Genomic DNA, 144,179 nt, shown 5'->3' on the forward strand with positions numbered 1-144,179 from the left:
CTGGATTAAGGATATAGAATTATGTATATAGAATTGTATATTTTTTTCCCTTTTTATTGGTTGAACTAGACGGACTTTTCATGTCTTTTTTCAGCCAGACTACTAACTATGTAACTACTGTATGTAATTACATAAGGCTAAAAAGCAGGAAGCAGAGCCTGCATAAGTAATGCCCAATTATGTACATATATAATTACAAATTATACAGATACAAAGTTTTTAAACACAAATACACATTAATAAGAATATTTAAATCAAGCTTCTCTCTGATCTTTTACATATTTCGTTTAAAAAATGCTAAATCTACAAATTCCCTTTAATTCCAAAAACTGCTCTTGGTTAGCCTCATGCTATGATCTCTGTAATCTTCTGAAGACTGAATCCAAAGAATCCCTCAGTGTGCAGTTATTTTCTGATGCATTCATCGGTTTCAAACTTTTAGGGCCACTTTGAATCTAATTGGTGATGGTAGAAACTTTTAATAGTGACCTTCCTTTGTATTATCTATATGGAAGAAACAACAAAGGGCCTGCAGTGTGAGTTTTAGAAATGACTCTGCATCAAAAAACTGGAGGAAAAAGGGTTTCTCAGATCACCAGGCTACCAACAAAATGGGCTGATGAGGGTGAAGGCAACACCACAATATCTGGGTAAGGTAGTGATGCTGGAGGTAGATTGTGCTTTGACTAGAGTGTAGTTTTGCTTTATAATGGTAAGAAATGTTCATAATACATACTTACATTCCTACAACTAAGAACTGATTAAAGGGTAACTGAGCTATACTGGGTAATAAATCTGAACTCCAGGAAGCTATGAAAGCACACAATTTAGTGCAGGTATATATTTTCTAAAAATTATTTAAGTTACTTTTTAATGCAATTTAATTATATTGGTGGTAAAGGCAGAAGCTTTTTTTTATATTAATGCAGTCTCTGCATTAACGTAAAAACTGTCTGTGTTCAGCTCCACCCCATCCCCCCTAGATACTTATCTGAGTCCGATCTTGATCCAGCCCTGTGACAAAGATCAGCAGCTTTCCCTTCTTTCTTTTTTATCATCATTGGATATGGGGCAACAGCAGGAGCCATTGGATCCTGCTGTTGTCAATCAAATCCTTTGAAAAGGGAGCAGGGGGCAGGGCCAAGCCATGCTGTGTGTGTCAATAGATACACAGAACCTAGCTCAGGAGGGAACCCACACGAGTGCCCCCATAGCAAATGGCTTGCTATGGGTGCACTTGGAAGAGGAGAGGAACGAGGAGCGCAAGTGAGGGCCCCTAGAAGAGACCCCTCAGGATCCCCTCCCCCCCCCTGATATTCATCTAAAATCATTCTCAATGCATCGCTGTATAAGAGAGCAGCAGCTCCCTCCTCTCTCTCCCTCCTCACAGTGCAGATTGATAGCAGTGGTAGCTATTGGCTCCCGCTGCTGTCAATGAAACACTATGATGAGGGAGCAGGGAATGGGGCAAAGCCCCAGTGTCTGTGGAGAAAGGAAGAGGGTCTTGGGAGCAAGTTTGCTATGGGTGCGCTTGGAAGAGGAGAGGAACGAGGAGCGCAAGTGAGGGCCCCTAGAAGAGACCCCTCAGGATCCCCTCCCCCCCCCCCCCTGATATTCAGTGCAGATTGATAGCAGTGGTAGCTATTGGCTCCCGCTGCTGTCAATGAAACACTATGATGAGGGAGCAGGGAATGGGGCAAAGCCCCAGTGTCTGTGGACAAAGGCAGTGGGGCTTGGGAGCAAGCTTGCATGAGTACTCCCCTTGCTAGGGGGGGTACTTGAAAGGGGGAGGAGCCAGAAGTGCAGCCAGGGGACCCCAGAAGACAAGGATCAAGGTTGCTCTGTGAAAAACTATTGCACAGAGCAGCTAATTATACCATGTTTGTTATTTAACAAAAAACATAAAGATTTAATATCACTTTTAAGTAAATGAAGTACCCAAATGTGTCTTATATTTGCATATAGTCCCTTTTATAGTACACCTGGGAGAAGAGTCACTCTAAAATGAAGACACAAGGACATCCTCACAGGAGGAAAAAAAGCAATCTGCTGCTGCTCCCTTGCTATCCAATCACAAGCCAGATGCAGGGAAAGGACCTATCTAAACTACTTAAAGTGTTACTAAACCCATGACCCTGCTTTCACTATATCTGGTCTCCCACAATACACAGAACATGCAAATGCAATTATTTTAGTAAATTGCTGCTAAATACTATTTCTCGTCAGAAGTATATAGCAGTCTTGTGACTTTTATCAGTTTTGAGCTTAGCACTTGTTAAAGCTTGTAGGAGGAGTTTTCATTCTGCTCTGACTGTCCTATGAGACTGAAAAACCCCTGATCCTCTGTCTGGACAGTGAGCTAGGCCCTGTAATGGTCACATGGACCCTCCAAAAGAAGAAAAACTCTCTAGCAATATACACTAAACTAAGCATGTGCAGAGTGACTCCTAGAGCTCCGTACTATCAATAGATGAAGTGGGGACAGCAGAAGAAGGGAATGATAAAATTGCCTTTTTGCACAATGCAGAGGATTAACCCCCTGGGTTCAAAAGTGAGTATAACAAGCAAGCTCTACTGCATATATAGACTGATTTTACTGTTGTGTGTTTAGTAACACTTTAAGTGGTTGAGAAATGCAAGGTCACTGGCCTGGCTGTGTTGTCTGGACAGGATCTGTAAATTATATTAATATGACTACAAGAACTACAAATCCTCTGACACTTGAAACACAAGTTCAGATTTATATGGTCTTCCTTGTACCTAAACATTCAGAAGCAAGTACATGATTAAACTTTAGAAAGCACACATGTGTACACACTTGACTTGACTTGTGCTGTTACCTTACTGACACTTATAATCATGGTGAAAGATTGGGAGCCAAACACATCAACTGCAACTGGTTATTACTGTCATCCGGCAGTGATCATCTAAAAAAGCAATGCTGTCTCTATAGTGGTTTGCAATTAAAACCTATTTCTTCTCCTCTCTGCCCCCTGTATTAAAGAACAGAGGAAGATTCCTACATTGTGCTGACAGCACACAAAAAGCACAAAATACCTTAGTCATTAAGCAGTTAATGAGGAAAGAAATGAAAACTACATCTCCAGCATTTCAGGAGTGTAACACTTTTATACAAGCTCATTTTGTTTAAATACAACATAAATTGTCTTTAATACATTACACCGATGCTAATCGTGTGCTTGTTAGGCACTGATGTATTTGAAATCATTTTTAATATTTCTTCCTGTCAAATTTTATAAGCCATTAATGCCAGTTTCTGAATACAATAAAATACAAGTGTTTATCGAGCAATGTGTATTTTAGTATCATGTTTCTTTTATTAAGTTCACTATTCACATATATTTTGTACTCCTCATGATGTTGTTCATCTTCTTGCATTAATATGAACCGCACATAATATGATAAAAATCTGCATACTAATATGTAGAGAATGAGGAAGCCGTGTTAAAACAGCAGTCTTCACAGCTCTTGATTTGATTATATTTGATTAGTTTAGATGATTTAGCTGACCTTTGTTAGGGAGAAAATAAATCACAGTTTTATAAGTAACAACTGTTAATATATTTGGTAATGCAGCAAGGCTGTTGAGGGGTTGATATTATGCATATCTACCATTTATATCTATAATATAAAGAGGTTCATAGAACAGCCCATCAGTCTTGGACTTTAGGCTTGATTCACCCTGTTATGATGTGGGCGTTAGTGCCTTGCAATGCCATCTATTCTGAATGGCAACGAAATGCACTTATTTTGCATCAAATCACAATGCATAAAGAATGTTGTGTATAGGGGAGCACTGGAAATAAATCCGAAGCAGCTAGCTAAAGGTAAAGGTAACACATCCTTCTAAAATATGGTATAAAGTGCAGCGCTAAGTGAATAAATTAAATAAATAATTAAATAAATATTGTGAAACAGTCAAGTGTAGCACTGATATAGGATACAGCGCTAAATAAATAATTGATAAATATGGAACAGTCAAGTGCAACATAAAAGTGAAACTAAATAAAGTCCATATATATATATATATATATATATATATATATATATAATGGATAATGTCCCTGGGACTAAAAGGCACGGCAATCACGATGAAGGATAAAACTGTGAAATGATCCAGTGAAGAAATCCACCACCTCTGTCTGATGTAAACACACCAGAAAACTACTGGTAAACAGCATGTATGCACATCACTTCAGGACATAGGAAACAGCCAGAAGCCTCTGTATGGAATGCTCCGCCATAGGCAAACTGCAGGTGGACCCTCTCCTAGGAAGAACAGCTCACCACAGGAGCCCAGAAATGGTATATAGTGCAGTACTTTATTGTAAGAATCAGTAAGACAATCTGTGTGGGATATAAAATAAATGCAGTAAAATGGAGTACCAAGATGGCTGCCACTCCGACCTTCGGCAGTGGCGTCACCAAGTACGGCTTCACCCAAGCCGCACTTGACTGTTCCATATCTATCAATTATTTATTTAACGCTGTATCGTTTATCAGCGCTACACTTGACTGTTTCACAGTATTTATTTAATTATTTATTTAATTTATTTACTTAGCGCTGCACTTTGTCGTGTGCTCAGTTGTCAGAAATAATGCACCTCTTTTGGGGTACTTTACATAGCCCATTCAAAAAAATAGACTGCTTTAACACACTGCACATTACCATATGACACACTGGCGTTGATTTACTAGCTGGAAAGCTGGAGAGCGCAAAATCTGGTGCAGCTGTGCATGGTAGCAAATCAGCTTCTAACTTCAGCTTGTTCAGTTAAGCTTTGACAAAAAAAAAAACCTAGGAGATGATTGGTTTCTATACAGAGCTGCACCAGATTTTGCGCTCTCCAGTTTTAGTGAATCAAGCCCATAATGTATTAACTCACTTTAGTGCATACGCCCTAAACACGCTGCAAAACTGGAAATAGGCCCTAAGAGTTAATTTACATTTGTGGTTGAAGGGGTAGTAAAAACACATGGATAAGCTGCGTTTTTTTCTTTCAGCTAAACGGTTTTATTTAAAGAGGAAGTTCTGCTTGTTTGTATCCCCCCTCCCCCCTTTAAGAATTGGCACTTTTTTTGGGTGGTGGAGTGGGTATCTTGTTTTGACGGGTATCCGTTCGCACTTTCGGTCGGATAGCGATCTGAACATGAGTTCACCCCCCTCCTTCCCCGCGGCCTTCTGGGACACATCACAGGTCCCAGAAGGCTACGGGTCCATTCACGAAGCGCAGTGCGGATAGCAAATGCGTAGTGGGCCACGAGGCTTCACTGCCAGTTTCCCTTAGTTAAGATGCTGGTGCCTGGACCCAAAGCCAGTTGAAGAATCGGCTCTTGTGAGGGCAGTACTGAAACCCTGGACAGGGTATTAAAAGTCAGCAGCTACAATATTTTATTTTTTGGAGGGGAGGCTGAAAAACAGCTTTAATACAAAATAATATACAAACAAAGGCAGCAACCAATTTTAGACAAGTCAAAAAGAGTAGATACAGTTATTACCCCTCAAACATTTGCTCCTCATTAAGCTGCAAAAGCAATGACTGGGGGCAGAGGCGGACTGACGACTCATGGGGCCCCCTGGGCAATAGGGGATCATGGGGCCCCTGTGTCCTTGCCAACACTCAAAAAAGCCTATTAAAAAGGTACCAGGGGCATTTCATGGGGCCCCCTACTGACCCCGGGCCCTCGGGCAGTGCCAAAGTGCTAGAATGGTCAGTCCGTCCCTGACTGGGGGTGAACAAATGCCATGGTTGCAACACTTTGCTTCACAGCTATGGCAAGAAAGTGGCCCATTCAAGTAAATGAGGTCTGAACCGCATGAAATGCATGAATGTGATGCTGACTTTTAGAGGTTAAAACAGGCATTGAGGAGATGATGAAATGGCAAACACAAATACTCCTGCACTTAGGAATGGACTCCAAAAGGATAGGACCACATCGAGAATTTCTAGGAATATGCACACCATGCTGCCCTCAAATGACCGGGGAAGTCCAAATATACTGAGTAGAGAAAAACAAAAAGAGGGCACACCGGCCTAGTGCATTACCTTAAAAAATGTATTTATTAAATTATAAAAGCAGGTATCGTACTCACAAAATGACAATACAGTCAAAGGTACAATGTATAGGAACAGCTCGGTCCGATCCGCACTAAGTGTGCGTCCATGATGGGAACTCTGGACCTCAAACAGGCTGCTGCGTTTCAAAGGACTTTCCTCTTCCTCACAGTCAGAGGTGACATAACACCACCTCACAGACTGCAAACACACTCAGAAAAGTGATCCACTGCATGTCACTCTTCAGAGGGGGAATGCTATTGTAAACTAGCCCTTCCAGGTACACACATCAATGTAATCACAAAAAAAAATCACCACCGCCTTCCCCAATTCAAAAATTGTATCAGAAACGTGAAACACAAATGTGATGATATTGCATATGTTTACAAGTAAAATTCCAAAAATGTTATCATCTCTTCATACAGCTTCAACGTGTAACCCTTGTGAACACACCATTCATCACCACGTATGCACAACTTACCAGATTTTGGAGGCCTTTTTGTTATTGAGGGTCAACCATACTCATGTAAAACTGTCTTAAGTATCCAGATCGCCATGATCATCTGAATCCAATCTTCAGAAACCAGAGGGATCAATACAGAAGAGTTGGTAAAGTAAGTACCAAGACAAAAGCAAAGTTAATAGTGTGATACCCTTTGACATACATTTAAAAAATGCTTTAAAATACACTTAAACATTCAGAGTGCTATATGACACTATAGAGATCACTTTGATAACCACATAAGTACATAGGTCATGTTTCCCTTACTACTCACTGTACGCTCTCATATGTGTAGTACCATCGGTAGACACCTAGCTGATTCCACAACATATGCACCATGCAGGAACTAGCCTGAATTGATAAATCCCATTGGCCACTTCATATGCTTTTCATCACTAGACTTCGTCAGGAGCACCTTACAGATACAAGCCTACAGGAGTGATGTCACAGCTCCAGCATCATTTGATAATGTAGTTACTAAAGGTATCTCTCACCCTTAGTGAATTTGTCCTCACTGGATATTTTTAAGTGAGTGTAAAGAAAACAATCATTCCTTCAAGCCAGGGTCTTTAGATACAAGCTACAGATACAATCTTTGAATTTATAATAGAACAGTAGGGATTTATGGGAACTGTTCCCTTACTTTTAAGTTCAATTACCATTCCCATGTAAAGGGATGGGGTCAATTTGCAAGTCAGCAGCTGATAGCCCTCTGCCCTTTTCTAATGGGAAAGTTTTGCTGTAAAGCAGTCACATCTGATATTACTTATAAATAACAAGTAATTTACTGTCCACTTTCTAATTCTTCAAAGAGTTCTCTAGAAAGACACACACTTGCCAGTAAAGCAGTCAATGAAACCATTTTAACTCATCAAACTACATACTGTATTCATAGAATGAAATGTCAATATTATTGACTACTGTGACTTACAGTGAATAACACATAATGTAAAACAGCAGACTCCTCTAATCATGTATTGCAGTGGGGTTTCTTCTGTGTATACATTTGAGTCATCAAAGTCAAATGAATCATACATAAAAAAGACAAAAATTGTAATGTGACTGTGTAGTTATGTAATGTACTTCATTTTTAGAAACTATAAAACATAAAATAACAGTGACTACAAAAATGTAGATATTGTAAAAGATGCAGTAGTAATATTGAATAATACCCCCCCCCCCTACCCAATCTTCCTACCCACCAAAAAATATATTTTTTAGGATTATATTTTTAAGGAAAAGATAGTCAGTAACCTCCCTGAAAAATAAGTAGTATGAAGAATATAAGGTTTTAATAGGTTTGGATGGCAAGGGTTAAATATTTGCTAAAAACTGTGAGTTATCTGTGAATTTTAGAGATTCTGGTATACTGTTGATATGGATGAGGTAGTAGAGCTTTGTGGAAGTACTGTGAAAATGTCCACGGCTAGTTAAGTAACTGAAGCAGTATAATAAATACATATTAGGGTTGATTCACTAAAATTGGAGAGTGCAAAATCTGGCTGAGCTGTGCATGGTAGCCAATCAGCTTCTAACTTCAGCTTGTTCAATTAAAGTCTTACTAAACCCAGGACCCTGCATTCAATATATCTGGTCTACCACAGTACACAGAACATGGAAGTACAATTATTTTAGTAAATATAAATCGCTAATTACCTTTTCTCATCAGCAATTAGAGCAGTCTTTTGACTTCTGTCAGTGTTCAGCAGAGCACTGGTTAAAGCTTGGAGGAGGAGTTTTATTTCTGCTAGAGGATGCAAAACCCCTGACCTCTGTCTGGACAGTGATGATTGGTACCTGTGCTGATCACATGCACTCTCTTAACAAAAAAAATTCCTCTCTAGCAATACACACTAAACTGAGCATGTGCATAAAAGCTACGAGTTCAGTCTGTCTTATCAGCGTGGACATTTTAACAAGACTAGGGGCAGAGGAGTCAGGTGCAAACAGCCTTTTTACACAATGCAAAGGATTAACCCCTTAGGTTCCACAGTGAGTATAACAAGCATGCTTTACTGCATATACACACTGATTTTACTGTTGTGGGTTTAGTAATGCTTTAAGCTTTGACAAAAAAAAACCTGGAAGCTGACTGGTTTCTATGCAGAGCCGCACCAGACTTTCCTCTTTCCAGTTTTAGTAAATCAGCCCCATAATTTGCATGTCTATGCACTGCCAGTAGAGCCTGTTCACGTAACAAAGTAAATATTCACTTTGAAAATGCATGCCAGTAAATAAGTGGAGGGTTTTTTTAATTTGAATCACCCAACCACGTGTCTGGGAAATTTAAAAAAAAGGATTTTTGCTAGCACATAGTTGGTTATTCAATGTATAAACACATATTCACGTATTCACTTTAAGAGCGCAACCTCAGCTCCTTTATTAAATTACCCTGATGTCTCATCCTTTAATAGAGAAGAAAGGAGCAAGAGAAAACATGCTATGCTAAATGTGTTTCTGTAAACTAGTTATTAGCTTTAAAAACTTGACATGGTGCCAGATGGCTCAGTATAAAGAAAATTAAACTTCTGTTGATGGCTGTTAAATTTATAACAAATCTTATCAGTCACAATGATCTTTTTTATTTGAGTAACGTTATTTCTCAAGAACGTGTTTCTAAAATAAAGGTATGTGCACTATTTGTCAGTTCATTAGCCTATGCTGGCAATTCAAAGGTTGAGCTAAAATGTAAGAAAGGCCACTGGAAAGCAAATTGTGATTCCAATAACATTTTAGCAGATTCCATACTGTTTATAAGAGTTATCATTTAAAACAGTGAACCTGACTTTGCAACGTTGAACTGTATCAGCACTTACTGTAGTACTTCTTTGTTTTCTGACTTGCTCCTTATAGCAAGTGACCTACAACCTAGTGTATCAGTTACTGAATCTCACTGGTTTTCAGTCTGCATTGACCTCAAGTCAGTACCTTTATTATTGCTTTCTATGTGTTATGAACGTTCTTACTTACTATTAAATGGTGTGTGTGTGCGTGCGTGCGTGCGTGCGTGCGTGCGTGCGTGCGTGCGTGTGTGTGTGTGTGTGTTGCCCTGAACACGTGGAAACATCAGAATGTTGAAATTTATTTGGAAAGATCAAGCAGGTCATTTTTCTGTTTCTAGTCTCACTAGGCAAAAACATACTTAATACAATAATTTGAATTTCTTAACATATCAACCCTATATACAAATACTAATAAAATAAAATCTGCAGAGAAAAAATCCCAAAGCCCCAGATAATTATCCAAATTCTGAATTTCTAGGAATGATTGTGGGCAGGGACCTCTGACCTTTTCTACCACAATGAAGATGAGAGAGGGGGTACAGGCCACTCGTCCAATCATATGCTTACTGCTCAATGTCCTGCACTTGCCACTCTACCAAATTTCAGTTGACTGACAGTAACAGAATGAGAGAAAGGGTGCATGATTATTTCCTTCCCTGAAGAGGCAACTTAATACCTTAACCTCCCTAGCGGTCTGATTATGTCAGTATTTCTGTGCTCAAAGCGGTACATTTTTTTGCATGGAAATATGTAATTTTTTTATTGTAGGCCTGTAATTTTTAGGATTAACTCACTGAAATCTGTCTGAACAAGAGTCTAGTAAACATCCCGGGTATGATAAAATTTGAAACACGAAATCATAAATTATAATTTAATAAATAATCATAAAAAATAATATTATAATAACAATACATTTAATTCAATAATATAATCAAACCAAAAACACTGAAATTTGAAATAGAGCGCCAAGTTCGCACATCACTGAGCTTAGTCGCAAAATCGTTTTCAGTGTCTGATGACAAATTTCCCCACAAATCATCACTCAACTCTGCAAGTCATTCTGATTTACTATCGCTGTTCTCTAGCTGGTCTAAAACCGCTTTTGACCTAAAGGGACGCTTTTTGGATGCCATGGACATTTCTCAGTTTCAAGGCAGAAAGAACAGTAAGAATGTAAGCAGGGCACAGGACAAAGCACTAGGGGCACAATGTATGTGAAATGGTTTGATACAGAAATGTTTCACTATGTGATTTTAGTGTATTGAGTGAATGTCACTTTTTGACATTTTAAAATTTCCCGCCAGTTCCGTCCCCGTACGTCCCGACATCGCAGGGAACAGAACCCGGAAGACAGATGCCGGCATCGGCCAGAGGAGATGGCCAGGAATGCTGCACGGGGGACATCGTGGGAGCGAAGGACAAGGTAAGTGAAGAAGAGATTTCTCAGTTTCCAGGCAGAAAGAAGAGTAAAAATGCAGGCAGGGTGCCAGATAAAGCACTAGGGACAAAATGTATGTGAAATGCTTTGATACAGGAATGTTATACTATGTGCTTTTAGTGTATTTCGTGAATGTCACTTGTAAAATTTTCAAATTTCCGGCCAGTCCCATCCCCCGTAAAACCGGACGTCGCTGGGAACAGAACCCAGAAGACAGATGCCGGCATCGGCTGGAGGTCATTGCAGGGCACACTGCAGGAGGGATATCACGGGAGCACAGGACAAGGTAAGTGAAGAAGGGATCCCGGAGCAACACTGCAGGGTATTCCCGAGTGTAGCTCAGGGTTACCGCTTGTGGTGCTGAAACTTTACCCCGAGCTACACTCGGAAATACTTCCAGGGAGGTTAATATTTGGTGTACCTCAGAGTACTTGTTGGAGTACAGTGTTTATGTATTTTGTGCAACAACCACATCAGTATTCAGTGGAGATATATTTTTCAACCAGTAGATGACAGTGTTTTAAGTTTGTAGCTGCATGTATGATATATACTCCATGTCTTTTCTCTAATTAAAGTTTCCTGTTTTCTTGTTGCAGTGCAGCAGAAAAACACATGTGGACTGTGCACTGTCTGTTCTGTAGGGCTATATACAGAATTTCTAACATGTTACAGGTCCAGATACCCAGTTATAGCCAGCTACAACAAATAAGTGCAAGATAGAGCAAGAAAATATAAGAAATTGCCAGTAACACAGCTTTCATTTGCAAATCTGAAAACCCAGAACTACCAGTCTTGAAAATTCAAGATGAAAATGCTGCTAATAAGAGAAAGTATGTGGAAATGTATAAATGAAGTCAGGCCAGAATACCTTTTACAAGAGTGAATAAAGAAAGATCAGAATGCTCAGAGCACAATCTACCTTAGTATAGAAGATGATCAAATCATATATATGTAAATGTGAAAATGCTAAAGAAATGTGAGAGGGATTACAAAAGGTGCATGAAAGAGCAATATGTTTGTAGCTGTATCTATGATATATACTCTATGTCTGTTCTCTAAATTAAAGTGGTTGTAAACACAAATATAAAAAAATTTACTTTTTGCTATAAATTAATATATTTTAATGTAAACATACTTACAGCTGTGAGTGTACCTCAGAAAATGACTCCCTTAGCTTGTCGCATCCCTGCAAAAACTGCTGGTCTGTGGGCGTGGCTTAGGACCAGAGAATAGTAGACGGAGATGTGATGTCACACAATACCTCAGTTATACACAACCACCAGCCTTGGCTCAAGAACGTGCACAGCTATCTGACATCTCTATGCTTGTGAACATGTCTCCTGAGTGCATTAAGGGGAATACACAGGTGCCAGTGACTATGTCAACTCTGCTTACAGCACAGGATCTGTGCTAATCATGAGAAAGCTGGTAGGAAGGGGTTAATGTTTAAAATCCTAGGAATCCTGCAGCCTAAAGTGGCAATGTGGACCAAGAAACATTCTCATGTAAAACTTTGTTAACAGCAATTCACAAGCTAGGTGCTGTGAATAGAGCAGGTGTTAGGGATCCAGGTATGACCAAAAATGTGTGGACTGACACAGGGAACAGCAGGCTTCAGAAATGAAATAATAATAGAATTTATTAAGAGCCGCAACAAAATAAACAAACGCAGTGCAAACAAAACCAAACCTTAAACTAATATAAATAAGAACAAGTGTCGTCATGGCTTGAGAGGTGGAGTGGACAGGCAGGCCGGGTCAGGAACAATCGGGCAGACAAGGTACAACAGGAGCAGGCAGGAGAATGGTCAGGAATAGCCGGGGTTGGTGCATGCGGAGTTCGATCAGTGTCAGGGTCAAGCAGAGAAACCAGGCAGGCAGGCAGACGACAGGTACAGGGGCTCATGGGAAACAAACACCAAGGCACTGATTGCAGGCCTGGTCCTGCTTAAATAGACCTCCTGCAATCAGCCTCAGGTGATGGCTTGATTGCAGGAGTGAGACCCTGGCTGCTAAAATCACCCTCTGGTAGGAGCTGGTACTGCAGCCCACAGAGCAAGTGAGCCACAGCATCACCAGTGGTGAGTCCATTCCTGACAGCAGGACAATAATCAGTTGTCAGCAGACTAACCTAGATAACTACAACATTACTGAAGTGATGCCGATCTTTGTCATAAATCACTGCAGCTCGAGTTCTCGATCTTGTGAAGGCAGACCAACCAAGAGGGTAAATTAATTTTTTACCCCAAAAACTTGGTTATTCTACTATTGTTACAAGTGTTTAATCATGATTACTATTGCTATAACTGCTATTTCACCTAGGGATCTAGAATAAAATTGTATAGCTAGTCGTCCAATACAAATGCATGTATACTCTTTCTGTGTGAATTGAAATCTAAGTTCACCTTTAACTAAAAAATAATAAGATCACATATTTTTTTTTTACACAGGAGCTGACACCAATGGTAAGCAGAATGTGGGTGCAATGTCAGGCTCCAGCACACTCTCCCTCCAGCTTTCTGCCCATAACTCCGTACGGACTGTCTGTTTGAAAGCCAGAGGGAGCGTAAATGGACTACAAGAGCTACGAGCACGCTGATCAATGCACTTTTAGTCCATTGAGAACCACAAGCTGTCTGCCTTAGTGAATATGGGACTTGTAGTTCATTTATTCAGAGATTCCTGTGAATCATTACAGCCGCACCAATTTCAGTGGCTGCAGGTGAGAGGATCCCCTGCCCGCTGTCACGGGGGGGGGGGGTTCTGAATATGTTACTCCCTAAATACAGGTGTAACATGCAACATGTTCAAAAGGTGGGCTTACCCTTTAATCATCCTTCATTAATTAGATATAGATATGGTTGTGTGAATGCAGAAAAGTGAGTGTTCTTAAGGTATTATTTTATCCTTCGATCAAATGTTCTGAGGGTATTGTTTTGGGCTATTTTTTCTTCTGGTCAAATGTTTCAAGGCTATTGTCTTAGGCTATTTTTTCTTTAGGTCAAATGTTCTTCTCTCCTTTCCACAACCTCTAAACGCCTTTTTTACTTACCTAAAGCCATGATGTTGCAACCACAGGTCCCATTTCCCTTGTGGGGTCCTTTTGAATGTCCACATCACTGCCTGCATGACATGGACGCTTTCAATTGGCTGTCCAGCAGCAGTATCTGAGTGGTTATGGCTCTTGCAGCTGTAGGTCCTGGTTTTTAAATCCCACATTGACACTGTCTGAATGGAGTTTTTATATATTTCATGTGTGTTTCTTGTCACAATACTAAAATGCTAGTATGTTGGCTGATGGCTGAACAAATTGCCCTAAGAGGTTGTGTGTGACAGAGACATGCAATATCAGAGATATGAATTATCAATTTTCAGGTACTCTCTGAAATATGTCTGCCCTATAGAAAAGGAAACATATTTATAGCTAGCATGAATTATCCTACACTGTTCTGGCCTTTCAAAAGTTTAATAAACAGAATGTAATATGGATGTAAGGATGAGTAATAAAACAGTCAAGTTCAGTGGCAATAACTTCCAGAAGTTGGCAAAGCAAATCAATGCAAGTGATCCTATCACAAAATCTCATTGACAGTAAAAGAGCTTTGTAGCACTCAAGGCCAAAATTAAGTATAAAGTATCTATCCCCATACCCTAAGGGCAATGCCAAAAGAAGAACACAAAAAAACACCCTTTGCTGTCCTCTCCTTTTGGTGTGCCAGGCAGTCTCTCTCTGACCAAAGCTCCTCTAACCTTATCAAGGGGAACCCCACTTCACCACTCCACCTCTAAGGAGGAGCAACCCTGAAAAGGGGACCTTGAACCTATCTACATAGTTCTTTAAGGTTTTATAGATTCATAGGTCCTACAGGAATTAGGATACTGAAGCATACAACACAAAGCATTGCATTCATAACACAGCTATATTCTCAACTATAGGGTTCCAGTGGGGGTGGGTTTGAGTTGAAAAGTAATGATCAGATGAGTTTGAGCAGAGGCGTGAGCAGTTTATTTTTGTCTTGATGGCTGTAATACTGTACAGAGAAGCATAGCCAAATTAGGATTTTTTTAAATAATACCCTTGAGTTTGAATTTAATTTGGATTAAAACCCACAAAATTGGATTAATACCCAGCAGCACCCTGACAAGCTATCATGCAATAGTGTTAGCAAGATTATTATTTTTATTATTATTATACAGTATTTATAAAGTGCCAATAGTTCGCTCCGCGCTGTACATTACAGAGGGGGACAGAACATGTGACAGAACAATACCAATACAATGCAAAACATGAGGGGATTGAGGGCCCTGCTCTTTCAAGCTTACAATCTAGGAGATGATAGTTTATCAAATTATTTTATAATTCCTGAAATTTGGAAAGGAGCTAACTGCTACTCTACAAGCCATAAAATGCTTAAAGTGTAGGCCAAGGCATAATTAAAAAAAAAAGCAGTACATCTTTGCAATACATATACATTACTAGTGTTTTATCCCTTTAAAGATCCTGCAAGTACAGAAAAAAATGTGTTGAACTGCCAAAAATACACTCAGCTCTTAAGCCATTTTGTGGGCTGACAACACACATCACTTTGTGGACTGAGTGGTGTCAGGCCTTCCCAGTTTTATTTTGCTAAATTATTCAACCATTCCCCTTTTAGGTCTCTACAGCAATTATTCTGTAGTCCCAGATAAAACTAGGAGGCACTTTTGGTACATCAAAGAAAGTTTGCAGAGGACACAAGAAACCTCTAACTTCTAACACAATCAATGGGCTTTTTGCACTTTTCAGATTTGTGACGGGCACGGCATCAGACCCCAGTCCTTCTCACCAACTTGTGACCGAAGGACTATCCAATCTAAAACCGCGCTGCCACTTGCTTAACAATGCCACTCTCAGCTGCACCCTGCACAAAGATTTTCCAGCTCACTGGACCCCCCAATCTAGGTGCCAACAGCCTGAGAGTGATTGCTACTGGGTCAGGTTAATTATGCAATTAACCATTCACACTGCCACCACCACCTTTTTTACAGAGAAGGAGGAAACTCACAAATCTTAGCAGTAACACTATGATGTTTGAATAAGCATCTGTATACACACTGTCACCGCAGACAGATGTATCCAGAGGTTTTAAAACACACAGTAGCACTCTTCAGAGACAGGGATTCTTAGTTTGCATTAAAGAGCTTTAGAAACAATTCAACACTTTTCAGAAAATAGGATTTATTACTAAAAAGGTCAAAATGGTGCAATAAAAATATTTACAGAAAAGATGTAACCTATATATATATATATATATATATATATATATATATATAAATAGAGAGAGAGCAATAGCACAACAGAGAGATAAAGAAAGAAGTTTAAGAAGGTAGAATACTTGCAGAAATCCTGGTTTAAGCAGCATTCAAGTGTCCGAACAAAAGGGTGCCTTTTCTCCCAAAGTTGGTTCCTGATGTTAAAAGGGAGAATCTCTTCATCTCTCTCCAGGCATGACAGCCTGTTTTCTAGGAACCCAGCAGGGTGTCTCCTCAAAGTAGAGAACTAATCGCCTCATTTGGGGAGGGGTGTTTAGGCTAGGACCCTGGCTATGACCAAATCCCTCACCCGTTTATACCATGGTCAATAACCTTCCATAGGTGCATGCAGCAGCCTAGCCACTGGAAGGTTAATATGCAGAATGATATTCTGAACGTCCAGACATCAAATATGACATATCTGGCTGTGACGGTTAAAGAGATATCGCTTTCTACTCTCTGGTAGACGTTATCTAGGGGTATAAGGTATCAGGTGACTCGCATTAAACTGACCTATCTAACTGACCTATCTGAATATATGCTTTGATTTATTGTACCTTGTTCCTGCCGGGATTTATGAAATTGTATGAAAAAGTGCTTTCAAGTGGGATGCATGTTTTACTGCCACTCGGGAATGCTTCACTGACTGGTTTATAGTTTTACGACCCGGCCAAGGCAAGAGTCTGTCAGACATCATGGAACCAGCTAATTGGGTTTATAACCATGATGCGCATCCAGCTGTGCCCTGTGCACTCCTGAACACAGCACACACACAGACCACATTCATTCAAAGAAAGGGAGGGGGAGAGAATGATTTGGAGTGAGAATGACATTTGCAGAGTATGATCCAAATTATGGTTGTCATTGTCCATATCTGTGCGCACAATTATCACAAGATTGAACAAATTTCTTACAATAGTTTAATAAACAGACCAAAAGGGAGAACATAGGGATAGTTTGTCATTTTAAACACATAGTAAATTAAAGCACCAGCCTTAAAATCAGTATTTTAAGTACCATATTTCAATTAGGAAGCTTTAACTGTAACACTGCAACTGCATTAATTAAATACATAACAGATATCTGTACCTTGGTGTCACTTGCAAACTAGTCTAATTAATATTTTTTTGTACTGTATGTACTATGACTTTAAGTTGTGTGATGCTTAAATACACCTTAATCGCTAACAATTAAAATTTCTCAGCCTTCAAATCCACTCCAATCCCATTTGTAATCTCAGCTGTTACTTTCATGCATTCAATAAATAGTATGGGGACCAAGGTCATATTATATTGCAACTACATTAAAAAGAAGCAATGCCAGGGGGCCTGGTGCTGGCGGCAAGTGAATAACATGGCTCTCGGATTTAAGAGTTGTACACAGAACTTTAAATTGGACAAGGTCTCTGTGTATCAGGGGAGAGAAATCTGGCCGGATTCAAGAAGAAAAGCTCATAATTTAAATGTAAGTGGACAAAGAGAGGGACATTTTGCTTAGGGCAAAGGGTGAGAGTCATGCTAATTGTCAATCAACATTCATATTTCCCTGGTAATGAGATTGTAGCACACCAGGATTCTGTCCAGAAAGTACTATTGTTGCTTAAGTAATGGGCTAGTTAAAAATAATTCCATCCTTTGAACTTTAATAGGCTGGAAAAAAAACAGATTTACATCTGGATGTCTGGACCCAACCGATATTGCTGAAGCTTCGTGTGATAAATAATTTTAAATTGCTTGTTGCCAGATAGGAGCATTAGAAGCTGAATTCATAGGGATTTTTACATTGAGTGATTGTCAAAAAGGCAGAAAAAAATAAAATCTTCAGCTTTCAATTTCTATGATAAACCCAGAGATATATTTGAGTGAAATTTGCTGTACAAAGAAAAAGCCATTTCCTCTTTTCCTCTGATAGATCAGTCTGAACTGAAAGGTTTTGTAGAGAAAATGTATTTGATTTGCAGAAAATGTTTTTGCTTGGTCAAATGGACAGCCTGACGTTCCCAACATACGTAGGTATCTAGTGTGATCTTCTCATGGCGGCACAAGGGTTTAAGTGTTTTATAAACTGTTTCACACTTTGACGCAGTGTTTTATATACAGAAGAGCAACAAATTCATTTCTGGTGATAAATTCTATTCAGCAGCTGCACACAGCCATCCTACACAACAGAAGGTATTGGCACCATGCTGGCTGCACATTCACACAGGAGATGGCAGCAGTCAGTAAATAACAAAAACTTACAGCAAACATCTACCAGGCAGCTTACACAATAATATAAGGGTTGCCACCAATTTAGACATTAAAGGAAAAGTATTGTAGACTTTCAGCAAGAACATTTTTGGAGTTATTATTGCAGTATTTACCTTCAGTTAACCTATGCACAGGTTCGCTTTCATTTAGCCCTCTACATCAAATGCACTTATCTTCCTTTTCTCATTGACTTCAGCCACCAGGAGCAAAATAAAAACCCATGTAAGCAATGAGTCATTAGCTTATTTGTAGCTGTAGCTTATCTAGGCCTATGGACTCCATACCTGTAACTATTTGGCATAGTCTTTAGATCCCAGGACTGAATGGAATGACTGGGACATAAACAAAAAATTATCATATACTGGGTAGGAAGTTGGAATTCAAAGTTGGCTCTCAAATTCACCTCTATAGAAGCTGTAGTCAAAGCTGCAAACTGCAACACAAGTGTCCAGTTCAAAATGAAATGAAGCAGATAGTCAGGCAGTGAGGAGCTGTATCTGAGGCCTGTGTGAGAGCATACTAGATAAAAGGTGGGTGAGTAAAACCATATATGATTTTTAATACAAAAGCAAACTTGTATTTTATAGTCATTTGTTGTGACTTTCCAGTTTTTAAATGTTTGCTCTTCTTTATTTTTTATTTTCTAGTATGTAGCACCCTCTTAGTTAGGTTGCTAAGTATTAGGAAAATGTTGTTTTTGGGATGGGTGGTAGTCAACCCAGTTTAATTTGTGTAGGTAGGCATTTGGTTTCTCCCTAACCTCAGTCAGCTTGTGCTCTCTCACTGTTACCAATAGGGGTTGCTACTCCACTGGCCATAGTAGAAAGGTTCCTGTTTGACTGAGTTATGAATATTCATTGTTCTTTTGATCATCCTAGTAGGAGGTACAAGCCACTGGGGTGTGATGGGGAAGAGTAAAAATATTTGAGAAAAACCATGTGCTATCTCACTTTCCTCAGGCTGAGAGGTTGCTGATGGACTGCTGTGCTGCAAGGCCCAAGAGACTCATTGAGGCCTAGAATATCTTTTGGAACAAAATTCTACACATCTAGCCTAGGAAATTCACCAGCTGGGAAAGCTGTCATCTTTGAAGGCTGTGCTGCTGGATCAATTGCCGTTCACAAGGGTTCTGGCTATGGCAGAGCATAGGGGCCCTACCTGCAACTACAGAAACACCTCTGAAACTTCACCTTTAAGGATCCAGTCTACTACTACTTCATTAGAAGGCATCTGGAAGCTTTGTCTGGGCAGCTATCCCTTGGCCTCGCAAGTAAAAGACTATTTTTCTAATCCATGTGATGTTTGGTGCCGTAAGGAAATAAGAGCCGTTGTTTTATGGGCCTTTCCCTTCCAGTCACATGGTCAAGGAGTGCAATTTTCAGGACAGTAAAGTTAGTATCCTCTTCTTCAAGACCTCTACTTATCAAAGTATCCCATGACCTATACCCCTCTTCTGTTACAAGTTTATTCAGCAATAAAACTGGAAAAGAATATTCCCAGACCAGGGGCGGACTGACCATTTGGAAACTCGGGCACTGCCTGAGGGCCCGGGGTCAGTAGGGGGCCCCATGAGATGCCCCTGGTACCTTTTTTGAGTTTGTGCAAGGACACAGGGGCCCCATAATCCCCTATTGCTTGGGGGGCCCCATGAGTTGTCTGTCCGTCCCTGCCCCAGACTATTTGTTGAATCAGAAGAGTGATCCTTGTGCTCTGTGTGTACTGGTAGCCTCTGCACCTGTGAAAGGAAACCTAAGTCATCATTGTCATCTGTTCAGTGACCATGCCTGTGAACTATAACAACCAGAGGCCTTTTCGGGGGGTCCTGCTACATATACATAGAGAATGACAGATTAAATGAGACCTTGCTGTAAAATGGAAGGTTTGCCTATTAGAGCATGGCCCCTTCCAATGTAGAAATCACTATATATTAGAAGGACAAAATTGTACCTAGGAGGAAAAAAGTTAAAATACATATAATTGCCACATCTTTGTCTTATCCCTGCATTGCTCAATTACAGGTGATGTCACAATCCTTCCAGTGAGATCCTGATAATAATGAGGATCCCAAATCTCTGAACTGTGTTGAAGTGTCTTCTCACAAGATATAGGGTAATCATTTCAACAGAATCTCTTCAGAAGGATGTTGATATCACATCCTGCAATGTGAAAGACAGGGTAGAGGAAGTATTTATTCTTACTTTTTTCCTTAGAGGTACAATTTGACCCTGCTAATATATAGCAATTTCTACAGGCGAAGAAGGTTCTGATGTAATAAGTGGACCTTTTACTGCAAGGTCCATTTTAAGCTATAGGCGAACACTGTGCTTGTCTCATTCACCAATGCATAAAGCAACCCTTCCCATTTCCCTATATCTTCTAAACTGCTACCCAATAACACAGACTAAAGTAGAAAGGTGTTAGGTGCACTGGAGAGCAGAAGATTCAACCCGTAGTCTAAAGCTGGTCATACACAGTTTGGCAGGCTGAATGAAAAATATCGAACAGATTTCTGCCCAGCTCCTTTGATTCTTCAATTTTTTTAACAACAAAAGATATGATCTTCTACTCTAGTATGCTTTATTTTTAAGATCTAAATAGAGTTGGTGACGTGCAGTGGTATGGAAAACAGATTAAAATTCTTTGGTAATGTTAAAAAATGCAACCAATTCCCCATGCTATATCTAAAGCTATATTCGCTTTTGGTTCTAACTCCAGAGGATTTTACACTGCCCTACTTTGAGAAATGGGAAGCTGATATGGGGAGGACTTTTACAGAGTCACAAACAACTACTATGGTTTGATTTGCCTTGAAATCGTCACTTTGCACAATGATTCATAATAATTTCAACATTTTGACGCATTGGCATAGAACCTGATAAGTTTTACATAAGTTCTTTTCAGCCACTTAAGATAGATGCTGGCACTGCCAGGAGGACTGGGAAATGCTCCTACATGTCTTTTGCTCTTGCTCTAAGCTCAATCACTACTGGAAGGAGGTCCGCTAGATTGATCAGAAAATTCACAGATTACCCTGTTCCAGATGATCCGGCATTTTTTCTTCTTCATATCACCAGCATACCACCCAAACGCTACAAAAGGTCAATCTTGCACCAGTTTCTGAACCCTGGCAAATCTTGTATCTCCCTAAGGTGGAGAGATCCATAACCTCCATCCATTAGGTTATGGCTCCACAAGTTTGGGAAGATGAATTTAATGGAAGATCTTGTACTGATAAGCCAACATAAACATGAGGTGTATACCAAAACATGGACTTTTTGGAACATGTTTGCATACTTTGATGAGGGAAGATTTCTTTTCAAAGTGAGCCTCACTGGCTGTTAAATCCATCGTTCCATCCAACCACCCCTCCCTCACTCCCCACTTCTATTCCACCCCCTCTTTTCCCCTCCTCTCTGCCTTTTTCCTCCCCCCTTCTCCTCTTTTTTTCCCTCTCTTCCCTTCTTTTCTCATTTTCCTTCTTCTTTCTCTTTCTGGTTTAGTCTATAACAGTTAAAAATAGTACAGCAATGCACTTCACTGTCCACAATCAGCATGAGGCTCTCAACTTGGTTTTGCTTCCATGAGTCCTTAGGGGATACTTGATGTTTCCAAGGATTCTATTTTGGACACCTGTGGTAGGATTCACCTACCATGGTGATTTACTACACTCCATTGTACTTTGATATATTTTATCTGCTTTACTGCAATTGTTTACATTGTTGGATCCTGCTGTTTTATAAATAAACATTTTGAAAATAAATGCTACCAAAAAATAAACCTTTAAGTGGCCTAATGTTCACTTTAAAATTTAAAAGAAGAGCCCTGTTCAAATTGATAACTAAAATATTGGGTAAAAATAATGGCTCACTGAAATTATTAAATATAGCAATGTTAAAACAGACCTGTACTGAAAAAATACTGAAGCTGCTATTGCTGTAATTTTCTTCTGAATATGCTAGTTGTCTGGATGTCATGTTGATCCAGTGGCTGCAGGACCTTATATGTAAGTGACCTGGAATAAAGTTGGTAGATGAGGAGCTTTAACATATGTTTAACTTTCTTTATCACCATCTTTGTTCCAGATCAATAATTTAAACTATGGAAGTCAGCCAATTTGTATTTTTAAAAGGAAAAAGCAATGTTGCTCTATATAGTTCTCCAGGTGGAGCCTACGTTCTGACATCACGCTGCCGCTTCCTGTTTTCAGGATGGCGGCCATACCAGTGAGTTTGGCCGAGTACCTTTGTGTTCAGTGGTGAAGAGTGAAAATTGCTAGTGATTGCCATAGTGATCTTGGAGTTTATTTATATCACATGGTGTCACTGCTGCATTTACCTGCAGCTAATTGCCTGGTGAGTTTAAATTGGTAGAGGAGTAGTGGCACCAACGGTTTTATCTGCACATGGTACAGTCACTTTATCAAGGTGGAAGACACCAAAGAATTGTTATGGCAAACATTACGGACTGGAATTTTGATTGTTTCATTGGTTTATGTTTTTTTGTGCCCAGAGATGAGTTAAAATCACTGTTTAAGTAATTTTATTTAATTAAAATCATTTAATTGTATATGACTGTTTGAATGAGGCTCTGCACCATACATAAGCATTTGATGCGAGACAAGTAGCTGAAAATTATAGCATAGAGTCATTCACATTCACAAGACAGAAATGTCATGGTTATAAAATATTCATCCCTGAATAAATTCTAAGGCTTCATTCATACAGCCAAATCAACCAGGAGCCAGATGTGGGTGGCCTAAATGTTTAAAAGTTGGGGAAATAACCTGGATGGTCAAGTGTGCAATCAATGTGTAAATTGAATGAGAAATCCCTTTAGTAGGCCTGATTTAGTTTCATGTCAGGTACTTCAATGTATATTATTTTAAGCTAGTTGTCTGATGTCCAGTCTAGTTAGAGTTTAGCTGGAGAAGATATGCTGCAAGTAGGGACATCGACAGGTGTAATCTGCCACTCTTCCTGATTCTTACTTTTACTCATAATATGGAATAATATCTTGCCTGTTTGAAAATCAGACTTTTAGTTGGGTAGACCCATTTGTATGGTATTTTGTGGTTCTAATTAGAGATGAGCGAATCGAAGTATCCGAAGTGGAATTCGAGTCGAATATCGGAAAAATTTCGATTCGTGCCGAATCCGAAAAACAGCCTAATTCGGACGCGCGAATCGAAATTTTTCAGAAAATGGCGGCTGACATGTGCGGCGACGGAGCGGGGATGTCGGGGAAGGCGCGCAGACAAGGCGCGCTGCCCCATAATGCATTCCTCAACGACATGTGATCGCATCAGCCAATCAGCAGCCAGCCAGCCAGCACTGTGTAATGGTCGAGGTATATATAGCGGCCATTTTGGAAATCTTCATTTGCCTGCAGTCATTGAACAGAGGCAGACCGCTCTGTACTAGGGACAGGGACAGAGTTAGGGCCACAGAAACGAGAATTGGGGACAGAGAGAAGTTACTTAGGGACAGAGAACCATTACTCAGGGACACAGACTTGTTAATGAGGGCCACAGAATCGTTATTTAGGGACAAAGAAACGCTAGTTAGGGCCACAGAATTCATACTCAGGGACAGACAGAATTGTTACTCAGTGCCAGAGAATTGTTACTTAGGGCCACAGAAACGTTATTAGGGCCACAGAATTTTTACTCAGGGACAGACAGAATTGTTACTGAGTGCCAGAGAATTGTTACTCAGGGACAGACAGAATTGTTACTGAGTGCCAGAGAATTCTTACTCAGGGCCACAGAATTCATTCTCAGGGACAGACAGAATTGTTACTCAGGGACAGACAGAATTGTTACTGAGTGCCAGAGAATTGTTACTCAGGGACAGACAGAATTGTTACTGAGTGCCAGAGAATTGTTACTCAGGGACAGACAGAATTGTTACTGAGTGCCAGAGAATTGTTACTCAGGGACAGACAGAATTGTTACTGAGTGCCAGAGAATTGTTACTCAGGGACAGACAGAATTGTTACTGAGTGCCAGAGAATTGTTACTCAGGGACAGACAGAATTGTTACTGAGTGCCAGAGAATTGTTACTCGCACAGACACAAAATTGTTACTTGCACAGACACAGAATTGTTACTCGCACAGACACAGAATTGTTACTCAGGGCCACAGAATTCATACTCAGGGACAGACAGAATTGTTACTGAGTGCCAGAGAATTGTTACTCAGGGACAGACAGAATTGTTACTGAGTGCCAGAGAATTCTTACTCAGGGACAGACAGAATTGTTACTGAGTGCCAGAGAATTGTTACTCTCACAGACACAAAATTGTTACTTGCACAGACACAGAATTGTTACTCGCACAGAGACAGAATTGTTACTCAGGGCCACAGAATTCATACTCAGGGACAGACAGAATTGTTACTGAGTGCCAGAGAATTGTTACTCAGGGACAGACAGAATTGTTACTGAGTGCCAGAGAATTGTTACTCTCACAGACACAAAATTGTTACTTGCACAGACACAGAATTGTTACTTGCACAGACACACAATTGTTACTCAGGGCCACAGAATTCATACTCAGGGACAGACAGAATTGTTACTGAGTGCCAGAGAATTCTTACTCAGGGCCACAGAATTCATACTCAGGGACAGACAGAATTGTTACTCAGGGACAGACAGAATTGTTACTGAGTGCCAGAGAATTGTTACTCAGGGACAGACAGAATTGTTACTGAGTGCCAGAGAATTCTTACTCAGGGACAGACAGAATTGTTACTGAGTGCCAGAGAATTGTTACTCTCACAGACACAAAATTGTTACTTGCACAGACACAGAATTGTTACTCGCACAGAGACAGAATTGTTACTCAGGGCCACAGAATTCATACTCAGGGACAGACAGAATTGTTACTGAGTGCCAGAGAATTGTTACTCAGGGACAGACAGAATTGTTACTGAGTGCCAGAGAATTGTTACTCTCACAGACACAAAATTGTTACTTGCACAGACACAGAATTGTTACTTGCACAGACACACAATTGTTACTCAGGGCCACAGAATTCATACTCAGGGACAGACAGAATTGTTACTGAGTGCCAGAGAATTCTTACTCAGGGCCACAGAATTCATACTCAGGGACAGACAGAATTGTTACTCAGGGACAGACAGAATTGTTACTGAGTGCCAGAGAATTGTTACTCAGGGACAGACAGAATTGTTACTGAGTGCCAGAGAATTGTTACTCAGGGACAGACAGAATTGTTACTGAGTGCCAGAGAATTGTTACTCTCACAGACACAAAATTGTTACTTGCACAGACACAGAATTGTTACTCGCACAGAGACAGAATTGTTACTCAGGGCCACAGAATTCATACTCAGGGACAGACAGAATTGTTACTGAGTGCCAGAGAATTGTTACTCAGGGACAGACAGAATTGTTACTGAGTGCCAGAGAATTGTTACTCTCACAGACACAAAATTGTTACTTGCACAGACACAGAATTGTTACTTGCACAGACACACAATTGTTACTCAGGGCCACAGAATTCATACTCAGGGACAGACAGAATTGTTACTGAGTGCCAGAGAATTCTTACTCAGGGCCACAGAATTCATACTCAGGGACAGACAGAATTGTTACTCAGGGACAGACAGAATTGTTACTGAGTGCCAGAGAATTGTTACTCAGGGACAGACAGAATTGTTACTGAGTGCCAGAGAATTCTTACTCAGGGACAGACAGAATTGTTACTGAGTGCCAGAGAATTGTTACTCTCACAGACACAAAATTGTTACTTGCACAGACACAGAATTGTTACTCGCACAGAGACAGAATTGTTACTCAGGGCCACAGAATTCATACTCAGGGACAGACAGAATTGTTACTGAGTGCCAGAGAATTGTTACTCAGGGACAGACAGAATTGTTACTGAGTGCCAGAGAATTGTTACTCTCACAGACACAAAATTGTTACTTGCACAGACACAGAATTGTTACTTGCACAGACACACAATTGTTACTCAGGGCCACAGAATTCATACTCAGGGACAGACAGAATTGTTACTGAGTGCCAGAGAATTCTTACTCAGGGACAGACAGAATTGTTACTGAGTGCCAGAGAATTGTTACTCTCACAGACACAAAATTGTTACTTGCACAGACACAGAATTGTTACTCGCACAGAGACAGAATTGTTACTCAGGGCCACAGAATTCATACTCAGGGACAGACAGAATTGTTACTGAGTGCCAGAGAATTGTTACTCGCACAGACACAAAATTGTTACTTGCACAGACACAGAATTGTTACTCGCGCAGACACAGAATTGTTACTCAGGGCCACAGAATTCATACTCAGGGACAGACAGAATTGTTACTGAGTGCCAGAGAATTGTTACTCAGGGACAGACAGAATTGTTACTGAGTGCCAGAGAATTGTTACTCAGGGACAGACAGAATTGTTACTGAGTGCCAGAGAATTGTTACTCAGGGACAGACAGAATTGTTACTGAGTGCCAGAGAATTGTTACTCAGGGACAGACAGAATTGTTACTGAGTGCCAGAGAATTGTTACTCAGGGACAGACAGAATTGTTACTGAGTGCCAGAGAATTGTTACTCAGGGACAGACAGAATTGTTACTGAGTGCCAGAGAATTGTTACTCGCACAGACACAAAATTGTTACTTGCACAGACACAGAATTGTTACTCGCACAGACACAGAATTGTTACTCGCACAGACACAGAATTGTTACTCAGGGCCACAGAATTCATACTCAGGGACAGACAGAATTGTTACTGCGTGCCAGAGAATTGTTACTCAGGGACACCTAATCGTTGAATTAAATAGTATGTCAGACAACATGCAGAGGAGTGGCAGAGGAGGCAATGTTTTAGGAGCGAGCAGACGTGGCAGCAGAGGAAGGGGTCGAGGCAGCAGTATTCGCAGCCAGAGGCCAGTGCTCCCGGTGTCATCCAGCGGTCGTGTCTCCACCGACAACCCTGCCGTCATTGATTGGTTGGCTCGGTCGTCTTCCTCTTCCCAGGTCACCTCTGACACCTACAGCCAACGGTCGGTGGGTACGTCAGACACAACCGTTAGTTGGCATGGCCCGGGACCAAGCCCACTGAAATCACGTGTCCTCTACCTGCCCCTGTCCTTTGCTGTTCCCTCACCAAGCGAAGTATCGCATGCTGTGGGCTCAGCCCCACTGTACAGTGAGGAAGAGCTAACAGAGGGCGGTCAGGAACGGGGGGAGACATCGGCCTTTTCAGCAGCCAAGCGAACAAGTACTGGCGAGGAGAGTGGCTCGGTAGCCGGTCTAGAGACAGGTCTGTCTCCTGACCCAGACGCAGCCGAGGGGGCTAGTAGTGAGGCGGAGACCCTACTTGATGATGAGGAGGTTGATCGCACTTGGCAGCCTCGTCGTCATCAGGCAATTTCTTCCGCATCATCAGGAGAAGAGGGTGGCAGCTTGGCAGCGAGCAAAACAGTCGGTGGGTTGCCCAGGAGACAGCAGCAGGGTCGCATCAGTGTCAGTGGAGCCAAACGTCCACGGAGTAGAGCACCAGCTCCACTGCAGCCTACCACCACGGCCAGTAGTGGTGCCGGTGCGCACGGAGGAAGTAGCAGTCAGCCAGTGAAGAGTAGCGGGGGCAAAGTTTCCTACTCGGTGGTGTGGCAATTTTTCCTCAAGCCGCCCGAGGAAGTAAACGTAGCCGTATGTCGACTATGTGGCCAGAAATGCAAGCGTGGCCAGGGGGCCCATGTTGGGACTACAGCGTTGCGTCAGCATATGCAGCGTCACCATTCGGTGGCCTGGGAAAACCGTGATAAACATACGGCGGTTCTGCCTGCCCCAGCCCCCGCTCCATCACCCGCTCCGTTACTTGCTCCGTCACCCGACGTCGTCAATCGCCCTCTATCAGCCAGTCAAGGCTCCAACACCTCTGCTGAGGGGAGTTGTCGCTCATTGGCATCTTCCGCTCGTTCAGATGCTCCTTCTCCTGCTACTCCTCTTCTCGGATTCCGTCAACAGTCTTTCTTGGAATCCGTATCCAAGAGACAACAGTTTGCGAGCACGCACCCGACGGTGCAAAAGCTGAACGTCCTCCTGTCCAAGTTGCTGGTGCTGCAGTCCCTCCCTTTCCAACTGGTGGACTCAGCACCTTTCCGAGAAATGATGGCTTGTGCCGCGCCGCGGTGGAGAGTGCCAAGCCGTCATTTCTTTGCCCAAAAGGCAGTGCCAGCCCTGCATTCACATGTAGAAGAGATGGTGGGCCAGTCTTTGAGCATGTCGGTCTCTGCCAAAGTGCACGGCAGCGCCGACGTGTGGAGCTGTAACTACGGTCAGGGACAGTACATGTCATTTACGGCCCACTGGGTGAACGTGGTGCCGGCACAGCCGCACCAGCAACTTGGACAGGTCACGACGCTTTTGCCTCCACGTTTGCACGTCCTTGGTCCAGCAAGCATGTCCGCCTCTACCACCTCTTTTTCCGCCGTGTCCTCAGCCGCCACCCCCGTGCCAAGTCCCATTACCCGACCGGCATATCACATGTGCAGGGCGCAACGGTGTCACGCTGTGCTGCACCTGGTATGCCTTGGCGAACGTAGTCACACAGGGGAGGAACTGCTGAGTGTAATGAACAGAGAAATCGACAGATGGCTGTCTCCGCGCAAACTAAAAATCGGAACCATGTTGACTGACAACGGAAAGAACATGGTGTCTGCTCTGCGTCAAGGAAGGTTGTGCCATGCGCCATGCATGGCTCACGTGTTCAATCTGGTTGTCAAGCGGTTCCTAAAATCCACCATCCCACTGCAAGACATCCTTAAAATGTCACGTAAACTGTGCATGCATTTCAGCCATTCCTACACCGCAAAGAACACCCTCATTGAGCTGCAGCGGCAGAACGGAATTCCACAGCATCGCCTGATCTGCGACGTTGCAACAAGGTGGAATTCAACCCTACACATGTTAGACCGCCTTTACGAGCAGCGAAAGGCCATCACCGATTTCCTGATGTTACAAGCGGATAAAGGTACTCCCCTGTGTAACTTAGATGTCAGCCATTGGCAGCTCATGCGTGACACCTGCCGCTTGCTCAGGCCCTTTGAGGAGGCCACGCTATTCGTGAGTCGGCAGGACTATGGGATGAACGACGTCATTCCTCTGTTGCACGTCCTGGAACAAATGCTGTTAACAATGGCTGGTCAGGGTGCGGTAGACGTGGCGCACAGATCTCAACGCCACATGACCCCTGTGGGGGCAGGACAGGAAGAAGAGGAGGAGGTAGAGGAGGACATTTGTGCTCAGGAATTATTGAGTGAAATGGGTGGTTTTTCCACTCAGCGGACAGGAGTGGAGGAGCAGGAGCATCTGGTAGAGGAGGAGGAGGAGGAGACAGAGGACCCAGACGCACCGTGGCAGTATGCTGTGGAGATGGAGGCAGGGAGTCCCTCGCATTCCTTGGCACAAATGGCCCATAGCATGCTCGGTTGCTTGCGTAGCGACAGCCGAATAATAACCATCAGACAGAGGGATGACTTTTGGCTGTCCACCTTGTTGGACCCTCGCTACCGGTCCAAAATGGTGGCCTTTTTCACACCTGCTGAGAGGGAGGCCAAAATTACGTACTATAAAAACCACCTATGTAGTCAGTTGGTCTCTGCCTTTGTGCGCCATCGTCCATCCTCAGACACTGTGGGCCCTGTGCGCTCGCGTTCCGCTGGCATGGCAGCAGGGGAGGGGTGGGGTGGTAGGAGCAGTGGCAGCTCCACCAGCAGCGGCTGCCTCAGTCTGCAGTCGATGATGAGTAGCTTTCTTCACCAGCGCAGTGAGGAAACTACTAACCAGCCGCAGCAGCAGCAGCAGCATCAGGTGGACCTGGAGCAGGAGCTCAAACAACAGGCTTGGGCCTACTTGGACAGCACCCTGCCAACCGAGGTAGACAATCCCCTTGACTACTGGGCAACGAAACTTGACCTTTGGCCCCAACTAGCTGAATTTGCCCTTGAAAGGCTGTCATGCCCGGCCAGTAGCGTGGCATCGGAGCGCGTGTTTAGTGCGGCAGGAGGTATTGTAACTCCGCGGAGGACACGACTGTCCACCCAAAGTGTGGAGAGACTCACGTTTGTGAAAATGAATCAGGCGTGGATTAGTCTGGATTTCAAACCACCAGTTCCTGACACAACTGACTAAATCCGCCATGAATCATGCCTCAAACATGTGCCACTTTCAGGTCTCCTCACACTGCTGGTGTGTTGAATTTTTTGACATAGGGTGCTGGCAGATTACGGGCCTCCTATAGCTGCTGCCAGGCCCCTAATCTGCCATAGGCCCCTATATACCACCTCCTCCTGCTGCTGCCAGGTCCAGAGTCTCTCATGGGTCCCTGTACGGCCTCCCATTGCTGCTGTCTCCATCGCCACACTCTGCTGCCATGTGCCACTTTCAGGTCTCTTCACACTGCTGGTGTGTTAAATTTTTTGACATAGGGTGCAGGCAGATTACGGGCCTCACATAGCTGCTGCCAGGCCCCTAATCTGCCATGGGCCCCTATATACCGCCTCCTCATGCTGCTGCCAAGTCCAGAGTCTGTCATGGTCCCTGTACGGCCTCCCATTGCTGCTGTCTCCATCGCCACACTCTGCTGCCATGTGCCACTTTCAGGTCTCTTCACACTGCTGGTGTGTTAAATTTTTTGACATAGGGTGCAGGCAGATTACGGGCCTCACATAGCTGCTGCCAGGCCCCTAATCTGCCATGGGCCCCTATATACCGCCTCCTCATGCTGCTGCCAAGTCCAGAGTCTCTCATGGTCCCTGTACGGCCTCCCATTGCTGCTGTCTCCATCGCCACACTCTGCTGCCATGTGCCACTTTCAGGTCTCTTCACACTGCTGGTGTGTTAAATTTTTTGACATAGGGTGCAGGCAGATTACGGGCCTCACATAGCTGCTGCCAGGCCCCTAATCTGCCATGGGCCCCTATATACCGCCTCCTCATGCTGCTGCCAAGTCCAGAGTCTGTCATGGTCCCTGTACGGCCTCCCATTGCTGCTGTCTCCATCGCCACACTCTGCTGCCATGTGCCACTTTCAGGTCTCTTCACACTGCTGGTGTGTTTAATTTTTTGACATAGGGTGCAGGCAGATTACGGGCCTCACATAGCTGCTGCCAGGCCCCTAATCTGCCATGGGCCCCTATATACCGCCTCCTCATGCTGCTGCCAAGTCCAGAGTCTGTCATGGTCCCTGTACGGCCTCCCATTGCTGCTTTCTCCATCGCCACACTCTGCCATGTGCCACTTTCAGGTCTCCTCACACACTGCTGGTGTGTTGAATTTTTTGACATAGGGTGCTGGCAGATTACGGGCCTCACATAGCTGCTGCCAGGCCCCTAATCTGCCATGGGCCCCTATATACCGCCTCCTCATGCTGCTGCCAAGTCCAGAGTCTGTCATGGTCCCTGTACGGCCTCCCATTGCTGCTGTCTCCATCGCCACACTCTGCTGCCATGTGCCACTTTCAGGTCTCTTCACACTGCTGGTGTGTTAAATTTTTTGACATAGGGTGCAGGCAGATTACGGGCCTCACATAGCTGCTGCCAGGCCCCTAATCTGCCATGGGCCCCTATATACCGCCTCCTCATGCTGCTGCCAAGTCCAGAGTCTCTCATGGTCCCTGTACGGCCTCCCATTGCTGCTGTCTCCATCGCCACACTCTGCTGCCATGTGCCACTTTCAGGTCTCTTCACACTGCTGGTGTGTTTAATTTTTTGACATAGGGTGCAGGCAGATTACGGGCCTCACATAGCTGCTGCCAGGCCCCTAATCTGCCATGGGCCCCTATATACCGCCTCCTCATGCTGCTGCCAAGTCTAGAGTCTCTCATGGGTCCCTGTACGGCCTCCCATTGCTGCTGTCTCCATCGCCACACTCTGCTGCCATGTGCCACTTTCAGGTCTCTTCACACTGCTGGTGTGTTTAATTTTTTGACATAGGGTGCAGGCAGATTACGGGCCTCACATAGCTGCTGCCAGGCCCCTAATCTGCCATGGGCCCCTATATACCGCCTCCTCATGCTGCTGCCAAGTCCAGAGTCTGTCATGGTCCCTGTACGGCCTCCCATTGCTGCTGTCTCCATCGCCACACTCTGCTGCCATGTGCCACTTTCAGGTCTCTTCACACTGCTGGTGTGTTAAATTTTTTGACATAGGGTGCAGGCAGATTACGGGCCTCACATAGCTGCTGCCAGGCCCCTAATCTGCCATGGGCCCCTATATACCGCCTCCTCATGCTGCTGCCAAGTCCAGAGTCTGTCATGGTCCCTGTACGGCCTCCCATTGCTGCTTTCTCCATCGCCACACTCTGCTGCCATGTGCCACTTTCAGGTCTCTTCACACTGCTGGTGTGTTTAATTTTTTGACATAGGGTGCAGGCAGATTACGGGCCTCACATAGCTGCTGCCAGGCCCCTAATCTGCCATGGGCCCCTATATACCGCCTCCTCATGCTGCTGCCAAGTCCAGAGTCTGTCATGGTCCCTGTACGGCCTCCCATTGCTGCTTTCTCCATCGCCACACTCTGCCATGTGCCACTTTCAGGTCTCCTCACACACTGCTGGTGTGTTGAATTTTTTGACATAGGGTGCTGGCAGATTACGGGCCTCACATAGCTGCTGCCAGGCCCCTAATCTGCCATGGGCCCCTATATACCGCCTCCTCATGCTGCTGCCAAGTCCAGAGTCTGTCATGGTCCCTGTACGGCCTCCCATTGCTGCTGTCTCCATCGCCACACTCTGCTGCCATGTGCCACTTTCAGGTCTCTTCACACTGCTGGTGTGTTAAATTTTTTGACATAGGGTGCAGGCAGATTACGGGCCTCACATAGCTGCTGCCAGGCCCCTAATCTGCCATGGGCCCCTATATACCGCCTCCTCATGCTGCTGCCAAGTCCAGAGTCTCTCATGGTCCCTGTACGGCCTCCCATTGCTGCTGTCTCCATCGCCACACTCTGCTGCCATGTGCCACTTTCAGGTCTCTTCACACTGCTGGTGTGTTTAATTTTTTGACATAGGGTGCAGGCAGATTACGGGCCTCACATAGCTGCTGCCAGGCCCCTAATCTGCCATGGGCCCCTATATACCGCCTCCTCATGCTGCTGCCAAGTCTAGAGTCTCTCATGGGTCCCTGTACGGCCTCCCATTGCTGCTGTCTCCATCGCCACACTCTGCTGCCATGTGCCACTTTCAGGTCTCTTCACACTGCTGGTGTGTTTAATTTTTTGACATAGGGTGCAGGCAGATTACGGGCCTCACATAGCTGCTGCCAGGCCCCTAATCTGCCATGGGCCCCTATATACCGCCTCCTCATGCTGCTGCCAAGTCCAGAGTCTGTCATGGTCCCTGTACGGCCTCCCATTGCTGCTGTCTCCATCGCCACACTCTGCTGCCATGTGCCACTTTCAGGTCTCTTCACACTGCTGGTGTGTTAAATTTTTTGACATAGGGTGCAGGCAGATTACGGGCCTCACATAGCTGCTGCCAGGCCCCTAATCTGCCATGGGCCCCTATATACCGCCTCCTCATGCTGCTGCCAAGTCCAGAGTCTGTCATGGTCCCTGTACGGCCTCCCATTGCTGCTGTCTCCATCGCCACACTCTGCTGCCATGTGCCACTTTCAGGTCTCTTCACACTGCTGGTGTGTTTAATTTTTTGACATAGGGTGCAGGCAGATTACGGGCCTCACATAGCTGCTGCCAGGCCCCTAATCTGCCATGGGCCCCTATATACCGCCTCCTCATGCTGCTGCCAAGTCTAGAGTCTCTCATGGGTCCCTGTACGGCCTCCCATTGCTGCTGTCTCCATCGCCACACTCTGCTGCCATGTGCCACTTTCAGGTCTCTTCACACTGCTGGTGTGTTTAATTTTTTGACATAGGGTGCAGGCAGATTACGGGCCTCACATAGCTGCTGCCAGGCCCCTAATCTGCCATGGGCCCCTATATACCGCCTCCTCATGCTGCTGCCAAGTCTAGAGTCTCTCATGGGTCCCTGTACGGCCTCCCATTGCTGCTGTCTCCATCGCCACACTCTGCTGCCATGTGCCACTTTCAGGTCTCTTCACACTGCTGGTGTGTTAAATTTTTTGACATAGGGTGCAGGCAGATTACGGGCCTCACATAGCTGCTGCCAGGCCCCTAATCTGCCATGGGCCCCTATATACCGCCTCCTCATGCTGCTGCCAAGTCTAGAGTCTCTCATGGGTCCCTGTACGGCCTCCCATTGCTGCTGTCTCCATCGCCACACTCTGCTGCCATGTGCCACTTTCAGGTCTCTTCACACTGCTGGTGTGTTTAATTTTTTGACATAGGGTGCAGGCAGATTACGGGCCTCACATAGCTGCTGCCAGGCCCCTAATCTGCCATGGGCCCCTATATACCGCCTCCTCATGCTGCTGCCAGGTCCAGAGTCTCTCATGGGTCCCTGTACGGCCTCCCATTGCTGCTTTCTCCATCGCCACACTCTGCCATGTGCCACTTTCAGGTCTCCTCACACACTGCTGGTGTGTTGAATTTTTTGACATAGGGTGCTGGCAGATTACGGGCCTCACATAGCTGCTGCCAGGCCCCTAATCTGCCATGGGCCCCTATATACCGCCTCCTCATGCTGCTGCCAAGTCTAGAGTCTCTCATGGGTCCCTGTACGGCCTCCCATTGCTGCTGTCTCCATCGCCACACTCTGCTGCCATGTGCCACTTTCAGGTCTCTTCACACTGCTGGTGTGTTTAATTTTTTGACATAGGGTGCAGGCAGATTACGGGCCTCACATAGCTGCTGCCAGGCCCCTAATCTGCCATGGGCCCCTATATACCGCCTCCTCATGCTGCTGCCAAGTCCAGAGTCTGTCATGGTCCCTGTACGGCCTCCCATTGCTGCTGTCTCCATCGCCACACTCTGCTGCCATGTGCCACTTTCAGGTCTCTTCACACTGCTGGTGTGTTAAATTTTTTGACATAGGGTGCAGGCAGATTACGGGCCTCACATAGCTGCTGCCAGGCCCCTAATCTGCCATGGGCCCCTATATACCGCCTCCTCATGCTGCTGCCAAGTCCAGAGTCTGTCATGGTCCCTGTACGGCCTCCCATTGCTGCTGTCTCCATCGCCACACTCTGCTGCCATGTGCCACTTTCAGGTCTCTTCACACTGCTGGTGTGTTTAATTTTTTGACATAGGGTGCAGGCAGATTACGGGCCTCACATAGCTGCTGCCAGGCCCCTAATCTGCCATGGGCCCCTATATACCGCCTCCTCATGCTGCTGCCAAGTCTAGAGTCTCTCATGGGTCCCTGTACGGCCTCCCATTGCTGCTGTCTCCATCGCCACACTCTGCTGCCATGTGCCACTTTCAGGTCTCTTCACACTGCTGGTGTGTTTAATTTTTTGACATAGGGTGCAGGCAGATTACGGGCCTCACATAGCTGCTGCCAGGCCCCTAATCTGCCATGGGCCCCTATATACCGCCTCCTCATGCTGCTGCCAAGTCTAGAGTCTCTCATGGGTCCCTGTACGGCCTCCCATTGCTGCTGTCTCCATCGCCACACTCTGCTGCCATGTGCCACTTTCAGGTCTCTTCACACTGCTGGTGTGTTAAATTTTTTGACATAGGGTGCAGGCAGATTACGGGCCTCACATAGCTGCTGCCAGGCCCCTAATCTGCCATGGGCCCCTATATACCGCCTCCTCATGCTGCTGCCAAGTCTAGAGTCTCTCATGGGTCCCTGTACGGCCTCCCATTGCTGCTGTCTCCATCGCCACACTCTGCTGCCATGTGCCACTTTCAGGTCTCTTCACACTGCTGGTGTGTTTAATTTTTTGACATAGGGTGCAGGCAGATTACGGGCCTCACATAGCTGCTGCCAGGCCCCTAATCTGCCATGGGCCCCTATATACCGCCTCCTCATGCTGCTGCCAAGTCCAGAGTCTGTCATGGTCCCTGTACGGCCTCCCATTGCTGCTGTCTCCATCGCCACACTCTGCTGCCATGTGCCACTTTCAGGTCTCTTCACACTGCTGGTGTGTTAAATTTTTTGACATAGGGTGCAGGCAGATTACGGGCCTCACATAGCTGCTGCCAGGCCCCTAATCTGCCATGGGCCCCTATATACCGCCTCCTCATGCTGCTGCCAAGTCCAGAGTCTGTCATGGTCCCTGTACGGCCTCCCATTGCTGCTGTCTCCATCGCCACACTCTGCCATGTGCCACTTTCAGGTCTCCTCACACTGCTGGTGTGTTGAATTTTTTGACATAGGGTGCTGGCAGATTACGGGCCTCCTATAGCTGCTGCCAGGCCCCTAATCTGCCATGGGCCCCTATATACCGCCTCCTCATGCTGCTGCCAAGTTCAGAGTCTGTCATGGGTCCCTGTACGGCCTCCCATTGCTGCTGTCTCCATCGCCACACTCTGCCATGTGCCACTTTCAGGTCTCCTCACACTGCTGGTGTGTTGAATTTTTTGACATAGGGTGCTGGCAGATTACGGGCCTCCTATAGCTGCTGCCAGGCCCCTAATCTGCCATAAGCCCCTATATACCGCCTCCTCATGCTGCTGCCAAGTCCAGAGTCTGTCATGGGTCCCTGTACGGCCTCCCATTGCTGCTGTCTCCATCGCCACACTCTGCCATGTGCCACTTTCAGGTCTCCTCACACACTGCTGGTGTGTTGAATTTTTTGACATAGGGTGCTGGCAGATTACGGGCCTCCTATAGCTGCTGCCAGGCCCCTAATCTGCCGTAGGCCCCTATATACCGCCTCCTCATGCTGCTGCCAGGTCCAGAGTCTCTCATGGGTCCCTGTACGGCCTCCCATTGCTGCTGTCTCCATCGCCACACTCTGCCATGTGCCACTTTCAGGTCTCCTCACACTGCTGGTGTGTTCCATTTTTTGTCATAGGGTGCTGGCAGATTATGGGCCTCCCATAACTGCTGCCAGGCCCCTAATCTGCCATGGGCCCCTATACCGACTCCTCATGCTGTGACGTTGCAACAAGGTGGAATTCAACCCTACATATGTTAGACCGCCTTTACGAACAGCAAAAGGCCATCACAGATTTCCTGATGTTAAAAGCAGATAAAGGTACTCCCTGTGTAACTTAGATGTCAGCCATTGGCAGCTCATGCGTGACACCTGCGCTTGCTCAGGCCCTTTGAGGAGGCCACGCTATTCGTGAGTCGGCAGGACTATGGGATGAACGACGTCATTCCTCTGTTGCACGTCCTGGAACAAATGCTGTTAACAATGGCTGGTCAGGGTGCGGTAGACGTGGCGCACAGATCTCAACGCCACATGGCCCCTGTGGGGGCAGGACTGGAAGAAGAGGAGGAGGTAGAGGAGGACATTGGTGCTCAGGAATTATTGAGTGAAATGGGTGGTTTTTCCACTCAGCGGACAGGAGTGGAGGAGCAGGAGCATCTGGTAGAGGAGGAGGAAGAGGAGACAGAGGACCTAGACGCACCGTGGCAGTATGCTGTGGAGATGGAGGCAGGGAGTCCCTCGCATTCCTTGGCACAAATGGCCCATAGCATGCTCGGTTGCTTGCGTAGCGACAGCCGAATAATAACCATCAGACAGAGGGATGACTTTTGGCTGTCCACCTTGTTGGACCCTCGCTACCGTTCAAAAATGGTGGCCTTTTTCACACCTGCTGAGAGGGAGGCCAAAATAACGTACTATAAAAAACACCTATGTAGTCAGCTGGTCTCTGCCTGTCTGCGCCAACGTCCATCCTCAGACACTGTGGGCCCTGTGCGCTCGTGTTCCGCTGCCATGGCAGCAGGGGAGGGGTGGGGTGGTAGGAGCAGTGGCAGCTCCACCAGCAGCGGCTGCCTCAGTCTGCAGTCGATGATGAGTAGCTTTCTTCACCAGCGCAGTGAGGAAACTACTAACCAGCCGCAGCAGCAGCAGCAGCATCAGGTGGACCTGGAGCAGGACCTCAAACAACAGGCTTAGGCCTACTTGGACAGCACCCTGCCAACCGAGGTAGACAATCCCCTTGACTACTGGGCAACGAAACTTGACCTTTGGCCCCAACTAGCTGAATTTGCCCTTGAAAGGCTGTCATGCCCGGCCAGTAGCGTGGCATCGGAGCGCGTGTTTAGTGCGGCAGGAGGTATTGCAACTCCGCGGAGGACACGACTGTCCACCCAAAGTGTGGAGAGACTCACGTTTGTGAAAATGAATCAGGCGTGGATTAGTCTGGATTTCAAACCACCAGTTCCTGACACAACTGACTAAATCCGCCATGAATCATGCCCCAAACATGTGCCACTTTCAGGTCTCCTCACACTGCTGGTGTGTTCCATTTTTTGTCATAGGGTGCTGGCAGATTACGGGCCTCCCATAGCTGCTGCCAGGCCCCTAATCTGCCATGGGCCCCTATACCGCCTCCTCATGCTGCTGCCAAGTCCAGAGTCTCTCATGGGTCCCTGTACGGCCTCCCATTGCTGCTGCCTCCATCGCCACACTCTGCCATGTGCCACTTTCAGGTCTCCTCACACTGCTGGTGTGTTCCATTTTTTGTCATAGGGTGCTGGCAGATTACGGGCCTCCCATAGCTGCTGCCAGGCCCCTAATCTGCCATGGGCCCCTATACCGCCTCCTCATGCTGCTGCCAGGTCCAGAGTCTCTCATGGGTCCCTGTACGGCCTCCCATTGCTGCTGTCTCCATCGCCACACTCTGCCATGTGCCACTTTCAGGTCTCCTCACACTGCTGGTGGGTTCCATTTTTTGTCATAGGGTGCTGGCAGATTACGGGCCTCCCATAGCTGCTGCCAGGCCCGTAATCTGCCATGGGCCCCCGTACCGACTCCTCATGCTGCTGCCAGGCCCGTAATCTGTCATGGGCCACTGTTGTCGCTTGTTGGCATATTCCGCTCGTTCAGATGCTCCTTCTCCTGCTACTCCTCTTCACGGATTCCGTCAGCAGTCTTTCTTGGAATCCGTTTCCAAGAGACAACAGTTTGCGAGCACGCACCCGACGGTGCAGAAGCTGAACGTCCTCCTGTCCAAGTTGCTGCTGCCAGGCTCGTAATCTGTCATGCGCCCCTGTACCGCCTCCTCATGCTGCTGCCAGGTCCAGAGTGTGTCATGGGCCCCCGTACCGACTCCTCATGCTGCTGCCAGGCCCGTAATCTGTCATGGGCCCCTGTACCGCCTCCCCATGCTGCTGCCAGGTCCAGAGTGTGTCATGGGTCCCTGTACGGCCTCCCATTGCTGCTGCCAGGCCCGTAATCTGCCATGGGCCCCTGTACCGACTCCTCATGCTGCTGCCAGGCCCGTAATCTGTCATGGGCCCCTGTACCGCCTCCTCATGCTGCTGCCAGGTCCAGAGTGTGTCATGGGTCCCTGTACGGCCTCCCATTGCTGCTGTCTCTATCGCCACACTCTGCCATGTGCCACTTTCAGGTCTCCTCACACTGCTGGTGGTTTCCATTTTTGTCATAGGGTGCTGTATGGCCTCCCATTGCTGCTGCCTCCACCGCCACACTGTGGCTCCACACTCTGGTTTTGGCCCCGTGACTGCCCAAATGAGTGAAGTGTGCGGTGATTCTAAGATCGACGGCACTCATCTGCATGTCATACTGACTGACAGTATTATTTCTCTTCCCCAGCAGACTCCAAGGGCATTTAAATTAAAGGTACAGTGTTCTGCACTAATATTAAGTCTCTCTGAAGCCTAGAAACACCCTTTTTTAAGTTAAATTCACAGCGAATTTATTCGACTCGAATCGAATATTGTCCACGAATTCGCCGAATCAGTCGAATCGAATTTTTCATTTCTTCGCTCATCTCTAGTTCTAATGTTCTTTAGCGATCATTGTGAGTTTTCATCTACTTTGGATCATGGCCTGAGATAAATCAGCATACAAAGCAATTCCTGCATATTAAGGAGAAAGAGGGGAATTCCTCCTGGCATCCACCATAGTTTTCTTTTTTATACGAAAGAAGTGAATCCTTGCAATTGCATCCCTAAATGCATATTCAGATAGAATGGACAGTTTCAGTATTCAGTGTGCTCTATCAATGATCAGTTTGTAGTCTATGGTACTAGGCACTAGCTCCACTGCAAGATTTTGCAGGAAGTCATGGAGATGGGATTGTGGGACAACTTCAGATATCCACCTAAGCTTCATGTTGTTTTTCTCCTAGAACCATCCTCCATATCAGCAAGTTTCATTTTGACTCACTGTAGTTTTGTGTCATGGTCATTTCTGGAGTGGATAAGATTATTATAGGCTGATGAAAACTCTCCCAATTTTTGCATATGAATAACAATATTTGCTAAATATTTGCTAGCATGGCAGTTATTAGAGATGAGCGAATTATTCAAAAATTCGATTCGGCTGATTCGCCGAATTTGCGGAAGAAATTCGATTCGATGCGAATTTATTCGCTGCGAATTTAACTTATTAAAAGGGTTTCTAGGCTTCAGAGAGCCTTTATATTAGTGCAGAACACTGTACCTTTAATTTAAATGCCCTTGGAGTCTGCTGGGGAAGAGAACTAATACTGTCAGTCAGTATGACATGCAGATGAGTGCCGTCGATCTTAGAATCACCGCACACTTCACTCATTTGGGCAGTCACGGGGCACGACGAAGAAGAAGAAGAAGAAGAATAAAAAGAAGAAGAAGAATGAAAAGAAGAATGAAAAGAAGAAGAAGAAGAATGAAAAGAAGAAGAAGAAGAATGAAAAGAAGAATGAGAAGAAGAATGAAAAGAAGAATGAAAAGAAGAATGAAAAGAAGAAGAATGAAAAGAAGAAGAAGAAGAATGAAAAGAAGAATGAAAAGAAGAAGAAGAAGAATGAAAAGAAGAAGAAGAAGAATGAAAAGAAGAATGAGAAGAAGAATGAAAAGAAGAATGAGAAGAATGAAAAGAAGAAGAATGAAAAGAAGAAGAAGAAGAATGAAAAGAAGAATGAAAAGAAGAAGAAGAAGAATGAAAAGAAGAAGAAGAAGAATGAAAAGAAGAATGAAAAGAAGAAGAAGAAGAATGAAAAGAAGAAGAAGAAGAATGAAAAGAAGAATGAGAAGAAGAATGAAAAGAAGAATGAGAAGAATGAAAAGAAGAATGAAAAGAAGAAGAAGAAGCATGAAAAGAAGAAGAAGAAGAATGAAAAGTAGAATGAAAAGAAGAAGAAGAAGAATGAAAAGAAGAAGAATGAAAAGAAGAATGAAAAGAAGAAGAAGAATGAAAAGAAGAATAAGAAGAAGAATGAAAATAAGAATGAAAAGAAGAATGAGAAGAATGAAAAGAAGAATGAAAAGAAGAAGAAGAAGAATGAAAAGAAGAAGAAGAAGAATGAAAAGAAGAATGAAAAGAAGAAGAAGAAGAATGAAAAGAAGAAGAGTGAAAAGAAGAATGAAAAGAAGAAGAAGAATGAAAAGAAGAAGAAGAAGAATGAAAAGAAGAAGAAGAAGAAGAATGAAAAGAAGAAGAAGAATGAAAAGAAGAAGAATTCCAGTACAGCAAAAAGTGTATCTGCAGAGAGCTCCGCTATTTCTGACAGTTCTCTGACAGTTCCTTCACATTTACAGCGGTTGAAACATTGTATCTATTTGTTTCCGAATAAAAACATCTGTATCCTAAATGGAAACAAATAGATACAATGTTTCAACCGCTGTAAATGTGAAGGAGCTGTCAGAGAACTGTCAGAAATAGCGGAGCTCTCTGCAGGGACACTTTTTGCCGGCTGTAGAAGGGATGAAAATCGGCTGATCGGGAAAAATTCGATTCGTGCATCCGAAGTTTGCTAATATTCGGATTCGGTGCGAATCAAATTTTTCCTAATATTCAAAACGAATTCCACTTCGCCAAGTTCGATTCGCTCATCTCTAGCAGTCATATCATGGTCTAATGAGCTCCTTGGATATAATAGCATGTCTTTCACATCTGACACTGATATAGGTTTCTATGTGAAGATGTGAAGAGTTAGTCATCTGAGAAGGATAGCTGGCTGAGTTATGCCAGAGTGATATCTGTTGTTGGGTTATTAGTGTCTCTACCTCCCCTGCTGTGTTTAATTTTTGTGGGGCTGTGAGTGCTGGGGGTGTCAGAGAGAGAGGACTCACTTTGGCACTCCTGTGCTGCAGTGATGAGTACTGTGCACAGTACTGATGGGGCAGGAGAATGCTCCCTGTGCAGTGTGGAGCACATAGTGATGGTGTCACCATGCTGCTAATCTCTGCTTGCAGATGGAGGAAAGAAGTCTGTTAGCTTCTGAAGGGGGAGAGCACATCTTTCATCACTTTGGCATGTCTCCTGAGGATACTAGCAGTCAGTGTAGGGGGGAGCATAATATGGTAGGGAAAAAGTGGAGCTTTGATGTTATGCGGCCATCATAGGTGCCAACCGAATAGGCCCCACCCAGGTATTTTAACTCACTAAGGAGACCCATAAATAGAATCTAATTTAGTTTCATTAGCTTGAGACATAATGGGATGATTTCCTGGCTTTTTGTAGGGAAAAGGGCAATTGTCTACTATGCTTTAATTCTCTGCATAAGTAAGAAATAGACTGATGGTGAGGCTAGGAGTGGCAAAAATGGGCTATGCTAACAAGTCAGAAACAAAAGGAAGGATACAGTGGGACATACCAAAACACAGTACAGCATACACTATATCACCAAAAGTATTGGGACACCCCTCCAAATAATTGGATTCAGGTGTTCCAATCACCTCCATGGCCACAGATGTATAAAATCAAGCACCTAGGCATGCAGACTGCTTCTACAAACATTTGTGAAAGAATGGGTCACTCTCAGGAGCTCAGTGAGTTCAAGCAAGGTACAGTGATAGGATGCCACCTGTGCAATAAGTCCATCCATGAAATGTCCTTGCTACTAAATATCCCACGGTCAAAGCAAGTGCACAACACACAAAACAAGGTCCATAAAAACATTGATGAGCAAGTTTGGGGTGGAGGAACTTGACCTGCACTGAGTCCTGAACTCAACCCGATAGAACACCTTTGGGATGAATTAAAGCGGAGACTGTGAGCCAGGCCTTCTCATCCGACATCAGTGCCTGACAATACAAATGCGCTTCTTGGAGAATGGTTAAACATTCCCATAGACATACTCTTAAACCTTGTGGACAACCTTCCCAGAAGAGTTGAAGCTGTTATAGCTGCAAAGGGTGGGCCAGCTCAATATTGAACCCTATGGACTATGACTAAGATGCCATTAAAGTTCATCTGCTTGTGGCAGCACACCAAAAGAACTAAATGCATTAAAATGAATGCATGTATATAAATACCATTTTACTCATGTGTCCCTTGTGCTGGTAGCTGCTGGTAGCAGTCTGCTTGTGGCAGCATACCAAAAGAACTAAATAAAAGTAGCACATATTGTATCATGTCAGCTATGCTGTATTATAATGCATAGCTATTAAACTAAGATATACTGAGGAAGAGTGATCATAAACAAAAGCTAAGATTTACATCTCTCTATATGCATGGATTGGGAATACCTGACTAAAATAAGTGAAAATAACACCATTTTTTATTTATACCATTTTAGTAATGATACTCCTAATTTAAATTTGCAAATTAAGGTTTCAAAAGAATAGCCTATTTGCTCAAACGTTCGGGTTTTCATTTTTGCCCTAGCTGTACTGAACCAGTCTTCTATCTACTCTTGGTGGTCTCTTTTTGTTTAAGTGCCAAAGGAATATTGCTTTGGAAAGCTAACTGTGATTAGTTAACAAAGAATAGGGATAAGAATACATAAAAGTCAATAATCAGGTCAAGCAAGAACGTAATCCCCATCATCCCTGTACAGGTAGCATAGAATGAGAAAATTATGTAGCACAGGGTGTACATGGCAACTGTCTGAAAAGGATTATAGCAAACTCAGATTATGGTAGATTAAGGGGACTTTCTAATTTATAAATTGTGTTTGTTTCATGGCATTAGTATCCCACTGGATAGTCCCACTTGTTCCCGGAATAAATTATAAGGGAACTATACAGTATATAGTGCTATTGGGAAAGAAAGAAAGAAAGAAAGAAAGAAAGAAAGAAAGAAAACAAATTGAAATGTCTATAAATAATGTACACACTTCAAACACTTATGTTGAGACTTTTTGTACCAAATACTTATATACAGTATACAATAGTAAATCATATTTCATGTGGAAAAAATAACATGTGTCTCTTAAAATACCAGACACTAGCTGTCTGTACTAAACTCTCAGCACAAGTATCACTCATAATTCTCATTGTGCCTCTAGCTACCATTTTTCAATTACAAGATAATTTGTGTCTCATAACTTAAAAATTGTTGAAGTGACCTTTGAATGATATTTTTCTATCATCTAGGTCCGGGGGAAAAAAAGACAAAAAAAAAAAAATGCATCGGCATTACTGATAAATTATAACAATTTTCCTACCTATTATGTTATAAATTTTTTATGCTGCATAATTAATCACAAACTGCTGGCTGCTGAAACTGTATTTTTGTTTTTACTGCGATTATCTGAAATACATGAGAGGAATTTTCAAATAATAAAAGTAACATTTGTTTGCAGGTACCAATAGGTTTAATCATCTGCTAATTCTCACTATATCTTGGAAACTCCAGTTGCAAGATTTTTCTCTATTAGTGCATGCTACTGTCCTTAAGACCATACAATCATAATAAAGGCTTTGACCACGGCATTTAAGTGAACCTGGGAATTCTGGTGTAGAACTGTTGATACTGTTGCCCCTATGAGATATAAGAAGCCATAATCTGACTCAACTCACCACCAACCCAGGAAAACTGAAATTTTGCTTTTTTTAGAGAAACTGAGTTAAAATTAATGCATGTATATAAATACCATTTTATTCATGTGTCCCTTGTGCTGATAGCTGCTCTCTTCACGTAAATCTTCAGTACTCCGCCCCCCCTGCTTACCTAGGCAGGCAGGGGTTATTACGAGCCACTGGACTTGTCATAGGTACTCTTCAACAGTGCCAACAATGCCCGCCCTTTCCCCCCCCTCTTAGTTTATAATAGCTGCACCATAGCCTTCCTCAATGTAAAGTGCTCCATGAATGGGGGAGGTAGATCTTTCATGCATTTGCTCATCCTTCACTTATAGAGCACGTTTGATTGTTGGAGACTATAGTATAGCTTCTATGAATGGAGGAGGGTGGCAGAAAGGGCAGGCATAGTCAACACCAGGGGCGGACTGACCATTTGGAAACTCGGGCGCTGCCCGAGAGCCCAGGGACAGTAGGGGGCCCCATGAGATGCCCCTGGTACCTTTCATAGGCTTTTTTGGGTGTGGCTTGAGTGTGGATGAGGACACAGGGGCCCCATGATCCCCTATTGCCCGGGGGCCCCATGAGTTGTCAGTCCACCCCTGGTCAGCACTCTTGCCAAAATCCTATGACAGGTTTGGCAGCTCATATTAACCCCCACATTGGTAATATTGCAGTGCTGTTGGGGTTAATACTAGCCACTATGGGGGGGGGGGGGGGCAGAGGATAGAAGATTTCAACCATGAGAGCATCCACCAGCAAAAGGAAAAACTGCTGATTAAAAAATGAAATTATATAATTTCTGCTTAAAAAAGAAAATGAATGTGTTTTAAAAACAGCTGATACATATATCTGAATTTGTATTTTTTAACCAATTCTTTTTTCCCTCATACTATCAGTCAATAGAATGACCATATTTTCAGGAGTATCAATAGGCCGTAACCAAATTTGATGACTCACATGATTTTCTGAGTAAGATTTGGATAGATAATAAATATGTATACTATGTCAATTGATATATGTATTTCATTGACTATTTTATATTGTAGATTGGTCACCAACCTTATCTCCTGATAAAGTTGAGCCATCCAACAAAACACATAAAGTTATTGCTCAATTACATATTTACTCCTTTCATCTAAATACATATACTTACAAGAATAGTGTAAGACAATACATACCTGTAAAATATTATTTGGATTACAACATGGCGTTAAATGAGCTATGAGCAGGAAGGTGTACCCAGAGTTTTCTGCTTAGCGATGAATATATTTTTATGCAATTTATGAAAAAATATTTTATTTTATGGAAAACATTTTTGGTGCCTTAAAAACTACTACTGGGAATTGGAAACATTTACAGGAGGACAGAGTGATGACCTCATCAGGGTGTTGCTTCTCCTTTAATGCTCAGGGCATTCTAGAGAACAAAAGTGGAAAAAAGTGATGCAATTGGCTTGGCTGTGGTGCTTGGATCACAAAACTGCCCTAAGGGCTCGTTCACACTTGAATTTATTTCTAACTCTTGCCAAATGCCCCTATAGCGTTTGACAGGCGTTAGAAAGGCGTTTGGGAAGCGTTTTTAACGCTCCTCAAACGCTCCCCCAAATGCTCCTCAAACGCCCCATGCGCGGTTTTGAGGCGGTTGATAGGCGTTTGCCAAGCGTTAAAACCGCACCACAAATGCCTATAATGAAGTTAAATGCCTCGCAACTGTACTACAAACGCCTGCCAAGTGTTTGCGGAGCGGCACCATAGACTTCAATGGGAGGCTTCAACTCCTCCTGACTCGACATGAGGCATCAGTTTTGCCGCGACGCTAATGCTTCAGTGTGAACAGCACTGTGTGCTGCCATGTGCAGAATTTTTATAGGCATTTGAGAAGCGTTAAAAACGCTTTCCAAACACCTGTCTGATGCCTGCTGACAAAGCTAGTGTGAACTGAGCTTAACACTATTACAAAGTTATTAGCAGGTAAAACTGTTCTTATGTTTGGTGTTCTGCGTAAATGTATGTTTGGAGTTTGGCCTTTATGATTTTTTTAAACAGTTGTGAAGAGTTATTCTATAGCCATGTAGCCTGTCTTCTGGGGTGAAGCAGATATTGCCATTCAACAGGATGAAGGCTGAATTGTTCAATTTCATCAAATCTTTCATTTTTTGATAGATCTCTCAGAGATAAGTTATATAACTAAATGAGAGAAAAAAATGTTATATACAGGTGAAACTCGAAAAATTTGAATATCGTGCAAAAGTTCATTTATTTCAGTAGTGCAACTTAAAAGGTGAAACTAATATATGAGATAGACTCATTACATGCAAAGCAAGATAGTTCAAGCCGTGATTTGTCATAATTGTGATGATAATGGCTTACAGCTCATGAAAGCCCCAAATCCACAATCTCAGAAAATTGTGAAAAGGTGCAATATTATAGACACAAGGGGGTTTACTTACTAAAGCTGGAGAGTGCAAAATCAGACTCACTTCTGCATAGAAACCAATCAGCTTCCAGGTTTCATTGCCAAAGCTTCATTGAACAAGCTGAGGTTAGAAGCTGATTGGTTTCTATGCAGAAGGGAGTCTGATTTTGGACTCTCCAGCTTTAGTAAATAAACCCCAAGGTGTCCCACTCTAATCAGCTAATTAAGCCATAACACCTGCAAAGGGTTCCTGAGCCTTTAAATGGTCTCTCAGTCTGGTTCAGTAGGAATCACAATCATGGGAAAGACTGCTGACCTGACAGTTGTGCAGAAAACCATCATTGACACCCTCAATGATGGTGGAGGGAAAGCCTCAAAAGTTAATTGCAAAAGAAGTTGGATGTTCCCAAAGTGCTGTATCAAAGCACATTAATAGAAAGTTATGTGGAAGGGAAAAGTGTGGAAGAAAAAGGTGCACAAGCAGCAGGAATGACCGCAGCCTGGAGAGGATTGTCAGGAAAAGGCCATTCAAAAGTGTTGGGGACTTTCACAAGGAGTGGACTGAGGCTGGAGTCAGTGCATCAAGAGCCACCACACACAGACGGATCCTGGACATGGGCTTCAAATGTCGTATTCCTCTTGTCAAGCCGCTCCTGAACAACAAACAACGTCAGAAGTGTCTTACCTGGGCTAAAGAAAAACAGACCTGGTCTGTTGCTCAGTGGTCCAAAGTCCTCTTTTCTGATGAGAGCAACTTTTGCATCTCATTTAGTAACCAAGGACCCAGAGTAAGGAGGAAGAATGGAGAGGCACACACTGCAAGATGCTTGAAGTCCAGTGTGAAGTTTCCACAGCCTGTGTTGATTTTGGGAGCCATGTCATCTGCTGGTGTTGGTCCACTGTGCTTCATTAAGTCCAGGGTCAATGCAGCCGTCCACCAGGAGATTTTGGAGCACTTCATGCTTCCTTCCACAGACAAGCTTTATGGGGATGCTGACTTTATTTTCCAGCAGGACTTGGCCCTGCCCACACTGCCAAAAGCACCAAAACCTGGTTCAATGACGTGGGATTACTGTGCTTGATTGGCCAGCAAACTCACCTGACCTGAACCCCATAGAGAATCTATGGGGCATTGCCAAGATAAAGATGAGAGACATGAGACCGAACAATACAGAAGAGCTGAAGACCGCTATTGAAGCATCCTGGTCTTCCATAACACCTCAGCAGTGCCACAGGCTGATAGCTTCCATGCCATGCTGCACTGAGGCAGTAATTGCTGCAAAAGGGGCCCAAACCAAGTACTGAGTACATATGCATGCTTATACTTTTCAGAGGTCCGATACTGTTCGATGTACAATCCTTGTTTTATTGATTGTATGTAATATTCTAATTTTCTGAGATTGTGGATTTGGGGTTTTCATGAGCTGTAAGCCATAATCATCACAATTATGACAAATCACAGCTTGAACTATCTTGCTTTGCATGTAATGAGTCTATCTCATATACTGTATTAGTTTCACCTTTTAAGTTGCATTACTGAAATAAATGAACTTTTGCACGATATTATAATTTTTCGAGTTTCATCTGTATGGCAATTTACTAGTCCTGAGATGTGCACTTTTTTCATTTTTAAGGCTATGAACATTTTTAGCAGGTACAGAAAATACTTGTTCATCTTGCCAGAAATTGAGTTCTTTCTAGTCACTTCCTGTGAGATAAACTGATAGCAAAAACAATGCTATTTTTCTTCTGTAAACTACTAATTCCTTCACCCCCTATGTAATAAAGAATGAGAGATGTGTTAAACAATGTCCTTCCATTAATACAATCATGGCTCCGACCATAGATATACTGGGTGAATGTTGTCACCCTAGAACAGGAAGTTTTTTGTGAAATCATGGTCCTACCTCTCCATTGCATTCACTCAGAGAAAGCTCATTGAAAAAAATAAAAGGCATCTTTATGAATTGTGGTGGTACTGAGTGAGCAACCTCCTGTGGTCAGTGTGCAGTGGGACAGCTACTTGCATGGAACCTAAGCAGGGCCTACAACAGGGATCTTCAAACTTTTCAAAGGGCCAGTTTATTGTCATTCACACTTTAGGAGAGCCAGGTTGTGGCCAGCGGGGGTAGAAAATTTCCCGGGCCCAGCATCAGTGAAAATGAACATGGCCTCAGGGTTGGTGGTGAGTAGGAGGAAGAATAGTACCCCATCATTGGTGTCAGTGGGAGGAATAGAACCCAATCATTGCTATCAATGGAAGCAATAGTCCCACATTGTTGATGTCAGTGGGAGGAATAGTGCCTGTTATCATTGGGAAAAATAGTGCCCCAATGGCAGGATAAAGGCTTGCAAAGGGCTGAAGTTTGAAGACCCCTGGCCTAGAAGATCAGAGCTATGACTGTGTAGCCCTAATGACTACAGTGATTTCCAACTTCCCCAGCAGTCCATACTTACATTTTGCCAAGCTGAGCCAAAGTGAGTATTTAATACCAGTAATTCCTGAAGTACAGATTTAAGGGGAAAACAAGTTTTCAAAAACAAGTTACTTACATACAAAATCTTTGACTTCCATCTAAAGTATACATCTGCATTAAAAGGAAAATTGACACTGTACACCCTCCCCACTATGGTCCCCTCTGTACTTATCACCACGGGTGATGAGCTGTCAGTGCCTACGCAGTTAGTGTAGCAGTCTGGAGATTTGAAATCCCTGCTCTTTTCCCTCTGCTTTCTGCAGGCCTGCTGGGACAGATCACAGAAATTCTGACTGGCCAGGGCATCGTTCTGATCCATTACAGAAGCTGTAGAAAGAGGAGGGAGAAATGGGGGGGGGGGGGAATTCAAATCCCTAGATCACTACACTGGCAGTACAGGCACTGACAGCTCATAGTCTACAGAGGTAAATACAGCTGGGGACAGGGGTGGGAGGGTATACATTGTTAGTTCACCTTTTAAATTGCTTTAAAATGACTTATTCACACCTTACAAATTGGCTCATTCATACTTTTTATGAGATAAAAAAAATGTCAGTTCCACTGGCAGAATAAAATGTTCATATAGAGCATTTTTGTACACAAGTTTAGGTGACTGTAGGAGCTTTTAGGAGAGTTTATGAGCATTCAGTGTTTTTGTTTTCTGCCAGAAAACTACTTTCAAAAACACAAAACAGAAGGGGTTTTTTTTGCCTATAAATGCTGAGCTTAAAATATATCTCTAAATGCTAATGTGCATGGACATGTAGGATAAAATTGAACTGCTTCTACAGGCAAAACACAAAACTCCTGTAGAAGCAGCATTTTTTAAGCCAGTCTTCATAGGCCCTTACAGAACAGATTAACCAGCCAGGTTACAGTAAAGTGAGCCAAACGAAAGTCTTTCACAATATAACAGTGAATTAGAAAATTCACATAGTATTACTCCATATTTAGGAGCAAGCCTCTATATTTAGGAGTGTACCTTGGATGCGCTCCCTGATCTATTCTAAGATAACAAATGAATTCATAATAGCAAAATCCTATAGGAAAACACAACTTTGGTAGATGGATGCCAGCACATGGAGATGCACAAGCTCTGAAAAAAGAGGTCCTGAGAATTTTTTGACCTCAATCCATACACAAATTCTACTTCATTGAGTGCAATCAAAAGACGTTACTCTGGTACTCCTCAACTCCCACCACTTACACATCGTCAGGGTGGTGGAGACTCTGGTAAATCTGAGCCAGAAAGTGGCACTCGTGTGGTTTTCACAATAGAAGAAATTGAAACTGGAGAATATGAAGACCCCGTGACAAACTGCTTAAGGAAGGATTTCTCTTGTGTCTTATATACTACTGAGTGGAGGTGGCGTAGAATAGAGAAGTTTTCAATTCCTCTGTGATCCCTGGATGAGCTATCTACTCATAAGGATCTGATACAGAGGAGATTAACTACCTGCCGACCGCAGATAGCCGAATGACGGCTGCACTGCGGCCGGCCAGTTCTGAGTGGACGTCATATGACGTCCTCCCAGAACGCGCTCTCCTGCGCGCCCCAGGGGGCGCGCACCCGGCGATCTCCGTGATCGCTGTGTCCTACGGACACAGCTGATCACGTGATGTGGTAAAAGGCCAATCACAGCGGCCTTTTACCACATGATCAGCGGTGTCCAATGACACGCTGATCACAGGGAAATGCAAGTTCCGGTTCTCGGCTGCACTTTCCTCACGCTGTCAGATCGTGAGGAAAGTACTGCCGAGAACCGGCAGTTGTCACAGCGGGGATCGGGACCGATCATCAGGGCACTGATGATCAGTGCCCTGATGATCGGTGCCCAGCAGTGACACCCGCAAGTTCCGCCCAGCAGTGCGCCCACTAGCTCCGCCCACCCGTGCCCAGCAGTGCACCCAGCAGTGCCCCCACCTGTGCCCAGCAGTGCACCCACCTGTGCCACTCTGCAGTGCCACCTACCTGTGCCCAGAAGTGCCACCTACATGTGCCCAGCAGTGCCACCCACCTGTGCCCACCCACCTGTGCCCACCAGTGCCACCCACCTGTGCCCACCAGTGCCACCCACCTGTGCCCACCCACCAGTGCTGCCCACTAGTGCCACCCACCAGTGCAGCCCAGCAGTGCTGCCAGTCAGTGCCACCAGTCAGTGCCCAGGGGTTGTGCCAGTCAGTGCCCAGCAGTGATGCCAGTCAGTGCCGTCTATCAGTACCCATAATCAGTGTCACCTATCAGTGCCGCCTATCAGTGCTGCATATCAGTGCCGCCTATCCGTGACCCCTAATTAGTGCTGTCTATCAGTGCCGCCTATCCGTGCCACCTCATTAGTACTGCCTATCAGTGCCCTTTAGTGCTGCCTATCAGTGCCCATCAGTGCTGCCTCATCAACGCACATCAGTGAAGGAGAAAAAATACCTGTTTGAAAAATTTTATAAAAGAAACAAATAAACTTTTTTTTTTTTTCAAATTTTTTGCACTTTTTTTATTTATAGCGCAAAAAGTAAAGCGCCCAGTGGCGATTAAATACCACCAAAAGAAAGCTCTATTTGTGAGAAAAAAATGATCAAAATTTCATATGGGTACAATGTTGCATGACCGCGCAATTGTCAATCAAAGTGCGGCAGCGCTGAAAGCTGAAAATTGGCCTGGTAAGGAAGGGGGTATAAGTGCCTGGTAGGCAAGTGGTTAATAGCCTTTTGGCCCTGTGCGGGTCAGTGTGGGGAGGTGAGCAGGCACTGCTGCCATTTGAGGATTTGTGCACTAGAAGTGAAGATCACTTTTTCCACAAAGTTTCACTTGCATGGACTTTATTTAATTTTGATTATTCACAGATGATGATCGTATATTTGTGTGTTTCACAGTTATATAATAATTTGACAAACAATTTTCTTATATTCACTTGGTATTATTGTAATTATCATTTCACGGTTTATCCAATTCGCACTGATGTATATATGTATATGAGCTCTTTCTCACAGAGCACTAATTGTTAGGTATAATAGGCACTTTAGTATTTATTTATTGATAATTATTTTACAGCGCTTCACTAAATTGTTAACACAATTTTGGTAGTGGTGCTGATGATGATTGTTATAAGTGTTTATGTACAAATATTTTTGATATTTAGAAAGCAAAGTCATTTTTCAAAGTTAATCAGTTGACATATACAGGTATATGGCAATATGCAAATAGCAGTGTGAATCTGCATGGAGTTTGTTTGACTCTGTTTTAACAGTTTTCTTCCTGTATTTACTAAGTTTTCCTTCCATGATACAAATACATACTTCTAGGTAAATTAACTTTCAGCCAAATTAGCCCTCCTATGTGTACATGGGGCTATGTTAGTAAAAATAGATTGTAAGCATTTTTGGGGCAGGATGATCTTCTCTGAAAAGTGACCTAAAACATTTCTTTGTGTAACTGAATAAAATTGTTATTTCATTGTGTTTTCCAGTCCTGCTTTAATTATCATGAAAGATGAAAATATAAATTATATTTTTAATGGGGAACTCAAATGGGGACGTTTATCAAGCAAATTGGCAACAGACTCCAATCAGTCTGCTTCTCTTTTAACAATGTCTGTGTAACGGTTTTGCTATGTGTTTGCTATACAGGCACCTGTAATCTTTGGCAGCCAACTATGCCAAATTTGCAAAGGTCTGCCATAGATTTATTACTGAAGATGAGACAAATGTTCTCACCAAACAGGCACACAATTAAGAAGTGGTCAGGGTCAGGTTTTATTCTGTTGCAGTGCTAAGCTGCAGCAGCTGAGGAAGGAATGTATGACCCAAGCTGTAACTTTGTAGTAAATCTGTTGTACAATCTGTTTCACTGATCCTGTTTAGCATTGCCTTGCTATGTGATAGAACTGATGTCAGAGTATTAAAAAATGTTCATTCCCTTTATTAGATATATTATACCATATGACCGCAAGCAAAATGAGCATTCTTGAAAACTTGCAAGAAAAAAAGAGTCAATCTCAGAGCTGTTTATTCTTCATGAATACAGCTCACAGCTACTAAATATAGAGATATACTTGCCAAAAGTATTGGGACACCCCTCCAAATCATTGAATACAGGTGTTCCAATCAGCTCCATGGCCACATGTGTAAAAAATCAAGCACCTAGGTATGTAGACTGCTTCTAAAATATTTTTGAAAGAATGGGTCGCTCTCAGGAGCTCAGGGAATTCCAGCGTGGTACTGTGATAGGTTTCCACCTGTGCAATCAGTCCATCCATGAAATTTACTTGCTACTAAATATTCTATGATCAACTGTTAGTGGTATTATAACAGTGTGCATAAGTCACCAACTGTCTGCAGTCAATAGCTAAAGATCTCCAAACTTCGTGTGGCTTCCGATCAGCACAACAGTGCATAGAGAGCTTCATCGAATGGGTTTCCATGGCTGAGCAGCATCATCCAAGCCTTACATCACCATTTTCAATGCAAAGCATTGGATGCAGTGGTGTAAAGCACACCACCACTAGACACTAGATCAGTGGAGACGTGTTCTCTGGAGTGACGAATCACGCTTCTCTGTCTAGAAATCCGATGGACTTATCTAGGTTTGGCGGTTGCCAGGAGAACATTAGTTACCTGACTGCATTCTGCCAAGTGTAAAGTTTGGTGGAGGAGGATTATGGTGTGGGTTTGTTTTTCAGGGGTTAGGCTTGGCCTCTTAGTTCCAGTGAAGGAAACTCTTAAGGTGTCAGCATACCAAGACATTTTGGACAATTTCATTCTCCCAACTTTGTGTGAACAGTCTGGAGATGGCCCCTTCCTGTTCCAACATGACTGCATCGGTGCACAAAGCAAGGTCCATAAAGACATGGATGAGTGAGTTTGGGGTGGAGGAAATTGATTGGCTTGCACAGTCATGACCTCAACCCGACAGAATACCTTTCGGATGATTTAGAGCAGAGACTGCGAGCTAGACCTTCTCGACCGACATCAGTGCCTGACCTCATAAATGCGCTTCCAGAAGAATGGTCAAACATTCCCATAGACATATTCATTAACTTTATGGACAGCCTTCCCAGAAGAGCTGAAGCTTTTATAGCTGCACAGGGTGGGTCAACTCAATATTGAACCCTATGGACTAAGACGGATGCCATTAACGTTCATGTGTGTATAAAGGCAGGCATCCCAATACTTTTGGCAATATAATGTATAACCCCTCTTGTCATATACCAAATGAACTGTACCCTCAATTTCCAACTAAGTTTACTAACTATTGATCCCCAAAATATTGCAATAAGCTAAAAAAATATTATTGACTACTATTTTCCACAATTATGGAATCAGTAAGTGTACCCTTCTGCCTCTCATCTGGTTTCTAATTTAAGAGAGAAAACAGAGACAGGAGACATCCCAACTACAGTCTAGGGTTCCCAGGGGTGGACTGACCATTCCGGCACTCGGGCACTGCCCGAGGGCCTGGGGTCAGTAGGGGACCCCATGAGATGCCCTTGGTACCTTTCATAGGCTTTTTTGGGTGTGGTAGGAGTGTGGGTGAGGACACAGGGGCCCCATGATCCCCTATTGCCCGGGGGCCCCATGAGTTGCCAGTCTGCCCCTGAGGGCCCCTTTCACACAAGCGTTCCGATTGGGTCCACCTGTCTATCGGATCCTCCTTTCTCCTCCATGGAGCAGAGGGTATAAATGGCAGGAAAAAAATGCAAATTTTGAGTGTTTTTGTACTAGCATTTAAGAGCATTTAGCAACATTTAGGAGCATTTAGTATTTTTTTCTGCCAGAAAAACGCTCTCAAAAATGCAAAACAGTAGGGATATTTTCTGCTTCAGCTTAAAAAATGCCTCTAGACTACCTAATGTGCATGGACACATAGGATACCATTAGTTGCTTCTATGGGCAAAACGTTAAAATCCTCTAGGAGCAGCATTTTTTAAGGTGGTATTAGGGGCGGACTGACAACTCATGGGGCCTCCGGGCAATAGGGGATCATGGGGCCCCTGTGTCCTTGCCCAAACTCAAAAAAGCCTATGAAAAAGGTACCAGGGGCATCTCATGGGGCCCCCTTCCGGCCCCAGGGTCCTCGGGCAGTGCCCGAGTTTCCAAATGGTCAGTCCACCCCTGTGCAGTATTTGCATGCAGGTGTAATGATAAGCATACAGTACATGAAGGTAAACTTTTAAAGTAAAGATTTTATAGCATATAAATACAAGTCTGGAAGCACACATACTGCTTCAATAATACCAGTAATGATACATACAATATATTACATTGTTTTTGTTTTGATCCAAGCTTTCTTGTTCTGCACATGCTGCAGCATTTTAATGTGTTTATTATAGCAAGTCTGCACACATAATCATGGGCAAGCTGTATTATCAAACAGTGGAAACAGAAGCATTATTATCGGAATCTTTCCTTTCAGACACACAGCACCTTGGTTTTTATTTTATTGGGTACAATTTCATACTTGGTCTGTCCCAATTGTCCCAGTATGGTCATTGAATAATCAAGAGACAAGATATTGAAAATAAATCATTATGTAGTGTTAGCGGGAACAAAGATAAAACACATACAGTACAGAGAACAAAGAAAATGAAGGCAATAAGAAAAGCAGGTTGAAAATAAGTAGTAGTGGGTGGCAAAATTGAATGTATGACAATCAGATGAGATGCAGAAAATATATGGGGTGTTTAATGCTATTTGCTGGAAGTTGACGTCAGTAGCTCATTTGTTATTGCCTTTGGGGGCTCTTACCTCTGTGTCATGCAAAATGAGTTGGCAATGTAATGTGTATTAGAGCAATATCTGCACTCGGGAAATAAAAACACATTTGTATTCATGCACAAAAATGTTTAAATAACCAGACAAATATTAACAGAGTATTGTCGATGAAATATCTACAACAGATGATAATCACCCACAACAGACAGTAGTGAAGACACATGGGATTTGTGTGATTTTAACTATTTTTTCAAAGCTTAGAGCTGTTTCCCGTCTTCTTTCCAAGTCAGTCCTAAAAAAGCATCTCCATATCTCTAAGGGAAAAAAACACTTATTATACTCATATCTTGCACCCAATAGAACCAACAAACATGTGCAAGCATAATAATGGAGCTCCTACTAAGACCCCCTACCCTCTAGTAGGAGCTCCATTATTAAGCCTGCACATCTTTGGTTGTTCTGTTGGGTGCAAGGGGTGGGTATGATAAGTTGTTTGTTGTGTGTGGGTGTTTTCCTTGCTGTACCATATGTAAGATGGACATTTACAAATATGTGTTTTATTCAGTCCAATTTATATTATTTTTTTGTAGATGGATAGATTTGGCTATTCACCTACACCTACATATGAAAACTCCCTTTATAGTCCCGATGAAGTGGCAACTCCATGAAACACATAGACTGATGTATTTTGTATATTGAGCTGTCTATGATTGCATAGTTCAGGGCTTGAAAAAGCCGCTCGCCCGCTCGCCAAATGTGAGGAGAAATTCCTCTGTGGCGAGCGGCAGGTAGCGAGCACAGATGAAGCATGGAGCGACTGGACCTGCGCTCCAAGCCTCATTGTGAAGCCGAGTTCCGGTTTACAACTGCCTGTTTCCGGCTTCTGCGGCACCGCCGCTGAGGGGACAGGTGCAGGTGAGGTCCGCTCTCCTCCGCTGAGAGGAAACATCCTCTTCACCGCCGCAGGGGACTCGGAGGGACTAGGAGTAAGTACTGTATACAACATTTCATATCACTATAATGGAGTACAGGGGAGCTTGGATATACATTACTCAGTAATGTATATCCCAGCTCCCCTGTACTCCATTATAGTGATATGACATGTATACAGTAATGTATATCCCAGCTCCCTTGTACTCCATTATAGTGATGACATGTATACAGTAATGATTACTGTATAGTTTTATATTTTGGACTCTTTATTCTAGAGAAAAATGTAATTTCATAAACTTTAAGGGGGCGTGGTTGGGGGTGGGCTGGGGGCGGACCTGGGAAAGGTTGGGTGGGGCAACTGGTGGAGAGTAAGTTTTGTGATCGGCTAGTAGGTCTGGACTCGAAATTTTAACCCCTGGCATAGTGGATTACTTCATGTGATCTTTTGTTGTATTGGGGTAATCGATAAATGATTTTACATTTTTGTATGGAATAAAATTATATTTTTTATTATATACGTTTATTATTTGGTGTGCGATCATATAACACTAGTAGGGCATGTTTAAAGTCCTATATGTAAGGTGGATGTTATCTTGTGTAGAATTGTACTGGGATGATGTGCTATGTTTTCTTGTACATTATTAATATAGACACCCTCATCTCTTTCAATTTGAACTAAAGCCAGTGTAACCCTCTATCTTATGCATCACTCTGAAGCACAAGTATGTGATCCTCACACACCTGTCTAATCATCGGTCAAACATCCACAGTTGCAAAAAACAGACTTAAAAGCATAAAGGTGGCCATAGATGGATTAACATTTGTCAGGTTCAGCAGGAACCAGACACATTTCGACCCATGTGTGGCTACTGTTGTTCAACAAAAGTCGATCTATCAGTTGACTTCTGCTATGGCTAGCTTCAGGCAGTCTTTATTGCAGTTGAGCTCACTTGGCTGGAGCCCTGCCTCTGTATCTGTATACTCTCAGGTCCACAGCCATCTCTAGGAAACTCTTCTGTGCACTTAAAATAGAAAGAACAGCGATCACATAAGGGAGTTTACATAGAATGTTACTGAAATAACAGAATCATGAATAAAGCATACCTGTAAGACAATAGGGAAATAGACTGGTATTGATATACTAAAAGCAAATAGGCTATTCACTTTGCAAGGGAATTTTCTTGGTTAGAAAATATTTGCAAAGTGAATGTTCACCACATTTATTAAGCTAAGGAAAAATTCCCTTGCAAAATGAACAGCCTATTTGCATTTAGTAAAACAATCTCACTGCCACTTTATGTATACTGTCAAGTCAGCAGCCCACCTACAATTACAGTGCACCCCCATATGCAATTTACAGAATGTATACAGTGGCAGAGGATAGAAATCAAAATAGAACATTTTATTAATGAATAATAATAACAGTATACAGTATGGTAATCAAGTCATAGATTGCAGTGTTTGTGCTCATACAGTGCAGACTTGTTTCAGCTACAGCAGTTATTTTAGAGTCTTCATGCACTGCTCAGGTTGTCTTCACTATCCAGTTCACTCATACGCAATTTAGGCTCTGAAAACTAACATACAGTCTCTATAATGCATGTTTTAAAACCTATTATTACAAAGGAACCCTTTTAAAACAAAAAAATGAAGTATGTATAGGGAGGATCTTGTCATTAGTGATGAGGCTAAAATATCTGGGTTCAGTTTGTGGCATTTTCAGCTAATATTACTAAAACTGAGGTGCCAAATTCAAACCCTATTGAAGTCAACAGGAACCAAATGTTAAAAAGCCATTTTCTAGGCTAATAGGCAAGGGATTGTCAAACAAAGGGCATGGGGAGGCTTGGCAATGCCACAAGGGACAGACCACACCCTTATCTGAGTATGCAGCCAGAAAGGATAGAAACGGGGAAGATGAGCATACACCTCCCACCATACCAATCCACATGCCCTCGGCATACGGGGGGGTACCTTGTTGAACCATGTTGATGAGGACAAGGGCCTCTTCTTCAATGGTTGTGAGGGTCTGTAAGTAGGGGGTTAATTGGAATTTAGAAGCCCCTTTACTACGCTGTAATAAGGGTGCCCTCAGATACCATCCCACATGTGAATAAGTAACCCCCTGGTCATTCTAGTAACCCCTGCTATTTCCCATAAAAAATGGTAAGTGTAAATAAAGACGACATTTTTTGAATGTCCCACAATGTACATTCATTATCACTCACATTTTCCAGTGATGTAGATCCATGTCAATTGCTATGCTTGATGCCTAGCCATGTAAGTCAGGCACGCAGGCAGGTAACATCACTGGTTATTAAGGACTGCCTGAACCTGCTATCCTAAACAACCAATGACAGCAGAAAGTAGTTATACTGCTAATATACAAGACGTTCATCTCCCGCTGAATGGGTAAATGTTCGGGCATTTGGATCAAAACCATAAGCTCATCCCTACTTGTCATAAAATCCTACCTTTGACAAACTCCTTTGTGCACTAAGGGAAACTAAACCAAATTCAGAGCACAAAAGAGGAAGGTTGCTAAAGTAGATCATTATCTGCAGTCTTAAAAAATATTCCCCTTTTTGAGTATTTTAGGTAATTTTAACAAAAAGGTTAGTTTGATGTTTGTTTATATAATTTATTACCATTTTAAATATATCAACCTCATACCCCTCTTCCTGACCAGGCCATTTTTACTATTCAGCACTGCACTATTTCAACTGGTAATTGAGTGGCCATGCAATGCTGTACATAAATGAAATGTATGCCCTTCTTTTTCACAGAAATAGAGCTTTCTTTTGGTGGTATTTGACAAAAAGAAGATCGACCATTTAAAAAAAAAATATATATATATATATATATATATATATATATATATTCTACTCTCGGTTATAAAAATATCCAATAAATATCTTTGGTAAAAAAAATTTCCAATGTGTGTATATTAATTGGTTTTTGTGAAAGTTATAGAGTCTACAAACTATAGTATATATACTGGAATTTACGCAGCTTTTACTTTCTGACTGCCTATCACATTTCTTGAGGTGCTAAAATGCCCGGGCAGTACAAAACCCCCCCAAAAGACCCCTTTTTGGAAAGTAGACAGCCCAAGAAATTTGCTGAAAGTCATGTTGAGTCCATGGAAGATTTAATTTTTTTTCAAAGTTTTGGAAAATTACACTTTTTTTGTTTTGTTTTTTTTACATAAAGTTGTCACTTAAATGATATATTGCTCACTAATGCCATGGCTATATGTGTAATAACACCCCAAAACACATTCTGCACATGTGAGAGACTTTTTGGCAGCCTAGCCACATACAGGCCCTCAAAATCCAATGACCACCTCCAGGCTTTCAGTGGGCATATTTCCTCATATTACATCCTCACTACCTATCACAGTTTCAGAGGCCCTAAAAATTCCAGGATAGTATAAACACCCCCCCCCCCCAAATTATCCCTTTTTGGAAAGTAGACACCGCAAGGAATGTGATAAGAGGCATGGTGAGTATTTTCCATATATCATTTTTGTCACAGGGTTTTGAAAAAGAAAAGAAAAAATACATTTTTGTTTTCTTCATTTTCCAAAAACATGTGGCAACAAATGAGATGTGCAAAACACTCACCATGCCCTTTAGCAAATACCTTGGAGTGTCTACTTTCCAAAAATGGATCATTTGGGGGGTGCCTCTACTATCATGGCATTTCAGGGCCAACATTAGAAGGTTATGCCACACATCACCTACTCTTCTAACCACTGGAAGATCAAGCCTTTTCTTACACTTTGTGTTTACATGCAAAACCATTTCCCTTGCTAGAAAATTACTTTGAATCCCAAACATGATATATTTTTAAAGCAATGGCCCTGGAGAATAAAATGGTGTGTGTTGCAATTTTATATGTCACACAGTATTTTACGCAAATTTGTTTTTAAAAATACACTTTTTTGAATGCACAAAAACACAATATATTGCCCAATTGTTTGATAAAATATAAATGATGATGTTACGCTGAGTAAATAGTTACCAAACATGACATGTTTTAAAATTGCCTGTGACCATGCAATGGCGACAAACTATGTATATTTTTAATATCGATAGGTGATGCTTTAAAAGCCTTTCAGATCACCACTTTATATTTACACAGAAAGTCTAGTGTTAGGACTACTTCCCTCAATCTGATGTTTGCAGTGATGCCTCACATGAATAGTGAAATCTCTGTTTACATACTGACACGGGACTAACGCTTGCGTTCACCTTTGCACACAAGCACGAGTGGGGTGATTTTTTTTTTTTTTATCACTTTTTTTGTTATCACAGAGAATGATCATATCTCCTGTGATAGCAATAGTCAGTGACAGATACTCTTTTCTGAAAAATCTGGGGTCTATTAGATGCAAATTGTCTGAGTTTGAGTGGGCGGTGATGTATTGTTGTGCGTATAAATTGCTTTGGCCCACAATCAATTGACACAAATCTTCCATGAAAAACAGCAGAGGGGCTAAACGCTAGTAATGAACTTGATCAGCTGCCTAAAGCGTGAGTGCCATAGTGTGCGGGCAATCTAACGCTAGCTGACCCTGGCTGCAATGGGAGCTTACAGACCTTGACGTTATCTGATGTTGCTAGTGGCAGTAATACAGAGATCAGTGAAAAATTCTATATACTGACACTGTACTAATGGTGCTGGCTGGGTGATAGGGTGATCAAAGGGTTAATAAGGGCAGACAAAGGGCTAAATGTGCTAATCGAATGTGCGTGTGTAAAATGTAGTGCTTTTACTCACATTGTGGTGTTTTCTCTTCTCTCCCTGGACGGACAGCGGGGGGCACAGGCTCATTCACACCCCAAAATAGAAAGTGACTTAAGGTTACATCGCTTCGCCCAGAGTCATTGCTCACCCGCACAAAGCGGGTAGGTCATCAGCAAGTAGAAAAAGAAAGACCTTAAATTATTATTTTTTTAAATTCTCAATACAGTATTTTATATTTAATTTTTTTTTGATTATTTTTTTAAATACTTTCATCAGATTAGAACAGTTACCAAAGTAGCTTTGTACTACTCTGAGAAGGGGGACGGGTGATCAGAGATTTTTTTTTTTTTAGCACGTTGCTTTGCAGGAGTAATAAATATTATTGCTCCTGCAATGCAAAGCTTGCTTTGAACTATCATTAATGAGTTAAGTTCATGACAGTTTAAAATTGGCTAGAGCTGATCACATGGTACATGGTTCTGTGATTGGTTTCATGTACAGTATGAGAGCTGTGGGCCAATCACAGCTCACCGGGAAGAGAAGCAGAGCTGTTATGAATTAGATCGATTCACAACAGCTTTGCTAACATTGTGATCATGTGATCGCATAGTGCTCACATGATCACCTGGTCCCGTTCACCGGGATCTTCATTCGCAGGTGAGGAGCGCTGCTAACCAATGCCGAGTGACGTACACATACGCCGCTTTGCCTGTAGCTGCCACCCATCCGCAGTACATTACGGGCGGGCAGAAAGTGGTTAAATGGAGTGGTAACACTGAAGTGGAGTAGTAACACTGACGTGGAGTAGTAACACTGAAAGCAAGTACTATTTCTTGGTACAGTCCTAATGCTTTCCTACCAACTTATCTTTAAAATCATTGCAGTAAAGACATAATTGGTGAATATTCCACTATGGAACTGTACTGTGTTACATTAGTTTACATTTAATCTGACTTTTCTTGCATAATCCCTTGTAAACACTTTCAACTGTAGGGATGAGCTGATGGTATGGTCTGAACCTTAGGCTGTTCAGGCATTCGGACAAGCCAAAAATCATATATAGAAGCAGTATTTCTACCATTTGTATATATGACAGTTGCCTGTTGTCACTGGTTCCTAAGAAATCAACAGGTGATTACATTCATCGCATCCCTAGAAACCATTGATGTCATTGGTCATGGCCATATTTGGTCAATAATTTCACCACCATCCCACTCGTTCCCCCTACAGTATATAGCTGATGACAGTTAGGGGAGCTGTCATTCAGCTATGAGTACCATAAGGATTGTTACTAATAAAGGGGGCTTCCAGATTCTAATAAACCTCCCCACCCACAGACCTGTACAACCACTGCCAATGGGGATAAGATGCTTTGCCAGGGGGGTCATGTGGCCTGGTATTGTTGGGGGGGGGGGGTGCACGCTACTCTTCCTCCCTCTTATCTGGCCAGCCAGGCTGCATGCTCAGATTTAAGGGTCTGGTATGGATTTTTATAGACCTCACGCAACTTTGTTTTCATGGAGTTCCCTGTCTCATGTGGTTTTTCTTGGAAACCTTCTGCATTTTCTTTTTGTGTGTGTGAGGTACCTCCTTAAAATCCATGCCAGACTCCAAGGGTCTGGTGTGTATTTTTTCAATTCTGCCGTAGGATGTGCTACACCAAAGTGACATTTACAGAGAACAAAAATGATACAATGTAAATTGCCAACAAATAACATCCATTGCCAAAGCAGACCTTTGCAGGGGTCTGTGTGCTGTTTTTTCCTTTTTTTTATTTATTTATTTATTTTTGTTGTTTAACCACTTGCCTACTGGGCACTTATACCCCCTTTCTGCCCACGCCAATTTTCAGCTTTCAGTGCTGTCACATTTTCAATGACAATTGCGTGGTCATGCAACATTCTACCCATATGAAATTTTTAGAATTTATTTTCACACAAATAGAGCTTTCTTTTGGTGGTATTTACTTACCACTGTGTGTTTTATTTTTTGCGCTATAAACAAAAGATTAGCAAAACATTTGAAAAAAAAAAAGTTTTTCTTTGTTTTTATTAGAAAATTTTGCAAACAGGTAATTTTTCTCCATCACTAATGTGTGTTGATGAGGTTGCACTGATAGGCAGCACTGATGGGCACTGATAGGCAGCACTGATGGGCACTGATGAGGTGGCACAGATAGGCAGCACTGATGAGGTGGCACAGATAGGCAGCACTGATGAGCACTGATAGGAGGCACTGATAGGCAGCATTGATAGGTGGCACTGATGATGCTGCACTAATAGGCGACATTGATGGGCAGCACTGATGATGCTGCACTGATGGGTGGCACTGCTGAGCACTGATGAGTGGCACTGCTGGGCAGCACTGATAGGCAGCACTGATGGGAACAGGTGGATTGCACTTTAGTGCACAGGTGGGTGGCATTGATGGACACAGGTGGGTGACACTGCAGGGCACAAGTTGGTGGCACTGATGGGTACAGGTGGGTGGCACTGCAGGGCACAGGTGGGTGGCACTGCTGGGCACAGGTGGGTGGCACTGCAGGGCACAGGTGGGTGGCACTGATCATCAGAGCACTGATGATCAGTGCCCTGATGATCAGTGCCAATCCCTTTGCTGACAATTGCCGGTTCTCGGCAGTACTTTCCTCATGCTGTGACAGGTTGAAGAAAGTGTAGCAGATAACCAGCAACTGTATTTACCCGTTGATCTGACCACGTGGTAAAAGGCCGCTGTGATTGGTCGTTTACTGTATCACGTGATCAGCTGTGTCTGTAAGACACAGTGATTACCGGCGGCGCCGCGTGCGCGCCACTGGCGGCACGCAGGGGCGTGTTCTGGAATGACATCCATTTACGTCATCCCAGGATTACACAACTGTAGCTGTCCTTCGACTATAGCGCAGTTGGGAACCGGTTAAGAAGCTGTCAATGTTATTTGCCAGCACTTTTTTCCTTTGTAAAGGAAATTTGGAGCATTTTCTATACTTCACAGAGATGTTCCCCTTCACAGACAGGTTTAGGGCACTCCCCAGGCATGTTATTTAATCAAGTTGGCATTTTCACATTTCACTGTAAGCATTTAAAAAATCACTGCTCTTGGCTGAATAGAATTTTTAAAACTTTTTTGCAATTGTACATGCTCCTCTGGGCAGTGCCTACCCCCATGCTATTTTTACACCCCTTGCGTATTAGCCTAGAAATTTGGCATTTTTAATTTTACATACTGGGCCCCCATTTAATTTAATAGGGTTCATTCAAACTTCTTTGAATTTTGCTGAACCTTAAAACCCAGGGCAGTTCGTCTCATCCCGATTCACAAGCTGAAACAGCAGCCTCTTTATTGCCAACATCCGCTACCGCCATATTAGCATTTTTGGTTAGCCTGTGGTGACAAGTATACATAACAGATCACTCTGGCTTGATGTTTTGTAGATTCAGATTCCGCATAACAGAATGACAAGTGTTCTTTTAATTTTCATACTTATCTTTAACCTTGCGCTATCAAGATCTTCACTCTGTGGCCTGCTGGGTGCTTAACAGCCTCTATCAGAAAGCTTTAGAAATAAATGAAATCCATCTACTATATCAGTTTTGAGGATGAGCTTTACATTGAGGTGATTAGAGTATGAAGCATGGATGCATGGGTACCTGTCTGAAGTTTTCAGCTGTAAACATTTAACACCAAGAAGGAGGAAAGGTTCAAGATAAGCAGAGAAGGGTTGTAGGTAGGAATGACAATTAAAAGTGACCTGACCAGACAACATGCAGGCAAGTGTGTCCTCTAGTTGCATGGGTGAGATTTCTGCACTTTGGGTCTTGGGTCTGCACATCTGTTGCTGCCATTATGAGGGGTTCCCATGCTCCCTGCTATTTTTTATGCTATAGAGAAATTAGCAGGAGATGCTGAGATGTGCAAAATTGGGCAGGGACCAGGCACCAAGGCAGTACAGCTTATATCTGCTGAATCAGCAAAAAAAAACTAAAGGAAATCTAATTGTTTTTTCCTCTCCAGGGAGCTCTGGGGCAAATGCTCCCACTCCAAAAAAACTTCCAGATTGTTACCTGAGTGTTAAAACTGTTTATTTCATGTAAACATTTGACTAGCTGTACATTTATCCTCGATAATCAAACCACACATTTATCATGTACCTCAAGCTACCACCTACTATCACCTTAATTAAACCAACCTTGCTGCTCTTTTCCATCTGACAGTATTAGCTGCATTCCAAGGACCATCAAGGAAGTGACAAAGCATTGATTTATTTGGCACCTATTTTGATTATTTCTGGCAAGGTTTGACTCATATGACATTCATGTATGTGCTATGTTCAACTAAAATGTTATTCCCTTCACGTTCATTTGCCCCATTCCCTCTAATTCAAATTACCTTTCATGATTTATGCATGCTGTTATTGGGTTACTTTAAATGAAGTGTCTCTTCTCATCAATAGAAGGGCATGCCAAATTAGATATGTACAGTAAATGTGACTGTATGTCCTCCAGGCCAGCCAATATTACTATCTACAGTTGTATCAATACATGTACACTTGAAACATAAAAGTGATTCTGGAGCCTTTATGAAGCAGCATTTATGAAGCACTGCTAAAGGTTTTCAGCAAGTAAAGTGCTCATTTTCTTACAACAATATACTCATGGTGTATTTAACCAATTTTCCTCCAGAAGGTTTTACAACCTTCATGACCAGGCCATTTTTTTTGCTGTTGAGTAGCACTGTGCTACTTTAACTGGCAATTATGCGGTCATGTAATACTGTACCCAAATGAATTTTTATCATTTTTTCACACAAGTAGAGATTTATTTTGGTGGTATTTGATCACTACTGTTGTTTATTTCTTGCTATATAAACAAAAAAGACCTAAAAATTTTGAAAAAAATATTCTACTTTCTGTTATAAAACATATCCTAAAAAATTTAATGTTTTCATAAATTTAAGCCAAAATGTATTATGCTACATACCTTTGGTAAAAAAACAAATCCCAATAATTGTATATTAACCTCTTTCCTACAGGGCACTTATACCCCCTTCCTGCCGAGACCAATTTTCAGCTTTCAGCACTGTCGCACTTTGAATGACAATTGCGTGGTGATGCAACACTGTACCCATATGAAATTTTTATCATTTTCTTCACACAAATAGAGCTTTCTTTTGGTGGTATTTAATTGATGAAGGGCATTTTATTTTTTGCGCTATAAACAAAAAAAGAGTAACCAATAAAAAAAAAAATGTTTCTCTTTGTTTCTATTATAAAATTTTGCAAACAGGTAATTTTTCTCCTTCACTAATTTGCGTTGATGAGGTTGCACTGATAGGCAGCACTGATGGACACTGATAGGCAGCACTGATGGGCACTGATAGGCAGCACTGATGGGCACTGATAGGCGGCACTGATGAGGTGGCACTGATGCTGCTGCACTGACTGGCGGAACTGCTTGGCACTGACTGGCGGCACTGCTGGGCACTGATGGGTGGCATTGCTGGGCACAGGTGGGTGGCACTGCTGGGCACAGGTGGGCGGCACTGGTGGGTGGCACTGCTGGGCACTGATCATCAGTGCTCTAATGATCGGTGCTGATCCATCCTCTGACAATTGCCAGTTATCGGTAGTACTTTCCTCATGCTATGACAATGTGAGGAAAGTGCAGCCGATAACCGGCAACTGCATTTAACGGTGATCTGCTGTGTCATTGGACACAGCTGATTACGTGGTAAAAGGCTGCTGTGATTGGCCTTTTACCACATCACGTGATCAGCTGTGTCCATAGGACACAGCGATTATGGAGATCACCGGGTGCGCGCCCCCAGGGGCGTGCAGGAGGGCACTTTCTGGGAGGACGTCATATGACTCCCACCCAGAACTGGACAATTGCGCTGTAGCCGTCATTCGGCTATAGCACAGTTGGCAAGTGTTTAATTGATTTGTGTGAAATTTATAGTGACTACAAACTATGGTACAGTATACAGTATATATTTGAAAATAGATAAATCCTGATGTGCTGACAGCCTATTTAATTTCTTTAGGCCCTGAAAATGCCAAGACAGTACATATACCCCCCAAATGACCCTTTTTGGAAAGTAGACAGTCTGAAGTATTTAGTAAGTGGCATGTAATTTTTTATCACAATTTTTGGAAAATTTAAATAAAATGTGTTTCTTTTTTACAATTGCTTTACATACTGTCACCAGTCCAGTACAGAGTCATCATATGACTGGTGTGGTGGAGATCAGAGATACTGCCTGGTGACAGTATGTTAAAAAAACCCCAAAAAAACAATTTTATTGTTTTTTTGTTTATGCTTTCACCATAGTGACACTGCACTACTCTGGGGGATGATCACTGTCTTGAATAGGTTACAGCTTTGATTACTATTGTGTGCTGTGACTGGCCCACAGCTATAACAAGGTACAGTGTTCTGTGATTGGCCCAGGTACCATGTGATAGCTGTGGGCCAATCACAGCTGTTATGAATGAAATTTGGTGACATTGTGATTTTTTTTCACTGCCATTTGGCGTTTTAGAGTGAGATTTACCCTCACTTCCTATCCTGCTGACAATATTTTGCCAAACAAGAAGTGAGAGGAACTCTCCAACAGCAACACAGACAGAAATACAAATGCTTTTTTAACCACTTGCTCTCCTGAGGATTTACCTCCCTTCCTGACCAGGCCATTTTTTGTGTTATGGAGCTGTGCTACTTTAACTGACAATTGCGCGGCCATGCAATGCTGCACCCAAATGCAATTTATGTCCCTTTTTTTCAACAAATTGAGCTTTCTTTCAGTGGTATTTAATCGCATGTGCGGTTTTTTATTTTTTTTGCGCTATAAAAAAAAAAGACCGACAGTTTGAGAAAAAAACTATATTTTTGACTTTTTGCTATTAAACATGTCCAGTAAAAAAATTTTAAAAATTAAATTTCGTCATAAATTTAGAACACAATATATTCGGTTACATGTCTTTTCTAAACAAAATCCCAATACGTGTAAATTAATTGGTTTACATGAAAGCTACAGCATTTACAAATGGCGGTATATATACTGGGATTTTTTTTTTTACTAGTAATGCCGGAGATCAGCGACTTATAGCAGGGCTGCGGGACTGCGGCAGGCATTCTAACACTGGGGGGAACTGACTTGGTGTCACTGACATCCCCCGTGAAATCAATACAGTGATCAGTGATAGAAAAAAGTTCTGACACTGTACTAATGGCACTGGGCAGGAAGCGGTTAACATGAGGGCCGATCAAAGGGTTAACTGTGTGCTGGGTGTGTTTTAGTATGGGGCGGTTTCAGTGTGCTTCACTGTAAGCACACTGCTTTGGATGGCTGTGCTGCGCACAGTCATCCAAGACAGTGTGCCCGAGCTGACAGGGAGGAGAACTGTTAGTAAACAAAACACTTCTCCTCCCCATCGGAGATCCTCGGTAATCACCGGCCAGGACCTGGTGATTGATAGCCGCGCCTGTGAATGGCGGTGCGGGTAGGATGCGCACGCCTTGCACGTGCCCCCTACCCAGAAATGCAAGATCATGTATATATATGTGATTTTGCGCACCTGTGCCACCCTGTAGCAGTATTTCTGCTATAGGGTGGTCGGGAAGCGGTTAAATAATGCTCATTAGAGTAGAGACCGCCTGACAGGTTTTGTTTTTTAATGCAGGCCATAATGTGGTATTTTCCTGAAATACTTCAGTCAGGAAAAGGCCACATGATGGCTACTAGATGGAGCTGACAATAATAGGAAATAACCCTTTGGACACAGTATATTGATTATTTGTGATAGCTGTGCAAATGCTGTGACATTCATGCAGCATTTCTTTTTGTAAATAGACCCCTTTATTTTAGTCAAATGCTGAACTGTACTTAAAATAAAAGCAATATACTTTTATTGTTCTTTATTTAAATTGTGTTTTTATTAGGGTAGTTTACCTTACTTCACTTATATGTTTTGTGCATTGATATTTTGTACTTTTGCTTTACATTTTTTTATTTTCTTGTTTTTTTTTACAGATTTCTGACTTGCTGCAGCTTCTAATGTACAGCGTGAAAAGTTCACAGTGTGCAGGGAAAACAGAATAAGCATTATCAGTACAGAAGAGTGTGACCTACGCAGTGCCCAATCCATGTCCTCACCAATTCATGACAAAAGACCAGCCAATTTCACACTGTGATGTCACTTGCATAACAGTGCTACTCTCAGCTGCATCCTTCACAGAGATTTTCCAATTTACAGGACCACAATCTGTGTGTCAGCAGCCTGAGAGGGATTGTCACTGGGTTAAGTTAATTAAGCAATTAGCTATTTAAGCTACCACCACCCCCTTGTTACTGAGTGGGGGGACTCATAATCTTAGCAATAACAAATATGATTTTAGATTAAACATCTGTAACACACGCAGTCATCACAGTCAGCTATTGTCAGAGGATTATTATATACAGTAGCACTCTTCAAGAGACAGGGATTCTTTAGTTTGCATTAAAAGCCTTAGGGACACTTTTCAAAATAGGGTTTAATGATGAAAAGGTCAAAATGGCGCAAATAAAATATTTACAGACAAAAAGAGGTTTTAATGAAATAAAGAAACCATAAAGCAACAGAGAATTAGGAAGGAGTTGAAAATGGAGAATACTTGCAAAGTCCTTGGCTTTAGCAGAGTTCAGTCAATAAGCAAGGTGTTATCTGCTTTCATAACTTGACAGATGTTCCTTCGTTGATGGTAAAATGAGTGCTATCAGAGGGTCCTGACATTTCCCTTTTATGTCGTATCAAAGGGGTGTTGCCATAGACCACCATTTGACCAATTACCTGGTTTAAGGGGTGGTGGGGGGTCATCACGTTTTATGACTGTATCAGGCCCTCCCTTGCACGCAGTTTTACACTAATATTAATATCTTCCACTATGTACAGATTGCATTCTGGAAACTGATAGATTATTGTTCAGTATTATACTGTATTTCTTGTCCAGGGAGAGCAAACACAGAGTATTTCGAATGGGTCTGACACCCAAGAGGGAGGAGACTGCTTTCTCCCCTTTTTATGTGCTAATGTAGTCATGTATGACCTTGAATTTCTCGGTATGATATTCCCCATTCAAATATATACTTAATATTAATGTGTCTTATTCCTGTTGGATTTTATGAATTGAATGTGGATTTTGTTAAGTGGTGGATTGGGCAGAGGTCGCCCGTGCCTGGATGCTTTCTGGGTAGATGTTTTATGACAGGCTATGCATTCCTAGAGCTTAAATTCCCCTGCACATCATGTGTGACAGGAAAGACAGATTTTGTCATCGTTTTACGAAAGGTCAGAGGGAAGTTTTAATCTGTAGAGTGTTCTATAGTCCATAGAAACAGGCATCCTGCCATTCCTTTGACAAGGCCTGTGTGCTGATCAGTGGATAACAAGGTCTGGTATCAGTTAACAGTTTGTGTATTGTATAAACTGAAGAAGCCTTCTAAAGACATGATGACATAGGAGACTTGTGACATAAAAGCATGGCTGCTATACATGCCACCATTCATGTACCCAGTACGCACAACCATTACAGAGAAGAGTTTGTACAACTGTGTAAGGTCCCTTTCACATGGAGTTAAATCCGATTTGCTCAGCAGGGGATCTGTCTGCTGATCATCTGCTGAGCAGAGCAGAGCAGGTGAATGACAGGTCCAGGTCCACTCTGTTTATGCAAAGTGGACAAGGGCCAAGGCCGTTCTGCTGTATGGGCACTTGGGTGTGTATAGAGAGTGTACTGTTTTCATCAAATGGGATAATTCCTAGACTTTAGGCATTATGAGAAGGAAGCAAAGCCTGCAAATGTAACAAGCAACTCTTACTGTATAAATGTATATGTATTTTTTATATATACAGTATCACACTTAAAGTGTTACTAAACCCACAACAGTATAATCAGTCTGTATATGCAGTAAAACATGCTTGTTATACTCACTGTGCAGCCTAATGGGTTAATCCTCTGCATTGTGCATGAAGGCCGTTTGATCCTTTCTTCTCTGCCCCTCCTCTTGTTCAAATGTCCACGCTGATAAGACTGAACCCGTAGCCCTTCTGCACATGTTCAGTTTAGTATGTATTTCTAGAGAGGTTTATTTTTTCTCTTGGGAGAGTGCATGTGATTAGCACAGGACCAATCAGCACTGTCCAGACAGAGGTCAGGGGTTTTGCATCCTGCTAGAGCAGAAAGAGAACTCCTCCTACAAGCTTTTACCAGTGCTCAGCTGAAGTCACACGACTGCTCTAACTGTTGATGAGAAAAGGTATTTAGTAGTTTATATTTATTAAAATAATTGCAATTCCATGTTCTGTGTTCATGTACTGTGGGAGACCTGATATAGTGAATGCAGGGTCCTGGGTTTAGTAACACTTTAACATGGTTGTAAACCCTAACATATACCCAGTGAAGTGACTGGCCTCAGATGGTACAGAGATTAAACAAATCCTCTTATATAAGTTGTACTTGTTTATCTATTGCCATCTTTCCCCTACATCCATTCAAAGTGCATAATTTATACAGGACCTCTTACCTCTGAAAAGCAGTGTGTGGGGAGCTGCAGTTACACACTGTATAAAAGCTCCAAGATCTGAAAGAATGGAATGGACACACTCCCTTCACACAGCACACAAGAACAGAGCTGAGACTGTCAATCTGTTGGAGATCCTCTTCCTGTCACCACTTTTCTCTTGGTGTCAGGATAATTCTTCAGAAGTGACTCATCCTTATAGCAGAGGAATGAGTCAGCAGACAGAAGTTATACTTAGTACTCTGAATTGAGACAACTACACACTATAGAGGGATATGCTCTGTTCACATTTCATGTCTGAGGTTTACAACCACGTTCACTCATTTATATGTATGCTTAATTTAAAAAAAAAAACATTGAATAGAATATAAACCCTCCACCATTCTAGGCATACATGTAATGGCACTGTTGTTTTTCCACTAAAAGGCAATGTAGCCCCTGTAATTAAACCACATTCAAAGCTCCAATACATGTTTCACATTATCTACCCTTCTTTGCTAGGACAGCTCTGTCAATGACAGCTGTATTCACAGCGATAAGGCTAGAAGGCAATAACAGTGGCTATCAGCAGTTGATCACTGCCAGTGGACAATGGTCAACTGACAAATCAGTTAACTCTCTACTATGAAAAGGATTTTGTGCAAAGAAAAGTAGAATGCTGTATTGTGCCAATGTATGTCATAGTGTTAAAAAGTTAGTTAGAAATAAATTCCAATAAAATTTATGTTACCTTTAAACAAGCTTTATGTACGGTAGTGCTATTAACAGTGAGTAGACAGAAAGTAATTTTTCTGTTTATTTTGAAGTTAATGATAAGCGGTATTGCAGGCCCTAACCTATGAACATGGGTCACTGAGGATAGTAAGGTGCTAGACTGGGAAGGCATATGTTTGAAAAAGCTAATCCATGTCAGTCTTAAACAACTTTACCTAAAAAAATTATATTGGACTTCAACACTCCCTGTTAGCAACCTATAATGTTGTCCTTACATTTTTACTTTGCAAGCTTGTTGGCTCAAGATATGTAAATCTAGTCCCACTAAGCACTAACCCAAAGGATAACCCTAGCAGCAACCGTAATCCTAGCACTAACCCTGTTTGTTTAAAATGAAGCCAAAGTCAGAACTGTTGTGGCTTTTTTAACCACTTGCCCTCCAGATGATTTACCCCCCTTCCTGACCAGGCCATGTTCTGCGTTATGGTGCTGCATTACTTTAACTGACAATTGCGCGGTCATACAACGCTGCACCCAGCTGAAATTTGCATACTTTTTTCCCATGAATTGAGCTTTCTTTCAGTGATTGCCTGTGCATTTTTATTTTTTTGCACTATAAAAAAAAAGACAGCCAATTTTGAGAAAAAACAATATTTTTGACTTTTTGCTATTAAACATGTCCAGTAAAAAATGTCATCATAAATTTAGGCCAAAATGTATTGTGCTACATGTCTTTGCTAAAAAAAATTCCAATACGTGTAAATTAATTGGTTTACGTGAAAGCTATAGCGTTTACAAATGATGCTATATATACTGGGATTTTTTTTGTATTATTATTATTATTTTTACTAGTAATGGCGGCGATCAGCGACTTATAACGGGACTACGGGACTGTGGTGGACATTCTGACACTGGGGGGAACTGACTTGGTGTCACTGACATCCCCAGTGAAATCAATACAGTGATCAGTGCTAAGAAAGCACTGGCACTGTACTAATAGCACTGGGCAGGAAGGGGTTAACATGAGGGTTGATCAAAGGGTTAACTGTGAGCTGGGTGTGTTTTACTATGGGGCGGTGCCTGTGTGCTTCACTGTAAGCACACTGCTTTGGATGGCTGTGCTGTGCACAGCCATCCAAAGCAGTGTGCCCGAGCTGACAGGAAGGATAACTGTTAGTAAACAAAACAGTTCTCCTCCCCATCGGAGATCCTTGATAATTACTAGGCTCTGGCGAGTAATCACCACCCAGAACCCAGTGGTTGACAGCCGAATGGTGGCATCACACATGCCCCCTACCCGGAAATGCAAAATCACGTATATATACGTAATTGGCACACCTGTTCCGCCCTGTAGCAGTACTTCTGCTATAGGGCAATCAGGAATAAAGCCCATTGGTTAATAAAGCCCATCAGTCACTTTGTTTATCAAGGAATCCACATCACACAGCAATGGAGTCTCACATGGTTTGTTTATCATTTATTGCTTTTTTTGCTCTGCTAACTTCAACAGGGAATTTTTTTACTAATTTTGCTTAGAAGTGCCACATGGCATAATTAAAGGCTAATTTCAATGACATGTTATCTAAATTAAATTTTATTTCCCTATGAAATCATACTTGGCAACATTGTCCATTAAGCCCATCTTACCACTTGTAAAAGCTTGTTAAATGATTTTTCCTTGGAAATAATTAATATAATTTCAGCCAACATTTTCATTTTTATCTCTTGTTGATGGTTACTTATACACCTAGAATGTTGCAATGTTGGTGTTCTTTGAACGTTCCCAAAATTTACTTTGTATGGCTAGCTTAAGTTACCACTAACAAATGGTGTATTATAAAAAAAAACAAAAACACAGCTTTATTATCTTAAATTTGTAAACTACTAATCATACCGGGGCCTACATGGTGAAAACAGCAAAAGGTTTTGCAGCAGCAACTAATAATACCTTTGTCTTCTGCTGTTCTCCATGATGAATCAATACACTTTGTCAGTGTTGTGATTTTCTTGGAGGCCATCCCAATGAAACAACACAAAGCATCTCGTTACTTTACTCTGTCAGATCAATTTATAACATGCTGACCAGGAATCCCAAGACAAAGCTCCAACAACAAATATTGGGATTAAGTGTCAACATCTGTAAAAAAAAGCAGCCTTTGGGGCCTCATAGTATCCAATCTTATCATTTGTTTGAAATGTCATGTAAATCTTCAAAATAACTCCACAGTGGATATTAGAAAGCTACGGTTATTTTCTCTTTCTATTTTGTTGTTCTTATGCATAGGTATGTATGCTAAAAGTAAATAATGCTTTTTCATGCTGAAATAGAGACGGTAACAAAATTGCATATGATTTGAATCCCCTCTAGGCTGGGAAAGATGATTTGACTAACTCAGCATAGGGCATATGCTCGAACTCTGTAATGTAAAAATTTCAAATAACAGCCTGATGAAGTGTTATCAAAGATCACATCATATTAATGCAAGTAAAAAGGATACTTGCAAGGGACAGCTGAGATCAGCTTACACAGCATTAAAGATGGAAAATATATATTACACAAGAGGCTTAGTTTTCAATGCTTCCTTGAGAAAGTTATCCCATAGAGGTAATGCCTGAAGCAAGATTGGGCTGGTATGACAGGTTATATTGTATGCACAGGTGTTAGCATCTTAGATTAATTAGAATAAAAAAATTAAACAACTAATGCATTATTCAATTACAGTTACAGAAATACACTATGCATTCAATCAGATAGGCTATGTACTAACAATCTCATTTTCATAATCTTACCTCCACTTTCTTGTTATAGCTGTTGTACTTGGAATATAATATGACTGTGCAGTCCACTAGGAACCAAAGCTAGACCCAGTTCACTCTATAGTCAATACTCAGTAACAGAATTGGTCTGACACGACCCCTCCCTTTCTCTGCTATCTGAGCACATTTGTGCTTCAGGGTGTGACTGTCAAGCAGGCCATAGATGAATCCATTTTTTTCATTCAACCAGTAAGGGGAATGATAAAAAGTGACCCAATCCTCCCACTGTGTCATTATGTTCAGACAGTGGGAGGCTTACCCGCTGTCAGAATACACTAATCAGCACTGCAGTAAGAGAGCAAAGTATTTTAAGGCATTGCAAAGCAAAATCAGCCACGAAGTATAACATACAAAGGTAAAGAACTACAGAGGATAATAGATTTTGAGACATCAGTTGGGCTATAAATGTATTAAACCTATTACATATTATGATATACCAACTGCAGAGAAAGTGACAATTATGCAGGCTAAACAAGTATTTTTTCTATAATTTCCTTTGCATATACACTATATACTGTATATATACAGTATATATATATATATATATATATATATATATATATATATGTGCGTCTATGTGAATATATACAGGTGAAACTCAAAAAATTTGAATATGGTGCAAAAGTTCATTTATTTCAGTAATGCAACTTAAAAAGGTGAAACTAATATATGAGATAGACTCATTACATGCAAAGCAAGATAGTTCAAGCCGTGATTTGTCATAATTGTGATGATTATGGCTTACAGCTCATGAAAACCCCAAATCCACAATCTCAGAAAATTAGAATATTGTGAAAAGGTGCAATATTCTAGGCTCAAAGTGTCCCACTCTAATCAGCTAATTAAGCCATAACACCTGCAAAGGGTTCCCGAGCCTTTAAATGGTCTCTCATCTGGTTCAGTAGGAATCACAATCATGGGAAAGACTGCTGACCTGACACCATCATTGACACCCTCCATAAGGAGGGAAAGCCTCAAAAGGTAATTGCAAAAGAAGTTGGATGTTCCCAAAGTGCTGTATCAAAGCACATTAATAGAAAGTTATGTGGAAGGGAAAAGTGTGCAAGAAAAAGGTGCACAAGCAGCAGGGATGACCGCAGCCTGGAGAGGATTGTCAGGAAAAGGCCATTCAAAAGTGTGACTTTCACAAGGAGTGGACTGAGGCTGGAGTCAGTGCATCAAGAGCCACCACACACAGATGGATCCTGGACATGGCTTCGAATGTCGTATTCCTCTTGTCAAGCCGCTCCTGAACAACAAACAACGTCAGAAGCATCTTACCTGGGCTAAAGAAAAACAGACCTGGTCTGTTGCTCAGTGGTCCAAAGTCCTCTTTTCTGATGAGAGCAACTTTTGCATCTCATTTGGAAACCAAGGACCCAGAGTATGGAGGAAGAATGGAGAGGCACACACTGCAAGATGCTTGAAGTCCAGTGTGAAGTTTCCACAGTCTGTGTTGATTTGGGGAGCCATGTCATCTGCTGGAGTTGGTCCACTGTGCTTCATTAAGTCCAGGGTCAACGCAGCCGTCTACCAGGAGATTTTGGAGAATTTCATGCTTCCTTCCACAGACAAGCTTTATGGGGATGCTGACTTCATTTTCCAGCAGGACTTGGCACCTGACCACACTGCCAAAAGCACCAAAACCTGCTTCAATGACCGTGGGATTACTGTGCTTCATCGGCCAGCAAACTCGCCTGACCTGAACCCCAGAAGAGCTGAAGGCCGCTATTGAAGCATCCTGGTTTTCCAAAACACCTCAGCAGAGCCACAGGCTGATAGCTTCCATGCCACGCCGCATTGAGGCAGTAATTGCTGCAAAAGGGGCCCAAACCAAGTACTTAGTACATATGCATGCTTATACTTTTCAGAGGTCCGATATTGTTCTATGTACAATCCTTGTTTTATTGATTGCATGTAATATTCTAACTTTCTGAGATTGTGGATTTGGGGTTTTCATGAGCTGTAAGCCATAATCATCACAGTTGTGACAAATCATGGCTTGAACTATCTTGCTTTGCATGTAATGAGTCTATCTCATATATTAGTTTCACCTTTTAAGTTGCATTACTGAAATAAATGAACTTTTGCACGATATTCTAATGTTTCGAGTTTTACCTGTATACAGTGCAGGAATTAAGTATTTGATCCCCTGCTGTTTTTGAAAGTTTGCCCACTCACAAAGAAATGATCAGTCTAAAAATCGAATGGTAGGTGTATTGTAACACTGAGAGACAGAATAGCAACAAAAAATTAGATTAGAAGTCTCTTAAAGGGAGTGCTGCTAATCTCATTTTGTTACATTTATAAAAGACTTCTATCCACAGGAGCAATCAATCAGATTCCAAACTCTCCACCATGGCAAAGACCAAAGAGCTGTCCAAGGAGGTCAGGGACAAGATTGTAGACCTACACAAGGCTGGACTAGGCTACCAAACTATCGCCAAGCAGCTTGGTTAGAAGGTGACAACAGTTGGTGCATTCATTCGCAAATGGAAAAAACACAAAACAACTGTCAGTCTCCCTAGGTCTGGTGCACCATGCAAGACTCACCCATTGAAGCTATAACAGCTTCAACTCTTCTGGGAAGGCTGTCCACAAGGTTTAGAAATGTGTCTATGGGAATGTTTGAGCATTCTTCTGGAGGCGCATTTGTGAGGTCAGGCACTGATGTCGACTGAGAAGGCCAGGCTCTCAGTCTCCGCTCTAATTCCTCCAAACGGTGTTCTATCGGGTTGAGGTCATGACTCTGTGCAGGCCAGTCAAGTTCCTCCACCCCAAACTCGGCCATGGAAATCTATTCCATGAAGCTCTCTATGTACTGTTGGGCTAATCTGCAGGCCACGTAAAGTTTGGAGATCTGTAGCTATTGACTCTGCAGACAGTTGGCGACTTCTGTGCACTGTGCACTTCAGCATGCGTTGACCCCACTCTGTCATTTTACGTGGCTTACCACTTCGTGGCTGAGTTGGTGTTGTTTCTAGTAGCTTCCACTTTGTTGACCGTGGAATATTTAGTAGCAAGGAAATTTCACGGATGGACATATTGCACAGGTAGCAACCTATCACGGTACCGCCCTTGAATTTACTGAGCTCCTGAGATCAACCCATTCCTTCACAAATGTTTGTAGAAATAGTCTGCATGCCTAGGTGCTTGATTTTATAAACCTGTGGCCATGGAGACAATTGGAACACCTGAATCCAATGATTTAAAGGGGTGCCCCAATACGTTTGGCATTATAGTGTGTGTGTATATATATATATATATCACCAAGGGTGGCCACACACAAGTGGATTTTTCAACAACGACCACATGGTAGACTGCGGACATTTTTTATACTCTTGCATCCCCGCTAACACAGGAGTGGTAAAAGAATTTTGTACTGTGCCCCTTGACACATTCACATACCTCATAACATTGTATATTTAAAATAAAAGGGTAATTTCAAGGCTGAATTGCTGCAAAGCCAATGTAGCTTAGGGAAGCGTTGACAGGGTTGGCACCCAGCCCCCACACCTCAGGCTACTCAGGCATAAAAAAAATAAAGATCATTAATTGTGGAAGAAGCCTGTTTTTTTTTTGCTTAAATAACACTCATTTGTTGTGTTTCTAAGATTCTTGCTTGGGTAGTAAACACCCAGCCTGATCCACAGTTTCCTGATTGGTTGTAAATATTAAAACATAGCTAAAATTAATCTATAGTCCTCTAAACAAGGGAAAGTAATATATATGATGCAAATACATAAAAGTAACAGTTAAACCAAGGATCATCACTGTGGCAGTGGGAATGAAAATAAACCCTATTGTTAGAGTCAGTTTTAAAAAAAGGAATCCCCATCATTGGTGCCAGTGAGAGAAAAAATAAACGCTATTATTGGTATCAATGAGAGTAAAAATAACCGCCATACCAGTGTGAATGGGAGTAAGCGGGAATAAAAATAGGAAAGGTGTCAATGTGAAGGTGTTGGGTAAAGTCAAAATAGGGCCAAATGTTGGTTACAGTGGGAGCAAAACCATAGTTGTTATTAGTAGAAGTAAAATAAGCCCCATCATTGGAATATACTCCACAGCCTGAGCATGCTAGCATTAGACTGTCTCAAAAATCAAATTTCCCCAGCTCCAGGAATTACTGCAATGGATAATTGCTACTGATCGTGTGGTGCCCCTACACTTTCCTCGAGAGCCTGGCTGCACATCCCAAGATGAAGCGGAAATACCACTCTCAGCATGTACTGGAGATATATAAGCTCCAGCAATAGTGACATTATCAGTCCCTCTGTTCCCTGGAGCTCATAGAAGCACAGTGAGCCATGCAGACATATTTCCATGGGAAAGGACAATGACATTGGTACCGCTTGCCACAGATACAATGGGCTTGGTATCTGACTCCACAGTTGATAGGCAAGGGCTTAAAGGTCTTTGTGGAATTATCAACCAAGAACAATGCTGATTATAAAGCAATAAAGGGCTCCATATTTGCAAAATACCAACCCCAGAAGTCTACTGCAAGAAATCCGCCCATATAGCAGACTATGAATTTGTCTGCAGCTAATGTAGCTGCAGACATACTGTATTCAGCTACTGCTGGTCCCATGTTACCTGCTACTGGGTTGACAAGGCAGGAGATGTTCAGTGGGCTTTATTGCAATCTTTACCTGTAATTGATGAATCCTTTAAAAGTGTAGTGGTGGTTATCATTGGGCCACGAGCTACCCCAAGCAGTTCAGAAAAACAAATTATATTTACGGTAGTTGGCTATGCCACTTGGTATACATAGACTAAGGCACCGTCCTTTCTCAGGGCTGAAAAAGTTGCTGATGCTCTGCTGGGAATCTTTATGAGAGTGGGGTTTTCTGCAAAGCTTCTTAGTGACCAGGGTTGCAGTTTGTGTTTAATCTGATTAAAGTACAAATGACTGATATTGTGGCTAGTCCTTATTGCCCACAGATGTGTGAGCATTTAAATATGACTTTGAAACAAATACTGAGGACAATTTTGAAGTGACAAAAAAGGACTGGGAATGATATTTGCTTTACCAACCATTTGCCTACAGAGAGGTAGCCCTTGAGTCTCCACGATTTTCACCTTTTAAACCCCCATATGGACCCCATATATGGAAGAGGAAAGAACCTGTAGACTGTCAGTAATAGGATTTGGGCTATCCCTTTAAAGCTGAGCAAAGCCCACCTGAGACATCTCTTACCTTGAAGTGACCGTGATTGGCCAACTCCCTTTTATCTTCTTTTAAAGCACCTGTTCCACACACCACCAGTGCCCATGATAGCAGGCGCTACCTATTGTGCTCTTGTTTAACCCTGCTTTCTGAACTTTGACTGTGTACCATTTTGACTCTGATATACTCATGTGTGACCCAGCTCTTCTGGACTATGCTTTTGTCTGACCTTTCTGTGCTTTGGACACTCTGACTGCTCTGACCTGCTCCTCCTACACACTGGTCATTGCTGCCCTGCCAGCCAGCCAGCCAGCCTGTTCTGTACATGGTTTTCCTCATGGTGCTCTTGTTTACTAAACTATCTGCACAATCAGCTCATCAGAATTGTTTTCCCTGTTATTCAACTCCTGAATCTGACATAGACCTTGGTCCCTGTGGTAGATTATATGCCGATATTCTGGGACAAAATGGAGACATTGATTGGGATAGTAAAGGAGAGTATGACACATGCTTAGGCCAAGAAAAAACACTGGTACTACCATAATGTTAGAGCGTAGAAATACACTGGTGTTCTGTATGATCTGCACCCTATGCAGCAGAACAAATTGCAGGTAGCACGGGAGAAGCCATATTTAATATCAAAGCATCTGAACAATGTCACTTATGTGGTAAGCTCGGAAGAAGGAGGTAGAAAACTTTCCATGAAAATACCATGAAAGAACTGGTGTCTGCTGTCCCTAAGTTAAGATAACAGGCTCTTTGAAACTCCAGACCCGTACCAAAATGTGACTTAGGTTAAAAGTCACCCTCTCCTCCTGCCCTCGCCGACTCTTCTCCACCTTCAACTCCCTGCTCTCTCCCCCCCCTCCTCCACTCAGTACCTCACTCACCGCCCACGAGATTGCCACTCATTTCCACAATAAAATTGATGCTATCCGTCAGGACATAGTCAACTCGCAATCTACCTCCCCACCTAGCCTCCCCCCCCCTATCTCCCCCTCATCTCTTCCCTCCTCTGACCTCGCAACCGCACTGCCCCCCTCCACACCCAAGACCCCGCTTACCGTAACCCCACCAGCTCTGCACTCCTTCAGCCCCGCTACCACTGAGGAAGTCACCAGGGTCTTCTCTGAAGCCCGCCTCACTACCTGCCCCCTAGACCCTATCCCCTCTCGACTCCTCCAGTCACCCCCCTCTTCCCTCATCTGCTCCCTCACCCACATCTTCAATCTCTCCCTCTCTACCGGCATATTCCCCTCCCCCCTAAAGCATGCGCACATCACCCCCATACTCAAAAAGCCCTCCCTGGACCCCTCTGACCCAAACAACCTCAGACCCATCTCCCTGCTGCCACTCACTTCCAAACTCCTGGAGCGCTTAGTCTACAACCGCCTAAGCGCCCACCTAACTGACAACAACCTCCTTGATCCACTACAGTCCGGCTTCCGTCCCCTACACTCCACCGAAACCGCCCTCCTCAATATCACCAACGACCTACTTACCGCCAAAGCCAAAGGCGACTACTCTGTCCTCCTCCTCCTGGACCTCTCCGCGGCCTTCGACACAGTTGACCACCCCCTCCTCCTTAATAAACTATTCTCCCTTGGCGTCAGAGACACCGCTCTCTCCTGGTTCTCCTCTTACCTATCCCGACGCTCCTTCAGCGTTTCCTACAATGGTGCCACCTCCCCTTCCCTCCCCCTCTCTGTTGGGGTCCCCCAGGGCTCTGTCCTTGGACCCCTTCTCTTCTCCATCTACACCTCCTCCCTTGGCAAACTCATACACTCCCACGGCTTCAACTACCATCTCTATGCTGATGACACTCAAATTTACCTCTCCACCCCTCACCTCACCTCCACTTTCTCCGCCCGCATCACTCACCTCCTAAACGACATCTCTGACTGGATGTCGCTCCATTTCCTCAAACTCAACCTCTCCAAAACCGAGCTTCTCGTCTTCCCTCCTGCCCGCGCCCCCCCCCCATCCTATCCATCACTACTAACATCACCACCATCAATCCCGCCCCGCAAGCCAAAGTCCTTGGGGTCATTCTGGACTCTAACCTCTCCTTCCAACCTCATGTCAAATCACTGACAAACACATGCAGGCTCCACCTCCGCAATATCGCCAAAATACGCACCTTCCTTACCCCAGACACCGCTAAACTACTTGTGCACTCCCTGATTATCTCACGCCTTGACTACTGCAACTCCCTCCTCACCGGCCTACCCCAGTGCAAACTCTCCCCGCTTCAGACCATCCTGAACTCAGCTGCCAGACTCATCCACCTCACCAGCCGCTCCACCTCTGCCACCCCCCTCTGCCTCTCCCTCCACTGGCTCCCTATCGCCCAACGCATCAAATTCAAACTACTCACTCTGACCTACAAAGCCATTCACAACACTGCCCCTAACTACCTCACCGACCTGATTCCCAAGTACCACCCTACCCGTACCCTTCGCTCTTCACAGGACCTCCTTCTATCTTGCTCCCTGGTCTCCTCCTCACACGCACGTCTGCAAGACTTCTCCAGGTCCTCCCCCATCCTCTGGAACTCACTACCCCAATCCATCAGACTGTCACCTTCCCTCCTCACCTTCAGGCGCTCCCTGAAAACCCACCTCTTCAGGGAAGCCTACCCCACCCTCACCTAACTGCTGCTCTCCTTCATTCCTCCTACCACTCCATCCCCCACAGCCACTTCCTCCTGTACCACTACCCCCTCCCTCCCAGATTGTAAGCTCGAAAGAGTAGGGCCCTCTTACCCCTCGTGTGCTGTTCGTAGCTGCTGTAATGTTTCATGTATTGTCCCCCCCTCTATTGTACAGCGCTGAGCAAACCCTTTGGCGCTATATAAACTCAATGTAATGTAATGTAATGTAATGTAAAGGGCTATGGAAGTGCGCTCCTAGGAATTCTTTGCTGCGATGTGTCCCTGTTCTCCTAAACCGTTATCGCCATGCTATGATTCCTGAACAACATGTCCACCAGATACTGCTTTTTGTGTGCCTAGTACATGATATCATTACAGTGACATCTCCAAATCCTGTTAGACTAGCAAAGGCACAGTACCTTAGATGATCTCAAACTGCAGATGTACAGCTATAAGACATATTGCACACTGTAGCTTGAAAAAGCTCAGTACAGTGGGGTTTTTTTTACTGAGGTAAAATGTGGCCTTTGCACACAGGTGCATAAACAAGTGCTGCATATTCCTCAGTAAAAAAAAAATAGGAAACTCTGCATTTTTGGTCATTAATTTACGCTGCATGCATGCAAATGCGCTTGAATATGCACAAATGTGCACAAATATGCACATATGTGCATAAATATTCAAGAATTTTCCCTAAGAATAAATTGTGTGTGCAAATACGCACGAAACAAACGCCTGAAATTACACTCAAAAAGCAGATGCTCAAACATCAACACCATGTCCAAGAGGCCTAAGACTGCAGGCGCAGGAACTGCACTGCTATTTTTCAGGAGTAATTCAAGATAAAAAATAAATATTTTAATGACCTGCTTAGGTAAAGTAAACATTAACCCTTCCCACACAAAAGTTGTCTCTTCATCCAATCTAGCAATCTAAAAGTATGACCTGACAGTGGGACATTAGGATAAGGAGCACTAGCATGCAATAACAAATTAATTCTATAGTCTGCTTAATCTTAATAAGAATGAGTGTAGACCTCTCTGCATATAGGTCATAGGTAATGACATGCTTTTTAGATGCACAGATTCATTAGTTTCCTGAAATGAATTCCTACAACCTGCTGTGTGGTGTGTGTTTTAATAGGGTCCATCCTTGCTCTGCTATAGATCTTATGAATGCATTTGCAAAGCCTAGAGAACCGTCACTACACCCTTCTACTACTTTCATGGCTAATCCATTAGATTAAATCTCAACCTGCAACAAACCTATGATCCTCCAGCACTAATAGAGGCATTGGAATTCAATACCACCAGCCTGGTGTTAAAATATAAATGTACACTTTATCCTTTGCATTAGTGCAGAAATATGTGATTTTGAAATAAAAACCCTGACTTATAGGATAAGAGAGCCTACCTTAGGATAAAAGGTTGCAGGTAACAATATCACCTAGAAAAAATAGTATTCGCTTTTATAGATAATCTGCCAATCTGCTGTATAAATGAATCCGTTATGGGGTACAAAATATCTGTACAGTTTAAAGACAAATTGTGTGACTATTAAATAGTCAACCAAAAAAGTAGAGGTGGAAGAGAAAGCTGTGCATTTTCATCAGTATTTCAAATGCATTGTATTAATAGTATTCATTATCTTATTACATTTATATATTTGAAGATTTAGCCTATAGTGCTTTGCATCACACGAGTTGGAAATGTTTACCTGGGAACTCTTTAGTGAATCTCCATGATTTAGAGCTGTTCATAGACTTTCAATAAGATAATATGAATAACTGAGCTCATTTGCACACTAATGCTTTCAAATGATGGCACTAATTCGAGCATTTATTTGATAAATGACTAGTCTGAAAACATTCTTTAATTGTGATTTTTTTTTTAATTGTATGTTTGTTAAGATTTTTAAATACATCACAGGAGAAAATGTGGGTTTAGTACATATTGCAGAGAACTTTGGTTACATTTAGTGCAATACCAGCCCAAAAAGGAAGAGAGATATCACCAAATAAAAGATCACATCTCATGTCAGAGTATAAAAAATACAATTAGTGCAACAAATGAGCTCAAGTATGTACAGTACACATTATGGAATGAGATGACTCTGCCCCCAATCTCTCCATAAACACAGAGGAGGCATAAACAGATAGAAAAATTAAAATAAGGTGTAAGGTCATCATACCAATGTGTAATAATTACAGACATGTAGATGTCAATAAGGTCTGAGAGAAAGTTACTGGGAGGATGAGGGGTTGGAAGGTGTACCATAGGTAGATTGGTTCTATGGGACCCATTCATTAATAAACTGTACCAAGATGTATTTAGTTATAGCTGTGAGATGTTCCATGCTTTTAATGTCAGTGACAATGTTTAAAAAATTGGAAAGTGATGTGATGCTGATAGATAGCCAGTGTAAGGGATAGCTCTCCTGGTAGCAGTTAAAGCATGGGATACCTTTTTTTTTTTTTTGTAAACATTAGAGATACCAGGAAAAGGCAAACCCAACAGAAAATGAATTGGGTCTAAGGAGATACAAACATCTAAAAGCTATATCAGGAAGGGCATTACTTGATTCTAGAAGGGCTGGATGTACAAGCATTGCCAAATCATATTAAAAAGAGAACCATTTATATGGCTACATCATGAGCACACCCTTGAAATTACATGTAACATTTCAGGTGTTGTATATCAGTAGATTTTACAGGAATTCGCTCTGTGCACCACACAACAAGAGAATTTACCGGCTGTGTCCCACTTTTTTTCCCAGCATTTAAGGTGTTTAGATCTTTGAAGAGCCTGAGTCTATTTAAAAATGTATAGATGGGTATCTTCAGTTAGTAAAGGGAGCTCATGGAAGATTTTGTAAATAGAGGAGATTAGATGAAGTTGATGAGGTCCCTGGGCACATATCAATTCAAATTTAGCAGGTTGCTTGAGGGTAACAGATGGTATTTTAAAAGCAAAATAATGTCTAAACTGAAGATAAAAGTAAAAGAGGTGAGCATGGATTAATTTCTTAGTATACAGATCCTCAAAAGAATGAAGTCTATCGGATACTGGATTAACAAGATGGCGTAATTGGAAAATCAATCATATGACAAGGCTATCTGCAATTGCAGAGTTATATATTATATTGGTAAAGGTGAAGAGAGAGAATACCTAGAATTACAAATTCTCCACATTGACATTGTAAACAGCATGGGGGCAAGACAACAATACCAAAGTGCCAGAGGTATAAATCCAAATTAAAGAGCAGATGTGTTCAGGGTGAGTTGCCCACATTCTATATTTGTTTATTGACTGGGGGAACATTGGGTAGACCAGGAGAGGACAGATCATAGATGGGTTGCACAGTAATATTTTATCAAATCTAGCGCTCTCAGTCCTCCCTGGGACTTTATGGAGAAGAGTACAGAATGTGCTGTATGATGCAATGTGTTAGGCCAAATAAAATTATTAAATAATTTTTGCAAGGCACAAAGTTTCGCCATGGGGATCAGGACTGGGATTGTCTCAATAAAGATACAATAATTAGAGTACAACTGACATCTTGAGAATATTTATTTTACCCAGCAAATTATAAGAGTCCTATTGTTGCAATGATTTGGAGATATCAAGGAGAACAGAGGGAAACCTTGTTGAGTACCATTGCTCATCAGGAACGTATGTGATAAGACCAAACATACATTGAACCTGAAAATGGGAAAGTATACAGAGCTTGTATAGCTTTAAGAAAAGGACTTTTAAAACAAAAGCGTGATAGGGTGGAGATCATGTTGCAGCATCCTAGGCAGTCAAAAGCTTTTTAACCATCTAAGCTCAACAGTAGAGCAGGAGTCTTGATCCTGTTAGGCACTAAATCTATTGTCTGTCTGGTAATATCAGCAGCTTGTCTAGTAGGCACAAAACCTACCTGAGCTCTATTTATGAGCTGGAGAGTAGTTGAGAAAGTCAGTTGGCAAGAATTTTCATGAAGATTGTATAGTCTGAATTAAAGAGGAGTTCCACTCACTCTGTAAAAAAATAAAAGTCAGCAGCTACAAAAACTGTAAGAAACTGTAAAAAAAAAAGCCACTCACTTGTCCCACGATCCCGCGTTGCCCCCGCCGCAGCCCTTTTCACCAGCCGTCCTGTATTCCAGACGCGGGCATCTTCAGTGTGGGCACCCAGCTGTGACAGCTTGTGGCTTCACAGCTGGGTGCCAACTGCACATGCGCGAGTAGCGCTGCGCTTCCTAAATGTCCTTGACATCTTCTGGGACCTGTCACATGTCCCACAAGACTTCGGGGAGGGAAGGAGGGAGGGAGGACAACGTCCATTTCTGATCGCCTAGGCGATCACAGCAGAAGTGGGAGCGGGTACCTGTCAAATTCGGGTACCTGTTCCCCCCCTTCCCCCCGCTCCCCAAAGGTACCAATCCTTAATTAAGGATACTAACCTATAATTGACTGGGGAGGTTAGGTTCTGTTCATTCTCTGGAAAAACTGAGCTATGAGTGCACATACCAAATATGGAGGATCTCTCCTTCAAGTTGTAGCACTACCCCCTTGGGGGTTACTAAGGATTTGGGTCCCCCTATAGTCCTGCACAGCCAGGCAATCTGCATTATGCATACAAGATTGCACCCAGACTCAGAAATCAGTCCTTGAGCTTTTGTTTTGTTGTTTTATTTAAGGGATTTTGAACTGGGCTAGGGTTAGGGGTGCACAGGATGCCCAAAGGTACCGATAACTGAGGACAAACTCCCTGGAACTATTTACAAGCTTCTGTTTTGCAGCACAGTTTATAGCCAGCCTCTCCTTAGTGTACCACCCCAGGCCCTAGATGAAATTCTCCTCTTCACCCAACAATCTGGAGGTTTTCCTGAGCAGGGGATCTGTCCCATTGGAGAGGTGAACAGTCACTAGTAGGGGGATAATCTGGTTTCCCATCAGAGTTCTCCTTCCCCCATCCACCCTTGCTGGTTGGCTGCTGCTACCAGCCCTATCAGCTGGGCTGCTCCTTCCCTACCATATAGGTGGTTCTCTCTCAGGGGGCCAGTGAGTTCCGAGTTTTCCTCTTCTCTAGCTCCATCCTTCAGGTAGGTCCCATCCCACTGGGCCCTCTTGCAGCCTCCTGCTCTCAGCCTCACATCTCCCTCTCTATCTTCCAGCCAAACTCCCTCCACTAGACAGGCTCACTCATATTTAAAGACTATTCTAACCCCTTGCAGATAAGACACTCCTTACATCCACCCACTGCTTTTAGAACTTTCTCCAAAGTTCTAGGCAGGAGGAAGTCCCAGAGGGCTGAGTGTGCAGAGCTTTCCAGCTCCTGACCAAAATTTTCCCCCTCTGAATATTACACCTGGACTGCTGCTCAGCCCCTGTCTAACCATTGGAGTCTTGCTCCCTCTGGCTAAACTAAGAGGGCACTACAAAGTAATAACTGATAGAGTTTAATCAGAAAAGAAGACAAGAAAAGCAGGAATAATTTATAATAGGTGTAGTATAGTGGGCAGCACAGTGGCTAAATGGTTAGCATTTCTGCCTGGCAGTACTAGGGTCGCCGGTTCAAATCCCAACCATGGCACCACCTGCCTGGAGTTTGCATGTTCTCCCTGTGCCTGCATGGGTTTCCTCTGGGTACTCCAGTTTCCTCCTACACTCCAAAGACATGCTGGTAAGTTAAGTGGCTCCTGTCTAAATTGGCTCTAGTATGTGTATGTATGAATGTAAGTTAGGGACCTTAGATTGTACACCCCTTGAGGGTTAGGGACTGATGTGAATGTACAATGTATATGTAAAGCGCTGCGTAAATTGACGGCGCTATATAAGTACCTGAAGTAAATAAAATAAAAAATAGTATAGGCCATCATATCCAGGGGACTTACTGGGGGAGGGGGGATGCCCAGCCGCCTGCAGGAGTTCTTTTGTGATAATAGGGGCATTTAAGTGCTGCAAATCAGATACAGATAGCTTTGGTAACCTCAGAGAGTCAAAACGTTTGCCAAACTCCTTCATTTGGATTGGAGGATGGTTTTCAAGGGTAAGGCAATTATACAGTTTGTTGTAGAAGTTCCCAAAGATCTTGGTCATGGCTTGTGGGGAGTAAGATGGGGTGCCATCTGGTTGGAATAGATAGGCATAGATTAAGAGAGAAGTGCTTTAAGTTTGTTCATCAGCATTCTGTGAGGTTTGTTAGAATATTCATAACATTTTTGTTTGGCCTACAGAGATAATCTAACTTATTTATGCCTACGAGGTAGTATCAAAAAGTTTCAAGACTAGTTTTGTAACACACCAACAGATGGCAGCACAAGGCTGCACACACAGTCACAGGGAGCACCAACCTTCATAAGTCAGTGTGCCAAAAGACATCGTCCTGTGTACATTAGGAGATCTGCAATTGGCGCTATTCTGACCCCTACTGCGGTTGCATTTTCATCATGGACAATAAGTTAGAAAAAAGCGCAAATATGAAATACTGTGTGAAACTGGGAAAATCGCTGGATCTCCGCAATGTTGTTAAAATGGCAACCTTTGAGCTGGATTTTCATCTTTGGGAAGTGGGCATTTTTGGAGGTTAAGCTCATTGAAAGTCTTCCTAATCTCTTGTAGTCTTCCAGTGATGTTTTTCCACTCTTCAAGCATGCGTGCCACTCAAAACACCTTGAACAACTCATTGCAGCATCGCCATAAACTTGCCAAATCATCTCAAATGTCTCTGTGGCAGATTTGCCCAGTTTCATGCAGAATTTCAAGTTTGCTCTTTCTTCTAACTTGCTGTCCATGATGAAATAACAGACGCAGTAACGCACGTGGTGAGAATAGCACCAGTTGAGCAGCTTCCTATGTACACAAGATGATGTCTTTTGACACACTGACTTATGAAGGTCGGTGCTCCCTGCGACTGTGTGTTTGCGGCCTTGTGCTGCCATCTGTTGGCATGTTACAGAACTAGTCTCAAAACTTTTTGGCATCAACTCGTATCTAAGATTTTGAGTTGATCCCTAACTGAGGTGACTTCCTATAGTCAAGTCACTGTGTGGGTACAGAGAAACTGTTGTTGGCTCTGTAAGGAAGCACTAGCCTGATTTGTATCTCTTTTTAATCTGGTGCCTGCTGAAATATATTGGCCCCTAATGTAAGCTTTTGTGGCCTTCCCAATGTGGAGGGATTTTTCTCTGAACCCATATTAATCTGACAGAACTCCACCAGAGTCCTGTCAGAGTTACTCTTGAACTGTAAAAACTTGTAAGAGGTGTTCATTTAGACGCCAATGGCATGATTTAGAATTGGGGCTAGAGATCAATATAGAGATCAATAAATCAATGTAAGTAGATGCATGGTTTAACCATGTAATAGAATTTATTTCAGAGCTCACAGTAGAGGGGATTAGGAGTAAAGAAAGAAAAGTCTAAAATAGAATACATTTTGTGTGGAGCTGAGTAAAAAAAAAACAGTTTATTAAGAGGGTGTTTGATTCTCCAAGCATCAAAGTGGTGGTGTTTTTTAGTAAGCCTATGAAAAGAAGTTGTTAGTTCGTAAACCAGCTTGGAGGGCGAAGTCTGAAATAACACCTGTCTGTACTTAGACGGGGCCATAACCAAATTGAAATCTCCACCCACTGCCGTAAATGGGTGGAAGGTTTTGCAGAAACCTGAGTTAAGAAGCCTATATGGCCCAAATTATGAGCACAGACTTTCAGCAAAGTAAGTATATTTACATATTTACAATCTAACAATATTATTCGACCATGGGGGCCAAGTTTGTGTTCTTAAAGGGCAATTATGTTTGTTTAGAATAGCAGCACCAGCTTTCTTGGAGGAGTCACTGGCTAAGTATGATGTAGGAAAATGTTTCAATGCAAATTTAAAGCCATTCTTTCGAAGATTGATTTCTTGTATCATGATCACATCAGCCTTTGAGGATTTAAACTCCTTCATTGCCAACCTTCCGTTCCTAATAGAGTTAAGACCTTTGACATTGTAAGACATTATGTACAGAGACATGTATATAAGCTTGTATAAGTTCCATGTCATTCCTGAGTATAAAAGTTAAACCCACAGACATAAAAGAAAAAAATACAACCTATGAAATGAATACAACTCAAAATTTGTACAGCCACAATCAAAAAATTAGTCTAAATAAGACCTATAGAAATACAAAAACCTGAGCAGGAGGGATTGCTTGGAACACCGTAAACATAGTCACAGCTGAGTGGAGGGAGCACGGTGACTACCGTCAAATGGCAGGGACGGCCCTCAGCTTTCTGTATTGTAGCTAGAATAAAGTCCTGAGAATATAGAACACTGAAGTGTTGGGTTTGCACAGGATTCCCTAAAGGGAACTGGGTATAAAGGCAGAGGTGAGAAGCTTAGTAACAGGTAGAAGCAAAGCACACCAGTTCAAGTTGGAGGCCTGGAAGTGGTTGAACGGAGTGGTGCCTGAGATAACTTCTTCAACTTGAACTTGGCAGGGGACAAAGTTTGTTAGGGGTTGCAGAAGGTCAGGGTGCTGAGAGAGATACGATCAAGGCATTCTCTGTAAGCAGTGGTAGACCTAGATTTTTAAGTAAGGCCTCTCCTTCTTGTAGATCTTTTATGCTATATTGTAAGCCATCTTTCAGTGCGACTAGCAGAAATGTGCTAAAGTGTGGGAGGTCGTGAGTGCAGAGGAGGGCATGGGGAAGGCTTCTGTAGGCCATACTTGCCCATATGGTGCACAGGATAGAAGGGTGTCAGATAACGGTGACCCCTTGCTGGTGGTGGCTGTGAGAGTGGAGTGGGGCCCCGAGGCAACTGAGGTGCAGCAAAGTTCAGGAACACCATTGTCGGAAGCCATGCATGTGCCCAATATTTTTTTTTTTATTAACAACCCTTCTGCAAAAATTCATATTTGGATAGCGTGAGGTTGCATTTTTTTTAATATTAGGGTGTAGTCAACCACTCTGTAGGTCTTATTCTAATCCTGAAGGAAACAACAGTGAGTGTCTGAAACAGCTCTTTACTGACAGTTGTTAATTCTATTATGAAGTGTCTTCTACTGCCTAGTGGTACCTATATACTGTATATGAGGTTTGTTACCCAGTGACCATTACCTCTATGGATACCTTGATGAACAGTTATTCTTTTTTACGTAGACAGGAAGCCTATGAATATGTAAAAAGTCATTATGGCTGTCATGAGAAACTCACTCTTATTTATACCTTTTAACTGATAATGTTATTTACAGTATATTAAGGTAGTGTGTGTTTGTGTGTGTGTATATATATATATATATATATATATATATATATATATATATTTATACACTATACAGTAGTATAGCAGTCTGCAAAGTTTGTCCTTTAAAAAGCATTCAAAGGCTTTGCACGTTACATTATAGTCAATAGTTGTATTGGACAATTACTGAGTGAGAAGTGCATAATTAATGAACAGTCATTGTGAATGTTTGAAAATCTGTGACCCAATCATTGAACAGATAGTTTGGGCACTAAAATAAATGACTTGTTCAACTTATTACCTGATCAGCATTTGTTTAGAAGCTCTTCGGTTCCCTATCAAAATTCTAATCAGTCCTATTTAAATTACTTTTTTTCCGCAGCGTTGTTATGAATGCTAATGTATGCCTTGCAAGAAGCAGCTACATTTCTTACCTTGGGGAAAGGAATAAAAAAAACATACAGTAGCTCCACAGGGCATAAAACATTTTCAAAATCTCAATGACTATTTCATTTTGCCATTCTAGAAACAGCACAGGTTTCTTTAGGTGACTACAAAAGGGAATAAATCATAGACCTGTATTTTTTATCATATAAAGAGGTGCACTTGCATTTTTAGTGTAAAAAGGGGTACAGTGGTTTTTGATCAGGCCTGTTTTTGTAAAAATACTGGCCCCTGAGCAAGCCGATTTTATTTTCTGATTGAGTGGTTGCAATAAACCTGATAAGAAGTCACTAGTACTAGTACTCTCTTTGCAGTGCTGTCAGTGATTCACATACAGTAAAACCATAGTCTCATGTAAGGTGGTAAAAGGCTTTTTTCAATGAAACATGCTCAGAAAATGGACATTAACAACTTCGGTTATCTCACTGTATTACCTAGTCTATTCCCAACTGTTCCTCATTAAAAGGGACTGTCCCTTTTTTTAAGCCAAATCTCGTCTCTTTTCCCCCTCATTTTCCCTCTTTTTGGTCTTATGTATAGAATTGTATATAATAAAATTCTACTTTTTAGCTAACAAAATTGTTATACTTCACTGAATCTTTTAACCAACCTCTAAATTATTGCATTCATTATTTTGAAAAGCCAGTATAAAAGAAAAGGCATTTGTTGGTTTCATGTACATGAACAGCTATAAAACTCGAGCTTAAGAGCTTCTGGCATTTTTTTCCAAAGCTCCTAAACTCAACTGTGTACATAGGCTATTAGCAGAGTTTAAGAGCTGCCGAGTTTAGGTGAGGTTAAACTTCCCTCTCCTGAACACGAAAGAATCACGTTCAGGATAGGAACGTTTTGATCGCCAACGGTGGGAAAATGCAAAACATGGTAAAAATGCGGCAACCATGATACCACGTTTTTGATGCGATTTGCATTTCCCAGTGGCCCGCGGTCAGAGTAGGCTTGTGTACATGAAGCCTAATGCATTATATGTCCTTTTGAACTATGTAACTGGGACCATGGCAGAGGTGTGTTCTTTGCTTAAAGATAGTGTGCTAAAAGGTGTCCCTCTTTCTAAATACAGAAAGTTGGGAGGTATTACAAAGTAGATGTCCCTCCCCCTCTCCTCAGAGTTACTGAAAATGCTAAGCCATTCCCTATTCATTTACAACATTGAGTTTGCAGAAAGTGCACACATCTTCCAAAAACTGTAAGCAGGCAGGCAATTCATTGCAGAAGTGGCATGCAATGCCTCTTCTGTAATAGAAGAATCCTACCTGCCTGCTCTCAGTCTTCATTAGAATGTACACTGAGCTGCACTAGCACAGTCTGTGTGCCAGGATGATTGCTCTCCTGCGCACGTGCAAGAGTAATTTCACCCTGCGCCAGCCAATGAAGGTGATTGCAGCCCAGCACCCAGAAGAAGCCAAGTTGCCTGTGGCAGTGAGCGATATCGGACTGTTGAAGTAGAGGTAAGTATCGCAAAGTTTAGCTCTGCTTTAAGGTGGCAAAATTTCAGGTATGAGGAAGCCAGCTCTTTGTTTAATTACTGTATTTCTTTCCTTTGAAAGTTTGCAAAAAACAAGAAACATGGCATTACAGTATTAATAATTACAGTGCCTTGAAAAAGTTTATAGCCCTTGAAATTTTCCACATTTTGTCATGTTACAACCAAAAACGTAAATGTATTTTATTGGCATATAGTTGTGAAATGGAAGGAAAATGATAAATGGTTTTCAATTTTTTTTACAAATTAACATCTAAAAAGAGCGAAAATTTTAAAGGGTATGAATACTTTTTCAAGGCACTGTATGTAAGCTGCATGGGATTGTGTAACCCTAAAGATCTGTGACATAAGAAGTGGTAAACATGACCTTCGTGACATGTAACTGAAGCAGATCTTCTACACACTTGAGTTAAAGGATAGGTTCACCTTTCTAAAAAAAATAATAAATGCACATTTTTTTTTGCAGGCAAAATGTTTTTAGGAGCCTTTAATTCATTACAATGCAATGTGGGTGCAATGCAGTGCTCCTACAGACTGTCAGTGTATCTGTCTGATCATACCTTGTACAGGCAGGCCATTACAAAATGGCAGGAAGACTCAATGAACTACCTAGAGTGTCCAATAGCATCCTGGTAGTTCATTGAAAACTACAAACCGTCACCTGCAAAGGTTGTCGGTACTTGTAGTTCATTCATTTACAGGAAACTGTGAATGTATGGTGTAGGCATGTGGGGAGAGCCACGCACAGCTGCCTTCTTTTTGAGTTGTGACAGCAGGTGCAGAGAGAAGATCCCCAGCGCACTATTAGCAGGGGGATCAGGGGGAGGCTGCAGAAGCAGAAACATGTTACATGTTCCAATAGTAAATTATGTGTAGCGCTAAATCCTGAAAATTGATTAAAGATAATACAACCTGAAGCAGCCCACGGCATCGCTGTACATTCCGGAGTGTGGTGTGGTGTGCTGTTTGGACATTATTGGCCACTATATAATGTGAGTGTACCACTTTTATTTGTTCAATAAATTTGTTTTATACAATTTTACACTATGGGCTGGTCCCGTGTTTTTTACCTTTGAGAGCTATTAAGGGTTACTGTTGATCCTGGATTTGGAGCACTGATGATCCATTGGCAAGAGAGTGGCTGGAAGAACCCCAAAAGCACTGTTAGACAGTTTTCCTCTAAAAGCAATGGTCAATGCTATTTGGTAAGCTGTTGACCTCTTCTGCACTTTTCACTGACACCAGGTATTTTTGTGAAGATTTTTCAATTTATTGGACTCACTTTGAAAAAACATATGTTTTGGTGATTACACATGTTGTGACAGCACTGTATGATATTATTTATGGTTTCATGAGATATTTTTATTTTTCATATGTATTATATCTTTTGTTGTTGTATTATCTTTAATCAGTTTTTGGGATTTAGACTATAATTTACTATTGGTTATTCTAGACTTAGTATCAGGAGTCTTTTTAGTGTTATCAGCTATACTAAGAGGTGGGGATTGGATCTAAGCACAGAGGTTTTCCTTATACTTATGTTACATGTTCCACCCTAACACGTTCCCAAAGGTGAACCTATCCTTTAAATAGTCCATCAAGTTCAGGGTCAACTTGGATCAAGTCAAATGTCAGGGAATTATTTACTGTAATTCACTCATTAATCAGTGTTAAGAACATCAGGATAAAAAGGAGCAGCAACCTCCAAATGTACAATTTGTTTTTCTATTTTGTTTCCCTATTTAAGCAAACTCTGGACATATGTGGCTAAATTCTAATTAACTATAGGGGAGTGTGTGCAGGGGATATTGAATAGAGGCAAAACACTCTCTGTTGTAAAAGAAACAGAAAACCACCTCTCCTTCTCTCAATATAAACCATCTTCTCTCAATATCTTATTCTATTTATTAAAGTATTCACATGATCCTGGAGGCTGAGCTTTTTTTAAAAAGATATCATCATGTAGGTGTACCCAGGGCAGCCTAATGTCTAAATACAACCCACCCAGACAGCCATTATATTTACACGTTATGATGATTTCTGGCAAGCACCTCATGCAGCCTTTTATCTCTACAAACATCTACCCTGTCCCACTGCGAGTCAGGAAGGGCTGTCTCATTAGACATTGTCCCCTCTATAAAAGTATGTCATGGACATGTTTTCATGTATATGTCTGAACACTATACTGCTCAGATCTCTGAACAGTACAAAGCCTTTTCATCTAGAAAAAGTACCTGCTTACTCACTTCATTATCTTCAAAACGTACTACATCAGGAATACCACAAAGAGACTACACCATGATCCCTTAACAGTTTCTCCTGAACCATCATCATTCTCAGTCTGTTGGCATGTTTGACCAGAGTTTTAAACACTGAGGACACTGCTTAGCCCTGGCTGACACACATCAGTACATAAATAATGTAACTCACAGTGGATATGTTAACTCTTTTTTTTGCCAGAAAGTTATTGCCAACTGCAACTGATATTGCTCATTCACTGGCAGTACTGGCTATCACAAAGCTTTAATCTTAGCTATGGGATTGTAGACACCGAGGATTTCAACTTCCATTCATTAGAAATTACACAATACAAAAACTGAAAAAAAAACTGAAAATAAAAAAGCTACCCATTACCACAAAACCAAACCCTAACAGTTAAAGACACAGTACACTTTCAAATTTGTTTAAATATAAAGTGCAGCGCTATCCCTAAATAAACTAAATACATATAAATATAAAGTGCAATCTGACTATTCAAAGTGCTCTAAATAATACCACAAGGTACTAAACTTGTGTGCAAAATTGTGCATTTACAAAAATTGTGCAACCCGTGTATTCCAAAAAATGAGAATAAAGTGCAATTAGTGACAATCAAAATCACTGCATCTGTTATACATGATAATAAGTCCAAAGAAAAATTAAAGTGTCATGTATAACAGATAGTTGCAGTGATTTTGATTGTCACTAATTGCACTTTATTCTCATTTTTTGGAATACATGGGTTGCACAATTTTTGTAAATGCACAATTTTGCACATAAGTTTAGTACCTTGTGGTATTATTTAGAGCACTTTGAATAGTCAGTTTGCACTTTATATTTATATGTATTTAGTTTATTTAGGGATAGCGCTGCACTTTATATTTATATTTATTCACTCTTGTTGGTAAGGAGCTTTGTGTCAGCAGCTTGGTGAATAGGGCCCCATTCCTAGCGCAGGAAGTTCTTGCATTTAGATTCTTTCAAATTTGTTGTTTTAACTAGTTATTAGTGTACTTAGACTCCCTGTGCTGTTTGTTTGCCTTACCTTTTAAAGATGGGCTCTATTTTGTTTTTAGTTTTATGGCTGATCAATTCCCCTATGTCCATGTATTGCTTCACAGGGGCACGGGACTTCCTGTTCTGGGTCTTACAGCGCCCAATGCATGCCCTACCTGTGGGAGTGTGATGAAACACCCCATGACTGAGTTCTCTGTGTGTCTGTGAATGCTCTGCCTGATTGTGTCTGTGTCAGATAGAATTACTGTTTTACTCTCATCTGCACCAACACTAGACTGACAGAACCAGGGATTGTGGGATATCTAGTTTCTTCACAAGTGTCAGGTCTCACACTACAGACAGAGGCCATGGCATTAACCTGTGCAGAGCCATGCCAAATGCTTCATGTTTCAACACGAACAGAAACTGCAGACACAAGAATGTGAAGGTTTACTCTACTATACGCTATACAGGGCAACAAATGACATCATGAAACTGCATTATCAATGCACATCTTATGTAGGTGAAAAAGGTGCAAGTATGAATGTTTACCATGTCTTCACCTAGGCCTTAATATTAAACCTTAGCCTTCAGACTGATTATTTCCCATAAACCCCAAGCCCTATTTTAAAGTGTATTTGTGGACAACAACATATTCAGTATATTTCTAATGCATGAACATATCCCCATGTTTTATTCCTTTACAAACTCTTCAAGTATTTATACATACTTGTTGATCTGACAGGAATCCAGTGTGCTTCCACTATTACTTCCTGTAGTATGCTGATAACACTGCCTCTGTGGCACACATATTCCAAGCAACAGTTCTCCTTTGTGGACTTCAGAACACCTTTACCTCTCATCATATCCATAACATCAAAATGTTTTCTGTAGTCCAGCAGGAGAACTGGGCAGGGCTGAAAACACTGCTAAAGATTTCAGAACAATAAGGACAGTGTTGTCAGCACAAACAAGGAGTTAGGAGCTTACTGGATTTCTGGCAGATCAACAAGTCTTTTTTTGGACTTGCAAATTTTTTAAAGTGACAAAACATGTACCTTTTTGTTTTGTTATATGTGTATTACAAATATATACTTAATATGTGTGTGTGTGTATGTGTACAGTATATATATATATATATATATATGTGTGTGTGAGTCACTCCCTTGTAGATCTATTATCGTTACACGGTGTATTATAGCAACCATATGTGAATAATCCTAATGACTGACATAGAAGAGTTATTGGTCAAGCAATCTAGTGATACTGCATAGTTACTACCCATGGGTGGACTTTTCCTATTTCTACCTTGATTTTGGTATTACCAGACTGCTTTGTGGAGAGTGTGCACGGGATATATTGCATATGAATGACATCGGCATGTGGATAGATTTTCTGTCTACGTCTTTTTTCAGGCCTTACTATGTGGGGTACGAGGGGAGGTGGCCGTGTGTGCGGATGTTCATCTATGACCAATTTAACCGCTGTGTGGATGCTACTACCCTATATTACCCCTCATGTTGACATCTAAGGCATTGGACTTCTTTGCTTCCAACTCTCTCGGGGTTCTGAGGAAGCTAATACGCGAAACACGTCGACCTCTGGAGGACTAAGATGTCATAACATATAATGCTGTAATCTATTGGGCTGACTAGCTAAAGTTCTGCAGTCTGGTTTATATCTCCTAGATTGCAAGCTCAAAAGAGCAGGGCCCTCGATCCCCTCATGTTTTGCATTGTATTGGTATTGTTCTGTCACATGTTCTGTCCCCCTTTGTAATGTACAGCGCTGAGCGAACTATTGGCGCTTTATAAATACTGTATAATAATAATAATAATAATATAACAATATAAATATCAAATAAACTGAGGATACACACAGTACTCCAGTATGCAACGGTCTTTACTTTAAAAATATAGCTGTCTGCCATATGGATTGTAATGTACAAAGATTTTTTAAGTAAAGACTGTTGCAAACTGGAGTATGTATCCTCAATTTATTTGATATACAGTACATATATATATCTATATATATATATATACACACTGTATGTACATTCACCAGCCACTTTATTAGGTACACCTCGCTAGCACCATGTTGGAAACCCTTTTGCCTTCAGAACTGCCTTAATTCTTTGTGGCATAGATTGAAGGTGTTGGAAACATTCCTCAGAGATTTTGGTCCATATTGATATGATAGCATCATGCAGTTGCTGCAGATTTATCGGCTGTACATCCATGACGCGAATCTCCCATTCCCCCAAATCCCAAGTGTGCCCTATTGTATTGTGATCTGGTGACTGTGGAGGCAATTGGAGCACAGTGAACTCATTTTCATGTTCAAGAAACCAGTTTGAGATGATTTGAACTTTGTGACATGGTGCTGGAAATAGATAACAGAAGATAAGTACACTGTAGTTATAAAGGGATAGACATGGTCAGCAACAATATTCAAGTAGGCCGTGGCATTTAAACAATGCTCAATTGGTACTAAGAAGCCCAAGGTGTGCCAAAAAAATCCCCCACATCATTACACCACCACCAGCCTGAACCATTGATACAAGACAGGATGGATACATGCTTTCATGTTATTTATGGCAAATTCTGACCCTATCATCTGAATATTACAGCTGAAATTGAGACTCATCAGACCAGGCAACATTTTTCCAGTCTTCTTTTGTCCAATTTTGGAGAGCCTGTGTGAATTGCAGCCTCAGTTTCCCATTCGTAGCTGACAGGAGTGGCACCCGGTGTGGTCTTCTGCTGCTGCCGTAACCAATCTGCTTCAAGGTTCGATGTGTTGTGCATTCAGAGATTAAATTCTGCATACCTTGGTTATAACGAGTGGTTATTTGAGTTACTGTTGCCTTTCATCTTGAACCAATCTGCCCATTCTCCTCTGACCTCTGACATCAACAAGGCATTCTCATCCACACAACTGCCTCTCACTGGATATTTTGTCTTTTTCAGACCATTCTCTGTAAACCCAAGAGATAGTTGTGAGTGGAAATCCCAGTAGATCAGCAGTTTTTGAAATACACAGACCAGCCTGTCTGGCACCAAAACCATGCCACATTCAATATCACTTAAAGCCTCTTTCATCCCCATTCTGATGCTTGGTTTGAACTTCAGCAAATCATCTTCACAACATCTAGATGTCTAAATGCATTGAGTTGCTGCCATGTGATTGGCTGACTAGCAATTTTTGTTACCAAGCAATTGAACAGGTGTACATGCCAATACATGTACCTTAATTCCCTAACCCTAAAGTAAACAAAGCCTAACACTAAACTAAGGCTAGTCATAGACAGATCTAACATCATTCTGATCCTTGGATTGTCCACCAGCAGCTGCAGCCAATTGGTTGCAACCACTGATCAGTGAATTTTGACAGCACTGGGTCCTGCTACTGTCAGAATACAAAGTCCCGGAGGAAAGGATTCCTCTCACCACTTTGTTTTTGTGGATGGAGGCATCTGTTCATTTTTTTGTGCCCACTGGCTGAATGAGAAAAAAAACTACTTACCTATGGCCACCTTAAATCTTAAAATAAAATTTTTACCAAAATGTATCAACACCAAAATCACAGATATCTATAATAAGATCTAAGAGCATCCTTCTCTATTTCCCCTAAAATGAACAGTATATTTTTTAAGAGTCTGTAATTAATGATTAAAAAGGGAATAGGAAAGAAAATAAAATGACATTGAAAGAACTAGATTAGGGATGGCATTCCCTATGTATGTTTCAATAAAACCTGAGCTCTGAAATTTAGGCAAAGATATTTAGCCCAAAATTTTTATAAACTTTTCTTGGCTGGCCTCAACAAAAGTATTTTTGTTTAAACTTACTGCTGCCTGCTGAAAATATCTGTGTTAGTTTTATTTCAATGTGCTATTCCAGAGACAAATACCAGACCAGAAACAAGCAGTATTTTTCTTGATAGTGTTTATCAGTCAAATGTCGCAGACATGTCCACCAGTAGTGTAAGAAAGGAAAAAACAAAGCAAATATTTTACCCCATTCTTGCTGTGTAAGGCCGCGTTATCATGAAGGGTCCGATGGGGTCTGCTTGTCAGTTGTTCAGTTGGACCTCATTGGACGGTCCGTTCACCCTTATGGACCGGCAGGTGTTAATGGACTCGTGTCTGTTTACATCCACCTACCTCAGGTCCAATCTGGTAAGCAAAAAAAAAAAAATGGAAGAGGATCTGTCTTCCTCAGATTAGGCAGATTGGATTAGAGTTGGGGTGTAAATGGACAGGTGGAGTACGTTTATTCCTGGCCGCCCATAAAGCAGAACAGGCTCTTTCTTTGTCTGCTCTGCACAAACTGAGAGGATATGGATGGCTCATTAGCCCACTCTGCTCATATCAGTAGGGGATCAGCAAACAGACCCTCTGCTAATAAAAACAGAGAACGCCGTGTAAAAGGGGCCTAAGGAAAAAGTCCAGTATTGTTTTGCATTACTACTGTTTGGCAAAAGTATTTTTTGTGCATAATAAAGGACTGTATGTAATGATTTGTTTGTATCATCTTAAAAAAGTGAGATAGACAAGAAAAAGTCCCTGAAAGTAAAGAAGCCTCAACTGACTCAGTTAAAATAAGAAACAGGAGAATAATGTGAAAATGCATAGAAACCAAAGGGGAAACCAAAGAATCCAACGCCATATAGGCATTATTAGGAGCAAACTTCCATTGCTTCAGGGTCAAGGAATGAATTTTTAATGCCTACCACTATATTTCCTCTACCAGTGCAGCATCCTTCAAGCTGAATCAAGTATGTGAGTTAGGAATGAAGTTTAATATGTCATTATCATTGTTTTTCGGTGGCTACAGTTTATATAGAGGTTATAAATGTATCTTATATTGCAGCATATGTGCTTTGTGTATTATTTAGATGTACAACCTATTTCTTTTTCATATTAGCAATTTCCTTACTTACTGCAACAAATACTAGCAGATTAATTCAGTCTATCTGAGGGGTTGATACTGTTAACTAGATTTAGACACTAACCTACATTAGGGTTTTTTTTCTTTGGAGTTTTAACAGAGCGGCAATTACAAAACTGTGATTTTCAGCCAAAGTATTGCCCATTCTTGATTTGCCCTAATCTGTAATTCCTTTAGGATTTAGGGTCCTTCTCTTCTCACTTTTTTTCTCCTGTTTCTGTAAGTGAATGCAACACCAGAGGCTGTGGTACAAGGTTTTCCTCCTAATATAAAATTAGAGCTAAAGAGAAATAACAGATGTAGGAAAACCTGAAGAACTGTAAACTCCTCTGTTCTAATAGATTCAATGAAGAAGAAAACTAAATTCCAATACATGTAGTTGGTAGTGGAAGTGGTAGTGGTGGTGTGGGTTCCCAATTTCAAGAAATGTGATGTGTGATTATAATCAAAGTGACATTGTGCTTACTTTAGTAATATTAAAATAGAAAATCTGCCCAGGTTCAATTTAGTAAAGGTTCATAGGATCCTGTCTGAAATCTGGCAAACCTGAACTCATTATTATTTATTTCAGGTACTTATATAGCGTTGTCAATTTATGCAGTGCTTTACACATATATTGTACATTCACATCAGTCCTTGCCCTTAGGGCTAGTTCACACTAGATGCAGTTTAGTGAGTTTTTTTCTGCATCAGAAATGCATGCAGTGTTTTTCATGTATTCCCTGGTTCACACTAGTGCAGTCAGTTCCAGTCAGGTTCCAGTACAGAAAAAAAAGTAAAACATGCTGCATTTTTTCTGCACAGAACCATACTGGAACATGGCAAACTGCATCAAAACTGCACCAGAACTGCAGACATAAGCAAAAACATATCCGGAATGCATCCAGAGTGCATTTTTGTAGTGTGAACTGGCCCTCAAGGAGCTTACAATCTAAGGTCCCTATCTCAAATTCATACAAACACATACTGTGTTTCCCCGAAAGTAAGACCTACCCCGAAAGTAAGCCCTAGCGGTACTTTTTGACGTACCGCTAATATAAGCCCTCCCCCAAAAATAAGACCTACCTCCACCATGGGAGAACTGACCATTCGGGCACTGCCCGAGAACCCGGGGTCACTGCAGGGCCCTATGAGAGGCTCAGTCCGTCCCTGTATGTGCCGCTTCTGAAATAAACAGGCATTGAGGGGACAGACAGTGAGGTAGGCACTGCAGACACCTCTCCTCCTCGGGAGTTTTAGCAGAGCGGCGGGTCCACATCCCTGCAGTGCTGAAGAAGGAGAGCTGGAGGGGCAGGCAGAGTATGCAGCAGGTCAGTGTAATCCCCCGACCTTGGTGACAGTACTGCAGCTTCATGTAGGAGGAGGGGGGAGAAAGAGGGCAGAGAGAGAGAGAGAAGGCAGAGAGCGAGAGAGAGGGCAGAGAGAGAGAGAGAAAGAAGGAAGGCAGAGAGCAAGAGAGAGGGCAGAGAGAGAGACAGAGAAGGCAGAGAGAGAGACAGAGAAGGCAGAGAGAGGCAGAGAGAGAGAGAGGGGGGAGAGAGAAGTCAGAGAGAGAGAGAAGGCAGAGAGAGAGACAGGGAAGGCAGAGAGAGAGGGGGGCAGAGAAAGAAGGCAGAGAGAGAGAGGGCAGGGAGAGAGAAAGCAGAGGGGGGGCAGAGAGAGAGAGAAGGCGGAGAGAGAAGAGAGAGAGAGGGGGGCAGAGAGAGGCAGGGAGAGAGAGGGCAGCAAGAGAAGGGAGAGGGGGGGCAGGGAGATAGAAATGAGAGAGAGAGTGAGAAGGCAGGGAGAGAGAGGGGGCAGAGAGTGAAGGGAGAGAGGGGGGCAGGGAGATAAAAATGAGAGAGAGAGAGTGAGAGAGAAGGCAGAGAGGGAGCAGAGAGGGAGAGAAGGCAGAGAGAGAGGGCAGAGAGAGAGAGAAGGGAGAGAGAGAGCAGAGCGAGAGAGAGAGAGAGAGAGAGAGAGAGAAGGGAGAGAGGGGGGAGAGGGCAGAGAGAAAGAGATAGGGGGCAGAGAGAGAGGGGGGGGCAGAGAGAGGGAAGGGAGAGAGAGGGGGGGGTAGAAATATGAGAGAGAGAGAGAGAGAGGGGGGGTAGAAATGAGAGAGAGAGTGAGAGAAAGCAGAGAGGGGGCAGAGAGGGAGAGAAGGCAGGGAGAGAAGGGAGAGAGAGAGGGCAGAACGAGAGAGAGAAGGGAGAGGGGGGGGAGGGCAGAGAGATAGAGAGAGAGCAGAGAGATAGAAGGCAGAGGGGGGGAGAGAGAGAGGGGGGGAGGCAGAGATAGAGAGAGGGGGGCAGAGAGAGAGAAGGCAGAGAGGGAGAGAGAGACAGAGAGAGAGAGAGAAGGCAGAGAGAGAGAAAGGGGGGGAGGCTTGCTTTAAAACGTACCTTTTTGTGGAGCGATCAGTTAGGTTGCAAGCCAACGATCCCTGCAGGATGGATCGGATCTGCGGATTGGGGAGGATAATGGACTCCGATCCATTATGCTCAATCCGCAGATCCGATCCATCTTGCGGGGATCATCAGAGGGGGTGTCAATAAAAATAAGACCTACCCGAAAATAAGCCCTAGTGCATTTTTTTAACCTAAAACTAATATAAGACAGTGTCTTACCCACTGCAACAAAAACTCACTTTTTTAAGGGTGCCTGGCTGCAAAAAAAAGGAGATTTACCTAAAATAAAGACCCTAAAAACATAAAATAGGGAGCAATTGGTTGAGTGCTCAAAGAGCTAGCAATCAATATTAAAGTACACTTTCCTAATTGGCCCCTATCTCTCCCTACACACTTTGTCAGCTTTCCCTAACTATTTCCTACAGCAGACACACACTGACTAACGCTCTGGGATAAGGATACTTATTTGCAAAAAAAAAAGTGACAGTTATTTCAGATAAGGTCAATGAGAGTTGAAAATTAGTCATGTGGCAAAAACAAGGATATTATTAAGGAGGTGTCTCTAAAGGCAAATTGCATTGAATGCATTAAATTAAAAAACTTCTTCCAATGCCCCCCCAACACTTACCTTACACTACTCTCAATCCAGCTCTCCTCTATCTTCCAGCATTCACGGCCTTTACTGAGAACAGTAGAAGCCTTTGGCTCCTGCTTTTGTTAGACAAATCCTGTGAGAAGTGATTGGGTGTGGAGCCAAGCGAATTCGTGAGTGACTCTGGACTTACACAGCCCAGCTCTGGAGTGTGCCTACATGAGTGCCCCCATAGCAAGCAGAATACTGTGGGGGCACTCACTGAAGAGAAGGAGCAGAAAGTGCCAGTGCGGGACTCCAGAAGAAGAGGTTAGGGCTGCTCTGTGCAATACCATTGCACAGAGCAGGTAAGTGTAACACCCTGCAGAAATACTGGGTGCAGGATGTTAAATTGACACAAGATGGTGGCATTCTGCAGCCCTGTTAGACAGACTCTGTGAGAAAACAGCTTTGTGGGACTTGTGGGCTGCTAGCAGGACTTTGCTGTCTATTGTGGAGATGACAAACTACAATTCCCATAGGAGTTGTCTGATGGGTGGGGGCAGATAAATACCAAAGCCCGGGAACTGGAAGGGGAGGTGGACAGTGAATGCTGGAGAGGAAAGCTGTGTGGGATGCTGGAGGTCTGGGCTGGGCCAGAACCACAGTGAGAGAGAGTGAAGGAGGGAGGAAGAGTTGGAGACTGCTAACTGCTGGCAAGCCAGACTGGCAATCTAGCAAACAAGCAGACGGACCAGAGTGCTGTCATCTGGAGTGATCTTTGTTGGAGGAATCTGAAGAACATGGGGGCCCCCATCTGCAGAGAGACAATCTGCTACCTTGGGGCCTACTAATCATTACACATTCTCAACATACTGAATCAAAAGAGCCTCTGCAATATCTGCACCCTGTTGGTCTAGCTACCTTGTTGCTTCAGTCCCAGCTTATGTCATTCACCACGGAACCCTCCCATTCTACTACAGAAGTGTTTTCTGTCCCCCCACCCACCCGCTCTTTTTCTCAATCTCAGTCAAATTCTATAGTTAAAGGGACACCGTCCTAATTCAGCATTACTTAAGGGAGCAGCTTCTCTAACTTTATATTCACCTTCTTTGGAGAACTTCTACCCTTGCATCAAGAGAGATTTCAATCTTTATGTGCACTAACCAGGGCCCCATCCAGCACATAGAAGATTGAACATTGCAGTTTAAAAGGACATTGATCCATCCTTTTACAGAGCTCTTCCTCTTTTAGAATTGAACCCAGCCACTGATACCTGAGGGCCCAAAGTGAGCTAGTCCATCGATCTGATTGCTGCTCAGGAGAAAGCAGAAAGGAAACCAAATAAAAAAAAAGGACAGCAAGGAGGAAGAGAGGAGGAGAGAGGAAATTTGCAACTCCCGATTAATTGTCTTTCTATTTCTTTCTATATCTCTCTAAAAAACGCAGTCTTCAGGAAAATAATCACAGATACCACTGAAGAATGGATCTATGCAAAAATGGTCACATTATGTTTGTAAAGTATGTTTAAAGCCTAACTTCACTCATTTTTATGTTTCTTCAGTTCTTGATAAGAGTGAGGAAGGCTATGGTTCTATTTCTTTTGTTGACCTCACATGGGAGATTTTCCCTGGCTTGCTGTACCTGTGACATCTTACACTAAATCATGGTTGTCACCATAAGATATTGGAAGGCATGGACAGCAATAAAAATGGTTCATAGTGTAGCACCCCCCTAACCCCCAGAGACATGGAGGTACCCCAAGAGACAGGGTGGGCTGACATTTCACCTCAGGGGTAAGTCTCTTAGGCATGATGGGACATGTAGAAAGATGGTCACCAGTCACTTTTAAATAAACAAAAAGAGTTTTTATTACAGTCAAATGGGAGAGAGGGTTAGGTCTTCAGATGCTCAGAATTAAAGCAGGACTCCGGTACTCCATGTATCACATCACAAGGAAAAGAGTCTTTAGGTTGGAACCAAAATTCCTGTGATTGGTTTCTTTAGTAATTAACACCAGCAGCAGCAGCTTCCAACTTCAGCAGGAGAGTCAACCAGCCTCCATGGAACTCCATCCTGCATCCAGTGAAGATTCACAGCTCCAGGCCTCAGCTACATTATTTCCCAGGCCTCCTCTGGACAGGCAGGCCTAACCAAGCAGTTCCAACACATACACCCTCCAATAATATGCTACTGTAGGAGCTATAACCATGGGATGCCCACAGTTAAATAGGTGTAGCCCTTTGTAACCACAATAGAACCGCAAAAATGTATATATAGGAGGGGACAGAACCCCCCCTCCCATCAAGAAAGAGGTTACTTCATAGAGCTAATCAGGCATTTATCCTTATCAGAATGTAAATTTTATTATTTGTAATTCTAAAAAGATACATGGAGAATACACAAAAATTGAAAAATATCATAAAATACTCAACCATCGCCAGCTCCATTGCAACGTTGTCCACCACTGCCACATTCATTCAACAACTAACATACATAGTGGCGACTATGAGGTGAATAGACAGGGATGTGAAACTTCACAAGCCTGGCTATGCCTCAAAAAACCTCTAGGAGAATATAAAAAGCGAGTCTTTAAGAGTTGCCTATCCACTATACTGTGGATTACAGATATAATGAGGTACTGTAATAATTATATAGGCAGTCCCGATAGGCTATATACCAAGTAATATATTGTATAGGAATGCAGTTAGGCGTAGATGTTTTTATCCAGATATATTCACCTTCGCTGGCAGGCATAGTGACTGTTCATACAATCATAAGTCATGAGTAGCAAAATTAAGAGCCAATTTTTGTGGCATGCACCTACAGCAAGATAAAAAGATCAAGCATATAAATATCATCAGCTGTATCCTAGATGGTTGATGGTGCAATTCCAATAGACTAGGACCATCACATAGGTAACTACTGCTGCATCAAAGACAGAGATATCACTCCCACAGTTGCATACAAAGAGTTCAGCTCATTAATGCCACTTCAACAGTGGTCATTTGTGCATACTGTGCTCTGCAGCAACACGTATACCGGGAGATTCAGTCGGAGTGAATTGAAGCAATCTCACCTGTCCGTGTCTTTCGATGTCTCAGTATCTGTACGTTACCTATAGTTTTCATGTGTCACTGTCCAGCCTGCTTCCAGATATATGCCGCTGCTCCAAAGCATCTTCCTGTGCTGTGAATAATTATGTCCATCCCGGGCTTTCCATTATATAAACCTTGCTGTATCCAGTTCAAAGTCCTGAGCCATCAGAAAAGTTTCAGACCTGGCTCCCATGCGCTATCACTGACGTTGTGACGTCAACATGTTTTGCAGTTGGGCGTACTTTCTCAGCTTCATCAGGACTCCCCTGGCCGCAGCTGGGGAGGAAGACACCTTGCATCAGCCAGCCTCAAATATGTATATCCTTTTCCTCAACTCCTAGGAAACTCCTAGTGGTGGGATGGAAAAGATATGAATATTCACAATTCATTTCTCATGTAAGATCTCTCATTAACACCAGAGGAGACAGAGGGGGTTATTTACTCAAATTGAAGAGTGCAAAATCCCGTGTAACTCTGCTTAGAAACCAATCAGCTTCCAGGTTTTATTGTCAAAGCTTAATTTAACAAGCTGAAGTTAGAAGCTGATTGACTTGTTTGCACAGCTTCACCAGATGCTGAGTGCACCAGTTTTAGTAAATCTGCCCGTTTGTCATTCACTAAATTTACACACTCCTGCTTAAGGCAGGGTGGCTACAATAATTCTAATCTTTCTTTACTCTGCTTAAAATGTGTTTTTGTCTCTAGAGAAATCAATTTTATCACTCTTTCTTCCAAAGCCGGCCATAGACTGTTCGAATCTCGGCCTACCTAGATTTAAGCTATGTATGGCCAGGCTGAATGCACCCAAGTTGATTGATAACCTTGGGTACAACCAGCATGTCAGATTTTACATGTGATTATTGCCAGCAGCTATTATAGCCACTAGCAGTAACCATTGTGTTCTCCCTGCAAAGACAGCTTCCTCTGGCCCTCCCATCCCACCCCCTCCTCCCATGGGTGGGAGAACACAATGGCTCTGTGGGATGGATTCCCCCATCAACACTGACTGTAAAGAAAATCGCTTTATCTATGGCCAGCCTAGTAGAAAACAAGGGAAAATCTGACCAATTAAGACACAGATGCTATCAGAGGCTTCAACCCTTCTCTGTCAATCCAAAGCAAGATAAAAGTTTTATGGCTAGAGATGGGCTTTTTATTAATCAATTACTACTATTGGTGTTACTGGTTGCAATTGTTGTTGCTGCTGTTCTTATTTTCCATATGTGTGCACAATATAGTTTATTGCTTTACGGAGTACTGAGTCCAAAACCTGGCGCAGCAGAACTGAAAACCAATGTTCCTAGAAAATACACATGACCACACACTGCAGTGACAGCCTAGAAAAAAAACTGAAATTACAAGCAATGCGGGACTGGAAGAACAAAGCTAGCTTGGCATATAAAGCACATGAGCCCAGATTTACACACCTTACTTAACATTGCTAACCCTATTAGAGCAATAATATTCAGGAACTGACATTACAGGGCTGACTCAATAAAGGGATGTGACCAAAGGCAGAGGTATAGCCAGCAGTAAAGTATTTTTGTTGAGGGTCTAATTGTACCAAAAAAAGCTTCTGGCATTAACAGATTACCAATACGTGCAAGAATATAACTTTTTTGTGTCGTATAATGTAATAATTAATGTATTCATTTAAAATTTTCATTTTAAATAATGCAGCAGTCATTTTATAACAATCTATCCTTTCCCAACCAGAGAAAAAAAAAAGAGCATAAAGATTTTCTCCCCTAAAATCCCATGAGGCATAAAGCAGAAATTTCCAGCAAGGTTAGGAACATGGAATCATTCAAGTGCAGCATTCACGCCTTTAGTTTCTGTGCACTGTGCTATAGATGTTAAACAGTATAGGTAATCAGGGGAATTACAGTATCAGACAGAGAGTAACCGTAACTTGCAGTTTTGTTAAAAAGGTAAGAAGTTAGTAACAATAATGCAAACAAGCTCTGGATGTCAAAAAACATGCATACACTGCATACAAAACCTACAAAAACATATGAAATCTGCACAAACATGGATTCAATCAGGGTAACGTGGCTGCATAACATAATTAATCTCTATAAGTCTAAAATAATCAATCTATAGTAGTCAATCTGAGAATCTTTACTTTAGTAAAAATAATTTGGAACATACTGTAGCTGCTTGCAATTATCTTTATAACAAGCATCCCTCATAGTGAAGTCAAAGATAGCTCTGGTAGCACAGGTGAACAGCTGGAGGGATCCAGACCCAAGGGTAAAGGACCATCTCACTGGAATTGGAATATGCTATTAAAAAGTAAATGGGGCTTCTGGAGAAGATGTATGCTATTAGGCATTGGCACAGCTGCTTGACAGTGAAGGGCCTCTCAACTGATTTCAGATCACCTGCTCAACTACCTCCGCCTCATTGGGTGTGATCCCTCTGAGCAATTGAAAGAGAGCAGCCAAAGAATTTATATTTCCTTGGTGTAAAGGGGCCAACTGCTGAATCTGAGCATGGAAAGTAAAGGGCCACTCTGCTATAGATGTAATGCGTTTGAGTTAAATAATTTATTTATGTGTAAATCAGAATTAATCAGTATTAGGCTGGAATGTGATAATTCAAGAAAGCACAAAGACGTGTAATACTTTCTCCTGTAGTGTGCACACAACAGGATCTGACACTGTAGACAGTCCATTAATAATCCAGATAGAGAAGAGCTGCAGACACTGTTAATTAAACCTCAAGCCAGACAGCTAAAATTGCATGAAAATTACATTTAATCATGTTTCATATTAGCTTGATTTCCTAAAAGATGCATAAAATTCTGCTTTATTGTGGTTAAAATCAAGCATGTAACTTGTTCAGTTAAGTAGTGTTGATCAGGCTCTCATGCTCTAGTGGACTAGAAAATTACTGAAGTATAAGATTTGTTTAGGAATTCTATAGCAACTCACAGACCTGAACCAAAAGACTCTGTAAGGTGTTTATAAACCCCAAATGATGTACTGCCTAGACCAGAAGAAGGGTGTGGGTTTCCCAAACACTAGTTCTAAAAATAAAATATAAATACCACTTAAAGCGGAGCTCCACCCAAAAGGGGAAGTTCCACTTTAAGGCTTTGTCCCCCACTCTCCGTTAAGGATTGGCACCTTTGGGAAGCAGGGGGGCAGCTGGTAGGGGGTATTTGACAGGTACTCGCTCCCACGTCCGCTGCAATCACCTAAGGCAATCTGAAGCGGAATTCGTCCTCCCCTTCCCTCCCCGGAGTCTTCTGGGACCTATGACAGGTCCCAGAAGACTACAGGACCATTCGCAAAGTGCATTGCTACTCGCGCATGCTCAGTGGGCACTCGGCTGTGAAGGCAAAAACTGTCACAGCCGGGTGTCCACACTGAAGATACCAGCGTCAGGGAGAGAAGTCGGCCATGAAACCAGCTGTGGTGCTACAGCCTTTATAGCTGCTCACTTTTATTTTTTCAACTGGAACTCTGCTGTAATGAGTATTAGCATACAAGTATATTCATTGTGCATATATGAGTATAGAAATATCAAAGCTTCAACTTCTGATCTCTTGTTCTGATGTTATTTGGATGGCCATCAAAGTTATGCAGTATCTATTATACTTTGAATACGAACAAATAAGCAGCTAGGAATTATAACTTTGCTCTTACTTCACAAGTTGAATGCTTGTTTCAAGTCAGTGACCTAGAAAATACTAAAGCTAGGAAAGCCAAGTAACTAACATTTTCAGAAGAAGGTCAGTAATGGTAGCCTCCATAGCTGTCTTAGTTTGTGCTTCCTTTAAAATGTATGTACATTATAGCCAAAACCTTTTGCCTCAAAAGAGTTGAATGAATTGATTAGAGATTCTGATGAGAGTCTATTGCTATTCCATCTAAAACAAATGCATACAGTTTAAAGTGGAATTCAGTCAAACAGTAACTATACGAAAATCTACTCCCACTCCCATTCTAAGCCTATTCTATCTACCCTGTAAAGGAAAGATCCATATACTTACCTATGCTGAGGGTGCTCCGGTCCAGTCACATGATTGGGTTCCAGCACCAACTTCAGTAAAGAGAAGAGATCACCAGCAGCGGCTGCAGAGCTTGGGTGATTGCATCAGGCTTACTATGGGGCTTCTGTTGTCAGCTATCCCTCCTCTCCACTGAAACTGGTGCTGGGGCCCAATCATGTGACCAGACTGGAGCACTCTCAGAATAACTAACTATACAGATCTTTCCTTTCACAGGATAGATAGAATAGGCTTAGAATGAGGGTGGGAGTAGATTTAGGTATAGTTAGTATTTCACTGAAATTCCACTTTAAGGCTAGGTTCACATCTTCGTGTTTCTGCGTGTACAAGAGCCCATTCATTTGAATGGACTCCCATGCCCCGGGACACGCAGGGAAGAAGTCCCTGCACTTCTTCGGAAAATGCAGCCTGCATGGGAACCTTGGTTCCCAGTACGATTGCGATTTCCAGTGTGGGCGGCATGCCATTACAATTAATGGCACCCACCCGCACCATCCTATGTGCAGGTGGCGTTGCTGCACAAATTTTTCTGCAGATCCTCAGCAGCACAACCCGCACAGATGTAAACCAGGGGTAAGTGCTGACAGATGAATCTGTTATACTTTACATTAAGGCTGGCATTTCTTTCTCTGCTTGATAAACATTGTTGACCACAAGATGCACACATGGTAGGATGATATACCCTGCACATTAGATATTAGTCTGATAGGATTACTTTTATTTATTTATTTTTGCAATGCTTGGATGTATTTGGCTGTGAGTCCAATGTGTGAGCTGATCATCCAGTAATCTTTAATGGTTTGGTATACATTTTATTTTATTTTTTTCATTATTCATGGTAAATTCTAAATTTATGACCTGTAAAGCTTTTAAAGTATGTCCTATGGACAATGTTGTGTTCCTAATTTTGTCACCATGTCACTGATATGCCCAATTTTACGTTTTGACATTTTGGGTATCTTATTACGCACTACAACCTCAGATTTTATATTTTACCCAAAAATGGGGTAATATATATTTTGTTTGTATGCCCTAAAATGAACTGTAGTTTATTTTTACTGAAAATAAAGGTTTGATTAACAATTGCACTAATATTGTGTGACATTAAACCTGCAACTACCAACATTTTATTTTCTGGTGTCCTGTTTTTCAGAAAATATATAATTTAGGAGTTTTAACTAATCTTCCGGTCTAAAATTTTCCCTAAAATAGTCCCTCTCCCAACACTAATAGAGAAGAAAACATGTAGATACCTTCCATGTGGTAACATGACCATATAGGCCTTGCTATGTTGATAGAAACCTAAATACTTTACCTTCCACTGCCACATTAGTTTTTTTGTGTGTGTAATGTTTACAATGTTTGTTTTTATTTTAAAAAGGTAAAAAAAAATAAATAAATTTAACAAAATTACCATGGGTTAGGTGGCAGAGCTCTGGGTGGAAACATTGGAGAATAGAATAATGAGCCATAAATTGGGATTTAAATGAATCATGATTCCTGGAATTATAATGCTGCAATAATATATTTACAGCTTCAAGATAGTTTCAAAAAAGTAAACATGTATATGATATGGTCCATTTAGCTAATGTTTTACATATGATATGTTATCATTATGATGCAGTCGCTGCAAAAGAATTACACATTTCATGTGTGATTGTGGGATGGCTACCCAATCTTATACTTGTAAGTGAACTGCCTGTAATTTTTAAGTGGCACAGAGGTCTATGTAACAACTGCCGTGTTTGAGCCATGGCAGAAAGTATCAACGTAGTAATTTTTGAAAAGACGATTAAATACCATTCCCTTTAAATTTAAATTACACCAAACCTATTTATCACTTTAAACCGCACAGCTTTTCTCAGTTGCCTGAAGCAGTTTGCCCTTTTGGCACCAAATGAGTTAATCAACTGTGTGAGTTTTCATTACACCTAAAATATAATTTAACAAATAGAGTGAAAAGGGAAAACATAGAAGCCTGTAATGTCAACAACAATGTTTCCAACCCACCGTCTAATTATAAAAATGCCTTCTGGAAGAAATAACAGCATGCTAGCTTTCACTGAAAGACTGAACGGTGGCACTGTTTTATTGCAATCATTTCGGCAGCACCCCAGGTCAATGAAAAACAAAACAATTGTTAAAATGAGCGTTTTTAATCATTGCAATTCCAGCAAAGGAAAGCCTCAGTAGCTGTGGCCATCAGAAACGACTAAAGTCGAAATAAGGAATTCACATCTCTTTGGACAGAGATGTGTTAAAGGAAATTGGGTGGAATTAAAGCAGACATGGTCACTTCACACTGAGCATGCTACATTCATGCCTGGATTACAGGGACAAGCTGCTAGATTTACTTCTTATATGCAGGAAGTCCACAGATCATTTACAGCACAGTGACCACTGGATTTTAAATGGCTCCATAGTCTCTACTAATCAACATCTGCTGAAAGCGGAAAGATGGGGATAAATGCAATGTACTGCTTTTACGTTGCTTGAAAGGCAAGATGATGTACACCTGCCATTTTGCTTTATTTTCAAGAGGGATTAGGAGCTTTATTTTCTCCTAATTGTATTTTTTTTCTTTAAAAAGCTGGTGTGCTGTTCTAAGCAACTAAAAAAATATCAAGTACAGGTTAGCATATCATACCTAATATGTATCTGTCAGTCAACAATGTAACAAAGGTTGAATTGTGTACACAATTTGAGAATATGTTATGCAATGAAAATTTACCTATTGCCACCCACACAACCCATATGTGCAGTGGCAAAGAGGGTAGGCTGTGACTCCCACGTGCCACAGATATGCATCCATGGATGGCCAAGATTTCTGTGCACAGCAAACGCACTCCCAGCACAGTAACAGAGATGTCATAGGCAGCTTCTGGTCTGTAGTAATGATCAGGACCCTGCGAGACAGGATCCTGATGAAGTGACCACTGTAACAGCCAATCACAGTGGTTACATAATCAGGAAGTCCTTCCCAACCTCTGAGCTTAAAGGCCATGTTATAAGGGATGTCGGGGCTGAACAGGAAGGGGTTAAAGTGTATGTCTGGGGAAAAATGAAAAAAAAAAAAAATCAGTTCATGTCCTTAACCTTTTTACAACATGGTAACACATACATGCAGTGCCCAGGAGGTGAGCTTTAACCACTTTTCATCCAGAGGATTTACCCCCCTCCCTGACCAGGCCATTTTTTGTGATACGGCGCTGCGTTACTGTAACTGACAATTGCGCGGTCATGCAACATTGCACCCAAATTAAATTTATGTCCTTTTTTTGGAGCTTTCTCTCTGTATTTGATCACCTGTGCAGTTTTTATTTTTTGCGCTATAAACAATAAAAGACCGACAATTTTGAAAAAATAAAAAATACTTTTGATTTTTTGCTATAAAACATATCCAGTAAAAAAATTTAAAAAATCAAATTTCATCATAAATTTAGACCAAAATTTATACTGCTACAAGTCTTTGTTACAAAAAAAAAACCCAATACATGTAAATTAATTGGTTTACTTGAAAGTTATAGCATCTAAAAATAGTGGTGTATATATACTGTGTTTTTTTTAATACTAGTAATGGTGGCAATCAGCGACTTATAGGACTGCGGAACTGCGGCGGGTATTCTGACACTGGGGGGGGGGGGGGGGCTGACTGCCACTGACATCCCCAGTGACATTAATACACTGATCAGTGGTAATACAAAGCATTGACACTGTACTAATGACACTGGGCAGGAAGGGGTTAACATCTGGGGCAATCAAAGGGTTAACTGTCTGCTGTGGGTGTTTTACTATTTTGTCTGTGTGTGGTTTACTATGGTTTACTATGTAAGCACACTGCTTTGTATTGTTCTGCTATGCAGAGCAATACAAAGCAGCGTGCTGGTGCTGACAGGGGGTATTGTTTACATACAGACCTCTCCTCTGTCAGTGCTCCTCAGTGATCGCTGAGTGCCCGTAGGGAATCTCCGGCCAGGACCTGGTGATCAGCAGCTGTAGCCGCACGGGTATGGCGGCTCGCGTGCACGCTCCCCCTGCCTAGAAATACAAAATCACGCACATATATATATATATGTGTGTATGTGTGTGTTTGTGATTTTGCGCAGCCCAGCTGCCCTGTAGCAGTACTTCTGCTATAGGGAGGTAGGAAGCTGCTAAATCTCATGTATATGTGTTCTTGTGCTTGTGCTTGTGCTGGGAGCACACTCAATCGTGAGCTCCCCACACAGAAACTGGACTCTTACCCAGAGCACTGGGTCTCCTACTAATGATCGGGAACCAGGAATCCTGGTTCCTGATCACCTGATTGCTATAATAGCCTCTGATTGTTTTTTTTATCTTTTTGTATCTTTCACTCCATACCAGGGGAAAAATGTAAACAAACAAGTGTGTAAAAATAAATAAATAAAAATAAATCATAATGATAAAAATAAAAAAATAAAGTAACAAAGTAGCTAGCTCACCCCCACAGTTATTACCTTTTGAATCAATTGACCCTCCCTTCTGAATTGTAAGCTCCAACGAGCAGGGCCCTCTGTTTTCTACTGTATTAAATTGTATTTTAATTGCTCTGTCTGCCCTCATGTTGTAAAGTGCTGCAAAAACTGTTGGTGCTATATAAATCCAGTATAATAATAATAGATCAAGGTTTTATATAGGTCACTGTCATGGTTAGTGTTAGTGTCAAAGTAAGGGTCAGTATATTTTAGGTAGGATTTTTTAAAAAACAACAATTTTTAAATAAATTAGTATCAGTGTGTTTTAGGTAGGATAAAAAAAGCAAAATGCGCAATATTGTTTTGTGCCGCTACTACGGTAACATACAACAAATAATGTACACGTATGTGTTATTACTGCTATTGCCAGGGGAAAGAGAATTTATTTTGTTTTGTTTTTTAGTTGTAAGTTATGGTAATAGCAAGAATGATACAGCTAAATGAAAAATATATATATATTATTTTGCGCTAGTTTTCTTTTGATAATAAAAAAAATGGTATAACAAGGTATAATTCACCTGGATACACAAAGTAGTTACAGTCATATATGCAGTTTTACTAACACACGTCGAAGATGCTAAATTGGGTCTGTGAGTTAAGATTAGTTGATCCTGCCTGAAATTTAGTGCTCTCTTATGTCCTGTTCATTCCACAGTGTTATCTCAAGTGTTATCAGCCCTACCCTGTTCTCTCTGTTGGATAAGTGCAACTTTGACCTGCGTGCAGTGCACTCAACAATGTTATCTCAAACAATATCAGAAAATACATTAGAACTACAGAACACCTTTCCACTATGCTATAGAGAAAGGGAAGGGAGGTGGTCTGTAGTCCTGCAGTAGTTATGTAGTTGTACTCACTTCTTTTCTGGGGTGACAATGCTGCTGCTACTGCTGATACAGTACAGCGAGTGAACATGGTCACCCTAGGACAAGAAGTATATTACTGGCAGGATTGCCAGTTGAAGATAAAGGACAGATAAAGCAAAAAGTTGAAGATAAAGGAAAAAAGCCTGGAAATAAAGGAAAAAGCCTAAAAAAAGAAAAATACTATATCTACTGCATCTAAGGGTAGGTAAGCGGTAATATATTTTATTTTTGTTCTTGTATTTAGATACAATTTGGTCCTTAATGCAGACCTTGCAGTTCATCTAAGCTCTACAGTATATGATAGCCCCCTATCCCTACCACAACCCCATCTCCTCCATCCTAAACCACTAGGCCTAACAAAAAGGAAAAAAAATAATAGGCTGACATCACTAAGCATTCTTGTGGAATTCTAGGAAAGCTGAGAATGCCAAATCTCACAAGAATTAGCTTCTAACTGTGCATTTCCTTCATCCACAAGCTCCTTTTAAAACAGGGGTTTGGGCTGCCATAAAAGTCTTGCTGTGGATTGTCAGGTGTTCTTTAATACTAGAGTTTCAATACAAAAGTTCTATTTTTCAAATGTGAGCCCAAATAAAAGTAATAGTTTTATGGCCTCTGATATCTCATAATTTCAGGGTCTCCAGCAGGGAGCTCTCCATGCCATAAGATTTCCTTTTATTTTTTTGGGTGTTCCCACTTACCTTTAAGTGTCCCAGTTCCTCCTGCTGCAATCCCCATAATGCAAAAAAAAATAAAAATACCACAGAAACAGAAATTACACCAGTAGAATTCATGAGAAGTAGAGATTGTCAATCAGTTTGATTCTCCAGTATCTACTAAAAACTGAACTATTAGTTTTGGTAGACTGACCTTTAAAAATACATTTAAAACACTGCATTGATCTGTAAACTTGAAGGAATGGGGCATTTTTGCTAAATAAATATATATATATATATATATATATATATATATATATACAGGGCTTTCTTTCTGCCGGAACGCGGCGGTACTGCGTTCCGCCACCTTTTTCTTCTTGTCCCCGCTCACCGACTGCCTCTGCAGAGCTGACAAGCTATGCAGAGCAGCGAAAGTGACAGGTGCCGGACGCGGCTTGTTTATGTCATGCTTGCGCGTGCCCGGCACCTGTCACTGCCGCTGCTCACAGCCGGTGAGCGGGGACATGCACGCTTCACCCCCCCTCTACCGCCAGCGTGTAAACATCGGGGGCGCGGACGATGGGCGAGGACACTATGCACGCTTCACCGCCCCCCCCCGCCGGCGTGTAAACATCGGGGGCGGCGCGGCGACATCAACGGCAGTGACAGCGTGGACGCAGGGGCCGTACAGCTTGGAGTAGGTAAGCTGCGCTCGGCTCCCTGTCACTGACTGCAGTATCATGTATTGCTCTAAATTTTTACTCTCTCCCCAGCCTGTGCCCACCTAAACTATCCCAACCACCTGTGCCCACCTAAACTATCTGAGCCCACCTAAACTATCCTCACCCACCTGAGCCCACCTAAACTATTTCAGAACGCAATTGCTCAGCGCTCAGCGGCGCCGATCGAGAGCGCCCCTCCTGTGCATGAGGAACAGGAAAGATAAATTCAGTGATGGACGGTATTTTTTGGAGGAAAAGGTGGCAACCCTAGGGGAGCCTGTAGGAGCAGGCACATCTACCAGACAGGGTACACATGCATGCTAGACTGATTTTATATCTATGCTGGACGTTTACAAACGGCCTGCCATGATTTTATATCTATGCATGTGTTCCTGGTGTCAGTACGGTACTGATTTTATATCTATGCGTGTGTTTCTGGTGTCAGTACGGTACTGATTTTATATCTATGCATGTGTTTCTGGTGTCAGTACGGTACTGATTTTATATCTATGCGTGTGTTTCTGGTGTCAGTACGGTACTGATTTTATATCTATGCATGTGTTTCTGGTGTCAGTACATTAGTCATTTTATATCTATGCATGTGTTTCTGGTGTCAGTACGGTACTGATTTTATATCTATGCGTGTGTTTCTGGTGTCAGTACGGTATTCATTTTATATCTATGCATGTGTTTCTGGTGTCAGTACATTAGTCATTTTATATCTATGCATGTGTTTCTGGTGTCAGTACATTAGTCATTTTATATCTATGCATGTGTTTCATGCAGATCATGCAAGAGGCAGCCGGGGGTCCGATGACATCATTTCCCTTATATGGTATGTACGGGAAATGATGTCATCGGAAGCCCCTCCCAAATTTTACTTGCATTCCTGTTCTCTAAAGGGGTGGTCCTAGGGTTTGATGGGGGCGTGGCCAGGTTTGGGTGGGGGAGTTCCACCACCTTTCCTCTGAGAAAAAAAGCCCTGTATATATATACAGTCAGGTCCATAAATATTGGGACATCGACACAATTCTAACATTTTTGGCTCTATACACCACCACGATGGATTTGAAATGAAACGAACAAGATGTGCTTTAACTGCAGACTGTCAGCTTTAATTTGAGGGTATTTACATCCAAATCAGGTGAACGGTGTAGGAATTACAACAGTTTGCATATGTGCCTCCCACTTATTAAGGAACCAAAAGTAATGGGACAGAATAATAATCATAAATCAAACTTTCACTTTTTAATACTTGGTTGCAAATCCTTTGCAGTCAATTACAGCCTGAAGTCTGGAACACATAGACATCACCAGACGCTGGGTTTCATCCCTGGTGAGGCTCTGCCAGGCCTCTACTGCAACTGTCTTCAGTTCCTGCTTGTTCTTGGGGCATTTTCCCTTCAGTTTTGTCTTCAGCAAGTGAAATGCTCAATCGGATTCAGGTCAGGTGATTGACTTGGCCATTGCATAACATTCCACTTCTTTCCCTAAAAAACTCTTTGGTTGCTTTTGCAGTATGCTTTGGGTCATTGTCCATCTGCACTGTGAAGCGTCCAATGAGTTGTGAAGCATTTGGCTGAATATGAGCAGATAATATTCCCGAAACACTTCACAATTCATCCGGCTGCTTCTGTCAGCAGTCACATCATCAATAAATACAAGAGAAGCAGTTCCATTGGCAGCCATACATGCCCACGCCATGACACTACCACCACCATGCTTCACTGATGAGGTGGTATGCTTAGGATCATGAGCAGTTCCTTTCCTTCTCCATACTCTTCTCTTCCCATCACTCTGGTACAAGTTGATCTCGGTCTCATCTGTCCATAGGATGTTGTTCCAGAACTGTGAAGGCTTTTTTAGATGTCGTTTGGCAAACTCTAATCTGGCCTTCCTGTTTTTGAGGCTCACCAATGGTTTACATCTTGTGGTGAACCCTCTGTATTCACTCTGGTGAAGTCTTCTCTTGATTATTGACTTTGACACACATACACCTACCTCCTGGAGAGTGTTCTTGATCTGGCCAACTGTTGTGAAGGGTGTTTTCTTCACCAGGGAAAGATTTCTTCGCTCATCCACCACAGTTGTTTTCCGTGGTCTTCCGGGTCTTTTGGTGTTGCTGAGCTCTCCGGTGCATTCCTTCTTTTTAAGAATGTTCCAAACAGTTGTTTTGGCCACGCCTAATGTTTTTGCTATCTCTCTGATGGGTTTGTTTTGTTTTTTCAGCCTAATGATGGCTTGCTTCACTGATAGTGACAGCTCTTTGGATCTCATCTTGAGAGTTGACAGCAACAGATTCCAAATGCAAATAGCACACTTGAAATGAACTCTGGACCTTTTATCTGCTCATTGTAATTGGGATAATGAGGAAATAACACACACCAGGCCATGGAACAGCTGAGAAGCCAATTGTCCCATTACTTTTGGTCCCTTAATAAGTGGGAGGCACATATGCAAACTGTTGTAATTCCTACACCGTTCACCTGATTTGGATGTAAATACCCTCAAATTAAAGCTGACAGTCTGCAGTTAAAGCACATCTTGTTCGTTTCATTTCAAATCCATTGTGGTGGTGTATAGAGCCAAAAATGTTAGAATTGTGTCGATGTCCCAATATTTATGGACCTGACTGTATATCACTCCAGTGAACTGTTTGTATCCATGTGCCTTGAGTGCACTTGCCACTAGACCTTTAAAGGTATGCGGTGGTATCTGGAACCAAGCTGTCAGTACCAGATCCTTTAATTCTTGTCAGTTGTGAAGTGGGACTTCATGGATTGGACTTGTTTTTCCAGCACATCCTACAGATACTTGATTGTATTGAGATCTGGAGAATTTGTAAGCCAAATCCATACCTCAAATTTGTTGTTGCATTCCTCAAACCAATCTTCAACCATTTTTTCAGTGTGGCAGGGCACATTATCATGCTGAAGGAGGCCACTGCTATCAGGAAATATGTTTCCAGTAAAGGGTGTACTTAGTCTGCAAAAATGTTTAGGTAGGTGGTCTGGTTTCCCAGCAGAACATCGCCCAAAGCATTACACTTGGATTATGACTAAGGCCTAAAGTTTGTAAGGCTAAAGCACATCAGTCTTTTCACTGGATAGATTATTTTTTTCTCGATGGATCATGAATAAATAATTGCAATTTTACCTTATACCGTGTCTGTGCTGGATTTTCATTTATCCCAAAGCATCACACTGCCTCCAACAGCTTGCCTTCTTCCCACACTGTATCCTGGTGCCATCTCTTCCCCAGGTAAGCGTTGCACACTCACATGGCAATCCATATGACGCACAGGAAAAGAAAACATGATTCATCAGATCAGGCCACTTTCTTCCATTGCTCCATGGTCCAGTTGAAATGCTCACATGCCCATTGTAGGCACTCTTGGCTTTTTACATGGGTCAGCATGAGCACTCAGACCAGTCTGTGGTTACACAGCCCCATACACACCAAACTGTGATACCCATTTTTTCTGCTTTCAACACATCATCTTCAGTGAAAATCAGTTAATTTGCTGCCTAATAGATCCCATCAAGTGTCAGATGCCATTGTAATAGAATAGTTAAAGCAGAACAAAAGGGATCAATACTCACCTTTCCAAAGCAACTGCTAGCATCTTAACCTGAATGCCAGTTTTTGGCCATTTTTATTGACCAGGGCGGGACAGAGTTCATGTTGGCCGCTGTAAGCAGGGCTGAGCATGACCATTCCAGTTTACATTCCGGGGATTGATGTGAGCAGGCAGGTAGGTGTAGTTTATTGCAGAAGAGACATTGGATGTCTCTTCTGCAATAAAAAGCCTGTCTGCTCACAGTATGTTACCTGTTAGTGCCTGTCCCATTTAGGACCTCTATGTTTCTTATTTGCTTCAGTGTATTGTTTGGGGTCCAGCCTGGTGCACTATATTTTTTTTTTTTTGTTTGTTGAAGTAAAGTTGCCTGAGATGTTGGTAGCTAAAGGTATTGTGCTATTGTGCTATTGAATAATTCCATATCAGGTATCTGTAAACAATGAGTACAAGACAGCATGCTGCCAGCTAATCATTTATGTGATGACAATAGTGCTGTAACATCTATTAAAACTATCTAATTGAAATTAGCACATGTTTAGGTCTATTCCCCTTCTGGGATTTATTCTCGTATCTTACAGCAAAAAACACATTTCTTCTATGCAGATTCTGCTCTTCCAGGTTGCAGTTATACAATTTATACAAAATTCCTCTCAGACATCCTGTGTGTGTGCTGAGTGCTGTAGTTAATGAGATATAATGCATATAACGTTTTGGATTATAGGATAAGTGTATGCTCAGTTCTCAAGCTTGAAACACTCAAAGCCTAAACAGCATAATGGAAAATGTTTTGCAGTTTGGGTCTTGCAAATAAACATGGCTCTACACTGCATGGCCCTCACAGGATGGGTTCAGTGATGGCATAGGCTCCTGGTGGTATCAAGTGCCTACTGGTTGTAGAAGACAAGGACAGGGTCTATGTCACGTTGACTTTTTTGCCAGTATGAAAACATAGCCAGAGATGGAACCTGCAAAAAATAAATTAAGCCTGCCATGGTAACTAAAAGTGTGCTTATCCCTTAAAAGAAGAAAAGCATGCTGTACAGCAGAACCTATATTCAATCAATTAGGTACTTACCTTATGTCACATTTTTAAATAGTGGTTCTTTTTTTATTATTATTGTATTAAAAGATAAGTTCACCTTTAGGAACATGTTACACGTTCCACCCGTTTTTATGGATGGAACATGTAATATGCCACTGCCCACTCCACTAGTTACAGCTAGTGGGGGATTTTCTACCCTCACTAGCTGTCACTATTTAAAAAAAACTTGGCCATGCAAGGCTCTGCCCACCCAGCTGCATCATTCAGTCACGGAATTCTGTGAATAAAAAACTAAAAGTACCAACATCCTTTGAGGCTGTTGGCTTGTAGTTCTCAATGAACTTCCACGTCGCTGTTGATCGCTCTGGTAGTTCATTGTCTATTCCTATCAGTATGTATTGGCTTGCCCATTTGAGGTACGAGCAGACAGATACACTGACAGGTCTGCAGGAGTCCTGCATGACACCCTCAATTTTCTGATTGCGGGGGCAATGCTTTACAGGCTGCAAGTAAAAAAAAATAAATGGACTTTTTTTACTTGCAAAAAGATGTGCATATTTATTTTTTTTAAAGAAGAATTTATCTTTTAAGGGCCAGTTCACACTAGTGCATTGATTTAGCACAGCTGTAAAACTCAGATCAATGGAAAGACATCTGAAAAACAACCATTTCCAAGGTGTCCTATCCACACCATAAATCTGCATTGTACTGAAGAAAGTAGATGTAAGTGGATGTCAATGCAACATAATGGTAAAAAAAAAAATTGCTGTACAACATTTTGAACTTCACAAACCACCATATCAGGGGCCAGCAGTTGACATATGAACAGGAGGTGACGTGAACAGGGAGTAGTGTGGAGAAAGAAGAGGAGGAGAAGAGAGTGACAAGAGTAACCTGAGACTGACCTGCTGTGCCACTATATCCTTTATTGACACAGAGGTGTTTGTGTCCCTTATCAGGGCACAGAAAATACTATATGATGCCCAGCAAAAAGATTACAAAAAAAGATTACAAAGATAATCGCTGGAATCGCAGATTGCAGCCAAGACAGTCCCTACTTGGGAAGAGCAGTTGGCCTTCCAAAAAATAAAAACTGATGAGTATTGTGAGCTAATCTCTTATATGCTTAGCTTATTTGGGAGGGTTACATTATGGTTAGGGTCAGAATATGGTCATGGTCGGCCACAGGGTCAGGTTATGGGTGAGCAAGTAAGGTCAAGTGTCAGTTCAAAAGCAAAGGGTCAAGGGTGAACAATCAAGTGTCAAGTCAGTATATATTGTATGTTGATGCTCATATAACAGGTCATTGCAGTGGTCAAAGGTCTGGTATCAAGGACCAGAGGTTCAGGGGCAAGGGATTATAAATTCTTATTTTAAGGGTCATTGCTATAGTTCAGAGGTCAGAGCTCATGGGGCAGAGGTCAAGGGTCAAAAGGCCAGGGGTAAAGAGGCAAGAAATTATATATTTTATATTGATTACTATTTAAAGGGTCATGTCTATAGTGAAAGGTCAAGTTAGGGGTCAAAAGGTCAAGGATCAATTAATTATATATTCTATATTGATGCTTATTTAAAGGGTCGTTACCGTAGTCAAAGGTCAGAGCTCAAGGGTCAGGGGTCAAAGGTCAGATGTTAAAGGAAAGTCATAAAAGGTCCTTAATCTTGACAAACCTCAAGGGTCAAAAAGCAGGGCTCAAGGTCAATATACATATATTAATTAATATTATTTATCAATTGTTCATCTATATTATTAATGCCATCAACAACAAGTCCAACCAAAATACACACAATACAACCTATTTATTACATCAAATATTGTCACATAAAGCTGACAGGATAATCTAACAGCACAGAATGATGTATTGATATCTTACTAGCAATTAGGCAATATTATCCTGCCAGGGTACTTGACCATCAGGAGACATGAACTACTTTTTCCCTTGCATGGAGAGCACTTGTATGAACTCTTGTTGCTGTCCATTGTATTTGTTGAAAGCCATGGTACGTACCATCCTCTATGTTGAATCCATCTCTTTCATGCACATAGTTGTGCAGCATACATGTAGCCTTAACTACACTGATTGCATTTTTAACATCCAAATTCATGCATGTATAGAGTATCCTCCACTTGTTTGCAAGGATTCCGAAAGAGCATTCAACCATTCTTAGGGTACAACAGAGTCAGTAGTTGAAAATTCTTTTTGTGGGCTCAGTCCTCTCTGAGAATAAGGGTGGATTTGATATTCCCCTATTCCAAAAGCCTCATCTCCTACAAAAACAAATGGATAGGCAGGTTCACTTATGCCGGGCCACGGCCTATCTTGTGGAATACAAAGTTGACCATTTCTCAACCATTTCCATAATTTGCTGTGTTGAAAGATGGCTGAATCACTGCTACTCCTATAGTATCCCACATCAATATACTTAAATGTGAAATCAACATCAACCACAGCCAATAACACAATTGAAAAATATTTTTTATAATTAACCACTTCAATTCCGGGCACTTTTACCCCTTCCTGCCCAGGCTAATTTTCAGCTCTCACACTTTGAATGACAATTGCACAATCATGCAACAACGTACCCAAACTAAATTTTTATCATTTTGTTCACACAACCAGAGCTTTCTTTTGGTGGTATTTAATCACCACTGGGGTTTTAATTTTTTTTTTTTTTGCTAAATTAATAAAAAAAGGTCAAAAAGTTTGGAAAAAAACCCACATTTTTCTTTGTTTCTGTCATAAAATTTTGCAAATAAATAATTGTTCTTCATAAATTTAGGCCAAAATGTATTCTGCTACATTTCTTTGGTGAAAATAACCCAAATCAGTATTTATTATTTAGTCTGTAGGAAAGTTATAGAGTTCACAAACTATGGTATATATCTAAAAATTTATCAATCCTGAAATACTGATGGCCAATCTAATTTCTTGAGGCCCATAATGTCAAAACAGTACAGATATCCTCCAGATGACCACTTATTGCAAAGTAGACAGTCTGAGGTATTTAGTAAGAGGCATGGGGAGTCACCAGTGAAGTACAGCATCATCATATAACTGGTGTGGTGGTGATCAGGGACAATGACTGGTGACAGTAGGAAAAAAAAAATATTTATTTTTAATTTTTTTTAATTACATTTCTTTTTTTTTAAGATTTTTTTGTTTCATAATACACTGTGACCATAGTAACATTGTACTACTTTGGGGAACTGATCAGTATTTTTTTTCCACACTATGATTGCTTATAGCAAATAATTTCTTTGCTATAAGCAAGCATTTACCTGAATGAAATCGATTCATTCAGGTTTTTTTGTTGTGATTAGCTGTGGTTGGCCATGGCTAATCCCAGGACACAGATGGACTGTGATTGGCCCAGTCTGCGATCACTGTGACCAATCACAGCTAGTGACACAATTGAATACAATGGATGGCATGAAAGGAAGCCATCCATTGTTTACAATTGTCCTGTGACCTGGTACTGGCAATGGACCGGTACACAGATCTGTCATCGGCTGCATCCGAGGTACACAGCCAATGACAGATCTCGCCACAGCATGGCCCAGTGGGGGCGATCCAGGAAGGAAATCATATGACACCCACCCAGATTGACAAGAGTCCTGCTAGGCCATCATTCTGCTATTGGCCTGGGCGGGAACAGATTAAAATATTTACTCCCAGGTGGCATTGTAGCAAAAGCGCGCACCAGAGATGGACGCGGTTCAACCATTTTGGTTTCAACCTCCATCTTGGCGAAGGGACTAACCATCCTGAAATATATTTTCCTGCATCCTCCCCCCTTTCCTCTCTGTTCAGCCACAGCGACATCTGGTTGTGGGTCACTGGCAGGCTAGAGCAGCAGGGGGCCCAGAGCTACAAAAACCCCCAAGAACCTGTGTAATTTCTCACCTCGTAACAGAGATAAGGTAGCTTTCCCAGGAATTGAAAGAGATTGTAACCTCAAAAAACCTAGCAGCGTAGGTGACAGAGTTAAATGAACAATCCTCAAATCAATTTTTATCCTATGTCCCATATCTTGGAATATGAGAGACATACATAAAAGCCGGACATATCATCGGATGGACGATGAGCAGGCAAATCGTTTAATAGGTAACTCAATTTGTCTTGCACGCTCAGGGAAGCAGAAACCTGGATCTTGTGAACCGTGCAGCATATAATTCATAATTCATATCTAAATAATCCTCAGACTTGTTGGTGTAATAATATACCTGCGAGGGGACTATCGCTTGTGCAGCTGAGAAGCTATAGACCCCAATATGAATTAGGAAAGATGTTGGTTCTAATTTAGGGTTCCGCCCGATGATCCCTCCCTAAACAGAGTATTGGTCAGTTACTCAGAGCCACCCCCCTGCTGGGACATTTTAAAAACAGGCTAGCAGGCCTCAGTAGTTAAAAAAACACATCTCCCATTTTTAACATCAATACCACCTGGGGAGACCCTTTCGCTCTGCAACTTGGATCTGCTTACAAGCCAAGGCGTACTGGCAAGTAACTTAACCCTGTAACTTCTTTCCTATTATCTCTTTGCTGTGCTATGGTTCTTTATATATGTATGTATATATCTTAGTTACATCTTCTCTGTAAAAATTTTTATTGCACCTGTTTGACCCTTTTAGTAATAAATCTCTCTTTCTGAAAGTGTTGAACTGTTCCTATAGTTCTTAATTGCAATTTACAAATCCCTGCCTTTGAAGAGACGCTACTGTTTGTTTAAACCTCTGTATAACCGGCCTGCGGACCGTTTTATACAGGCGATTATTTCAATCATTATAGTGTTAAAACTGATAACGCGAGTTTCCTCTTTCTCTTTACAAAAAGGAGGTGGTAGCAGTGTGAAAGGGTTAGTTGCGTAATTAACCCGACCCAGTAACAATCACTCAGGCTGACGGCACATCAATCTGTTGTCCATTAGCTGGAAAATCGCAGGGTGCAGTTGGGTGTGGCATTGTTACACAGGTCACATAGCGGTTTTAGATCGGCCAGTCCTTCGGTCACGAGTTTGGTGAGAAGGTCTGGGGTCTGACGCCACGATTGTGACATATTGGACGTCGTGATCATGAGATTGTCGCATGTTGGTGGCGGCAATCTTGCGATCCGTTACAGGCATCATAACTGTTAATAATGTACTTTCCATCCAATTAGGAAAATTGGTTCACTTCCAAAAGGGGTCTGCTATCTCTAGCCACTTTTCATCTGTAGCATTACCTTATGTTGTAATGTACTCCAAATCACTTTACATGTAGATTTAATTATGTAATGTGTAGTAGATTTGCCAAAAATAATTCAAAATGTAGAGATGCGTAAGAATGTCCTGTACCTTATAAACCTGCAAAGACAAAAAAAATTTCTGCAGTTTAAATGTTGAAAACGAAATGGAGACGCATGAGGGACAATTATATAAGGGAACTGAAGCAACAAGGAATTGAGAGAAGTGGTGCAGGAACTTCTAAGAGAATACCTTACTGCCACTTCACACTGCTTAATTTTTTCCTTCCTTACACACACCTGAGAGAGTAAGTAAAATCATGATAATCATAAACCTATGTAATCCTTGTATGTATAAAATAAATTACACAGTACATTTAACATAATAATGTTTATCTTTTTTTTTTTAACGAGCAAAATCCTCTCTTGTATTAAAAGAGGTATAGACTCCAGAGAGAGAGATATCATATTACCCCGGTGCAAATCATTAGTAAGACTTCATCTGGAATATGCAGTTCAGTTTTGGGCACCAATTCACAAAAAGAACTTTGGGGACCTGGAGTAAGTAGAGAGGAGGGCAACCAAACTGAAACGAGGCATGGAGGAGCTCAGCTATGAGGAAAGATTAGAGGAACTGAATTTATTCTTTCTTGAGAAGAGGAGATTAAGGGGGGATATGATCAACATGAGTAACTACATTGGTGGTTCATATAGTGAACTCGGTGTAGAGCTATTCACCCTGAGGTCGTTGCAGAGGACAAGGAGGCACTCTTTACATCTGGAGGAAAAGAAATGTAATCTCCAAACACAGAAAGGTTTCTTCACAGTGAGAGCTGTGAAAATGTGGAATAGACTCCCTCAAGAGTTGGTTCTGGTCAGCTCAGTCGATTGCTTTAAAAAAGGCCTTGATTCTTTCTTGGATACACAGGATATAACTGGATACTAACATTTATAGGTAAAGTTGATCCAGGGAATATCCAATTGCCTCTCAGGAGATCAGGAAGGAATTTTTTCCCCTGCATGAGCAAATTGGATCTTGCTTTGCTGTTTTTTTTTCCTTCCTCTGGATCAATTGTGGGTATAGGATTATAACTTTTTGTTTTTTTAATGGTTGAACTGGATGGACTTTTGTCTTTTTTCAGCCAAACTAACTATGTAACTATGTATCACCCAAGGCTAGTCAATTCACTGCTTATACTACATATGTATCCAACAATTTTAAAACAGAATTTTAAAACAAAATGTGTCTTTGTGTTTTTTGACCAATTTTGTTTACTATGTTCTCATTATTAAAAAATAAATGTATGCCTACAGCTTAGGCTTTAAATAAAAATATGTTCTTCAAAGGGTTGCCTTTTTTGTGTTGTGTGTCCTAAAATTATATATGTGTGAATATATAATGTTTTTTAAAGTATGCACGTATATACACTATATTGTCAAAAGTATTGGGATGCCTGCCTTTACATGCACATGAACTTTAATGGCATCCAAGTCTTAGTCTGCAGAGTTCAATATTGATGTTGGCCCACCCTTTGCAACTATATCACCTTCAACTCTTCTGGGAAGGCTGTCCACAAGGTTTAGGAGGGAGTGTATCTATGGGAATGTTTGACTATTCTTTCAGAAGTTCATTTGTGAGGTCAGGCACTGATACTGGACAAGAAGGCCTGGCTTGCAGTCTTCACTCTAATTCATCCCAAAGGTGTTCTATTGGGTTAAGGTTAGGACTCTGTGCAGGCCAGTCAAGTTCCTCTACCTCAAACTCGCTAATCCATGTCTTTATGGACCTTGCTTTGTGCACTGGTGCACAATCATGTTGGAACAGAAAGGGGCCATCCCCAAACAATTTTGGGATCATGAAATTGTCCAAAATGTTTTGGTATGCTGATACCTTAAGAGTTCCTTTCACTGGAACTAAGGTGCTAAGCCCAACCCCTAATAAAACAACCTCATACCATAATCTCCACGGTACCAAACTTTACACTTGGCAGTCAGGCAAGTACCATTGTCCTGCCAAACCCAGACACATCCATTGGATTGCAAGACAGAGGAGCATGATTCATCACCTCAGAGAACATGTCTCCACTGCTCTAGAGTTCAGTTGTGGCATGCTTTACATTACTGCATCCTACACTTTGTATTGCACTTGGTGATGTAAGACTTGAATGCAGCTGCTCGACCGTGGAAACCCATTCCATGAAGCTCTCTACACACTGTTGTTGTGCTAATCTGAATGCCACATGAATTTTGGAGGTATTTTGCTATTGATTCTGCAGACAGTTGGCTACTTCTGCGCACTGTAAGCTTCAGCAAGTCGGTTTATGTGGCCTACCACTTTGTGGCTGAGTTGCTGTTGTTCCCAGTTGCTTCTACTATGTTATAATATCACTAACAGTTGACTATGGAATATTTAGTAGCATGTAAATTTCACGGATGGACTTATTGCACAAGTGGCAACCTATCATTGCACCACGCTTGAATTCACTGAGCTCCAGAGAGTGACCCATTCTTTCACAAATGTTTTTAAAAGCAGTTTGCATGCCTAGGTGCTTGATTTTATACATCTGTGGCCATGGAGGTGATTGGAACACCTGAATCCAATGATTTGGAGGGGTGTTCCAATACTTCTTGCAATATAGAATATGTGACTTTAATGTATTAGTTATATTTTTTTTACAACGATATAGGCCATGGCTAATCCCAGGACACAGATGGACTGTGATTGGCCCAGTCTGCGATCACTGTGACCAATCACAGCTAGTGACACAATTGAATACAATGGATGGCATGAAAGGAAGCCATCCATTGTTTACAATTGTCCTGTGACCTGGTACTGGCAATGGACCGGTACACAGATCTGTCATCGGCTGCATCCGAGGTACACAGCCAGTGACAGATCTCGCCACAGCATGGCCCAGTGGGGGCGATCCAGGAAGGAAATCATATGACACCCACACAGATTGACAAGAGTCCTGCTAGGCCATCATTCTGCTATTGGCCTGGGCGGGAACAGATTAAAATATTTACTCCCAGGTGGCATTGTAGCAAAAGCGCGCACCAGAGATGGACACGGTTCAACCATTTTGGTTTCAACCTCCATCTTGGCGAAGGGACTAACCATCCTGAAATATATTTTCCTGCATCCTCCCCCCTTTCCTCTCTGTTCAGCCACAGCGACATCTGGTTGTGGGTCACTGGCAGGCTAGAGCAGCAGGGGGCCCAGAGCTACAAAATCCCCCAAGAACCTGTGTAATTTCTCACCTCGTAACAGAGATAAGGTGTCAGGGACCACGGCTCCAGGGTCCGCGATCGCGGCTCCGTCCCTCGCGCATGCGCAGTGGCGGCGGCTCGCGCCGGGACACGGGCACTAGGTCCCGGCGAGCCGCGGATGACAGGACGCCGCGCATGCGCAGTAGGAGCCGCGGGCGCGCCTCAGGCGTCCAATGACAGCCGGGGGCGCGTCCTAGCCGGCCAATGACAGTGCAGGGCGCACTATTTAAAGATGCCCCGCACTGTCACAGATTGCCGCAAGGTCTTCTGTGATCCTGAGTTCCTGCACCTATCCTGTGACCCTGATTGACCCTGACTATTCTGCCTGCTCCTGCGTTTGACCCGGATTGTCCTGACTACTCTGCCTGCTCCTGCGTTTTGACCCGGATTGTCCTGACTATTCTGCCTGCTCCTGCGTTTGACCCGGATTGCCCTGACCATTCTACGGATTGACTTCCCTGCTGACCCTGCGTGTGACCCGACTACTCTCGCCTACCGATTCTGTACCCCGCTTACCCCCACGGGCCCACAATCCGTTACTACCCTGCTGGGGCCGCCATCCTCTTCATATCTGGCTCTCCCGGTACCTGTCCCCAAGGGTCTCCTCAGCCACTGGCGGGCCTGCTCGGAGGTCGTGACCTGGCCCGGGACTGTTTCAAGTCCATCCCCACCATCAGGGGCTCTGGTGAAAGCACAGCCCGGGCTTAGACCCCACGCTCTGAGTAGGTCTGTCAGTTGGCAGCCTGAGGCACCACCTGGCGGATCATAACAGTACCTTGCGGCCATGACAGAGCCAGGAAGTGGACCGGCGTCCCTAGAGGATATTTGTCAGCACCTGGCCACCTTGACCCAGGCTTTTCAGAACTTCCACAGTCGCTGCGCCCGGCTGGAGGACCGCATGGAGTCAATAGCCCCCCTGACTCCCCCTGCTCAGAGTCCTCCACCTGCAGGACCTCCCGCTAACCCGGTATCCGGAGCGGTTGCCACATCCCCAGCTCCTGAACCCCGCGTTCCTCTGCCGGAACGGTTCCGTGGTGATCGGAGCCGCTTCCGGGCCTTCCGGAACGCCTGCACCCTATACTTTGACTTACAACCCCGCATGTTCACCACTGAGACCGTCAAGGTGGGGTTTATAGTCTCCCTCCTTCAGGATGAGCCCCAGGATTGGGCTCACCGTCTGATGGAGAAGCACGACCCCCATCTTGAATCCGTGACCGAATTCTTTCGGGCCATGGCCGTCTTGTATGACGACCCTCAGCGAGCTGCTTCCGCTGAAGCGACTCTATACTCCCTGCGGCAGGGCCGCCGGACAGCCGAAGAATACGCGTGCGATTTTAGGCGCTGCATGGGCGACACCAGATGGAACGATGCAGCCTTATGCCACCAGTTCCGCATCGGGCTGTCTGAGCCTCTCAAGGACGAACTAGCGCGAGTAGGCCTACCTGACTCCCTGGAAAAACTGATTGAGTTGGCCATTCAAATCGACCGTAGACTAAGGGAACGTCGGCTGGAAAGGAGCGGTCAGGGTCAAAGGGTGGCATGGATTCCTTCCAGGGATACAGCTCCAACCCCAGGGAACCATCCGCGAAGCACGGAAACAGGGGACAACCCGGAACCCATGCAGCTGGGATTGGCCCGTTCTCACTTATCGGTCGAGGAACGTCAAAGGAGACTATCACAGAACCTATGTCTGTACTGCGGGGAAGCTGGTCATCAGGTGCGCTCCTGTCCTGCTAAAATGAGTAAGTCCACGTCCGTTTCTTTTTCTCTACCCGCAGGAAGGGATGATCTGTCGAGTTACCTGGCCATTCCTGTGTCTTTACAGCTCCCCGGAGGAACATTGTCGGTGACCGCAATCGTTGACTCAGGAGCCTGTAGTTGCTTCATCGATCTGACTTTTGCCCACCGGCAAAAAATCCCTCTCCAGACCAAAGAAAGGGGGTTCAACATCTTCTTGGCAGATGGGTCTCGTATAAAATCAGGGGTGGTGGACCAGGAGACACCATCCATTCTCACCACGATGGCAGACCATCACCAGGAGTTCCTCCGTTTGGATGCCATCGCATCCCCCCTTTTTCCAGTCATTCTGGGCCTCCCTTGGCTGAGGGCCCATAACCCCCAGATTGACTGGGAAAAGGGAACAGTTCAATTTTGCTCACCCTACTGTTTAAGTCACTGCCACGTCACAGGATCCGTGGTCCCCCGGTTCCTCCTGTGCTTGGATGGTGACACCGATCTTTCCCAGGTTATTCCCCCGGCCTACCATGACTTCTTAGACGTCTTTAGTAAGCGAGGAGCTGACGTTCTCCCTCCGCACCGTTCCTACGACTGCCCCATAGACCTCCTACCCGGATCTGAAATCTCTTTCGGCCGTATCTTTCCCTTGTCCGAAGCAGAATCAGGAGTACTGAGGGAATACATTGATGAGAACCTTCGGAAGGGATTTATTCGTCCATCCACATCCCCAGCCGGGGCCGGGTTATTCTTCGTAGAGAAGAAGGACAAGTCATTACGGCCCTGCATAGACTACCGTGACCTGAACAAAATAACGGTAAAGAATCGTTATCCTTTACCCCTAGTCCCCGAGCTCCTCCAGAGATTGAGATCGGCAACGATATTCACTAAGTTAGACCTGCGGGGGGCCTATAACCTTGTCCGTATCAGGGAGGGGGATGAGTGGAAGACGGCGTTCCGTACGAGATTCGGTCACTACGAGTACTTGGTGATGCCGTTCGGGCTCTGTAATGCACCGGCGACCTTTCAGCACTTTATCAATGATGTTTTTCGTGACCTTCTTGATATTTTTGTGGTGGTTTATTTGGATGACATCTTAATTTTTTCCCCTTCACTGGAGGTTCATCGGGGTCATGTGATACGGGTATTAGAACGGTTGCGTCAACACGGGCTATACGCAAAGGCAGAAAAGTGCTGTTTCGAACAGCACGAAACCACATTCTTGGGACTGGTTCTCTCTTCCGCGGGGGTCGCGATGGATCCCCAGAAAGTCACGGCGATCTTAGATTGGCCAATACCCGCCGACAAAAAGGGGGTACAGCGTTTCATCGGTTTTTCCAATTTTTACAGGAAGTTTATTAGGAACTTCTCCGGTCTGGTCTTCCCGATCACGCAACTGACGAAACAAGGGGTCCGCTTTAAGTGGACTCCCGAAGCGCAGACAGCCTTCGAAAAGCTCAAAGAATTGTTCACCTCTGCTCCCATTCTCTGCCATCCAGATGCTTCTCTCCCATATGTGTTGGAAGTGGACGCCTCCGAAAATGCTGTAGGGGCGGTTTTGTCCCAAAGGAATGGTACCAAGGAACTTCTGCACCCTGTGGCGTTCTTCTCCAGGAAGTTGACTCCAGCGGAACGCAACTACGACATTGGAGATCGGGAGCTCCTGGCCATTAAAACTGCTCTAGAAGAATGGAGGTATTTACTGGAAGGAGCCACACACCCAATCCTAATATTCACAGATCACAAAAACCTCGAATATTTGAGAACGGCAAAACGACTGAGACCTCGCCAAGCGAGATGGGCGCTTTTCTTCTCTCGATTCTCATTCCATATAACGTACCGACCCGGTACTAAGAACACTAAGCCAGACGCTCTGTCCCGCATGTTTGAGGACCCCGACGACGCTGTGCTACCTGACACCATCTTACCTTCTGGGAGTTTCCTCGCTCTACAAACGGAACTTCGCTCTCGACTTCTTGATGCTTCTGTAGGACTACCAGTTCCGTCAGAATCACCCCTCCAGAGCCACGGTGGGCTAATTTGGAAGGAAGACCGGATCATGGTCCCAGAAGAAGTGCGAACCCTGGTCCTAGGGCACTGCCACGACCATCCTATGGCGGGCCACTTCGGGGTAACGAAGACGCTGGATCTGCTACGGCGCTCGTTCTGGTGGCCAGACATGATCAAGGACTGTGAGCAGTACGTCCGAACGTGTTCCACCTGTCAAAGGAACAAGCCCTCCAGGAGCAGGGCATGGGGATTGTTACGTCCTTTACCCATACCCAAGCGGGCTTGGCAAATGATAGCCATGGATTTCGTGGTCGAACTTCCACCATCCCAGGGCTACACTGCAATAATGGTGATCGTTGACCGCTTCTCAAAGATGGCACATTTCGTGCCCCTGGAGAAGACCCCATCAGCACCGGAAACGGCACGGATCTTCATCAAGGAAGTGGTTAGGCTTCATGGTGTTCCCAAAGATATAGTATCAGATCGGGGGGTCCAATTCACCTCCAGGTTCTGGAACGCCTTGTGTAAATCGCTGGGAATCAAGCTGTCGCTTTCATCCGCCTACCATCCACAGACCAACGGCCAAACTGAAAGAACAAACCAGACGCTGGAACAGTACTTACGGTGCTACACATCCTACCTTCAGGTCGACTGGCTGTCGTTGCTGCCTTCCGCGGAATTCGCGTACAACAACTCGAGTCACTCAGCCACGGGTCAATCCCCGTTCTTTTCCAATTATGGGTATCATCCCACATTCCTCCCTGATCTGATGCCTGAGAATCCGGTACCAGCTTCTCAAGACATCTTGAACTTCTTTTCTGTCAATAACAAGACAATTCAGGAAGCCATCGCTAAAGCCCAAGAGGACAGTAAGAGGGCATTCGACAGAAAGAGAAGAGGAGAATTACTGCTTCAACCAGGGGATCAGGTTTGGCTGGCAACGACCAACTTGAAGATGCTATGTCCTTCAAGGAAGCTGGGACCCAAGTTCATCGGCCCCTTTCCGGTAAAACGAGTGGTTAACGAGGTGGCCTACGAGCTCGAGCTTCCGCAGACCTTCAAAATACATCCTGTCTTCCATGTATCTCTCCTGAAGCCATCCAGACCAGATCCCTTCCCGGACCGTGAATCCAGACCTCCCGAGGCAGTCACTATAGGTGACCAGGAGGAATTTGAAGTGGAGACTATCCTCAGTTGCCGAAGGAGGGGGGGCCAGACACAGTTCCTGATAAAATGGAAGGGGTATGGCCCTGAGGAGAACTCATGGGAACCCGCCCAGAATGTCCACGCGCCCAGGCTCATCCGGGAGTTTTTTCGTGCTCACCCGCGGTGGAGAGATCAGTGGGGCTCCCGGAGGGTGCCCATTGGGGGGGGCAATGTCAGGGACCACGGCTCCAGGGTCCGCGATCGCGGCTCCGTCCCTCGCGCATGCGCAGTGGCGGCGGCTCGTGCCGGGACACGGGCACTAGGTCCCGGCGAGCCGCGGATGACAGGACGCCGCGCATGCGCAGTAGGAGCCGCGGGCGCGCCTCAGGCGTCCAATGACAGCCGGGGGCGCGTCCTAGCCGGCCAATGACAGTGCAGGGCGCACTATTTAAAGATGCCCCGCACTGTCACAGATTGCCGCAAGGTCTTCTGTGTTCCTGAGTTCCTGCACCTATCCTGTGACCCTGATTGACCCTGACTATTCTGCCTGCTCCTGTGTTTGACCCGGATTGTCCTGACTACTCTGCCTGCTCCTGCGTTTTGACCCGGATTGTCCTGACTATTCTTCCTGCTCCTGCGTTTGACCCGGATTGCCCTGACCATTCTACGGATTGACTTCCCTGCTGACCCTGCGTGTGACCCGACTACTCTCGCCTACCGATTCTGTACCCCGCTTACCCCCACGGGCCCACAATCCGTTACTACCCTGCTGGGGCCGCCATCCTCTTCATATCTGGCTCTCCCGGTACCTGTCCCCAAGGGTCTCCTCAGCCACTGGCGGGCCTGCTCGGAGGTCGTGACCTGGCCCGGGACTGTTTCAAGTCCATCCCCACCATCAGGGGCTCTGGTGAAAGCACAGCCCGGGCTTAGACCCCACGCTCTGAGTAGGTCTGTCAGTTGGCAGCCTGAGGCACCACCTGGCGGATCATAACATAAGGTAGCTTTCCCAGGAATTGAAAGAGATTGTAACCTCAAAAAACCTAGCAGCGTAGGTGACAGAGTTAAATGAACATTCCTCAAATCAATTTTTATCCTATGTCCCATATCTTGGAATATGAGAGACATACATAAAAGCCGGACATATCATCGGATGGACGATGAGCAGGCAAATCGTTTAATAGGTAACTCAATTTGTCTTGCACGCTCAGGGAAGCAGAAACCTGGATCTTGTGAACCGTGCAGCATATAATTCATAATTCATATCTAAATAATTCTCAGACTTGTTGGTGTAATAATATACCTGCGAGGGGACTATCGCTTGTGCAGCTGAGAAGCTATAGACCCGAATATGAATTAGGAAAGATGTTGGTTCTAATTTAGGGTTCCGCCCGATGATCCCTCCCTAAACAGAGTATTGGTCAGTTACTCAGAGCCACCCCCCTGCTGGGACATTTTAAAAACAGGCTAGCAGGCCTCAGTAGTTAAAAAAACACATCTCCCATTTTTAACATCAATACCACCTGGGGAGACCCTTTCGCTCTGCAACTTGGATCTGCTTACAAGCCAAGGCGTACTGGCAAGTAACTTAACCCTGTAACTTCTTTCCTATTATCTCTTTGCTGTGCTATGGTTCTTTATATATGTATGTATATATCTTAGTTACATCTTCTCTGTAAAAATTTTTATTGCACCTGTTTGACCCTTTTAGTAATAAATCTCTCTTTCTGAAAGTGTTGAACTGTTCCTATAGTTCTTAATTGCAATTTACAAATCCCTGCCTTTGAAGAGACGCTACTGTTTGTTTAAACCTCTGTATAACCGGCCTGCGGACCGTTTTATACAGGCGATTATTTCAATCATTATAGTGTTAAAACTGATAACGCGAGTTTCCTCTTTCTCTGTACAAAAAGGAGGTGGTAGCAGTGTGAAAGGGTTAGTTGCGTAATTAACCCGACCCAGTAACAATCGCTCAGGCTGACGGCACATCAATCTGTTGTCCATTAGCTGGAAAATCGCAGGGTGCAGTTGGGTGTGGCATTGTTACACAGGTCACATAGCGGTTTTAGATCGGCCAGTCCTCGGTCACGAGTTTGGTGAGAAGGTCTGGGGTCTGACGCCACGATTGTGACATATTGGACGTCGTGATCATGAGATTGTCGCATGTTGGTGGCGGCAATCTTGCGATCCGTTACAGGCATCATAACTGTTAATAATGTACTTTCCATCCAATTAGGAAAATTGGTTCACTTCCAAAAGGGGTCTGCTATCTCTAGCCACTTTTCATCTGTAGGATTTGGCATTACCTTATGTTGTAATGTACTCCAAATCACTTTACATGTAGATTTAATTATGTAATGTGTAGTAGATTTGCCAAAAATAATTCAAAATGTAGAGATGCGTAAGAATGTCCTGTACCTTATAAACCTGCAAAGACAAAAAAAATTTCTGCAGTTTAAATGTTGAAAACGAAATGGAGACGCATGAGGGACAATTATATAAGGGAACTGAAGCAACAAGGAATTGAGAGAAGTGGTGCAGGAACTTCTAAGAGAATACCTTACTGCCACTTCACACTGCTTAATTTTTTCCTTCCTTACACACACCTGAGAGAGTAAGTAAAATCATGATAATCATAAACCTATGTAATCCTTGTATGTATAAAATAAATTACACAGTACATTTAACATAATAATGTTTATCTTTTTTTTTTTAACGAGCAAAATCCTCTCTTGTATTAAAAGAGGTATAGACTCCAGAGAGAGAGATATCATATTACCCCGGTGCAAATCATTAGTAAGACTTCATCTGGAATATGCAGTTCAGTTTTGGGCACCAATTTACAAAAAGAACTTTGGGGACCTGGAGTAAGTAGAGAGGAGGGCAACCAAACTGAAACGAGGCATGGAGGAGCTCAGCTATGAGGAAAGATTAGAGGAACTGAATTTATTCTTTCTTGAGAAGAGGAGATTAAGGGGGGATATGATCAACATGAGTAACTACATTGGTGGTTCATATAGTGAACTCGGTGTAGAGCTATTCACCCTGAGGTCGTTGCAGAGGACAAGGAGGCACTCTTTACATCTGGAGGAAAAGAAATGTAATCTCCAAACACAGAAAGGTTTCTTCACAGTGAGAGCTGTGAAAATGTGGAATAGACTCCCTCAAGAGTTGGTTCTGGTCAGCTCAGTCGATTGCTTTAAAAAAGGCCTTGATTCTTTCTTGGATACACAGGATATAACTGGATACTAACATTTATAGGTAAAGTTGATCCAGGGAATATCCAATTGCCTCTCAGGAGATCAGGAAGGAATTTTTTCCCCTGCATGAGCAAATTGGATCTTGCTTTGCTGTTTTTTTTTCCTTCCTCTGGATCAATTGTGGGTATAGGATTATAACTTTTTGTTTTTTTAATGGTTGAACTGGATGGACTTTTGTCTTTTTTCAGCCAAACTAATTATGTAACTATGTATCACCCAAGGCTAGTCAATTCACTGCTTATACTACATATGTATCCAACAATTTTAAAACAGAATTTTAAAACAAAATGTGTCTTTGTGTTTTTTGACCAATTTTGTTTACTATGTTCTCATTATTAAAAAATAAATGTATGCCTACAGCTTAGGCTTTAAAGAAAAATATGTTCTTCAAAGGGTTGCCTTTTTTGTGTTGTGTGTCCTAAAATTATATATGTGTGAATATATAATGTTTTTTAAAGTATGCACGTATATACACTATATTGTCAAAAGTATTGGGATGCCTGCCTTTACATGCACATGAACTTTAATGGCATCCAAGTCTTAGTCTGCAGAGTTCAATATTGATGTTGGCCCACCCTTTGCAACTATATCACCTTCAACTCTTCTGGGAAGGCTGTCCACAAGGTTTAGGAGGGAGTGTATCTATGGGAATGTTTGACTATTCTATCAGAAGTTCATTTGTGAGGTCAGGCACTGATACTGGACAAGAAGGCCTGGCTTGCAGTCTTCACTCTAATTCATCCCAAAGGTGTTCTATTGGGTTAAGGTTAGGACTCTGTGCAGGCCAGTCAAGTTCCTCTACCCCAAACTCGCTAATCCATGTCTTTATGGACCTTGCTTTGTGCACTGGTGCACAATCATGTTGGAACAGAAAGGGGCCATCCCCAAACAATTTTGGGATCATGAAATTGTCCAAAATGTTTTGGTATGCTGATACCTTAAGAGTTCCTTTCACTGGAACTAAGGTGCTAAGCCCAACCCCTAATAAAACAACCTCATACCATAATCTCCACGGTACCAAACTTTACACTTGGCAGTCAGGCAAGTACCATTGTCCTGCCAAACCCAGACACATCCATTGGATTGCAAGACAGAGGAGCATGATTCATCACCTCAGAGAACATGTCTCCACTGCTCTAGAGTTCAGTTGTGGCATGCTTTACATTACTGCATCCTACACTTTGTATTGCACTTGGTGATGTAAGACTTGAATGCAGCTGCTCGACCGTGGAAACCCATTCCATGAAGCTCTCTACACACTGTTGTTGTGCTAATCTGAATGCCACATGAATTTTGGAGGTATTTTGCTATTGATTCTGCAGACAGTTGGCTACTTCTGCGCACTGTAAGCTTCAGCAAGTCGGTTTATGTGGCCTACCACTTTGTGGCTGAGTTGCTGTTGTTCCCAGTTGCTTCTACTATGTTATAATATCACTAACAGTTGACTATGGAATATTTAGTAGCATGTAAATTTCACGGATGGACTTATTGCACAAGTGGCAACCTATCATTGCACCACGCTTGAATTCACTGAGCTCCAGAGAGTGACCCATTCTTTCACAAATGTTTTTAAAAGCAGTTTGCATGCCTAGGTGCTTGATTTTATACATCTGTGGCCATGGAGGTGATTGGAACACCTGAATCCAATGATTTGGAGGGGTGTTCCAATACTTCTTGCAATATAGAATATGTGACTTTAATGTATTAGTTATATTTTTTTTACAACGATATAGGCCATGGCTAATCCCAGGACACAGATGGACTGTGATTGGCCCAGTCTGCGATCACTGTGACCAATCACAGCTAGTGACACAATTGAATACAATGGATGGCATGAAAGGAAGCCATCCATTGTTTACAATTGTCCTGTGACCTGGTACTGGCAATGGACCGGTACACAGATCTGTCATCGGCTGCATCCGAGGTACACAGCCAGTGACAGATCTCGCCACAGCATGGCCCAGTGGGGGCGATCCAGGAAGGAAATCATATGACACCCACACAGATTGACAAGAGTCCTGCTAGGCCATCATTCTGCTATTGGCCTGGGCGGGAACAGATTAAAATATTTACTCCCAGGTGGCATTGTAGCAAAAGCGCGCACCAGAGATGGACACGGTTCAACCATTTTGGTTTCAACCTCCATCTTGGCGAAGGGACTAACCATCCTGAAATATATTTTCCTGCATCCTCCCCCCTTTCCTCTCTGTTCAGCCACAGCGACATCTGGTTGTGGGTCACTGGCAGGCTAGAGCAGCAGGGGGCCCAGAGCTACAAAATCCCCCAAGAACCTGTGTAATTTCTCACCTCGTAACAGAGATAAGGTGTCAGGGACCACGGCTCCAGGGTCCGCGATCGCGGCTCCGTCCCTCGCGCATGCGCAGTGGCGGCGGCTCGCGCCGGGACACGGGCACTAG

The sequence above is a fragment of the Staurois parvus genome, unplaced genomic scaffold, assembly GCF_062004578.1.
Source record: "Staurois parvus isolate SC_StPar_1 unplaced genomic scaffold, SC_StPar_1.0 ptg000460l, whole genome shotgun sequence".
Taxonomy (NCBI): Eukaryota; Metazoa; Chordata; class Amphibia; order Anura; family Ranidae; genus Staurois; species Staurois parvus.